This window comes from Alligator mississippiensis, chromosome 13 (genome assembly GCF_030867095.1).
Source record: "Alligator mississippiensis isolate rAllMis1 chromosome 13, rAllMis1, whole genome shotgun sequence".
In the NCBI taxonomy this organism is placed as follows: domain Eukaryota; kingdom Metazoa; phylum Chordata; order Crocodylia; family Alligatoridae; genus Alligator; species Alligator mississippiensis.
Window position 1 is genome coordinate 18,595,123 of NC_081836.1, and position 142,575 is coordinate 18,737,697.

At 46.2% G+C, this 142,575-nt stretch overlaps 5 protein-coding genes across 9 annotated transcripts; 3 read left to right on the top strand and 2 right to left on the bottom strand.

Annotated features, from left to right (window-relative positions):
* Window positions 1-2,301: 2,301 nt before the first annotated feature.
* ZBTB48 (zinc finger and BTB domain containing 48) lies at window positions 2,302-12,843 on the top strand. 3 transcript variants are annotated; one of them, XM_006262068.4, is made up of 11 exons: window positions 2,302-2,423; window positions 2,567-3,253; window positions 4,452-4,732; window positions 6,080-6,191; window positions 7,095-7,187; window positions 7,795-7,881; window positions 8,411-8,565; window positions 9,220-9,356; window positions 10,069-10,233; window positions 10,577-10,665; window positions 12,495-12,843. In XM_006262068.4, exons 2-11 carry the CDS (start codon window positions 2,570-2,572, stop codon window positions 12,789-12,791), a joined length of 2,100 nt encoding a protein of 699 aa, XP_006262130.1. In that variant the 5' UTR covers window positions 2,302-2,423; window positions 2,567-2,569; the 3' UTR covers window positions 12,792-12,843. The 3 variants fall into 3 exon arrangements, with proteins under 3 accessions (XP_006262130.1, XP_019336534.1, XP_014456851.1); XM_019480989.2 differs by lacking the exons at window positions 2,302-2,423; window positions 10,069-10,233 and having other exon boundaries at window positions 2,430-3,253; XM_014601365.3 differs by lacking the exons at window positions 2,302-2,423; window positions 10,577-10,665 and having other exon boundaries at window positions 2,430-3,253; window positions 12,495-12,609.
* A 1,994-nt stretch (window positions 12,844-14,837) lies between these two features.
* On the bottom strand, window positions 14,838-33,742 carry KLHL21 (kelch like family member 21). Of its 2 annotated transcripts, none has more exons than XM_006262076.4 (5): window positions 33,497-33,742; window positions 27,057-28,059; window positions 24,532-24,937; window positions 18,750-18,822; window positions 14,838-18,049 (listed from the first exon to the last, which is right to left on the bottom strand). In XM_006262076.4, exons 2-5 carry the CDS (start codon window positions 28,051-28,053, stop codon window positions 17,756-17,758), a joined length of 1,770 nt encoding a protein of 589 aa, XP_006262138.1. In that variant the 5' UTR covers window positions 28,054-28,059; window positions 33,497-33,742; the 3' UTR covers window positions 14,838-17,755. The 2 variants fall into 2 exon arrangements, with proteins under 2 accessions (XP_006262138.1, XP_059572501.1); XM_059716518.1 differs by having other exon boundaries at window positions 33,502-33,672.
* A 68-nt stretch (window positions 33,743-33,810) lies between these two features.
* Window positions 33,811-38,045, top strand: PHF13 (PHD finger protein 13). Its single transcript, XM_059716520.1, has 4 exons — window positions 33,811-33,937; window positions 35,196-35,297; window positions 36,045-36,597; window positions 37,148-38,045. The coding sequence occupies exons 1-4, from the start codon at window positions 33,899-33,901 to the stop codon at window positions 37,372-37,374; spliced, it is 921 nt and encodes a 306-aa protein (XP_059572503.1). The 5' UTR covers window positions 33,811-33,898; the 3' UTR covers window positions 37,375-38,045.
* Window positions 38,046-38,140: 95 nt separating this feature from the next.
* Window positions 38,141-43,813, top strand: THAP3 (THAP domain containing 3). Of its 2 annotated transcripts, XM_019480992.2 has the most exons (5): window positions 39,545-39,776; window positions 39,861-40,053; window positions 40,377-40,433; window positions 40,822-40,911; window positions 42,738-43,813. In XM_019480992.2, the coding sequence occupies exons 1-5, from the start codon at window positions 39,703-39,705 to the stop codon at window positions 42,975-42,977; spliced, it is 654 nt and encodes a 217-aa protein (XP_019336537.1). In that variant the 5' UTR covers window positions 39,545-39,702; the 3' UTR covers window positions 42,978-43,813. The 2 variants fall into 2 exon arrangements, with proteins under 2 accessions (XP_019336538.1, XP_019336537.1); XM_019480993.2 differs by lacking the exon at window positions 42,738-43,813 and having other exon boundaries at window positions 38,141-39,776; window positions 39,861-40,162.
* A 238-nt stretch (window positions 43,814-44,051) lies between these two features.
* On the bottom strand, window positions 44,052-117,645 carry DNAJC11 (DnaJ heat shock protein family (Hsp40) member C11). Its single transcript, XM_019480991.2, has 16 exons — window positions 117,538-117,645; window positions 98,928-99,057; window positions 91,632-91,705; window positions 83,678-83,779; window positions 63,829-63,957; window positions 62,680-62,802; window positions 56,764-56,837; window positions 54,530-54,719; window positions 52,849-52,934; window positions 52,291-52,407; window positions 51,055-51,210; window positions 50,695-50,764; window positions 49,432-49,489; window positions 47,878-48,020; window positions 46,485-46,614; window positions 44,052-45,832 (listed from the first exon to the last, which is right to left on the bottom strand). The coding sequence occupies exons 1-16, from the start codon at window positions 117,607-117,609 to the stop codon at window positions 45,807-45,809; spliced, it is 1,680 nt and encodes a 559-aa protein (XP_019336536.1). The 5' UTR covers window positions 117,610-117,645; the 3' UTR covers window positions 44,052-45,806.
* Window positions 117,646-142,575: the final 24,930 nt, after the last annotated feature.

Below are 142,575 nucleotides of genomic sequence, written 5' to 3' on the forward strand. Positions count from 1 at the left end.
ATTCATGATTAAGATTCTTCTGGGAATAGCCAGAGCCTGTTTACTAACAGGCAGCAAAGACCCATTTATTGAACCCTGCTTACTGGAGTACCTGCCTGCTCACAGTAGAATATTTACAAGATTCATCCTCTCCATTTGTTCTCAGGCTACTGGAATTCCCAGGTTTGGGACCTGTTATTCTAAGCAGTATGAGTCCATTATGTATCACTCACCATTGAAAAGACATCGCCATGCTGTCAAGTACCAGGCTACAACATGCTGAAATAGCAGAGATGCTCTTAAGGGCCAGCTCATAGGGAGGAACAATTCTTGATGCCAGCAGGAGACCATCTCATTATTCTTTCCCAGGGTAAATGCTGTGTGCTATTTGCAGAAATGCCATGGTAAAGTCCAGAAACAGATGACAGACATGCATATCTGCATGATGACCACACACTGGGAGCCTGGCCTCTTGTTTCTGCTCTTGCCCCAGTTTCTTACCCCTCAGAAGAGCCAGGTAAACCCAGTTTGACATTTCCCCAGTGCTTTAAAGGCCATATCTATCTTGTCTCCACTATTTTACACTACATCCTGTCACATTTGTAGCTTCTCTCATTTCTGTTTTCCTGATCTCCAACTGTTCTCTTTTTCACTAACAGCCTATTTTCTATGTTGTATTCCATCACTGTAATGACTCCTGTTAGCCTTTTTTCCCCCCCCTACTCTCTTCTCCTTCACCTTTTGTCTTTCTAATTTCTACCTATTTACAGTCTCACTGACATCCTGCCATACTTTTAGCTTCTTTCATTTCTTGGAGTCTCAGAACTGCAGAGTCTGCATGCCTGAAGATGGATGACTGTGCCTGAAAGCTTGCTAAGAATTTTTTCCCAACTACTCAGTTGGTCTAGTAAAAGATATCCCATCTACTCAAAGAACCTTGCCTGCCTTGACTCCACATATGCAGCAAGCTGGGCTAGGTACAGCAGGTGCCCACAGAACTTATTTCCCCAGCAATAAGCACATAATCTGTCTCTGCTCACCCTCAGAACAGGAGAGAATCCAGGCGCTTGCAGCTAGGAAGTGAACTTCTTTGTCCAAGCCAAATTGTTAATCTGTCATGCAGGAGCTTCTCCGTGGCAGGATTTTTAGTCAACCTGCAGCCCTCCTGCAGGCTGACTGAAGGGAAGGGAAGGCAGCAACAATCTTGTTTTGGATCATGAACTATGTGAGATACCAGCCACTCAGACCAAGGAGGCAGTGCACTACTAGGTAACTCTCCACCCAGGATCCCCAAGTGCCTTACAAACAGTAATTTGCCAAGTCACCCCCCAGCAGGCCTTACCCACACGGGACATGCTAGAGAGCTTGTCCCAACATCTTAGGCAGCAATTCTCCCAGTACATGCTAGTTTGTAGCTGCTCTCAGGTGGCCTTTCCAAATGACACTCGCTGCTGGCTGGGACAAATCACTGTGTCCTCAGCACAGGACAAAGGAAAGAAACAAGGAGATTTTCCTTTGCCAGGCCAGGCACCCTGCACAGCCATCTGTGTCTCTAGTCACAGGCAGGTCAGAAGCACCTTCCCCCAGGAAGCCCCTGCCATAGCAGTCTCCCAAGCAACCCCTGGACCCAGCCAGACCTCTGCTCCAGAGCAAGGACCCAAAGCCCACTCTTTCCAGCCAGGCCCCACGAGCTACGCGTCCCCCTTGCCAGGCCACGCTTTCTTCCTTCCCTCCCAGCTGGTGCCCATTGCAGCCGCAGCTGATGGAGCTCACCACAGCTCCACTCCTTCCTGCCCAGCGCCCCTGGCCGCCGCGCTCGCGGGCGGGACCCGGGTGGGCGCTCCCGGCCGGCTCCGCACACAGAGAAGCGGGGCCAGGCTCGCGTGTACCCGGACAGGCGCCTGCACACAGCCGCGCGCGGACCACAGGGAGCTGGGGCACCGCGAGCGCCGACTCCCCGCTCAAAGGACCCGCGCGCCCGACAGGAGCTGGGCCCTCAGGCCGCTCGCAGATGTGAGCACCTCCTTGCAGTTGGGCAGCGCAACACCTGGGCGCCGCGGTGGCTTCAGCAGAGCTCTGCGGCACCTCCCCGAGCGGCCACAAGGCCACCCCCGGCTGAGCACCGCGACCCGGCACGGAGCGCTGCGGCCCCTAGCTCGAGGAGCCTCGCGCTTCGGGCCGGACTCACCGGGCGGCTCCGCACCGCCGGCACCCCGGGGCCCGCGCACGTCCCGCCCGGGCTCGGCTCGCCCCAACATGCACTACGGGGCCCGCCCTAGTCCTTTGGGAAGGAAGACCCGCCCCCGGGCGTCGTCACATCCGGCGCGGCCCAAAGATGGCGGCGGCCGGGCGCCTGGGGCAGGCTTGGTAGTTGCGCTCGGCTCCGTCGCGGGGCCCCTCGGGCGCCCCCTGCCGGCGGCCGGGCCGGGCCGGGCCTGGCGGAGGTGAGGCGAGGCGCGGCGCGCTGGGCAGGGCCAGGCCCCGGGCAGCCCAGCACCGGGGTGCCCTGGGCGGGGGGCGATCGGCCCGGAGATGGAGCAAGCCCCGGCCCGCTGCCCTCGGTGACCGGCGCCCGCTCTCCCCGCAGGTCATGGACGGCTCTTTCGTGCAGCACAGCGTCCGCGTCCTGCAGGAGCTGAACAAGCAACGCGCCACGGGCCAGTTCTGCGACGCCACCCTGGACGTGGGCGGCCTGGTGTTCAAGGCGCACTGGAGCGTCCTGGCCTGCTGCAGCTGCTTCTTCCAGAGCCTCTACGGCTTCGGCCCCTCCAGCAGCATCATCCTGCCAGAGAGCTTCGCTGAGATCTTTGCCCTGCTGATGGACTTCTTCTACACGGGGCATCTGGCGCTGACCGCCGAGAACCGGGAGAAGGTGTTGGCGGCCGCCAAGGAGCTCTGTGTCCCTGAGGCCATAGCGCTGTGCCAGAGCTTCAGGCCAAAACGCAGTGAGGGCAGTGCCCAGGCCTGCCAGCCTCCACAGGAGCCGGCTCCCGAGGAAGATGTCAATGGCTACTCAAAGGTCGCAGACTCCGATGCAGAAGAAGCTGCCAAAGCAGCGACTAAAACCCCTATTGCTGGTGAAGCCAGCCCTAGCCACTGCATGCGGAGAGCCAAACTAACACAGGGACCAAGTGAGAGCCCTTCTCTTCTTAAGGGAAGGCTTAAAAGGGCTGTTAAAACAAATTCAGGGGAAATAAAGAGCTCCCAAGAATGTAAAGAACTAAAAAGGCTGCCTAAAAGAGGAGGCACCGAGGACAGAGACATCAGTAACAAGGTGGCGTGTGGAGCATGTCCTATTGGGATTTCCTTATGATCAGCAAAGATAAAGCCTTCAAGCTGAAGTGGGGAGGGAGTGGATCCTCAGAGCTAAGCACGACACTAGTGCTTGCTAATCCTCTAGATGCAGCAGGTGTCGAGAGACAGGAAGGGGATTGGCCAAAGCACAGGGCTTGTGCTCAGGTCGGGGTTCTGTTTCTGGCTCTGCTACGGAATTGTAGCAAGACCTCTGGGGAGATCTTTTAATCTGTCAGTCCCAGTCATGGTCTCATAGGGTTCAAGGGCAGAAGAGACCGTTCAGTCTGACTTCTTGTCTGTCACAGGCTGCTAAATTTTACCCAGATTCATATATGACCTTACTCAGACTAATTGTTTTCAGTCTTTGGGAAACTAAACTGTCATGTGCCACTGGCAAAGAGGCAGTACTTTTTCCTCTTCTGTAAAGTGGATATTATGCTAGCCCGTGTCCCAGAGGCATGGAGGTGTTAGTAATTACATTTGTAAACCACTTAGCATCCTACACATGAAGATTCTGCAGACACACAAAGTATTCTTTGTATTGGTATTCTTTTTTAATTTCCAGGAATAAAACCTCAGTGCCTGTAATTCTCGGGTTTTATATCCACAAAAGAAGAGACGGGACACCTCTAAAAATAAAATATCATTAAATAATTTTCAAGTTGGGAACTTTGAAGAAATATCTCCTTGTGAAGCTTACATTGGCACTTTGAGAATCCCTGCTGCAGGAGGCCAACAAAACAAATGGGGTGGGTCAGGCTATAATAGTGTGCATCTGTGCAAGCTTAGATGAGGATAGCTTCCAGGGACTGGCAAAATCATAGAATTATTTCAGTCTGTGGGAACAGCAAAAGCAGGTTGAGTTTTTAAATTGAACTACTCAGCAGATTGCTAACTACAGGTGCAGCGAAAGTGGTGCTTTTTAGTTGGGGTGGGTATCTACCTAAAACATCAGAACAAGCTAAATACCTCTATACAAACAGGCTTTGTCTCTTGGGAAGTATCAGATGTTCAGTTGAGCCCATTGATTCTTATATTTTAAGTTTCTTCATGTCAGATATTTGCACTTCCCATAAGTTCCAGCTTTTATAGTATATTACTGTACCACTGTAGACACTGTTTCAGTTCTCTATGAGGTGTCAGTGAGTTAAGGTAATGGCCTCCCTGTTCTGTCACAGTGGGAAATACAAGTTGTTCAAGATCCTGATGATGTAACAACAGAAGATTATGGAGTAGTTCATAAGGAAACTGATGAAGATTACATTCCCAAGAAAAAGAACTTGAGGACCAAAAAGAAATCAAATTTGGCAAAAAAGCCAAGCAGTTCTGAGACTGCAGGGAACACTGAACAGTCAGAGGCTGGGACTCCTGGGAACAGAAAAGGTACATCTGTGCCAGTTGAATGCCCCACATGTCATAAAACGTTCCTCAGCAAATATTATCTAAAAGTGCACAACAGGTAAACATTCTTTTATTCCTGTACCTTTTACCCAGTCAGGGACCTATATTCCAGCAGGTTTCTGGCATGGCTGTGCTGTGCAGAGTGTTCATGCTGTGGAACTGGATGCCTTGAGTCCATTACACAACTTGCTTCATAACTTAAGTTTGTCAGTATAAGCATGTCTGAAGCAACTGAGCCCCAAGAGCAGTCACTACAGGCTAGAGTCTTCCTAGGCTATGGGAAGCAGTTCCAGAGTGGAAACCTCAACATGCTGGTGCTGGGGCTCCAGAAGAGCGGAGGCAGTGGGCTTGGGCCTTTCCCTCTGGTTATGGTGTTGGTTTTAGTTATGTTTTTGTGTCTTTAGGAAGCCTGGAGGGGAAGTCAGGTCCTCTATACAGAGCTGTGCACTCAAATATGACCTTACACGCACTTGCTGAAGCACTGCACCCCACTGTTTGGCTTTGTGGAGAATGTGGATTGGAGGAACAGCTTCCTGAAAGGAGCTGATTTTTACTTAATTCTGGCATGGTTCTAAGTGTTTGAATAAATAACATGTCACAGACTTGTCCTGCTCTCACAGGTCTTAGATCTATGATCCCAAAGCCATGGCCTGTGAGCATGTGGGCTGCAGATACAGGCAAGAGCTGTTAAGGTATTGGGCAAACTCCTGCGTAGAGCCTTCCGAACTTTAATTATCACAACCAGGTAAGGGAAAAAAGTACTTGCAGTAGCTGACTAGAGCCCTTAGCTCTGAGTGGCAAGTGAGACAGATGGATTTTAGAGCTGACAACTAAGGCCAAAATACAATGTAGTGCCCTCTAGCAGCAGAGGTGGGGCATCTGTTCTTTGAAATGCAAACACAGTTCAGTGCCATGGCCTTGGTTAAACAGTTCAGCATATGTGAGGGAGCAGAAGATGGCTGTATTCTGGAGGAGTCAGAGTGAAGCATTCTGAAACAAAGGAGTCTCCCAAACACCATAGGATCAGCAAAACAGCTAGCTGCCTGTGAGGGGAGCTTTCAGATCCCAGCTGATGTGTTTGGGGGAAATATTTGATGCATGAATTCAAAATGCATTATCATCCCCTGGTCCCCATCCCCAGCTTGGTGCAGATAAACAGTAGTTCACAATCCACTTTTTAAAGTATGTTGTGATGATTGCTCAGAGGTAACAGTCCCCCTCTAGCCTTCAGGCATGTTCAGTTATCTTTAAAAAATAATGAGACTTTTCATAACCATGAGCCATTGAAGGCAGACTTTCCCAGTATAACTTAAGCTTGCTCTGGGAGTGGCTTCCCAAGCCTATCATGGGTAATACCCCCTGCTGTCAGATAGGGCCTAACAGCTGCTCTTTGTATTCCTTTTAGGAAGCACACTGGAGAAAAGCCATTTGAATGTGCCAAATGTGGGAAGTGCTATTTTAGGAAGGAGAATCTGCTGGAGCATGAAGCGAGAAACTGTATGAATCGTTCGGAGCAGGTACCTATAGGATCCAGCAGCCCACCTTCTGTAGGGGAGGTGCAGGAGGCTGCCATTATGGCATTATTAAAGTAGTAACTCACATTTATCATGCTTCCAGCCACCTGCCTGGAGTTATAACCTGAGCTGTCTGCCCAGAGCAAATCTTATCCTGACTGCTAAGAATGTGTCTTAGTCAGATGGTAAGAGGCTGAAGGCAGGAAAGGGTAAAAAAAAAACCCTGTTCAAATTTCATAAAAAGGGGATGTTACGTGCATTTGCTTAATGTGCTGATGGGTGTAATAAATGCCCTGTTCCTCTGTGTAGGTTCCTGTTGTAGAACAAAAGAGGGAGAAAATAATCCCTCCAATAAGCCAAGGTCCCCTCACTAGGAAACCAATCATAGGCCTGACTTGCGTTCCTTATGTGAAGTTCTATTAGTTCTGCCATTTTGGTGGACACTTAACTTGACTGAGGGCCACCATCACTATTTCCTTCAGCTAAAAGCAGGAACAACCACTACCATTGAAACAAATGCAATTTTTGCCCCTCCTGCATGGTGTGCTGCAGCTCAGGTCTGTGTTGAAAGGTGTATTAGGCAGGCCTGGGCCTAATGCTCGTTTTGCATTGTGTGATGTGGATAGTCACCATGTAGTCTTGTGCTGAACTTGGAGTTTTCAGATTAGCTGGTGCCAGGCTGTCCTGTGCACTGTGAAGAAGCCTAATGTTTATATGTCACATGCTAATCAATGTCATCACCAGGCACCCAAACAGTCAGGTCTGCCTTTGGATGTGCATTCAGTTCCTCTACCAGGGCTTTATGGTCTGCCCTTGAGCTTGATCTGTGTCCTTCTTTTCCTGCCTCTCCATAGTCAGAACTGCCCTAACCTCAGTTTCATTTACTTACCCTCTTATCTCTTTCAGGTTTTCACTTGCTCGGTCTGCCAAGAGATATTTAAGAGGCGAATGGAATTACGGCTACATATGGTGTCACACACCGGGGAAATGCCATATAAGGTCAGCACAGTGTGCCCTTGAGCATTCCTGGGAGTTGCTGATAGATGCTGTTGCTGAAAGGAAGGGAGACACCCTGTGCAGATGTGCCTTTCTATTCTGGGGTGGAGGAACTGCCCCCACCCAGCCCATCATGACACTAACTCCTGGAATCCAGACTGGCTCCAGGAGTTGGGAGCAGGGCAGTGCAGTGTATCACATACCTCTATTCTGGGATGGTTTGCTTTCATTAGGTGCATGTCCCTGTATAGCAGCTACCTTTTATTCTGGACCTTCGGGCTGATACCCTAATCCCTGTATATCATGAATCCATTGACTCTATACCTCACTGCTCTCCTCTCCCTGCAAGGGAGACAGTCCCTCTGGGAGGGCATGCAACACCATGCAGGAAGGCTGTAGGGTGGATACAAGTGTCTAGGACATGCCTGGGGCTGGAAGTCTAGTATGTTACTGTGTCGGAGGCCTCTGGAGGAGAGTTGTCTTCTATCTTCTTCCTATTTGGCTGAGTCCCTGTGGCTGCTCTGCATTACTGAGGCCAGAAGCTCCTTTAATTACTGTAATAGCAACTGTGGAAATGAACAAAAGCTGACTCTTTCTTCCTGTGTTTCAGTGCTCCTCCTGTGTCCAGCAATTCATGCAGAAAAAGGATCTGCAGAGTCATATGATCAAGTTACATGGTGCTCCAAAACCACATGCGGTAAGGGGGAGAGAAGGGTGGACCTTGAGAGAGAACCTGGCATGGGGCCATGTCAGTGCTAGACTGCATAACAGAGGAGTGATAAATATTCTGGGAGCAGCAGGAAAATAAGGCTCTGTACAGCAGAGAGAAGGGTGCTACAAGCTCTGAGGTCTTGCTGGGAATCAACCCCTGGGAATAACATGCACTAAAGTGACACCTTTATCTTGACAAACAGGCCACAGAGCAGAGGCTCTGAAAATGGGATTTCTGTGTTGGATGGCTGCATCTTAGCAGGCACATTACCAAGGGTGGGTTCAGGCTGTGCTGCAGCCCCTCTCTGGTTGCTCAAGGAGGGCTCCCTTTCCTGGCACACTTTGCACTGGCACCAGGTGTGGTTCAAGACCACACTCAGGGCTGTCAGTGACTTGGCTGACTGCTTCTCCATGCTAAAGGACTCTTCCTACCAGTGGATGCCTTGGGACTGGCTCTTGGTTTGAGGAGCTTGTGGCAGGGCTAACTAATGCCAGCTTCTGCCCTGGCCTTGCAGTGCTCCACCTGCTCCAAGTGCTTCCTGTCACGGACAGAGCTGCGCTTGCATGAGGCATTCAAGCACCGTGGGGAGAAGCTGTTTGTCTGCGAAGAGTGTGGGCACAGGGCCTCGAGCCGCAATGGCCTGCAGATGCACATCAAGGCAAAGCACAGGTAAGGAGTCGCCCAGCAGTCCTGTACACAGGTACTCCCTTCACCTGAGGCTGCGTCAGCTTTTCCTTTCCTGCAGGGCTTGGAGTTTCCCAAAGGAGGGTCCTAGAGGGGGTCATTTTGAAGCAGCCAGGAGATAGACTAGGTGGGGCTGATGTGAGTGCCAGCTTCCTCTAACTTGCGTGCTTTGACATGTAGAGTAGTACCAAGAATGGCCAACAGCCATCTCTGCAAAACCTAGGCAACTCTGCCCCTCCCCTGAAAGCTAAAGCTTGTTTGGCCCTCATTGCCTTAATGGCCTTGGCTATAATGGAAGCCACTTAGCTGTAACTTGGTGCTCACCAGCAGGTCTCCTCATCTCCCATCTCATATTTGGGGTCCCACAACTAGCTGCAACATAGGTGGGTGAAGAAGCTGTGGTCACTTCCTTGTGCCTAGAGGAGATTGTGCTAGGATGTTAGTAGTCATTCCTGGACCTCCACCAGTGCCTCTGGTTGGCATAGGTTTGAAATAAGGTTCCAGTGAGGAGCTTTGGAACTGCTGTGAAAGCTGACCACTCACCAAGGCCCTGCCCCATCTGGCAGAGAATGCGGGAGGGACATTCCCTGACCAGGGAGCTCTGCAGGCAGGACCCTACCCCATTCTTGATGCTTCCAGGAATGAGCGCCCCTACGTCTGTGAGTTCTGCCATCACGCCTTCACCCAGAAGGCCAACCTCAACATGCACCTGCGCACACACACAGGGGAGAAACCCTTCCAGTGCCACCTCTGTGGGAAGACCTTCCGCACGCAAGGTACGCAGAGTGGCCCAGCCATGCTGCTTTTCAGTCTGCTCTCAGGAGCAGAGCCATGTGATGCCTGTCCTGCTACTGCTTGGACCCTGCCCTTAGCACTTTCATAACCTGAGACCTTCAGAGGAGGGTACTTGATTCAGACCCTGCTGAGTTTCTTCCTGGCTCTAGCACTTCCCAGTTTGGGCTCTGCTGAGACTGATGCTGCCTCAGCAGTAGAATCTGAAAAGTCTAACAGGACCTAGGCAGATAAGGTTCCTTGGGTGAATCTGATATCTTTTATTAGACCAACCCAAATAGTTGGAAAATAATTATATTATATTATTATTTTCCAACTATTTGGGTTGGTCTAATAAAAGATATCAGATTCACCCAAGGAACCTTGTCTGCCTATGTCCTTAGACCAACACGGCTACAACCTACACTCCTGTAACAGGAGCTAAGCACTTACCCAGTGAGAGCAGGAAGAAGTGGCTTGCAGTGGCCAAGGTGGGTGGTAGCTGCTTGTGAAGGGCCAGCTCTCCAAAGAGCATGCTGGGAATGCTGCTTGTAAAAGCAAGATCTCACAATACAAAATTTGCTTGTAACCAGTCTAAGAAAGAAGCAGGTACCTAAGGTAGAACCTGGTAGCCAACCTGTGAGAGATGGCGACTGGTGTGGTAGACTGTCAGCCCAGAGCTGAGCCACCCCCATCTTTCTCTGTCCTTCTTGCTAGCGAGCCTGGATAAGCACAACCGCACACACACAGGTGAGCGCCCATTCAGCTGTGAGTTCTGTGACCAGAGGTTCACGGAGAAGGGGCCCTTGCTGAGGCACGTCGCCAGCAGGCACCAGGAGGGGAGACCCCACTTCTGCCAGATCTGTGGAAAAACCTTCAAAGGTAATCATGTGCCAGCAGGACTGAGGGCCATGTAAGAGTCTGGAGACTCCACTTGCCCTGAGGCTTTTTGTATTAACTTGGGGCAAATGTGCAACTGCTTGGTGGGGAATTAGGGCAGCCAGATACTGATAAACTAGGATGGACTGGCACAGCAAACAGAGGCTTCAGCACAGCTCTCTGCTAAAAATCTCTTTTCCTGACATCATGGGAGAGCAGTGTTAGCAGGCTGTTCCCTGCCAGGGTAATGCTTACAGCATGGTTTGGGTCCATGGCTCATGACTGCAATGCTCAGACCAGCCTGCCCTTCCCTGTATATTACATCTGGCTTCTGACTTTTTCTCAGCTGTTGAACAGTTGCGTGTCCATGTTCGCAGACACAAAGGAGTGAGGAAATTTGAATGCACTGAATGTGGCTACAAGTTCACACGACAGGTATGGGGGATTTTCTGATTCCATTAGTAGGTATGCCCTGAGGCAGTCCAGGCCTTGACCCCATCAACGAACCCCTCCTCTGGAGCTAGCCAGAATCTGAACATTCAAAAAACCAGTCTCGACAGGCCATAGGGCAGCAGGAGGAGTGGCCTGGTCAGAGAACAAACACCTCAAAAAGACCCAAATGTAATCAAACAACTGCACAGATAAGCTAAGTGAGAGCAGGAACAGGGAGCAGGTTTCTAAAGTTAAAGCTAGTCTAAAAAGCAGTCTTCTGCCCTTGTAGGATGAGAAATCACCAGGGATCCTGATTTCTCTGCTAAAAAAATTTCCAAGATATATAGATATAGTGGCATTAGATTTTAATTGTAGAAAAGCACAGATTTCGGAATGTGTGTGTGTATGTATGTGTATATATATATATATATATATGTGTGTATATATATATATTATCTATATCTCTATTTCTCTATATATATCACTTGAACACAAAGTTTTATTGGTATATTTGCAATTTTAAAGCAATGTGGAAGCCTTCCAGTGCCTCAATCATTATGAAATAAAAAAAAAATTAAATGCCAAAATATATAAATATTTAGCATTATATCATAGAAAATCAGCTCCCCCTGCCCCTTTTGCTCACTGGGATGCTGGTCCAGCTCTGGCTGTTGCCTCCGCTGCTTTGTGGTGCTGAGCAGCCCTGATATGCTGGTGCCCTGCCCCTGCCTATGCCGTTGCTTCTCACTCCCAGCCCCATCTTGCTACCCCCCACCCCAGCCTTACTGGTGCCCCTCACTCCTGACCCACTGCCCCCAGGCCCCAGCCCCCCCAGTTTGTAGGGAATGGAGTGGGTGTGTGGGGAAGAGAAAGTGTGGGCACAGGTGACACTTGAAGGGTGCGGGGCAGTGGGGGACAACAGTTGGGGGAGAAGGGAGGGGGCTGACAGGCCTGCAGCCCAGCCAGACCAACTCCAGGCAGGAGCTGCCTCCATGGCTCAGCAGGTGGGACCCGGTGCAGGAGGAGTGCCATCAGGACTGTATGGTGATGGTGGCAGCGTGGAGTTGTGCCCCCTGCTGGGTGGGTGTGTACAGGGCACCTCATCTTGACTGCCATGGTGGCACGGCGCTCCCTTTCATGCTGGATTCCACCTGCTGGGCTGCAGAGGCAGCTTCTGCCTGGAGCTGGTCTGGCCAAAGTGCAGAAATCTGTGGGGGCACACGTCTTTCCCCCCTGCTCCTTGACCTCCCCCAACATCTCACCTGGGCCTTCATCTTCTTCCAGCCCCCATAGAATCACTTGGAGGGAGCTGCAGAAGCTTGTCTCCACCGTGCTGCCTGGCTGCTATGTGCATGTGTGTGCACTCACATGCATGTGGTGCCCCCTGCTCCCCACAGTCCCAAGCAGCCCCTTGCAGACTGGAATTCTGCCAGCCTGCAAGGGGAAACTTGTGGCTTTTCTCCTTTAAGGAGAAAATCTGTGTTTTTCCATGGCAAACAGAAAACCTGGATCCCTGCAAATCACCTGACAGGTCTTCACACATGGCTGCCCCACACAAAGTAGTGCTGTAAAGATACTCAAGTTAGCTCAGCTACACGTAGCATTGTAATTGCATGAGTGTGCTGGCTGCTTGTACTCTGCCAAGAAGCAGCTCCGCTGTTTTTAACACTTGCACTTGCTTGTGTGCCTCATAATGGCAGTGCAGCAGGTTGTCCTGGCTTACTGCCAGATCTAGTAGGAAATATTCAAGCAACTAGAGGTTTTCTTTTCCTAGCTCAACAAACTGCAAGGGGAAGGTAGCTAATGCCAGACTCACTGCTTTTTTTACAAAGGCCCATTTGAGGCGCCATATGGAGATTCATGACCGGGTAGAAAACTATAATCCGCGCCAGAGAAAGCTGAGGAATCTGATCATAGAGGATGAGAGAGCTGTTGTGGTAGCAATGCAAGCACCCCAAGAACTGGAGGTGGGATCTGCAGAAGTCATTGTGGAATCACTCTCACACAGCTCCCTGGCTGAAGAGATTCCTGTACAGAGACTCTGCTCAAATGAGGACTTCTCTACCACAGATGTTATTGAACAATCTCTTATAATTACTACAACAATCCCTGAAGACTGTGAAACATAACACTTGTATCCCCATGCCAACCAGAAAAAATAAAGCATTAGGTTGGACTGACTGCTTGCTGGTTGTTTCATAGAGTCTGGGCTCTCAGAACCTCAACATCACACTTAAAAACACCAACTACCTAGAGCAGGGGTTGTCAGCTGGGGGTATGCATACCCCTGGGGGTACTCTGAAAGGTCCCAGGGGGAATGCGGGGGTGGATGGGGATGGAGCGCCACCACCCTGCACTGCTGCCTCATGGGAGCAGGGCCAGGGAGAAAGGAGGGTCTCACAGACACCGTGCTGCCACCACTCGCCACCCCATGTACAGCTGCTTGCCACCAACCCTCACCCCCAGGTACGTATTAAAAATGGGGCTGCCGAGGTACATTTATTAAAATAGGCACCGGGGGGGGGGCTAGGTAGCAACAATGACCATGTCCAAAGCACAGGTGGGGGAGAGCATAGGCAGCCAGGCTGGGGCCCCACTTAACTTCTCCTGGCTGGGCCACGTGGTTAGTCGCTCACCATGGGGGGCCTCAATCTGGCCCCTGCCCCTTCCCTCCCCCACAGACTGACCTGCTGGGGCTAGGGGCAGTAGGTATGTGCATGCGCACGTGCCTAGCTGTCCCCCCAGCTCAGGATCAACCCGAAGAGGCTCTGGGATCTGCCTGTCAGTCAGGATCCCTGGCTTGGTGACCACTGCCACAGTTCCTCACTCCGGTAGTCCCTTTTAGTTATCACCCACCTGTGCTGTCTTAAACGTCTTTTCCTACAGACCTTGTCATTGTTAGCTCTTCTGTCCTCAACTCTTCCATAGCCTCTTGAAAATATGTACAGTAGAGCAGGATGCAACAGCTGTACCAAAAAATAAAATCTTCCTATCCCTGCTCATATATCAAAGAATCTTACCATACTGCATGAGTTCATGTTGAGTTGCTTGTCTGCTATGACTTCCTAGGTCCTTTTCAGAGTTATTGCACAGCACATCTCATTACGAGACCACGGCCAACTTTCCATGCTACAAAATGTGTAAGATGGCATTTGGTCCTATTGAAATGAACTGAGGGTTCACCAAATAGCTGCCTCCCCACCTTCTTTACCACTCTACCAATCTTTGTCCTCTGCAGTATGTTAGTGGTGATAGAAAGTGATGGGACATCCTGCTCCTTGTAGAATCCACTGGAAGGAAACACCCATGCTCTGTGGCGAAAGGAAAGGTTTCCACTTGCTCTACACTGCAAACTACAGTGCCTATGAACACATGGCTGAAGTGATATTGGTGCTGAATGGGTCAAGTGCTGTTAAAGCATTCACATGTAAAATAATAGAAGATTCACCTAAGAGCTAGATGTGCATCAACCATAAAACACTTTAAAGGGGAATTCAGAATTGCTACAACTAGAGTCATTTTTTTCTGTCAATAACAATAATAATGAGCTGCTGATACAAGAGGTAAGTGTACTGTGACCACCTCCTTTTACCCTTCTCTTATCAGGACTGCTTGAAGTTTTGCTATAGCTATTTAGAAATAGCTGATTAGATTCCAGAATGGGGGAGAGGTACAGGACCTATGCTAAACAAATCCATCCCACAATTATTTCTTAAGCAATAACTTGGCAACATCTTGGGCATACTAATCCTCACAAACTTCCCCCTCTTTTTAGAAAATGTAAGCAAGATACTCAACTGACTTGAAGTAGGCCTGCAATACAAACAATATCTGCAGTGCTACTAGTTCTCAGCCTGTTACCTGAGCCATGGAAAGTCAGTTTGGCATGAAGAGTTCATCAGTGATAAGACAGGAAAGGATCTGCCTAAGCGAAGCAAAGAGGATTTGTTATAATAATAATAATTTTGTATTCTTATAAGCAATAAATGAACACCAGCAACAGAACCTTTGTCTGTTGGTTCCCAGACTAGTGCAGTAGGACAACTCTTTACTGTCTGCCCTTTATTCGCTGTCTTGAAAGTGACCATTTAGTCAAAAAGTACGCCTCTGACCAGCTGTGGGTCATGTAGCATCAGAGGCAAACTAAACAGGTTCATAGTCAGTGAAAACTGAAAAAAAATACTGAACTGCTTTATTTAGCTTGATTGTTTCAAGTTTAAAAAGAAACTACGAGGATAAAAATACAAAATCTGTCAATGTAAAATGCCTTTGCTTCAAAGGATGGCATTTAAATTGTACTTATTTTGGACACAATGCATTTACAAAAAATAAATACAAATCCATATAGTTATTTAGCTGGTTCTGAGCTTCAAGACACAAAGTCCAGCAGTAAGCACTACAGTATGACATATTATACATATTAAGAATTTGGCATAAATACCTGACCATTCTACTATGCAAGTCAAATTATAGGCAGCAATAGTTCCACACTTAGATGGACTTTAATAGAGGTCTTTAACTGTCACTAGATTGGCCACCAAGTTACTATTTCTCTCCCTACCACCCCAGCTGCATGTGCTCTGTAGAAGAGAACCTGTGTTTAACTTGGCTCTTGCCCACCCTGTGGTGCGGAGTAACAGAGAGCACATCCATCTCTCCCCAGTTACCAGAAAAAGTGACATACTGAAATCCTGGTTATGGTATCAAAATGCTCCAGTGACTAGCATTCTCTCACATGTCAGGCAGGACAGCTAGTTCACTTTTCCTTAGCTGGGGCATTGGCAAGAGTTGCTAGTATTACCCTGTACAGCTCTTATTACTACAGGTAGAAGTGCCCACCTGACAATCTCACTCTCAGCCCTCAGGCTGGCACTCAGGGCACGAAGCCCAATGCAGGCACAGAAACTGAAATATGAAATAGAAGTTAATGCCTAATGCATTTATCAAATGCTTTTTAATATCTGTGCTCCATGCCGAGGGTGAGCCAGATTAAACTTTGCCCTCATGTAACTAGTCTATTACCCTGTCTCAAACTTTAAGGCACTGGCAAGAACACATCAGAATTTAAGAGTGGCCCAACCTGTGTATCATGGACATGTGGAACACTCTTTAAGTACATAGTGAAGTCATTGTTGCGTACCAAACCGATATTTGAAAAAAACACTGTGTTTTTTGTGAACTTGTATCTTCCAACTGAAGAAGCCAAAAGCTTTGTGACTGAACATCTGGGTTCATGGCCTGTTCTTAAAATTTCAGTTCATAAAGTCTTTAGTGATGAAATCCATAGCTACAATCTCACCTACTGCTCCACTTCTTCATTCCCACTGATGCTCAACTGGGCCACATTGTCTTTTGAACTGAAAGTTGTTTTAGAGGAGCACCATCTGAGATGTTCCACCAGGTATGAAGCAGGGAGTTTCTCTTCTAATGAAACTTGCTTGTTTGGGTCAAATATAGGAAATAAAATGAAGCTTGTTATATTACAAACTTAAGTTGAAAAGCAGAACTTGCAAAGGCAACACAGCACCCTACACAGAATTCATTTTGATGGTGGATACTCTTATAAGGCCCCCAGCTAGCACTTATCAACTGCTCAAATGCCAGCAGCTATGGCAGTGATGAAACTGCAAAAAAAATCTCCCAGGCTTTTTAACACACACAGATTCCAGCTTTTAAATCATCATTTACCTCAGCAGTTCTTTATTATATTGTTTATCTACATATCCAATTCTATGTAATACATTGCCAAATGCTCAGAATTATGGTAGGGTCCCCAGGAAGCTCTTCTATATTTTCTACCTATCACCTTTTAAGTCCTCCTCTCCAAGAATAAGATTCTGATCTATCACCTTAAAGTGGCTAAGTCATGAGAACATGTCCTCTGCCTCTAACAGTATTCATGGCCCAAGTGTTCAGTCCAGCACAAGTGCTTAGGGCTTGATAAGAAAGAGTCAAGTTAGTCTTTAGAGCTCACTTAGCATTAACAAATAGCAAATAACCCCACTTTGACACAAGAACATGCTGCAGAGACTTCTCTGCCAAGCTCAGCTGCAAGCTAAAGTTTGATACAAACAGCAGCTTTATCGCGGTGTGGATGCAAAAAAAGAGGTTCTTTGCTAAAGGACTGACATGTACTACCAGTCCCAAAGTGACCTGCCAGCCTGCCTCAGAGAGGAAAATGTGAATCTTTTCTAAAGAAATAGAGCTGTCCTCCTAGGAAGGGGCAGGAAATGTGCAAGCATTTTAAAGCAACAAACATATCTGCAGGACGGAACAGTGTCGTGGGGTTTTTAAAGTCAATTACACATACACTGAAGGTTGGGGGAGGGAATGTGACATCCCACCAATTCAAACCTGCATGAGCTTTTCACACCACTGCCACATGGTATGTTCTGAGTGAAAGCCTGAACAGTGATGAAAGGCTATGGTGGTGCAGTATATTTAGGGCTAGATAGTTAATCCTCATGTTTTCTTGTATGTGGAAAGGAACTTCTCTCAAACCACACCAGCAAGAGGGTCCATCCTCTTCCAGAACACTGAGGAGAGACAGGCACAGAACAGACCATGCTAGACCCATTCTTCCAACAGGAGGGGCCTGGGGCATTAAGGGACTTTGGTCCTGTCTGTCTTCTGTGTCTACTTCCAGAGAACAAACTAAGAAGAAAGGAATCTGGTGGCAAATGTGAAGTGTCAAATGGAAAGATGCTGACTGCAGGATCCTTGTGAAAGGTGTCTAATCACAAGCTGTTATGCAACCCTGAAAGAGTGACTATGGTGCTTAAATTACAAGTGATATTTAAAATACCTGTTTTCTTCAGAGCTTGCCTCAGAGCTGGTTCATGGGTTACACTGAACCTTCTCACTTTGCAGAAAAGGGCTGAGGGACACTGCACCCAAAGAGGCCTCTAACTTTCTGCAATCTATGTTTCTACAGCAGTATTTTAATCTCTGAGGATTTTCACTCCTTCTCTATTTGCAATTATGAATCGATGTTTCAGTCTCCAAGCATCAACTGGCTTCTGCCCCGTCTCAAAATGACACTGGTTATCTGTAATGAATGCACTTCAAGCCACAGGCACGAGAGGTTCTACAGTTAACGTAATTCATTCAGATTCTGATTCTGAAGATGCTGGTGCTGCCTGTTCAGGTTAATGGTGTTATCCAGAGTGATGCCATCATCTTCTTGGGTAGTTTCTGGCATGAACTGTCGAAATATACTGACACTGCCATGCCAGAAGGTGGGTTCAGGAAGCCGGCCCACTATACTCCACGTTCGAATTTCTGGATCATAAGCTTCCAACACATATGAAAGTTCAAACGTGTTATCGTAGCCACCAGAGACGTAGAGCTTCCCACCAAGCACAGCCACACTACCTCCAACATGAACCTAGAATTAGAAAGAGAAGAGTTTTGCCCATTTTGATAGACAGCCTAGGATCTAATCTGGCCAACAGTCTTAATTTGACTTCTCTGTTGGCCTGGCAACTGCTGAAATCACAGTGGTAATAGACACTAGTAGGTGATTTAGACCCACTAAACTCTGACCTTGGAGAGCCTGACCCACAGGTTTCTAAGCCTCACTTATAATCAGGGAACTTGGTTTTCTCTGATAAAAAAAAATCCCCTATTTTTGGATTATATATATTTAATCCAAAAATAGGGTTTTTGGTTTTGTTTTTTAAATCAGAGAAAACCAGGATCCCTGCTTATAATTGTGCTGGCAGCATATCACAGCAAAACTGACTGGGGTCAAGCTTGGCTGGAAGCCAAACAGCATTAACTTCCACTAGGGAAACTATGGTTCAAGAATCATGAGACAAAGCAAAAACTGTTTCACCACTGTGCAGCACTATCTTGGGTTGGCTAAGTAGCTCCATTTGCTATCTGAACTGCAAATGCTCTGAAGCAGACTTTTTCTAGCTTTGGTATAGCATGGAATATATCATTACCATTCAATGAATTTCCTTTGTGCCTCGTGGAATATACATAGTCATTCCTTGCCTTGAGAAGTTCATAAACCAAATCAAGGACATTATTTTCAACCATTACCAATAGTTTTTACAATGAACTCCTTGTTAGTGTACTACCTGAAGCATGGGAGGTATTTTGTCCCATTCATTCTTCACTGGATTATAAACATCCACTTCAGCAGAATCATCTCTGGGGAAGTAAAAAAGGAAACCAGTAGTCAGAAATCTAAAACCTTCTCCACTTCAACAAGCACCTGATAAAACAGGGGTGGGCAATTATTTGGGCTCAAGGGCCACTTGAGGAGCTTTGATTAGCTGTTGCAGGCTGGGTCAGCACCCCTCCCCCAGCAACTCACCAAAACTCCCTATGGGGCTGTGGGCAGGTGGGGAGCAGTGTTCAGGAGCAGGAGGGGTAAGCAAGACTGAGCTCATGGGGCCAGGTCACAGGATGGTGACAGCTCTCGGGGGGGCAGGGGGGAAATATGGGGGGTGTAGGAAGGGCATGTGCGTGGGAAGAGGGCTGCCCAGATGCTAGGTCCCAGGGGCCTGCCATGGGTGAGGGGAGGGAGCTTCCTTTTACATAAGCAGGGTCAAGATCAGGTGCAGAAGCTGCCACTGGATACGGGTTGAGTAGAGCAGCACCTGGCCGGTTACAGTCACACCAGGAACAGCTGTGTGTGCTGGCCGGGGCCAGGCTGCAGGTGCCAGCAGGAGCCCGGTACAGGCTACCCCAGCACGAGCAGGTGGGGCTTGGCCCCATGTGGAATTCCACGAGGGTAGCCATGGGCCAGATCCAGTCAGCTAGTGGGCTGGATCCAGCCAGGGGTCATATTTTGCCAACCCCTGTGATAAATCCATCTCAACCAGTCTGAAATGGTACATTTAATTTTTTGCTTCCAGAGTTGCATTCACAAATCCACATGCAAGTTGAGCAAATGCCACCTGCAGGGGGATGTGGGGTTTGATGTACACCTTAGCTCCAAGCATCTGTTTTTTGTATGGCAGCATCAGGGCCAGCCCAGGAAAAAAATAGGCAGAGACCGGGGCCAAGTGAAAAAGGGCTGGCAATGACCTCTATGCTACGTCTAGGCTACTTTGTTATACTAAGTCTCCTCCAGACTCCGTACTAAAGAAGTGGTACAAAGAGCCTGGAGACCATTTTCCTGCTTCTCCCAATTCAAAGCTACATGCTCTTTTATATGTATTTTGTCATTTGATGTTTAAAAGGTTACCCATCTAAACCAGCCAGTTGCATGTTGAGAGCAGGAATCAAGAGACAAACAGAAGCCCCTGGATCTGAGTGTGGGACAACAGCAGGCTGCTGCTGCAGGCTGGGGCTGGCAGCACCACTAGGCTCTCCCCGGAGCTCAGTGGGCAGGTTGGGGGGGGGCTATGGCAAATTTTGGGATGGCAGCAGCCCCCCTCCCAGTACTGCCATCACTTGCATGGAGCACCAGGAAGAGCCCAGTGGTGCCACTGGCTCCAGCCTGTAGCGGCAGCCTGCTGTTGTCCCGTGCACAGATCTGGGAGCCTGCGCCTGCCTCCACCCCCAGGAAGAGCCTGGCACAGCCCCCCAGCCTGCAGCCCTCCTGGGGGATGCATAGCAGCAACAGCTGCACTCTCCCATCCCACGGCCCCGCCCCCCACACCCACTCACAGTTCCTGCCACCTTGCTGCCTGCTGCAGCCCAAGGCCTCCGCTTCTTCCCACTCACCCCACTCCCTGCAAGAGCAGCTGATGCTAACTGCCTGCAGCCGCTGGGCTGTACTGTGCCCCAAACCTATGCAGAAACCTTCCCTTCCTGCCCTAATGCTACCATGATCTGACAGCAAAGACATTTATGGAGGAAGATAATCACTAGATTTTTGTGAGCACACATCACCCTATTTAGCTCTCACTTCTGGAGTCCCCAAGATTCTAAACTAAGGAGCTGTACCAGAGGTTCTCTGCCACTCCCCACTTACCCCAGCTGCTGCAGCAGACCCGGGGAGCAGCTGACACCACCCGCCTGCACCATGGCACAGTGCAGCCCAGGGGCTGGGGCGAGTGAAGAGAAACGGAGCCCTAATCAGATAAGAGTGAATTTACTGTACATCTAAGGAATTTTGGGTAGAAAAAGGGTGATAGCATAAAAACGAATTTGCATATATGGAATCTGCATAAATTGAGGGAAACCTGTAAGAGAACCTGTAAGAAGTTTCAGCATGCTTGGTTTTTCACAGTCCAATCAGAAACATGTTTGTAAACATCTATTCATGTTCATAATCTGTACTTGCTTCCTGAAGATCTTCATTTTACAATATAGCAAGTGCCTAAGACTCTTGTAGGAATCCAACTGTGTCCTGGGGTGATTCAAACGCTCTTCACCATAAGTTACCACTAGAAGTATCCCTGCTGGGTTGGAACTTCAACCAGTATGAAGTTAAGATGGAGTGAGGGAAATAAAGGAAGGACAAGAGGCCTGTAATAGAAGAACTAGCAACAGCAGTATAATCCCACAAGGCTTCTTTGACTCATTCCAGGCATGAGGCAGACTTGTGACAGCAACAGGTGAGGGGTGTTTGTGACACAAATGTGCTTTGCTGACACAAGGATATGCAAAGAACAAGGTCAGGGCAAAAAGCTAACCCAAGAAAGTCGTAATAAGGTAAAAGCTGACAGGCAAAAAGATAATTAAGCAAAAGGTTATGGATATTTTTTTAACCCACTGATTAGTTTCAGCTTCCATTTTTAAATGACTCATTTTCAAGATCTAAATTATTCTGCATTTGATGAAAACCTGTTAGCAGAATTCCATTTAAATGATGTAGCCATCTCTCATGGCATAATTCTACTTTTGGCTATAAAATCCTTAAATAAGGGTTAACATAACAAATGACAGCAGAAAAAAAGAGTTTAAGATGGACATTACTAAGACATGTCGTCCCCCTCCACCCCTCTCTTCAAGATATTAAGTCTTTCTGAGCAGGCATGTGCTCTGGTGGTGACAGAGATGACGACTGGTTGCTTAGCCAATCCAAGTGATGGGAACAGATGTGAATGCAATAAGTTGAAATAAACAAGACAACCCTGCAAGAATCCCATAGCAACACCATCCTTGATGGACATTTGTTCAACTACCATCACGTCTGTGAAACAGCCTTGAGATCATACAACAAAACTCACATTTTTGCCCTGCAGTTATTTTTGGACAGTACTGATTAAGATTTGTCAATGGCATATAAGATACATATACAGAAACCTTCCCTTCCTGCCCTAATGTTGCCCTGATCTGACAGCAAAGGCATGTATGAAGGAAGGAAGATGCTCACAAAAATCTAATGATTACACAACACCCTATTTAGCTCTCACTTCTGGAGTCCCCAAGATTTTAAACTAAGCATACTGGACCTCAACTCTTCTTTTAAATAGATGAAATTGTGAGAGAAGAAAAGGCACACATTGCAATATAGCTTTTCAAAGAGGGACACTGCTGTCAAGCCATCTCTACCAAGAAGCACTTTTGCTGCCTCTAAGATTCAGTATATTAAAAAGCAGTTTGGGAGACAAATACTTCCAAGAATGAAAGAGAAAACAGACATGGCTGGAAGAATCTAACATGCGATTCCAGATACTATCTTGAGTAAGGACAGGACATTCTTTCCCATCTCAAGAGTTTCTAATAAGGAAGTAACTGAAGCCCCCCCCCGCTTTGCCATGAAACTATTTATAGTTGTGACTAGTGTCACTAAAGCTGGTCATAAATCAGTCACTTAAAAATAACTAGAAAAGAAGTTAACATCTTGAATAACTGTCCCCTTCTTTATCCTGTGAATACAAACCTACAGTTCTGTGACTGCCCATGTAAATACATGAGGTAAACAGACTATTTACAGCACAAGGAAACCAGGTGGTTTGGGGGAGCAGGGGCAATTCTGTCCTTCGCTGGATCAGGTAATTTTCTTATCAACCCTTGCAGATACACCCAGAGAGAGTCAACTACTCTCTCTTCAAAATTCTGACCCTTGAGCTAACAGCAAGTTGAAAACAACAAGTCCAATTGGCTCAGCAAGCATAACAGTGGAGTAATTTGATGATGAAAACTTTAATATTTTTAGCTTTCAGCTAACACTGTAAAAGCAATAACTGTGAACAGGTGCTTGGCGCAAAGATGTTAGGATGATCAAGAACAAACCCCAACACAGCACATAAATGCTATAGCTACAACTTGCTGCTATAAGCAAGCCCCAGAGGCAATAAGAACAACTTCTAGAGGCTATTTCTAAGATACGTTTGCTCATATCATCTAACATCCTGCCTTTGCATACGCTTCAGAGATTACAAGCCTTTCAGTTATTTTTAATTAAGGAATAACTTAAGTATTTTAACTATTAGGGCAACTCTAGACAGTAAGTAAATGCTGATTTTAATGGATGCTTAAAATAGTAAGCAAGTTGTTTTATTTCATGTTCTCTTATTTCTGATCATATAGACTACCCAGCTGTCCCACCTACTATTTTCCTGGGCTTACTTCTGAGAGTGTGTGTGGTGTGCATGAACATGCATCATAATGACAAGCACTAAACAAAAACAAAACTGAAGAATCCATTTTAAAAAAAAGTGTAATTGATTTCAACCAGATCTGTAACCTGGAACCCATTTTCCAACTGGTGGATTTTAGACCCTTGTACACTATATTAATGTCCGTCTTTGAGGTTAAATTGCAAGAGCTATGAGTTATGCACTAGCTTTGTTAGGACACAGAATAGTTACTGGAAGAAAAGTCAAGTCAGTAGTCTTTATTAGAAGCACATGGATACAGTGGTCCCATATCATATCAGTACCGACATAAGGAAAATTGATGTAATTGGCAATCAGCTTTTTTTGGCTGATGTGGCCAATAATGTCACTAATAAATGCCCCGTGCATGCAAATAGTGCAGCACACAGGTGGCCAGGAGCAGCCCCACAGCTTGGAGAGTAGCATCCGACTGGTAAGTGTTGTGGGAGAAGGGGCAGATCAGATCGAGGCCCTGTGGTGAGGAAGGGAGCAGGACTGGGGCAGGGGCAGGCGCTGTACAGCCAGGTCAGGGCATGGGACAAAGCTGTGAGCAGCACGTTTGTGATGCGCACAGCGGTGGATTGGCTTCCACTGCTACGCACACCACAGGAGGGCATGGGGGTGTGTGCCCCTGGATCTGTGTGTGGCGCAAGGGCAAGCTGCCACTGGGGGTTGGAGTGGCACCAGGTTCTTCCCAGCATGGGAGCTGGGCTAGGGCTGTGCTCAGGGCAGGCAGCAATGGTGCTGGGAAGTGGGTAACAGGAGAGGCTACAGCCACCCCAAAATTCACTGTAGCCCCCCGTATTCTCCCTCCCAGCAGCACTGCCAGTCACCCCAAGAACAGCCTAACCCTGCCCCCAACCAGGAAGAACCTGGCACTGGCCCCAGCGCGCAGCAGCAGCCCGCCCTCACCCTGCACACAGATCCAGGGGGCACCCTCCCTGTCCTCCCCCATGTCCTCCCAGTGTGTGTGTAGCAGTGGAAGCCACCCCCCTCCCTCCCTGCACACCCCACCCCCCAGACAAACCACTGCTCCATTCTGCACCCTGCCCGAGCTGGGCAACACCCAGCCCCACTCCCTCCCTCACTGTGGGGGCCTCGATTTGCCCCCCTCCCTTTCCATCCCCCCTTGCCCCACAACAGACTTACCAGCTGGACGCTGGTCTCCAAGCTGCTGGGCCACATGCTGGCAATCGGATCGGTATTGACCGACATGGCTCGTTAAAATTGGCTATCGGTATCAGCCCAAAAAATCTTTATCAGTGCACCCCTAGTCTTTATTTCTAAACACAGCTAGGCATGGCACTGACATTTTCTTCAATAAAGCGGTTTATCTCAAGGGGAAAAAGACATCACTTACCTTATAAAATACATGAGCCCATTAAGAGTTACAGTTTTTGGTGCAAATGACCATGGAGGCAGTTGTCCACAATTCACTAGAGACCAAAGGTCAGTTTCGGGGTCATAGCACTGCATAATCATTGATTCTTTGCCTGCTAGAGAGCCGATGGCAAAAAGCTTGCCACGACAAGAAGTGGTGGAGCAGTTGTCCATTGGGTACATCATGGGCTGCAAAGCCTCCCAGGCATCTATGGAGTGGTCATAACGTTCCGTGCTGTCTGAGGCTATCACATACAACAGTCCATCCAGGACTGTCGAGCTGTGGTATTCTCTTGCTTTCAACATTGGAGAAACTTCTGTCCACTCATTCACACTGGAGTTGTATCTCCAGACACAGTCATACAGTCTTGACCCATCTGATCCTCCTACAGAAGAGAGCACATTTCAGGATAAATATTTCACAAGGCATTAACTGTCTGGGAAGGAAACAGAGAAGAGGGGTTGTTCCAAAACAGATCTATTTATGTAGTTAAAAAAATTACTATTTTGAAGAGTGTAACTAAGTTGGAGGCTTTCCCCCCATATCTGCCTTATTACTCAATTTTTTTGGCACAGTAGGGGAAGAGGGGGAAAAACATGGTCATTACCTCATGACAATTTTAAAGCTAACCGTGCCACCTAATCTTAAATTTGCTTGAAAATTTCCAAGGAGCAAAACTTGGTATCCAACCTCCAGCAACCAAAGAACAATCCAAGACATATGACTTCACTTAATTACTGCTTCTAATATAAACATTCTCTTTAAGCTTTCTTTTAGCATCCCCTGTTCTCTGAGCAATGGGAAACTGAAATTAACACACAATCTGAGCATCTTCAATGACAACAGACCCTGCCTGCAAGTACAGGACTCTTGACAGAAATTGGCAATCTCAGGATTGGATTGGTGGCAGAAGGCTGAGTATCAAGGATTCCAGGCCAATCCCTCTTAAGCTGCTCTTTTAAAACTATGAGCAGAGATTTAACACAGTTGCATCAGAAAAAAAACAGGCATTTCAGTTCAACATTGCACTCCTGCCATCATCATTAAATCGTAGCCAGGCTTTTTGTTAGCCATTTACATATGGCCTGTTTGCTCACTTAAAACCTCTGATGGTATAAGTTTATTAAAAAAGGCACCCCAACATAATTATAATGATAAATGTTTTCAATCTAGATGCAGTTATATCAGTAAAAAGGTGCCTTATATTAGTATAAATTATTCTGGTTCAGGAACTGAAATAGGGTATAACAATATATGGGTGGATATATCCACTGCATCCACCCTAGGTAGTGGCAGGTGTTGCCATTTTCATTAAATTGGTATCATTCAAGCATAATTTGTTAGCACAAACCACTTTTACTTAAGATAACCACATTTTAGGTTGTTTAATGTATATTAAAAAAAGACTCATTGTCCCCCTGACAAATCAGGAAATAAACTAAAAATAGCACTTTGGCTCTTGTTTTTCAGCACCCTGACACACAGCTGTGCCCAGCTCAGTGGTTCGCAATGCTCTTGAGGGCTCAAGCATAGGAAGACTGTCTGGTAAGCTGCTGGCCCAAGCATGCAGGGTTTGTATGCTGTACAGCTTGTGCTGTAAGCCCAGCTATTTACATGTCTCTAGGTTCAGCCTCAGCCTCCTCACAGCAGGAATTCTACAACCTTCTGAAAGTGAACTCTGCCCTGCAGTCTTAAGCCAGGAGTTGGAAAAGTTACCCTAGTGCAGAGCCTGTGACAACCAACTACATACTCAGCAGTATTAGTCATTACAAATTAGTTTCCAGTCTGAGATCAGCTACTAAATTCATCTCTAAACAAGCATAATTGCAGGAGGGGGAGTCCCCATTTCAAAACAGAGACCCACAGTCAGACCATAATACATCTACAAAGAATGAGATGCGTCCTGCTGCCAAATGTCATGGCTGCAGGAAAGTCCCAAATTATTCCATGACAATTTCAAACCTTTTCTGCTTCTGTCAATGTAGAGCTCTTGCTAACAGGGCAAACTACGCCCCGGGCAAACTGCCTCTTTACTTCTGTCCATGTTTAAGTCTTCCGAAATGCAGGCCCAAACCCCACTAGCACCATGTTCAGAAGCTCTAATTCTTCACCCTGCCCAGCCAAGCTGCGCAGCAACAGGCCCTGCCTGCTTGCCTCCCTGCCCAGCTGCAGCCTTCAGATCCATCTGTAATCCTGAACTATCAGTCCGTAGGGGTGGCAGCAACCAAGGGTGAGCAGAGAAACCCCATTCAGTGTTGCCCCCTCCCCTCACTGCTGCGGAGCAGCCCCATACAGAGCCCTTTCACCCTGCCTGGACACCAGAGCTGGGATGCATCTTCACTGCAAAAGATGCACTGCTGCCTGCCCAGGGGCCAAGGAGTCTCTCCTCCCTCCACCCCGACAACCAGGAGCTCAGGCTTCCCTGCCCTGGGACCACCAGCATAGCCAGGGCGAAAGCACACGAAGTTCCGCACGTCTCCAGGCGCCCCTACCCTTGCCCTTACCGGTCACGTAGATGTCATTGCCCAGCGCTGCGATACTGTAACCACCGCCCAGGTGCTCGGGGAAATCGGCCAGGTAGCGCCAGTGCCCCGTACGTGGGTTGTAGCAGTCAACCGTGACCAGCTCGTCGCAGTCGCGGTCGCAGCCGCCGATGACCACGAGGATCTCCGCCAGGCCGGTGGAGGGGCGCGGTCGCATGCGGGCGCAAGGCCCGCGGTCATGCCGGTCGTAGCGGGCGGCCTGGAAGTCGCGGGCCTCACGCAGCAGGCGCAGGCAGGGCGGGCAGCGCGCCACCAGCGGCTCGCCCTCCACGTGGGCCAGCAGGTAGAAGCGGCGCACGAAGGGCAGGCGCACGTGGGCCAGCAGCTGCGGCAGCAGAGGCGCGCGGGCGGCCGGGTCGGCGCGCACCCAGCGCAGCGCCAGCTGGAAGGCGGCCTCCTCCTTGGGCACGCACAGCTCGTCGTCCCGCAGGTAGGACACGAACCGCGCCAGCGGCAGCCGCTCCAGCTGCGCGCTCAGCTCGCCCACGTGGCGCAGCACGAAGCGGTGCGCGGCGGCCGCCAGCGCGGGGCAGGAGAAGGCTTCGGCGAAGTCCTGCATGTCCAGCGCGTTGGCCGGCTCCAGCTGCCGCGCCAGCCAGGCGCTGCACGCCTCCTTCACGGCCGGGAACTGCAGCAGGTCGGCGGCGCGCAGCAGGCGCTCCGCGATGTCGGGGCCCAGGCGGCCCACGCGGCCCGTGTAGGCGAAGTCGAGCAGCAGCGCCAGGCACTCGGGCTCCACGCCGTGCAGCAGCACGCGCTCGGCCCGCGCCTCGCGCAGCGCCCCGCCAAACATGGCGCGGAAGTAGCCCGAGGCGGCGGCCAGCACGGCCCGGTGCGCGCCGAACTCCTGCCCGCCCGCCACCACCGTCACGTCCAGCAGGCTCCGCTCCGCGCGCAGCGCGCTCAGCCCCCGCAGCAGCGCCACGGCGTGGGCCGGCTCCGCGCCGCTCGCCTCCATCGCGCCCTGCGGGGACACAAGGCACCGGCGTTAGAGGCGCGCGGCACCCGCGCCTCAGCTCCCGCCGCGCCTGGCCGCGGGTCCGCAGCTGCAGCCTGGCCGGGAGCGCTCGGCCCCGAGCTCGGAGCCCGCCCCGGGGCTGGGCGCTGGGGGCGGGGCTGCCGGGCGAGGGCCGCGCCAGCACCTCCTGCTCACAGCCGCACTCCCCTCCCCGGCGCGCCCGCAGCCTAGGGCTAGTCACCGACTTACGGTCATCTCCCCCTCCGTTGGCCAGGGGAGACACGGAATACCAGCGCAGAATTTAATGGGGGAGGGAGGGAGGGAGAGAGAGAGAGAGACTCTTGGGAACTCCCAAAACAGTTTTTCACAAACCAAGCATTTCACTTGACAAAACGGCCAAGCAGCAAAACCGAAGCTCTAATGTTTTGAAAGGTGTTCAAAACATTAGAAAACCTCTCTCAAAATCACTGCAGACTGTAAGCACAGCAGCAGTCTGTTGAAATCCTTCCGAGTTTGGGGCATTTGAACAAACTAAGAGCTCTGGGTTTTCTTGCTCCAGTAACAGGAAGCCCGCCCACCATTATTCAGCAAATTTTGTATGGAAAGCGCACATGCCAGAAGTCAGTTCAATTCAGGCAGGAATCCTCACAAACTAAGTTAATCTTACTTCATCCCTTTTGGACTGTGCCTTCAAGATCTCTGGCTGTTCAGCCTAGAGCAGGGATTTTTGCCTGTTTAGTTGTAAGTTTACACAGAAAATCATTAGTTTAGGAAATACTGTGGAAAAAAATAAGCAGTGGTGTACCTGTCATGCTATTCACACTGCTAATGGCAGCCACCTAAATTCTCCACCATATTCAATCTCCAAGAGGGGTGTTTTCAGAGAACTAATATACACAATTAAACCTGTACAACCCTGATGGTCACTCCTTTGTTCCTCCAAACACCTGCTGCAGTAAGTGTAGCCAGCAGCTGATTCATACCAGACTCCTCCAGAAAGACTGATTTTATATAGGACACACACTACAAACATCTTTTATTCACCATGTTCAATGTCTGTTTAAAGCAAAAAAATCCAGCCTAAAAACCATGAACACAGACACAGAATCAGCTTCTTGTTCCCTAATGGAAATCTACATTAAGACACTGCCAATACCTTAACATGTAGTGAAATTAAGTACCTTATTGCAGAATGTTATGTAATAATGAACCAAATAGCTGGAAGTTTGTGCAAGCACATTAATACAGAATATATAAAATATCAAACAAGTGTAATATTCAGAATATAATATCAAAATGTGTTTAGTTTATTCTTTTCTAGATTTAAGTTGGTGTATAGTAACTGTATGTGCTACCCCCACTAGCATACTATGCTATGGTCCCACAGGAAGAATCAAGTTATGGGATAATGAGATGGCTCAGTTGTCCTGTAACTTGATTCCTGCTGTGGGTCCCTCCTGTGGGAATTCTGAGCTAAGAGACCCCCTGTGGGACCCCATAACTTGAATCAAGTTATGGGATAATGAGATGGCTCAATTGTCTTTTCAGATCATTGCTGCTGAATTTGGAGATGGCAAGTGAGGAAAAATGAATAAGCTAAAGTCTTTAAAACACTCTTCCTGTACTGTAGAGACTCAACAAGTGGAACTTCATAATGTGCTAGCCTTCTCCTTCCAGGGCTTTTCTAAACGTATGCAGTGCAATAAATATTTCTGGATAAAGGCTTCCCATATGATTCTCCAGTTTTAAATATATTATTTATAGAGTACAAAAAATATGATTCTTTTGAACTAGAAGTATGTTAAATTCAGTTTGTTGTTGAAGAACTGAAATACAGCAAAAGCATACCAGATAATATAAACAGGCAGGAAAGCAAAGCACGTTTCTACAAATATTAAACCGTGAATTTTTGTAAGTTTTGTACCATGCTTCATTATGAACAATATAGTAGGATTGAGATCTTGTCCCCCTTCATTAAGAATTCATAATCTAAACAGAAAAGATGGAACAGAAGAATAACACAAACATAAGAACACGCTACTTCATTCCCAAGTGTCATGTTGGTTCCACAATACTTCAGGGGAGAAAAGGGGAAGTTATTGGAAGGGAATACATCAGAGAAATGGAGGCGGGGACTCTAAAGAAAAAGTGGAGGTAACTGACAAGAGAAAAGGACTGGAGAAAGGAGGGGGACTCAATGGGAAGATGAACTAAGCCTCAAGTGAAGAGACACTGAGGTACAGGGAGCTGTGCAGCCGATTAGCCATGGGGAAACATTTTCTGAACAAGCTGGGACTCAGGTATTTGGGGCTCTTGAAACTGAGGTCTCTGCCATGTCCACACTGTCAAGTGGCTAAAGCATCATGGGCATTTCTTGTCTGTGTTTAATATTTTTTAATATAATGAGTAAACAATTAAAGAAAAAGAAAGCCACCTTGCTTTTAGGCAGGAGTTGTCAAGCACTCAGAAAGAGTTCACAGCTGTAGCATGTGAAGAGATGGCAGCTGATAGTGATAGTCTGTCATGAAAACAGCTCCTATTTGACACAGGCTTGGTCTCAAATTAGAAACAGATTACACCTATTCTGGAAAAGTCTAATGACAGAATTGAAAATACAACTGTGTAGAGCTGACAAACTAGAACAAGGAAAATGAATAACACTTGCTAATGATTAAATGGGAAGAACGTTCTGAAAAAGCCCAAAGTACTTAAAAAACACACCAGTGAGTGCAAGCCTCTCACAACATTACCCAAAAGAGATATACTATCAATTACTCTCAAAGAACCTGCACTCTTTCTTCTAAGAGCAGCAACATGGCTGAACAACCTCATTTGGAAAAAGAGCAATGTCAAAGAGGAAAGGCTATTTATTGTTCAGTAGCGTTCCTGTAACCATATAACACCCCGTATTGAGTAACTTCATTTTCCCATGAACGTGGAACTGATTTATGCCTTCCTATGCTCATTCTTATTTCACTTTATCACCTTAAGAAAATACACAGATCAAAGGAAGATACCATCTGAACCACCATGATCTAGCAACAAGTAGATCCTAGGTCCAGAGCTGTCTATAACTGCACACACATGATCAGTAAATGATGCAGACACACAGAGTGCTAAAGCACTTGTGGGGTCTGCTGGAACACAGGAGTTTTGCTATGTCTGCACTTTGCCCAAATCCAGTTCCACAAGAACTGTTGCCTTCCTCCCATCCCATAATGGGCAGAGGGAAATTCAGTATCCACAGCTGAAATGATCATTCACCTTTCTGCAGATAATGCCAACATAGGAACAAGGAAATGATGCTTAGTTTTTATCCTGTCATCATTGGACACAATTACTGAAAATGAGCTCCTTTTTTGCCAGCCAGCACGGAGATACTAAATGTGAACTGCTCAATTAATTTTTTTTTAACAAAGAGTACATATGAGGTTTCTGTTTAGAATTCTGTCTGTTCTAAATCCAGCTCCAGATACAACTGTAAGAAAAGCTGTCAGCAACAATGAACCTGAGCTCAGGGGTTGGCATCCCTTGGCATGCATGCCAGAATGTGGCATGTGAAGGCATTATGTTTGGTATGCGTGCCTCTGGGCCCATGGAGCCCCAGCCTGGCTCACTGCAGGCGGTGAGTGTATGCATGCCTTTGGGGGATGGGGATGGAGGTGGGGGGTGGGGAAGGGGCCAGGGCTGCATTGCCACAATAAGAATCGGACACCTTACAACTCCCCCCCCCCTCCCCCCCGGTGTGCATAAACCTGGTACTGGCAACAAGCTGGGTTGGGGATGCAGTTGCTTGCAACCTCCTGCCTGCTATGGGGCTGCTCACACCAGGCAGCAGGGAGGCTGCCAGCAGCTGCACAGGGGTCCATAGAGTCTCACAGAGCCCCAGCCTGGCTCATTGCCCATGGCAGGTGCATGTGCATCTCAGGGGTGGCGGCAGGGAAGGGGCCAAGGCTGTACTGCCACAACAAGAATCAGACCTCTCACAGCTCTACCGCTGTCCACCCCTGGCACTCCAACTTCTTACAAGTCAAGGTTGCAGTGTTTTTGGCACTCTGCCCAAAAAGGTCGCCAATCCCTGCCTTAGCTGGGCCTTGCACATAATATTGGATTTAAGACGGTTATAGCACATAATTGACCAAAAGCAGTCAAACAGAATCTCTCATTCTCTGCCCACTATGGCTTGGTGCAGTACTTACAGGGCTACAGCCTGGGCATGTATCTGTAAAAAACAAGAAGCAAAATCCTGCATTTCTTTAAAAAGGGGGGGGCTTTGTCATTCCTCAGAAGGAATAAGCTTCCTTTTACATAAATACTTCCATATTTTACTTCCAAATTAAGATGTTCTTTGAAAGTACCCTGATACAGTAGTGCATTCTTTACCAATGTCTGTACACTGATTATTGTTCAAGACTCAGGATGCACACACTGCCTCCGTTCGTTCTTTGACAAATTCAAATGTTACTTACTAGAGTCTTGGCACACAATACCCATATCAGGTAAGGCAAATAAATACACAAATATACAGAAAACACAGTTACAAGGCAATACCATTCCTTGCCAGTGCTAATACATCTATTAACCACAGCACTCCCAGCTTTAAATGAGTGATGACATATTACTTCTATAACACAATATGTGGCAAGAAAGCTACACTGGCCCAGAAATGCAAGCTACAATCATGTAAGCTGAGAGCTCAGAATTCATGTAATTTGAATGATGCATGCCATGTGATTCAGTCAGTGCCTTCCCATCATCAAACATAATTTCAGCACTACACTAATGTGATTCATCTCCTATGCAAAATAAAACTGCATGTAAACGTTTTGAGGGATGCTGCCAAAGTTGCAGAAACTAAACTTAGATCTATTGACTGTGAGCTGAAATCAAGCACATGTTTCTGACACATGCCTCTTCTCTACCCTCTCCTTTTTCTGAATAGGCAATGGCTTCAGGTACACCTTTCTCCGCACGTGGAGCAGCTCTGCCACTTCAAGGCACAGAGGATATGACTACCGAGAAAGGGTGAAGAAGATGAAGCCAGACCGTTTGGAAAACAGCTTCCCAATCCGCGGGTTCCTCGTCAGCCCCGCTGCCCCATCTTACACCTCTTCGTTCTTTATTAGGACAGTCATCCCGGGCGGGGCAGGCAAGCGCGATGCTCGCGGGCCGCGCAGCCCGGGACAGTGGGTGCCATGGCCCCGCCCGCGCACGGCTCAGGGCTGTGCCGTGCTCCAGGCCCCAGCTCGGCTTCGTGGCCCGCGGCCGGGCTCGCTGCCGGGGCTCGGTCGCGTGACGCGCTGGACAAGGGCCGCGGGCCCGGGCGCACCGAGGAGCCTGCGTGGGGATGGGGCGGCCCCGGCCTCCCCGTGAAACCCGCAGACCAGCCCCTGCCCCTCTGCAAGGAGCGCGAGCCGCGCCCAGGAGGCCGCTCCGAGCCCACCTCACCGCTCGCCGCCGCCTCGCACCCCTCGGCCGGCCGCTCTGTGGCGCGCGGGCCCCGCCGGGAGCCGTCGTTCTCCACGGACTGCGCCTCCCGGCAGCCGCCGCGCGCAAGGACCACAGCTCCCGGCAGCCGCCGCGCGCCCGCCGAGCTCCGCGGGGCCGCTCGCGGCTGGACTACAGCTCCCGGCAGCCCCCGCGCGCCCGCACGGCACCGCCCCGCCCCTCTGCTCGCCGCTCCTCCCGCCGGTACCGTGCGGTTCCAGGGTGGCGGCTCTGCCGGGCGGCGCTGGACCCGGCTCGTTGGCGGCACCCCGCGCCAGGCCCCGGAGCCAGACCCAGACCCGGACCCGCCCTGCCCTGCCCCTGCCCCTGCCCCGCTGGCGGGCGGCTGCGCCGGGACATGGACTCCGACTCCTGCGCCTCCCCCTTCGCCCCCGAGGTAAGCCGGGCCCCCGCTGCCCGCCCCGCTGCCCGCGCCGCCCCGCCGGGCCAGGTCCGGGACCCCGCTCCACACCCCGGCCCGTGCCCCCGCCGCCTGGCGGAGCGGGCCACGCCGCCGCCCCGGCGGGGCCCCGCGGAGACCCGGGTGCGGACGCTGAGAGCCCGAGCCCTTCTTCTCCTTCCCCGGCCGCCGCCCTTCCCCGAGCCCCGGCCCGGCCGCGGCCCCCGGAGAGCCCCGCCCCCCGGATCCGGGCCCGCACCGAGGCTCCACCCCCGCGCGGGTCCCCGGGGGGCTCCGCGCCCCGCACGGCCCCGGCTCCGATGCGGACTGCAGCGCCCGGCTCCGGCCTCCCCTCGGCCCCGCACCCCGGCGCGCCCCTGTCCCGGGGCGCCCCACCCCGCCCCGGATCGGGCCCTCCTCCATCACGGACCGGCGGGGCGGAGCCTGTGGCCGCCTCCAGCGGCGCTCGCGACACGGGCATGGCTTCCCGGGGCTCCGTGCGCAGGGCTGGGGCGGGGGCAGCGGCGGGTGGTGCCCGGAGCCTGCCTTGGCGCTTGGCAGTTTAGTTTTGAACGTGGATGGCGATGGGGTGCGCCCACATCCCCCGCTCCGCTGCATGTCGCGGGTAGGGGCAGGCATTGTACCGCCTGGGTGCTAGATGGTGCGCCGGGGTCTCGAGACCGGGTGTCCGTGCAAGCCCCGAAGAAGCTCCTTGTGTCCTAGCAGAGGCTGCATGTGCAGTTATGGTGCCGTTTCCAGCAGCTTTGAGGTCTGGGTAGGAGACATGATGGAGACTTTGCACTAGGAAGAGAACAGCAATCCCCGAGTTGAACTCCTTGGTTGCATTAGGAGAGACGGGCTCCACACTAGCTGACCAGCTACATTTTGCTAACTGTTTAGCTTCTTCACTGTCTTCAGTACCAGTTTTTAGGAAAGTGATGCCATACAGTACTAGACCCTGAAGGTGTTAGAAGCCACCCTGGGGACAGATGTGGAAACAGCTGGAAGAAGAGCTAGAAACACCCAAGAATTTGATAGTGGCCGAGAGACCAGATAAATGTGCTAAATTACAGGATGGCTTCATAGTGCCTTGCATTTTGGCTCATGAAAGATGCACTTACACAAGAGCAATGGTAGAATAAGAGCTATTACTATTATTACTTTCTCAGAGATGGACAATTAGTTGCACAAAGTTGTTCCCACTGCCCTTCCCCAAAATCTCAAGTTAATGTCCTGGTCACTATTTTTTTAACAGGATTTTTCCCCAGGCTCCAAGAGACACAGAACCGTGGAAGATTTTAACAAGTTTTGCACATTTGTCTTGGCGTATGCTGGTTACATCCCCTACCCCCAAGAGGTAATGTGTAGCCCCTTATTTTATCACAGGTACATGCCAATGTAGCTATTACTGGTGGGAGGCTAAAGGTTTTCCTGCATGTGTTGGAAAAGGTCTTCCTGGCAGCAGCTCAGAAAACTAAGATAATGTGATGATCTATGCAACATAAATACCTAAACGCTAATTTTTGTGTTTAAAGGGGTTGGGTTCTGTGGAAGCTTTTACTGGGTCAAATGTAACGCACTGAAATGTGATAGTCCAAAAGAAACTGCCAGCAAATAGCCTTACGTTTAGAAAGTTTTAAAGGTACAACAGTTGGTCTTTTATGATATGTATGTGTTTCTCTTTAATCAAAAGTGAAATGTCTCAAACCTTGTTTGGCTTGAAGAGGCTGAACAAAGTGTAAAAATCCAGTCTTGAATTATTTGGGTGGTGGGCACTCTTTGTACAATGCCACAAGGTTACATTTAAGGTATTTGAAGTATGTAGTGTCTGTGCCCCTTCCCAGACCTCTGGGGCCATAGAGTTCAGAGCTTACTCATTTTGAGGTTGTTTGGCTTCTCCTGGGCTGCAGTTCCTGGCAGAGGCCTAGGTTTCAAAGCATATGGAAGGGAGTGGGAATTTTAACTCTTCGAAGTTGCCACACAGCACTTGACTGAAGTCCCATAAACACTAGGCTGTACTAGAATAAAAAATGGTAAACACTATAGGGTGGATAGGTATCAGCTCTAAAACAATGCTTACTTTTCTTCTCTTAATATTTTATAGGAGACACCCTTGAGGAGCAGCCCCAGTCCTCCTAATAGCACTGGTGGGACCATTGACAGTGATAGCTGGGATGCCCGATTCAATGACCTCCCTTCTGCTGTCTCCCTGCCAGTCAAGAATAGAAAAAACTTTAGTCAGCTCAAGAGAACAAAACCATATGCTTCCCTGTTCCAGCGAGCAAAGCCTAGCAGTTTCCTGCCAGAACGAAAGCAAATTGATAAAATCAGGAAGAAGAAAAAACTGAAGAGAAGGGAAACAGAAGTGCCTGTGGAGAAAGAATATGAGGAGAAGCTCCTGGACCTCGAGGTGGAGGACTCTTATGTAGAAACCCCCATGAGCCCTTCATCTGAGGGTGACCCTCAGTCCGTGACCGACCACTGTTCGGTGTGGGACTCTGATAGTCCTTCGAATGTCTCTTACGCTGCTGCTAACTCTGAGCAGGCTGTGGAGATACACAGTGTGGGCAAGCGAACAGTCATCCGGCAGGGCAAGCAGGTTGTGTTCCGGGATGAAGATGGCACTGGAGATGATGAGGACATCATGGTGGATTCAGGTATGTGGTTGGGGGGGCGGGATAGTGGGAGATGTTCTGTGAGACAGTGGGTCAGACTGTTAGTGATCCCATGCACAGTCTTTTTGTAGAATCTGGAATAATGCAGACTTATCTTTTGGGAGAGGGGGCTGAGAGCTAAATTCATTAGCATTTGCACAAGCCTCTTAGCTCTTTCAAAAGAAGGTGGGCAGAGAAGAGTTTTACTGCTCAGTGACCAGTGGCCTGAATTACAGTGTCCAGGCTCAGGCTAGAGCCCTTTCCATGGGATGAATTTTCATGTAAAGCTGGACACGGGTCAGAAGCTGGTTTTGGAGCCGAGCACTTCTCCTGGGGCAGCAGTCCTCTTGCACTGCTGAGATTCTGTACAAGAGCAAAGTGCAGGTGGCAATGCAGACTGCAGCTTCCAGCATGCCCTGGAGAGGCCTGCATACAATATCAGCCTTCAAAACCTCAAGATCTAGTTATGTCCAAGAGGGAAGAGTTGAGATACAGGTGAGATGCAGTAGCGACATGGAGGCAGGTAGTTTTACCTTGCTCTTTGTCTTTCCAGATGACGATTCCTGGGACCTAGTCACCTGCTTCTGCATGAAGCCTTTTGCTGGTCGGCCAATGATTGAGTGCAATGAATGTCACACCTGGATCCACCTCTCCTGCGCCAAGATCCGCAAATCAAATGTCCCGGAAGTCTATGTTTGCCAGAAGTGTCGGGACTCCAAGTTTGATATTCGCCGTTCAAACCGCTCCCGGATGGGCTCACGCAGGCGCTTTCTGGACTAGCCAAGGGAGCTGCCTGACCAGCATGCCACTTGAGCAGATTAACCATGCAAAGCACAGAACTCCAGCCAACTAGGTCTAGGAGAGCTCCTTTGAACTGCATTTGCTCAGGCAAAAGGGGGCTGCCTGCCTGTCCATGTTAACAGGCACAAGGTGTCAGAAAGTCTCTGACAGCCAAGGCTGGAAGAGGCCTGCTGGTCAAAACTGCTGCTAGACACTGGCTAGCTGTAGCAGACAGATGAAGCACCCCAGGTACAGAGGGGTTTTTGAACAGTTAAGACTACAAAGGGGATGATGTCTGGGAATGTGTAATACTTTTGCCACATGTTAATTCTCATCCCACTGGGAAAGTGCTAAGAAACTGCAAGACTTTTATGTGTTAAGTCAATCACCTCCCAAGAGGGAGGAGGAAGAAAAGCTCTGTATGACAAGTCTGAAAAGCTACTGGCCATATGTTTTAATTTTAATGTAATACTAGACCCCCCCCCCACCACCCATTTGTCCATATATAACAATCTTAAGTATTCCTAAGGCCCATGACAGTGAGTGTGAATGCTCACTGAACTCGCGTGTGATCTGCCTCTGCTTTGACAGGGCTGAGCAGCAGGCGCAGCATTCGTTGAGTTCTGTGGTTTTTAGCATTTGCTTCCAGTAAAAAACAATGATTTCCTGTTGCTCCATGTACTGATATGTTTGAGGGGAGAATAAAGCCTCTCCTCTCTTCAGGTAGGCAGTGGTGGGTGGGGGTTGGCTGTGACAGTTCTCTTCCTTGGTCAGGCTGTTGTTTTCTCATCAAATTCTTTTTCTGACTTTGTTTTGCATGCGTGGATGTGAGGGACCCATCCACTCTGTTCCCAAGTGGAGTCCTATGTCCTGTTCATTTCTGATACACTTTCAATGCTCCAAGCCCATTTTTTGGAGACATTGACTCCTCCTCCATTTCTCAGCCCTAAAGTAAAGCACTGATACCAAAAGGCGCCTTAGCAAACTGAAACTGAGGAATGCAGACAGGCCTCATTTGGGATTGTGCTGTCCCCATTAGAGTACTGAGGCTGGGTTTAACAGATCTGTTATGGGTACAAATGTAATCACTTGGCATTGGCACAATCCTGGGCAGGAGACTTTGCAAGTAGTAAGGTGAACTGCATCCGAGAACCATTCTGCACTGTGGAGGATTTAGGGGTGCACTAGCACCAGAAAGTGTTTTTATAATGTAACCATCCTGGATAGGGGTGAGCTCAGCAGAGCTGGAGATTGCTTCAAGAAAACAAGATGGCTTGTGATGCTGCTCAGATGTAGGTGCTGTCCTTGTAATGACCAAACCAAGTCTGTGGCATTGATTGCACAAATTAGATCTTTGTTCTTGAGAAAGCTCTCCAAGTTCTGGTTACTGAGCAGCACAGGTTGTCCTGGCAGACAAGGCCAGGGGAAGTTACTAGCTGATCTGGACCAAATGGCCAGGGACACATGCACACTAGTACAGCAGGCACCCTGGTAGTGTGGCCTTCCCGCACGCTGGCTGCCAGGCACTGCAGCCTAATGGTGGCCAAGGCAGTCAAGTGCCCCCTTTGGCTGTGCAGCACTACCCCGAGGAAACTACCAGGCAGAGGTAGAGCAGCCTGGGGCTCCTGCACGGGAGGCAAGACCAGAAAGGCCTGCTGGCATTCTCTACTGTGACAAAACCGTGAAATGGTGCAGTTCTCCAACCCAGTCCCTGCCGAAGTAGCAAGGATTGGAGTTGTCGCTGCAGCAGCTGACCGCTCCAGCTCTAGTTGCCTGAGGACGGCGGGGCGCTGCCTCCCGGGACTAAGCACGGCGGAGCCTGCCCAGGGTTTTCCTGAAGCCTGGGGCGGCCTACCCGCCTCCCGCAGGCAGCAAACAGCCGGGCTCCTCGGCTGCCGCCACTCGGATGATACAGAGAAAAGGGCCGGAGGCCCCACTCGCCTGATCGCTGCGACCAGCCGGTCCCAGGGGCTCCTGTGCCGCCGCGGCAGGGAGAAAGCGGCCCCGCCTGCACCGTTCACCCCGCCCCGCGCGCCCGCGCTTCTCCCCTGGGCGCGGGCAGGCGCAGGGGCCGCGCCAGACCGCAGCTCCCGGCGTGCTCCGCGGCCGCCGCCAGGGCGGGGCAGGGCAGGGGCAGCAGCCGCTGCGGGGGCCGGGCTGCTCGGCTGGACACCGCCCGTGATACGCTGTCCCCGCCCCTCCGCCCTCGCGCGGGAAATCCGTGGCGGAAGTCGTGTGCCACAAGTGGGGGCGACCTCGGAGTGGTTCCGAGTCAGCGTTTGGCTCAAGTCTGCGGGGCGCCGCCATCTTTGTGCGGGGCGGGCGGCGATGCCCAAGTCCTGCGCGGCGCCGCGGTGCAGCAATCGCTACAGCAGCCGCTGCCGGCAGCTCACCTTCCACAGGTGCGGGGGCGCACGAGGGAGGGCTGCGGGGCCCGGCCCGGCCCGGCCCGGCCCGGCCCGCACTGACTGGTGCTGCCCCCGCAGGTTCCCCCGGAGCCGGCCGGAGCTGTTGGCCCGCTGGGTGGTCAACCTGGGCCGCACGGACTTCCAGCCCAGCTGCCACGCAGTGCTCTGCTCGCAGCACTTCCAGCCCGACTGCTTCAGCCCTTGCGGCAACCGCGCCAACCTCCGGCCCGACGCCGTGCCCACGCTCTTCACCGCCCCGCCCGCTGCCGCCGTGAGCCTGCCTCCCTGCCGGGCGGGTCTGGGCCGGACACCGCGGTTCCGTGCCTGGGGACGGGGAGCGGGGCCTGGGAAGCCCTCACGGTGCCAGGCGAGGGCCCCAGGTCTGCACCTTGCCCTGTCCCAGAGTCCTTTGCCAGACAGCCAGGCCCACTGCTGCGCTGGAGGCGGGTGGCTTGCTGGGCACAGGCTGCATCTCGGACTCATCCGTCCTCAGAAAGCCACGTGCGGACCTGAAAATTCAGGCCCGAGGTCCGTGACCGCTTTCGTGGCTCACCGGTGTCTGGGGGACTAATAAGGGCTTTGTCTTTATCACAGCAAATCGGGAACGGGAAGAGTTCTCTGAAGGATGCTGAGGATCCCCCAGTGCCAAAAGTACGTCTATGCCTTGCAGTTGTGTGCTCCCTACCTGCCTTTCAGCAGGAGGGCAGTGCTCTCTAGCCCCTTGTGATCTTGCCACTAAAGTGTCCTGTTTTCAGACGTGTTTAAATGCACTGAACCACCTGACTGTAGAAATCCTCTGTCTGACACTGAGAAAGTTTTAAAGCAAGCTTGCCTCAGTCACTTGTACCTTCTGCTTTAATTTGGATTAGTAATTATGTATTGCATGCAGTGATTAAGGAAAAAAGAGAACCTGAAGGGAGGGCATCATTCTCCTAAAATGAGTCTCTGAGAACATGGATGGCTGAAGTTGATAGAGGTGGTTTTGGAGGGTGAGGGGCAGTAAGCTGCAGGTCTGAGCTACATTCATGGTTTCTAACAGGACTCTACAGACAGTTGGGAGGACAGGAGACTGGATGTAGAAGCTGTTCATCAGGAGCCCCAGTCTACTACAGCAGAGCATCCAGTAGAGGTAAAACAGTCTCTTTGCTCCATCTTGTGGGCAAAGCTAGGCATTGCTCTTGATGGTTACACACAACAAAGGACTAGACCAGGGTTGGGCAATTTTGGCTGGGAAGCCACATAACCAAGTTTTGGCAATGCTTCTATAATGTAACCATCCTGGATGGGGTTGAGCTCAGCAGAGCTGGAGATTGCTTCAAGAAAACAAGATGGCTTGTGATGCTGCTCAGATGTAGGTGCTGTCCTAGTAATGACCAAATCAAGTCTGTTGCATTGATTGCACAAATTGGATCTTTGTTCTTGAGAGAGCTCTCCAAGTTCTGGTTACTGAGCAGCACAGGTTGTCCTGGCAGGCAACGAGGCCAGGGGAAGTTGCTAGCTGATCTGCACCAAATGGCCAGGGACACATGAACACACTGCCAGGGTGCCTGCTGCACTAGTGTAGCTTCCCTGCACACTGAAAGACAGTCTTTCAGAAGATATAATTTTAACAAATGTATAAAAAGTTGTATACTAAAAATCAAACACCCACTATAACATTTTAATTTTATTCCAAAAAATATTTTTGTCCTGATTCATAACAGCTCAAAATAAAGTTACTCTTGTATATAGTTGGGGTGGGAGGTTGTGTGCATGGGGTGGGGGGGCTGAGCTGGGTGTATTGTTGGGAGGATTCACATGCAGGGGGGCTGCCTACACACTAGGTCCCAGGGGCTGGTTGGGGAGAGGGGGGCAAGGGGTCTGTACTGCAGAATTCACTGCCCACCCCACACACACACACTCACACTCTCACCAATCTGGTCTGTGGCACTGCATGAGGCTGAGCTGTGCCTGCTCTTTGCCCATCAACAGCACTGCCCTGGTCCCAGCCAGCAAGCACAGCTTCCTGGTGGGGCTGTCTTTCATCCACTTGGCTGTTCACAGCTTGCTGCTCATCGCACTGGGTGTACAGAGTGGGTGGTAGGTGGCCAGGAGCTGGACCCCTGTACACTGGAGTGGGATCTGCCTGGCTTCAGCTCCCCCACCCTGCTTGGCTGGGTGTGTAGTGCCCAGCACGTGTCCTCACAACTATCTGCTGCCTGGAGCAGCTCAGGAGGGGCAGGGGCTGTGCGGCAGCTGGGTGGTAGCCCTGCCAGGAAGCTGTGCATGGTGGCAGGGGCTGGAGTGGGAGCACCATGTGGGCTGCCCTGTGCAGAACTCAGCACCACAGGGGCAGCCCTGATCTAGATATAATCTATTAGTGGGTTGGGATCTGGCCTGTGGGCCATATTTTGACCACTCCAGGACTCAATGCTCAAGACAGGGAAGCAAGATTAACTATGTTACTGCAAGCAAAGTAGGTTCTTCTGCAGGGGCCTTATGCACCATAGGCATGAAGATGAGATTCTGACATTTAGCAAGAATTGCAGAGAAGGAGTCTGATGTCTGGCTTAATGTTGCTTGGAAAATTTAAACTATTCCATTTTGATGAGGTATACAAAGTATTGAACTTCGTGTCAGTGCTAGGCTTGTTCTTTGGCCTTGGCTTTTAAGCACTGAAGGTCACACATGAAATATGCTCAGTGCCAAGTTCAGGGGACACTTATTCCTTGCAAAGTGGTTGTAACAGGAACCAAGGATTCAGAACTGGATTCTGTAATTGGCTTTGCCTCTACTGAGCTTGGACAAATTACTTCATCTCTCTGTGGCATCACCTCTTTACTGTAAAACAGAGATAACTAACCTGCCACATGGAGAACAGCTGCTCTTTACTCTTATTGGGTTGTGTTGTATAACTGCTAGCAGACCTCAGCCTTGCCCTCCTCTCACTTTCCCTTCCCTGTGTTCTTTTATCAGGTTACTACAACAGAGGCAGCAGAAATGGAGGACAGGCAGCTGAAATCCAGGCCCCTAGTGCAGAGGCACCACCTTCAGAGCTCAGATCACAGCTATGCCATTGCTGACTGTACTTCCTTGAAAAAAAAACTCTTTCAAGCCCTGGAAGAAAATGAAAAACTCCGGAAATGCCTGAAAGTTAAAAGTGTAGAACTAAAGAGGATACTTGTGCGGCTCCAAACTTGTAAAAAGGAGCACTGAGAACTCCAAGCTAACCAAGCTCCTGGAAGGGTGCTAGGCCTGACTTTCTAAACACTCTTCTACCTCCAAGAACAGCACCTCGAGAGGCTGCTGCCTAGTGCAACTTTCCCATGGGCTAGGTAACTTGGTCTCGTTGCTGTGGTTTCCCCTGGGCATAGCTTTACATTCACACAAATTATAACTGCCTAGTGGACAAGAGCTGAGAACTAGTGCCCACAGTCTGAGAGAGAAATCTGAACGCATGAAAACCCAAACCTGTACATCATGCTTGAGTACTTGTAATGTTAGTACAGTTGTTAAAGGGGAAAGGAGAAAATTGACAGGGAACTAGATGCTACAAAGTTTCCTTGGATGCTGTTGCTTTTAGTATGCCATTTAACTGACGGTGAGAAGTGGGTAATTTTAAAACTTCCTTAAGGCATTTTTGCCTGTATTTTGACAAGAGTTAATAGTACTTATTTTTCTCCCATATGTAAAATATTGGTGGTCAGAAGCATCTCACCTGTAATCCTCCTGTAAATGTAAAACAAAAAACAGTTGTGAACTAATTCTAAAGCTACAAAGCAGCTAAAGGGGTCAAAAAGCCAGTTTGCAAGTTGTATTAGGGTTGTTCTATTTCCCTTTCATTCTGTAGGCTGTAAGAAAAAGGATTTACTTTTTTGACAGTAAAAACTATTTAAGCACAGGAAAACATAAGGGTCAGTGTTGACTGTTTATTACTTACAAACTTTATGACTTTTTTGTGTCTCCTTCTTAGTCTAAGTATTGAAGTTTATCTACCTGGTGGTGGCATTTTTTTCTGTAATTAACAATAAATGTGTTTAATAACTTTTGTACTTCTGAGCATTTCATTTTCAGACAATCCTTCTATTATGGCTAATAACGTTCAGTAGCAGTGCCTGGCTCCAATCATATGTGAGAGATGGTAAAAACAGTGAAAGATGGCAATTTTTGAGAGCTTGGGGGGGGCAGGTTTGAACATTTATTAGAGACACAGGCCTTCTCCCTTGTTACTTAATAACTTGCCGTAGACAGGCCAGACTTATATTTATAAAATAGAACTTTGAAAGAGAATCAAATCAGGAAAAGGTTTATTTGGACAATCCAGCATTTTCTGCTTCACCAGCTGACAAGGTAAATGAAGTATTTGGTGCCTAGAAAATTAAATCTGCATCAAAAGGTACCTGGGGTAGTTTTTAACTAAGATTCATTCAAAACACAAAGTTTAGTGCACAATTAACATATAGGTAAAATCTGTGGTGATAAGTAATGAGAACTCCCACAGCAGGAGCCGTTCACAAATAACAAGGAGATTTATTTTTTTTAAACCTGGTGACCATCACTGGATTGTAAGACTAGGCAGGGGAGAGACTTCCCAGCTTTTCTGGAACAGCTATAATGAACTGACTCTTTAGAATAATTTCATTGACAACAGTCCTTGCTCATGTGGCTTTCTAAGTGGGAGACCAAGACAGTGACAGGACTGAGCAGAATGGCAATTAGACAGAAACAAGGGGCAAAGATGCATGTCAGGAACATGTTTACTGCTGTTGGTATGAATACCAACAATGCTGTGTCAATATACACTTGTTTCTGTGTCCCTTGCATATAAACGAGGGCTCTCCCAGGACTGACCAGGAGCAGAACTGTTCCCTCATGACCCATTAAAAGCCACCAACTGCTCCTTTCATATATAAGAGCCTTAACTTACTGCTGTGCCAGCTAGGAAACACTATCATCTCCATCAGTCCTCCACCTTTCTGTTGTTGGTGGAGCAGTAGTGCCTCTTCTGGGGGTAAGTCCCAAGCATGTGCTGTGGCTATTCCAGGGACTCTAGTCCACAGCTGCCTCTGCTATTGAAGGCAGCCAGCAGAATTCCCACGTTCTCACCTCCTTACCCCATTTGGCACATTACGTTTTGGTCCAGTTTACCTGCATCAACTGCATTTCCCTCTCTTGCTAGAATGAAATCAACTGGAAAGCAACAACTGCAACAGTAAATTCAGCTGAACCGAACAATTCAGATTCTAGCTAATTCAGTTTCTCCCCCACCAAAACAGACTTAAAATTCCATGGAGTTCTTCGCTTAGCAGAAGCAGAATGTGTGCGACAAGGACTGTGGTTGTAATCCTGATAATTAGTCTAGTGTCATAATGGTGCTTAGAATCAGTGTCACTAACAATTGGATGGATTCATGCTGAAAGGTGTCCATGTGATTAGGTAAAGCAGAAAACTTAGTTTCCAACATACTCATTGTTCTCAAACAACGAGCATGTTTTTCATTCAGATCTGGGACAAGCACCACAATCTTTATATCTTTTTTTCCAGTAACAGACTTGATGAAGAAGATTCCTAGGAGGTGGTCACAAATTTAACTTCCTCTTAAGGAAGATTATATTAGCTATTGTTTTTAGTTAAGGACAGTGTAACCCAACCCTGTCAGAAGGAAAAGAAGGAAGAGTGGAGAGTCCTCTTCCCTGCTCACAGTGTGAAAGGAAACACTGAGTGTGAACAAATGAGCTGCGGTCACCTTGCAGCAGGAAAGACTGGATCAAAAGATAGCTGCAGCCCAAGCCCCATGCTGCTCCTCCCAGGCAGAGTGCACCACACAGTCTCAGGTCACCTTGCTATTTATTACACCATAGTCCTGGGTAGCACTGCTTCGGAGCAGGTACTCTCTTGTTGTTCCTCAACATAATTGGTATGACACCACCCTCTACATGAACCATAAAAATAAAAATGTCTCTTTAAATTCATCAGATCCAAGGGAAGGTTTTGCAGCTTCCGTTGACATGGGTACCGTAGATGATGCCCTGCTTTCTCACTAGATTAGCTATCTGCATCAATTCTGTGAGCTGTTAAGGAAACACACATGGATAGAGTATGTTCATTAGAAAAGATACACCTTAGTTCAGGATATTTACCATAAAACTAGTTACAGACAGAAATGTCACTACTAGCAAATAACAGTATAAGCAAGACACTTATCCACTTATGAAAACTTCATAAGAGATTGACCACTCACTCAGTGCACACATACATCCTTGTTACAAGGAAATACTGGATTTATTTAGAAGAGACTTGTATTCTTCAGTCAATTCACAATGCAGTTATTTTGAAGTACAGTGAAACCTGTCACTATATTAACTACCTTGCAGAATGATTCTGGGGACGGTTGCAAAGTCAAATCAAACACTTAATAATATCAACCTCCCATCTCTTCTTATCACCCCATATCTTGACCAGTCAATATGAACAGCTTTTCTTTCCACCACTGACGTCACCACCACCATGAGAAAGAATCAATAGAGATCACCCAGACCGTACTAACTCCTCAGAACTAGCAAATCCAATGTCCCTGCAACTGAGATATCCTAACTGGCAGCTCCATAGTAATACTGACCCCAGTGTTAAGAGCTGACTGCATGGGTGGGTAGTTCCTTTCTTGGCTGCTGGGATTGAGGCCCAGTGACGGGAGGAAAGAAGACTGGAGTCCTGGCTACTTACATTGCTTTGGTATCCTAAGGGCCTCATTGTCAGCAGACATCACTTGGTGCAGAACTCCTCGGAACTGATACAGCACTTTCAAACTCTTGTCTTCACCTACACAAGGGTCATAGAACCCAGGCAGTCCAGCCTTAAGCAAGAAAACCAATATAATTAAGCACAAGAGAACGACACTTTCACGGCTCTTCCACTGGAGCTTTTGGGGTACAACAGAGAAAAGTGGGGAAATTACAAGTGGTTATCTACTCTTTAAAAGTGGGCACTGCCAATATCCAATCTAATCACTGTCCAAGACTAATTAAAAGTTCTTTCCACATACATACCAACATGTTGCTTCTATCATGACATCTGCTTATTTTTTTAATATTTCTCTCCCTTGCTGCTGTTTGAAAGACTTGCACAAACAACAGGGGAAATTGACTCTCTAGGAAAAAAAGCAAAAGCAGCTACCCTACCCAGTGCTCTGAGTCAGCTGGAAACAACAGGAAAGAATCATTTTCCCTTCCCACATTTCTTGCAGTGATTTTATCCTTAACAACTGCAGATAAGCCAATCTCAGCTCCCTGTGACTTTCATGCTGATTCTCCCACAACAGCATTTATTACACAGCTCATAATAGGCCTAAGGCATTCCCCTCCCTCAAGCTATGACCATGCAGAAGAAGGAAGAGAGTATCAAAAACTGCCTAGATGCACTTATACTAGAGTGGGCTGTGCTCCTGGACAGTTTAGCTGCACTCTGCCTGGTGAGTAAGCTGTACAACAGGAGTGGAAAGGGGCCTGCAGTAGATGTGAACACTAAGAACACAAGGCACAGATGCCAGTTTCCATAGTCCTAGAGTCAATGGAACTGGAAATTGAGCCTCAACTGACAAACATCATCCACGTACTAGATCCTATAAAAAAATATTTAACAAGGTAATTACTGTATCTTGGATTAGAACAGCTCAAGACTGGAGGTAATTTGTTATTGCCAGATGCAGTTTTCCCAGTTTAACATGAAGCAGCAATCAGAATGAGCTGTCTCTTTAGAAACAAAGGCTTTGTTGCTAGGGGATGAAAGGAGAGGCTGAGAACCATGCCTCTTGCCGCCCATCTTGAAGCGACTCAAACTATTCCTGCTGCATTGCTCCAAAGTCAGTAACGGACTTCCTGCCCCACAGAGAGCATTGTGTTGATTCAAGAACTAGGAAAACTATCACAAAGATAGGGACAGCATGACTCACAGCACTGGTACAAACACTGGTTCTCCGGATCTAGATTGGCTAGCTCCAACTAGATTACTAAATCCCCCACCACAGCAAAATATACGGTAATTTAGATGGATACTTAAGAGCTCTGCTGCCTTGTCAGACCCTGTGGTTTCCTTGAGCACTCACACAGTCAGCACATACCTTGGATGCCTCTGTTAGGATGAGCTTGGAGTCCTTCACCATGCATTGCAGAGGGATGGTCACATCAATCACTTTCACCTTCTCATTCTTCCGGCTGTTATCGTTGACAAACTTCCCATACCAGGCATTCACTACAATCAGACCTGCATTTTGCACAGGGACACCTCCATGGGCAAAGGCTGCCTTGAGCACCTGGGCAGCAACTAAAGAACCCAGCTCATGCCCTCACCTAACATCTTCCTGGAAAGATTCCCATATCCTTCAGCACACCAGGACAAGCCCAGCCAGAATGAAAGGAGAATTTCTGCACTGACCCGTGACCCTCTGAAACCTAACCAAGCGGGAAATAGGGCACAGGCAGATACCTTCCACCTCCTACCACTACCTTTGATCCAGGCCAATCCCTTCCTAGTAAAGCATTTCCACTTCTAAGTTCAGGATTAACAGAAGATGACTGAGGCAGTTCACATTTCTCAGAACAATGATTTTAGGTTGTCCACAGATTTAGGCAGCTGTCACTGCAGCAGTTACACTCAATTCACCCTCTGAATGTTATCTTTGAAAGCATAAAGCCCAAGAAGTCATACAGCATTTAGATTTCCAAGTTAAGGTCTACTGGCAAATTACATTGCTCTGGAATGACAGAATTCTAGGGTGCCTATACACATGCAGTGAGGCTGCTCCGGCGCGCTGTAATTACAGCATGTTAGAGCAGCCTCACTCGAGTAATCAAGTCTGCTGGAGCATGGTAATTACCATGCTCCAGAAGACTCCCATGTGTCGTGTAGTAGTGTCCCCACACTGAAAAATGGTTTGGTCAGCTTTAGTTAAAGCGCCCCTGCTGCCATTTTTCAGCATGAGAATGCTGATACATGAGATGCTCCAGGCGCTTTAATTAAGCAGCTCTTGGGACTGCTCTAATTAAAGCTTCTTTGTCACCCCTCAACCCGGAGCATGTATATAAACACCCCACAACTCAAGATAACTGATATATACACAGACATTTATGGCTTTTTACAGTGGTCTCCCAGCTCTTAGGGTAGAAGTCAATGGAGAAAGCTGCTGGTGCCTATCCAGTATTTCCTGAATTCTCCTGGCTCTAAGTTCAAAGCCAGACCACATCCCCCAGCAACATGTTAGAACACTACTGGGTGTCCCCTCCTCCCTTCTGCTGCATTCTGTGTAGACACCCGAGATAAGCTTGTACTGGGGCCTTCCCCTGTCTGTACAGCAGACATGGACTTAAACTCATTCTGGCATGGGGGGCATCAGCAGGGCAAGACTAGGGGGTGGGGCAATCTTAGGGGAGCACTACCGCTGTGTGCTCCCCTACCAGCCAGGGCACTAGCGCTCTCAGGGGGGCACATGCCCCCCCGCTCCCCGTATACGCATCACCTATGCATTCTGGATTTGTATTGAGCGTGAAAACTGAAAACCCACAGATATCTCTTACGTCTACCTCCCACTTGTCTCTCCCCTGTCCTCCCACCTCTGCAGAGGTGCCCTTCCTCTCCCCAAACCTGCAGAACAAGCAATGTGTGCTGTGCTCTTTACCCATCTTGGCTTCCTCTGCCTCAATTATCCTCCGGACAGACTCCTGCATCAACCGAACCTGCCACGACAAAGAATAGAATAAAATCCAGCAGCAAAAGAGACTGTTTAAGAGATGCAAAGAAGTCCCATGTGGAAGCAGCTTCCTTTAGCCAAAGAGGGCCAGAGTCAGGTGAAAGAATTAGGACACATCTGCAGGCCAGGGCCTAAATATCACCTGAGAGCCAGCTAAGCAGCATATGAAATTGAGACTAAGAATAAAGAATAAAATGGGAAATTTAGTGCCATAACACAGAGCGCTGGGCTAGTCCTGCCTGGAAATCACTCAAGCCCAAAAGCAGCATCCCAAACAAATACAGGAGAAAGTATGCAGGAGACCCTGAAATCCACTTCCCATGTGGACAGCATGCTGTCATGGGGCTATGAATAGGGACCTACCAAAATCCTGGCAGAAGTGGACTGTGTGGCAGCTCCTTTAATCTTGCAGGTTCCCCCGCACGCACCCCCTGCCAATTGGGGTTTTAAATACGGTGCCATTTTTGCCTCCGGGCCAATCAGCAACAAGCAGCAGGGTCACTGGGGCCCCTCAGCCAATCAGCAACGGGGCAGGGCACACAGAGGAACCTGCAAGATTAAAGGAGCTGCCATGCAACCCACTTCCACTGTGATTCTGGTAGGTCCCTATCAAAGGTCCCAGAGTGCACAGGCCTGCCAGTCCCCCAGACTTCCTAAATTAGGTGGTTGTAGCTACAGGAGCTCCAGTTGGCAGCCTACTGTGCAGAGCTTCCAGCTTCTCCCATATGCCTGAATTTTAATTATTTGTGTCCCCCCTCAGTTTTACTTTTACACATCCCCTGCCCAGAAATTAATTCTGTCCCTTCACCTAGCCCCATATCCAACTATCCTCAGCTCCCCACACTGGTGCTGTCCATTTGTTCAGAGAAAAAAGAGGGAGTCAGCAGCTAAGCTTCCCTGGGCTACAGGGCTTTTTGTTCGTGTCAGCAGCAAAATCAAGGGGGCTCCCCCAAAATGAGGCTGATATCCATAAAAGGGCTGGAGCTTCTTCCAGCACTACCAGTCCAGTCCTGCCCAGAATCAGGTGACTTCAGAAACCAAGCAAGTTAGCAGCTGGCAGTACAGTGCAAGTTCTACATGCTGACCTGGGAGCACAGCTAGAGAATACAGCATGTGACCTGCATGCAACAAAATCATCAACCCAAGGACGATGCCACCCAGCAAGGGTGCAGGGAAGGAGAGAGCACTTACTGCAGCTTCTGCCTCCTGTTTCTTCTGTAGGATGTCACTGGCTGTGCTTTCCCTTTGCTTCTCCAACTCTCTGATAAAAGGAAGTTAAACATAATTTTAAATGCGATACAGCCACAAGAAGGCACTTCCAATACTACCCATCTCAACATACACGACACCCCAATGAATGAGGGCCACCACCTACCCAAGCTGCCATCAAGCTGTGCTGTGGGTCTGTGTACAGCCCTAATCCTTCAGTGCTCCATTTTTCCTCAGGCTTCCAGAATGCTACATAGCGACTGTACCTCAGATACCCCAGCACTTGACCCACCACCCAAAGACAACTGGGCAGGAGTACCCAACCCCATACTCAGAACTCACTTCTCCTTTTGTGCTTGGAGGTAGGGTTTGATGATTAGCCTATGCATGGCAAAGTAGATAACTAGGGGTCCCACGGTGGCATAGAATACAGCACTGGGAAGCAGCTGATCTGTCAGATGGATAGGGAAAAAGTAGGTCTGGCTAGCCCTGTTCAACCTAGAACAAAGGAGAACAAAGTGGCTGGTCACAGCAACCCTGGAATTCTAAAGGGCCCAGCAGAATAGGTCCAACAACAGCCAGTGGCAGGGGATCCAATTCAGTGACAGCAGCCAGCAAAGGCCATGAGATGGTCTGAACTCTGAACCTTCAAAAGGCAAACATCTCCTAGACCAAATCAGAGCAATCGCAAGGCACACTGCAGAAGCCTGCCAGACCCTTATGTGGAAGGGACAGATGCTTCTTCTGAAAAAATCCACTGCTGCACTGTTCTCACTCACTGAATGACCTACTCACTGGATTTTAACCAGCAAGACTAGATCGGTTACCTGTCCCTGTGCACAGCATGGAACACAATGTTCCCAGCTGCACAGCAACAGTGGATACTCACAACAGAAAGAAGTCACACTCATGCATGTGTCTTGCAGGAAGAATATGAAAGATTTTACCATAAGCAGGTGGCAAACAATTTCAGCAAAGATCAGCTTCTCATTAGGACTGGAATCCAGAGCTGGGCTAATTACAGCAGTGTTTGCATGCCCTCTGCTGGCAAAGTCAAAGTATGCACTATAATATAGCAACACAGTAGGGGCTCAGTGTCTTTTTCTAATGCATGGTATTAGAAACATGTCAGTTTTCATTAGTTAACTGTAGCAATATAGATGGCTCTAAATATTTGCCAGGGTATAAAGTTACTAGTGCTGGAACACAATTCAAGATATTCTTGAAACAGGAAAAAAAAGTCCCCAGCCAGTTTTGTACCAGTTTCTTACAGTGATGTTCTAAACCTGTCTTTAAAAAGCACCCTCAGATTACTTTTATTTTCTTACAAACTGGATATGATTGAGATCTCAGCACCAGACAGAGGAATGCTGGCAATATGTACTTGGCTTCAGAGGGCGACATGTCTATCTCAAAAGCAAGGGCAGCTGCAATCTGTTCCTTTTTTATTGCATGCATGTGCATCACTGCCTTTGGGCTCTATTTGCCAATATGTCTGGAACACCCACATCAGGGAGGCCCTGATGTAATGTGGAGCAGAGATGCAGGAGATACATTACAGTTATTAACTTAACTGACTTGATTTTCAGGGACACGCCTTGGGGAACACCAACACTGACAGTAGCTCCTAAAATACTGTGCCTGGAAATCTTCCTCTCCGCTCCATATTCCACCACGGTCCCAAATAAACCAGCCCTGGAACAAGAGAACCAGAGAACAGTCAAGCAAGGGCAAGCTCTCTGATCTCTCTCATAGCTAAATTTTATTTATTGTAGTTTCACAAAGTTTCAAGCAAAATAAAACAAGAGGAATCTACATAACAAGGAACATGCTGTGTACAGGAAAGGTTAGTTAGTGAGAGTGATTCACCCTGAAAATACAAGATAAGACCAAGAAGACAGGAGTCTTCTGCAGTGATTACAGGCCAAAGGTTCAGTTAAGCCACTAAGACTCCGGCCATTCATTTTACCTGATTAACAGGGAGAATTAGAATTCAAGGGAAGCCAACATTCAAACAGGACAGTACAAGCACAGATGTAGTGCACAGGTTGTGCAGGCCTGCAGCAGTGGCGATCAGATTTCCCTGCAGGACTCTCTGATGCATGGCTGGCATGAACATCCCACGGCCACACTTACTTGAGAGAGCCTTTGACTCTTGTGTGATCCTCATCCTGAAACTTATGCTGGTAACTGATCATCATGAAGGAGTTGGGGATTCCCAGCTGAAACACCAGAGAAGCATGAGTGTGTGGGAAAGCATCACTAGTCACCACTGTGCATCCCCAGCCACCGCTGTGCATCTCCACAAAATCCCCTTTCTACTCAGACCCTTATGCAAAGTATAAGCATGCCAAGAGCTCTCCCCTGCACGCCACTACTCATGACTGGAGCTGTTCTACGCTCACAGTGACTGGCCCCGTAAAGCACTGGAGCCTTTACAGGGGAGAGGACTAAGGTTTCAGGATACACGGGAGATCCCCTTTTACAGAATAATCTGCAAAGCAACAACCAGAGGAGAACTGGCTTAAAAGGGCAGTGTCAGTTGGTTTAATGCCAAGGTTTCTATTACTATATCTGGTGAAAAATACTGCGTTTACTCAAATCTAAGACAACCCTAAATTTAAGACACCTCCCCCAATAATTAGGTTCTATACATGGAAAATTTATAAATTTGTTATAAATTTTCCATGTATAGAATCTAATTATTAGAAGGTGATCTTTAATTCATGCCCCCACTGCAGGGGGCCAGGTGGGGAGGCAGGTGGTGTAGGGAGATCAAACAACTTGCCCCTGCTTGTACCTGCCCCCACTAAGCTATGCTCCCCCTTTACCCTCCCCAGCCTCTGCTTCATCCGTCCCCAACTTTTAACCTTGCTCAATGCTGGCAGACTTCATCCCTGTTTTAGCCCAAGGCACTGAGCATGGCCTCAGCCTAGCCCTCATAGCAGCTCTGTGGACTGTGCATCACTATTATGGAGTCAAGCTGGGGGAATGCTCAGTGCCCAAGGCTGCAGTGTTCATGGAGCCTTGCCGGTGCACAGCAAGGGGTAGGAGGAGGGGAAGAGGGGCCAGCAGAAGACCAGAGGCTGCATGAGGAGCAGAAATGGCAGGAAGAGACTGTAGGAGGGAAACAGTGGGGTGCAAAGGTGGGGGAGGGGCATGGAAGAGCCCACAGGTAACAGCTACAACTATGACCAAACCCCAAATAGGAGTCTGAGCCCACAGGTAACAGCTACAACTATGACCAAACCCCAAATAGAGCCTGAGCCACAGCAGCTGCCTACCCACCCAACCTCCATGGCCCTTGTTTGTGATTCTAAGATGAGGAGCTCCCCTTCCCATGTTAAATAGGGAAAAAAGCCCATCTTAGAATCAAGTGATATGGTAAGCTTCCAGGCACCCTTAAAGAGAGCAACTGGCAGCTGCTTGCTTTATCCCAGACTAATGGGATCCTTCTGAAGTCCCCCACTCCATTCCTACCTAGCCCCACATTTCTTATTAGGAAGTCACTGCTGGAGTCTACAGGCAAAATGGGTGGGCACACACACTGAACTGCACCAGTGCATCCAGGACTGCCAGATGTCTCCATGCAGCAGGAAGATTAGTGTTTCTTCCCAGACAAAGGGGAAAATTAAGGCTGTTCTCAAACACTTCCCTGAAGCACTGTGCCTTAGGCTGGGTAGCAAGCATGTCTAATGACCCAAAGACACCTCCAAAGAGCTAGGCCATTTCTGTGCCAAACATGCTACAAGCTCCCCCAGTGAATAAGGGACTGCCAGGGAGCATTCTCCACTGCACACAGCAGTGAAGGACTCACTTGCATTGCCACTGTGAAATGGCTGCTTTCGGTATCCCGGACAATACTTGTGTTCATGGATGACTGGATACCCCATCGCCACTGTAAATAGCCCATGGTGTTCTTATCTAGGTTTCGTGCCAAGACAGTTGTGAGGCCTGGTTGGATCCCATGGGATGAAAACTGCAGAGCACAGTGCGTAGTGATGAAGCTAAAAGAAACAAGGAGAGTCATGGCAGCGACAGTAAGTACAGAGACTTCCTTCACACTGCCTCAAACTCAGAAGCATCAGTAGGCAGGGCACCGCAAGAAGCATTTGCTGCAAGCTGCAGGCACAACTCTCCAGGTCCAACAGAACCATCAATCAGTTTAGACAGTGCGGAGTAATGACAACTGATAGGAAACTGCCACAAAAGTAGACCCCAGTCCAGCCACAGGGACCACACTAGGACCAGCCTAATGGAATCTTTGAAACACAAAGCTTTGCTGTCCAATAGATATGACCTGGGAATTCATGGAGTTGGCATCCTCAGCTGCTAGACAGGCTTCCAATTGCTGTTCAGCAGTTCCCTGGTATTAGCATGAGAAATGGCATCAGTCAGCTACATACAGGAGAGTGCTATGATGTACTCAAGGGACTACAATGTTTGCAAATCAGGAGGTCTCTGAAGGCAGGAGACTGCATTGCCACCAATGATCCAGAGGCTCCAATACACAGAAGTAACCACCACCACCACCTCATATGGTACTGCAAAGAATGATGGCTCAGTCCTGTGCCAGCCTGCATCCGCCTAAGGGTAAACCCTGCACTACTTCTGTCCTATGTCATCTATTTTCTGAGTGTCACCACTGCTCTCTTGCACAAGTCCCATAAAGCCCCAGAGGAGTGGCCAGGATTCTGAAGAATATTATTGAACATTACTGCTGCACAACATCCTGAGGCTTGTGACAGAGATCACTTGAGCTTTGGTCCCCTTCCCTCATCAACTTGTGGAAAGACATTCATATAATTTAGAGCCACAAAGCAACCTGTTTTTTGCAACATAACTGACATTCAGGATCAACCTCTGAAAAAAATCCAAGACATCTATTTGTTCTGCCTTCCCCTTCAGATTATGAATAAATGGCTTAATTATACTCACCCTATTGCCATTGTGGGACACTAAGTCACTTTAATGGTCCCTTGTCCTACATGGCAATGCCAACCTGCTTATTTGCCTTCCAAATGCAGGCATATCCCCCCCCCCCCCCCCCCCCCCCATTTTCTCTTACATCCCAAGCAGAGCCAGCACCCTTGTCACAGCAGCAAAAGGACAACCAAATTACAGTCTGTGGGTTCACTTTGAAAATAAGCAAACTGCCATTCCTGCTCTCCTGTGGGCGATGCTACAGTGAACTGGGTCAGAATCCTTCTCATTTTAGGTACAGATATTCATTTCATTTCTTCATTTTTCTTTTTAAACACAAACGTGGCAAGGAGTTTAACAAAGGCTTTCTACACTTGACTGTCAAAGCTGGCATGTTTGCTTGCAACTCCAGCCCACTCTGTTGACCTCCACATTCTTGCCGATAGTTTGCAAAAAATAGTTTTCTTTAAGAACCTTTCTGAAAGGTTGCAAGGGTGCCATCTGCTGGTTACAGCATGGCATGCCACCCCAAAGAAGCTGGTGCAGTGTACATAAAGCTTAAAGCAACATAAAATAGGAAAATAAGATAGCATTCGTTTCCAAAATGATCAACCCATAAAGGAATAACCACTTTCAGATGAGACTAAAAAAAAGTTGTGAAGCACCATTCTTATTTCCTTCATGGTAACCTGGATCACATGCCATGAAACTATTTACAGTAGCAATACTGTAAACGGCAGCAAAGTTTTGTACACATACAAGCTTAACTGTATGTGTCTGTGCATTTCTGTATTCTTTCTCTGCTAAGTCTTTAAAGACTATTGTTTAACAATTCCCTCCCAGCCTGACCTGACAGCAGTCAGACTCCTGTTTTTAAGGACACCACGCCAGGGCACACTGACTGCGAGGTCAAAAATCCAGGATTATGACTTCACAACCAAAGCAAATACATATCCAAGGGTGAGAGAGAGCAGCGTATTGAACCCCAGAGCATAATTAAAAGTATGAGGCATAATAAAAAAGAACAAAAACATGAATACATATGCAACCTAAATATACAAATACACAATAGCATCAGTATAGAATATTAAAATAAAGAGGGCGCACAGTAGCTTTTCATATATTTACCATCTTGGTGTAAGGTTACGAAGTATCTTCAAACCAAGGACAGGTCCCTGAAGGTCTCCAGCTTCAAACTCTAGCTGTTTAAACATAAGAGGCAAACCGGTTTAGGAAATTACTGACAACAACTATACAGCACTTCCTCACATCTTTATCCTGATGATTTTGCACTACGGACATGTGTCAGTGTAGCATACACAATTCATGACTGTCCACTTTAGCCACCAGCCTTTTCTACTAGTGTTAGGTTCAGGATGAGTAGAGTCTCAATGATACTAGTAAAATATCTGCTGATTTTACATCAGCTCATCTGAATAGGAGCAGTGCCTGACCTAGTCCCTGAAGTGAAAGGCATGACATTTCCACCAAAGTTCCAAGGTAGCAACTGATGGTTTAGTCCCCAGATGATTCCTCTTAACAGACACACCTACCCATCCAGCCAGGATGGGGGGCGAGGGGGTACAAAAGCAGTCATCTGTGATGCAGGGGTGGCTACAATCCAGCTCCAGCACCCTCCTCCACTCACCAGTGCAGGCAGACCTACAGGAAACTTTGGGGACTTCTTTTATAAATCCCCACAGCACGTAAGAACCCCATCCACTTCCCCTCCATGCTCAAAAGTATGCCCCCGCCCTGCCCCTTCCCCACCTACTTCTGCTGCTTTCTCTGCTGTACAGGGGAAGCTTCAAAACTGCTCCTACCTGATCCAGCCAAGTTCTGTGGTGGCTGGGTTCAGCTAGGAACAGTGAGGGTAGCAGCAGCAGCGATCGGTGGGCTCCTCTACCCTGCCCAGTTCCTGGGAGCTGACACAGGGAGGGGGAAACCCCCCACCCACTACAACTGCCCTGTCACTGTCCAAGTTGAGCCCAGCCTCTACACAGCCTGGCTGGAGTGGCCAGAAGTGCCCCTATGACAGTGGGGAAAAGTAGCAGCAGTGGGTAGGGGAGGGAATGTGCCTTTGGATGTAGAGGGAAGGGGAGGGGAGAATTCTTGCATTCTTTGGAGACAAAAAGAAGCCACCAGAGGCTCCCATGCTACAGTTCAATCCAGTGGAGGGGAGGTAGAGGTGCAGCCATGCCACTGCATCCTCTTTGGATCCGCCTCTGCATGTGCATGCACACGCACATATACACAAAATCGCAATGTTTAGAGAAGCAAAGCTACAGATTTTTTATTATTATGTCTGTAACAGAGACCTCCATCTCCTCTTACACAGTCCATTAGACAACAATTACTGCATCCCAGAACAATTCATAACTGGTAACCTAAACAGAATCCTATTCCTAATTTCCTGCCTTTGTCTGATCTGGAGATTCAGTGTGACACCTAACTTCTAATAGTTCTTAACATCACTGTCTATGATGCTGAATTGCAGGGTTACTGTATGACGGGGTGGGCAAAATACAGCCGGTGGGCCAGATCCAGCCCACCAAATGATTTGTCTGGCTTGCAGGCAGGCAGCAGCAGCAACACACAACAGGCCCTGGGCGAGCCGCGCTCAGGCCCCAGCCTCTGCTGGCAGGCAGTGAGACTCCAGCTCTGGCTTCAGGTGAAGGCAACCCTGCCTGCCTGGCAGAGTGCAGCACCAGCAGAAGCCAGGGCCTGAGCACAGCTCACTAAGGGACTGCCATGTGGGGGCAAGCAGGTGGGGCTGTTGCTGCCCAGCATCCCCTATAGTGCCTAGGAGATGCAGTCTGGCCCCGTAGGCCCTGGGCGAGCTATGCTTGGGCCCCAGCCTCAGCTAACAGGCAGTATCCAGGGCCTGCTGAGCCAGACTGCATCTCTTAGGCGCTGCAGGGGACATTGAGCAGAAGCAGCCCTGCCTGTCCATGTGGCATTGCGTGGCAGGCCCTACGCAAGCTGTACTTAGGCCCCAGTGGCTCTGGCCAGTGTGGTGCCAGGCAGGTAGGCAGGGCTGCTTCCACCCAGCATCCCCTGCGGTGCCACCAGAGACCAGCCTGTGCCTGTGAGGGATGGAGCCTGGATACAGGCCTCCATGCTGTCCTGTCCCACCCCACCATCAAGGCTCCTGGGAGCCACAGAGTCTTGGGGGGGGGGGGAGGCGGGAAGAGTGAGGGAGAGGGGGTGTGTACACATGCACCAGGAGCCCTGATGGCAGTACAGGACAACATGGAGGCCTGCAGCCAGGCTCTACCCCTGCCCCCTCCAGCTGTGGACATGACCAGCAGGTGCCAGCTCCAGGCAGGCTGGGAGGGGCAAGCCATGGCATGCCATAGTCCTTATGCTCCCACTTCTGCTCTGGCACTAGCCGCTGCCTAGCTGCAGGGAGCATGTGTGTGCGTGGCCCTCAACAGCTCACTAAAACTCACTAAGTGGCCCTCCAGCCCAAATAATAGCCCACCCCTGGGATATGATCCTGGGTCCCACAGGCTGCTGATATTTTAGAAACAAGTCAGTGATCTTGCAGTCTGGATGAAACACCACTTCCTTTTAAGCTACCTTGGATCATCAAATGCTACTGATCCTGGTTACCCAGGTGAAACGAACTGCATTCAAATGTATGCAGCGAAATATGATCTTCTAGCTTCATTTTAGATGACAGCCCTGTCTCTGGTACACGCCACCTTCAAGAGACGGTGAAAAAAGCTGGACTTTATACCATCTGGCACCTGTCAACCCAATGCCATCATTAGGATTCACAACTTCCAATATACTCTGCATATCTTCCAGAGATCCTGAGGTAGTGTTAGAGTGACGTTGTAGTTACTGGTCCAGGAGTTATGCAAGAGGCAATGATTTCTTAGGGTGATCGCTTTTATTGGACCAACTGCATTCAGTGACCTGATGAAAAGTATCCTGCATTTGAAAGCTTGTCTAACTATCCCAATTCTGTAATTGGTCCAATAAAAGATACCGCCCTAAGAAATCTTTGCCTCTGTCACAGAGATCCTGAGGGTCATTCCAAGTTAAGAGCCACTGAAATCCACAGCCATTGCACCACCCAAACTGGCCAAGCCAGAGTTTTAACAAGCTCCTCCTGTTACTGAATAGAAGTGAGCTAAGGGTACTTTATTATTAATAGTCAGCACTTTTTTTTTAATCTAAACTGTTCACATTAGATTACAACTCCATGAGGCAGGCAGACATTATCCTGATAGCTCAGAGAAACATACAGTAAGGAAATAAGCAATTTCTCCACAGCCACAACACATATCAACCCAAGAGTTTGAGGAACAGCTCACATGCCCTGCTTCCTAGCTTCATGCTTACTGTATTACTCTATACTGTGAATTCAGTGGGTTCTATTTTATGCACACACATGAAGTACCTGGTGTCACACTAACAGTTCATCACACAAACATGCACTTGACATTCTCACTTTTGTTTTGTGAAACTCCAGTTCCAGAAGAGGCACGCTTTTGTTCCTAAAAGAATCTCATGCCAGTTCAGTGACACCACTAATGAATCTAGGTCTTATACTTTGTAGATTAACAGCCTGAAGATTCAGTGTTTCCTGCAGTGATTGTGAAAGGCTGGGCACTTGAGGAAAAGCTGGCTGCCTCTTTGAACTAAAGGAATTCTGTTGGAGACAGTTTGGAAACACAGCTCTTGGCATCCCCTGTACTTTACTATAGGTGCTCTGGCAGATGGTGTTCCCCGGGTATGGCTGACAGCTGAACACTAGTATTAGCATATGAGGTAAGGGTGCAGAGAGCAAGCACTGAATTGCACTAAGAATCAAGCTGATGTAAACACTGCCAGCTCAAAAGGTGAGCTGCAAGGACAAGAAAACAAAGACAGCACTCAAGGGCTGGGGGAGGAAAGAGGCATTCAGTCACTGTTCTAAACTGGATTTAAAAAAAACAATGCAACCTCTGTGCAGAGAAGCTGCTAAGACCCTCTCTGAAAGAAATGATGGTTTGGAAGCAGCTGAATGGACATGGCATATTCAAGGAGGGAGAGCAGAGCTGAGCTCCATCTGCTTTTCACATGCCAAAGGTGGAGCGAATCTCAGAGCTGAAATGGGAGTGAGTACACTGAAACCGTGACTTCCCATTTTAGAACCAACATCTGTTAGCCCTGCCTCAAAGGAACTGTTTTATTGTCAGCTTTTGTTTCAGGCTCTGGTTTCAATTCTGGGTTCAGTCAAAGGGCTTCATTTCTATATAGGCAGCAGAGGCCTAGTTGCTTCTCTTTTAAGATACAGGTCCTTGGTTCCAATGCCTAATTGCAGGTATTTACATTTGGCTCTGGTGCATGGTTTCTAGGTCTCCCAGGTGACCAGAAGAGTTTTCATGGCAGTTTCATGTTAAACCCTATCAGCAGTTCTGTTGCTGCATAGTCTTGGCATCTGTAGAATGTTCTTGCTGTTTCAGTTACTAGTCTGGGTGACTTTCAAGGCTACTATTCAATGTTAATTTGGCACTGTGCAGTCTCATCAGCAGCAGTCGTTCAACTGGTTACCTTTCAATAGGAAGAGTTTCCAGAAACAAGCCTTGTTCCTTACATATCTCCTTAATAGATTTACTATACATTTATTTAGTCATTTGTTAAAAAAAGAAAAAATACCCAAACCATTAGCTCCTATTTTATCATGTCCATCAAGAAACCTGGTCTCCATCACTTCTAAATACCCCTTACCCACAGCACTAGGTAACACATATCATCTTCAAGGACTATGGATTACCTCAAACTAGAGATTCTGACCCTAAATTAAGCACGATTCAGATTCTGGATTTCCCTTTTTCCCTTTCTGAAAAGGAGAGGGGAGTAATGTCATGAGGCATCATATCTTGATACTTTGTGAGTCTTGAAGAATTCAACAGGAAAGAGTGTTGGATTTTACACAGATAGGCTATACAGAGAAACTGGAAGACCAAACAAACAAAAAACTCCTCAAATGCCTCTTTTTCCAAAAGAGACAGCATCTTTTCTGGGCATGTTTAAACAAGTTATTGGACTTAAAGAATTGAACCCTGGTAAAGATGATTTAGTGGCTACATCCAAGACATAGCAGCAAGAATGCAGCCATCTTAATACCTGATTTGTGTTCTTGCAGATTGAGACATTGTAACCAACACCTTGGGGCCCTGCAGCTGTTTATACTGCATTTGACTATGAGTCAAATTGGTTTTCCCTACTACTACATTTGTGAGCAAGAAAGCTGAATCCTGAAAAAAAATCCTGGGTCAATGTCCCAGGATGCAGATCACAAACCTCAGCAGAAACTGCAGGAGGGCTCAGAGAAGCTCATACACTGCATTTATTTTAATCTTTGTGAGGCTGATCTGCCAACAAGGCACCTGAGAAAAATTAAGTTAGAAAGGCTTCAGGCTCTATGGGTGATCATCTAATGTAGTTTTATTAGTCCACAAAAAAACCCTCTCTCAAAGAGCAAAAACATGATAGCCAAAGGAAAAAAAAAAAGAGAAGGCATTAAACAAAAGGGGCGAAAGGCTCTTATACATGTGCACGGCGCCTGCTTCCATATGCTGGAAATCCCAGCAAGTTGGAACAGACTCAATTAATCAAGTCTGCTGGAGCACAGAAACTGATGCACTCTAGGGGCCTTCCACATTATGTGCATCAGTGTCTCAGTGCGTCTCCGCACTGAAAAAATGGTGGCGGGGCACTTGGAAATAAAACACGTCTGATGAGCTTTAGTTCAAAGTGCCCCACTGCCATTTTTTCAGCACAGGGATGCCTGTGGAGACTGATACATGTGACACATGGGCACTTTTAATTAGCACAGCTCGCTAATTAAAGTGCCCGGTGCTGTCCCACAGCACGTGTAAAAATGCCCAAAGAGTCAGTCCTTTAGCTCTTGTTTAAAGCATTTTACCACAGGAAAACAGAACAGAGGAGCCCATCTACTTACGCCAGGTTTGTCATCCAGGCCTGCAGCCCTTCAGTTACTTTGCCCCAGGCCCTGCACCCTGCTCTGGTTGTCTCTGCTCTTACCTCTCCCCATCCCTTGGCTGAAGTCACCCGTCTAAGAGCAAAATTAATTGATCCACCTCCATTCCCATTCTGTGTGGAGAGGTTACCAGAGAGTATTGCAGTATCAGTGGTGGTCAACGGTGCCTGAAAAAGAAAAAAAAACAATTTATTAATATGATATAAGCCACCTGATTTACAGAAACCTAATGAACACATTGCAAGGACATAATCAAAACTGCAGACAGTAGCTGGATTTGTAAGCAAGCAAATACGGGCATGATAATTATATCCATCTTTCTCACTTCCTGGGCCTAGGGGTTTGGACCATATATACCTGCACATTATCAAAATTTCTATAATCAAGCATTACAAAGCTGGAGTACCACATATATACAAGTGACATGCTCTTATGGCACAGAACAATACGTTTACAACCCTACTGTGTGGTCTTTAATTTTGTCAGATCTCACAAATTAAGTAGTATCACGTGCATTAATATTTCACTGGGAGACCTTCAGGGAGTACCCATCTGTGGTACAACAACTCAGTATGGGGCAGACATCCCTGTGGACAGTACTAAGCCAGGGCCCTGCAATACATGTACCTTTCCAGATCAGAAGGAAAACAGAGGTCACAACCTCTCATGCCATTTAAGTTCAACCTGTTGGTAGGAGCTCCTAGGTCTTCACGGACCACCTATGTCATTTCAGATAAGGCGGCAAAAGTAGTCAAACTACAAGATATTTGGAAAAAAATATCCCTCTCCAAACCTTCATTCTTGGAAACTAGGTGAAAAGTTCCCACTAGAATACACTGTCAAATATGAAGTCTTGTGTTTGTTCCTGGAATTTGTGCTTACATCCTAAATACTGCTCTTAAATGTATTCAGTCTATCCTGGCTAGGGATATCTGGTAATGGTAGCAGATTTCATAGTAACAAACCAAAGCCAAAACTTTTGGCATTTTTTCTCTCAAAAATCTATGAGACTATCAACATGCACCCCAGCGATGAGCAAATCTCTACCCTTCCTAACATTAGTAGTTACATCTTTTCATAAATAAAGATGAGAAACCCCTTGAGCAGTGCTTCATCTTCTGTTCCTCTGTGCTGTTGTGCCTCATTAACTCAGATCCCTCTTTATTCTCGGAGTGGTGTTTACTTCACTTTACCTCAATGGACTGGGATATGTGCATTTTGTTAATTTCAATCTGGGGAAAGCTGCTCCCTGGCACATCTTCATATTCTTCATCATAACGATCAAACAGGTCAGTGGCATCTATTCCAACACTAATTGTTCCCTGGGGAAAAGACAAGTGAAACAAGTATCCAGCATTAACAAGTGTCAAATATATCAAGGCCAAAAGGATACAGAGCCTCTGTGTACATTCTACGGTTTAAAGCAAAATGTTTTTATTGCTTTACGATGACACTTTCATTTTTAGTTTTGCCTTTCTTCTTTTGTTACAGAAAAGATACTCACATATAAAACAGGAAACTGAATGAATATATAAGGAAATTGAAGGGAAAAAGTATCTGTATGAAGTACTGTGAAATTCACAAAGCAAATGGGACAAAGGACAAACCTTTTCAATTCTGGAAATCATTTGTAAGAGCTGAGATAAAACATTTATACAACCCTTAACTGTAACAGAAGGAAATAGAATATTTCAGACAAAAGAGATTTTATTTCCCTGGCAAGGCTGACCATTGTCCTGTCAATTTTTTAAAACTAAACCAATTTATCTCAGCGATTAATCTCTTCCAACAAAGCCAAGTCAGAAATCCTCTAATCCTCCTCCTCCACTGAAATGGTCTCATTTTGAGCTGTATTAACTACTTGAGATACATCAAATAGGTTATATCTTACTTCTGTGTCTTGATTTCATGAACCTCCTCTTGTAATCAGTAAAAGGGTTTGAGGAATACACCACTTAGGAAGCATTAACCATTTGACTCTATGGTCTTGCCTGAAGCAATATTCCAAGGGATATTAGAGGCTACAGTTAAGTTGTCTGGCTAGCTGCTGTCATGTTCATTCAAAGTAATTGCGAGAATGGCCCCAGGTATGAAAGGGGTAAAATCAGATCCTTGTTTGGCTCATAATTACAGGCAACCCTTGCTTAGCACTCTTAATTGGTTCCGGAAAAACCGAGTGCTAAGTGAAATAACATTAAGTGAAACCAATTTTCCCATAGGAATGAATGTAAATAGAGATAATTCATTCCCGAAGCTCCCCACTCATACTATAAAATAGCTGAAATCCCCCGCTAGTACTATAAAATCAATGAATTCAAACATCTAAATGTATGTAAATACTTTAACACTTTGAATTAATGTATAAAATTACAAAATAAAGTTCTGAACTGTATGCACAGGTGCACTTTCACTTTCTGCTCTTTAGGCTTCCTTCAGCACTCAGAATCAGAGCAGTCAGGGTTAATGTCAGTTTCAGGGGATTTTGAAATGCTTGGCTGAGGATTTTTTTTGAGGGCTGGCTGCAGGGGTTGAAGCCAGAATTGTGCACTTGCTGAAGAAGGAATCCACTGATAGCTGTACTTAAGTCTTCTTCTTTTCATCATAAAACAGCCTATAACAATTGACTTCATTGTTAATTTCTCTTGCAACTGCAGAACTGGCCCTGCATGTCAGGGTCATTCTCAAAGTAAGAAAAAAAAGCTTCAAGATGTTTGAAAGCTTCAGCCATGACTGTGCTGGTTAAAGCCCTTGCTGGCTGAACATCTTCCTTAGCATCTTCTTCTTCTTCATGGCTTCTCTGCTGCTCTATTTGAATGAGGTCCTCATTGCTCAATTCCTCCCTGTTGGAATTGATCAACTCCTGAATGACCTCAAGTTCAAGTTCATTAAATCTAATTTTCCTTCCAAGCTCAATTATACTGTCCTGAATTATCACCACTGGTTTCTCAACCTCTTGGGAAGCCTGGACACAGTCTGCCCAAAGCTTTCGCCAGACACCATTCATTGTTTTGGAGGCAACTTCATCCCAGGCACTTGAAATGTTATCTATTGCCTTGTGGATATTCTAGCCCTTCCAAAATTCTTTTAGGGTTGGAGCCCTCTCTCCTGTAGCCCTGACTGCTTGGGCAAATGTTTTCCTTATGTAATAAGCCTTAAAGGCAGCAATGACACCCTGGTCCATTGGCTGTATGATGTAGGTGGTATTTGGGGGCAGAAAAACAACTTTTGCATTATCACTGAGGTCATCAAGTGTGGTAGGATGCCCTGGTGCATTGTCTAAAATGAGAAGTGCCTTGTGGGACAGATTGTTCTCAGCACAATATTTCTCAACTGCAGGACAAAAATAATCCCTGAACCAACTCTGAAAGACTGACATTGTCACCCAGGTCTTCTTATTAGACTTCCAAATGCCTGGCAGACTGCTTTTAAGACACCCCTTGAGGGCCCTGGGGTTTTCCGAGTGATATACAGGCAATGGTTTCAATTTAAAACCCTCTGCAGCATTACCACCAAGCAATAAAGTAAGTCAATCCTGGGACACCTTGAAACCTGGAATCGACTTCTTTGTGGAAACGTAGGTCCTAGAAGGCATCCTCTTGCAGAAGAGGCCTGTCTCATCAGCGCTGAAGACTTGTTGAGACATATAAGCCCCCTCCTCAATAATTTCCACAAACTTATTTCTATAGCTGGAAGCTGCCTGGGTGTCAGCACCAGCAGCCTCCCCCTGAATAGAAACATTATGTAAGTTGCTGAGCTTCTTAAATCTTTCGAACCACTCCTTACTTGCATAAAAAGGCTCAGAAGCAGACCCCTCAGGCAAATTTTTCTGTAAATCATCATACAGACTCTTAGCCTTCTTCCGAATAAGCAGCATACTCAAGGGCATATGATGTCGAGTTGTATCCTCAGTCCACACACTTAACAGCCTCTCCATTTCTAACATAATTGGAGCCATATTCCTACTGAGTTTCAAAGCATTCAAAGGAGTTACAATTCTACCACATTCTTTTATTTTGTCTTTATTCTTCAATATGGTCCTAACAGTTGACCCAGTCAAATTCAACGCTCTACAGACCTCATTCTGGCGTTCCCCTGCTTCAATTCACTTCAGGACATCCAATTTAAGCTCCAGCATTACGCTTTTTCGCTTTTTTTATCTCAGCACTTGCACGCTAAGAGTCAGCTAGACGTTTCTGACTCATGGTGCAACACAAAAAACGAAGCAAGACAGTAGCACAAGCACGAAAGAGCATAGAGCATGAAAGTTTTTAATGAATCAAAATGGCGACGAGGCTGTGTGCCACCGATGCTTCCTGCCCGATACCCATGAGCGTTATAGCAAAACCCACGAGCGCTAAGTGAAACCAGGTATCAAAGTGAAATGAGCGCTATAGAGAAATAGTGCTAAGCGAAACAGCATTAAGCGGGGGTTGCCTGTACCTCTGGCAAAGGGTTTGGGGAGCTTTCTCTTGCTGCTGAGTCAACAATGTTCCCCCATGTGGGAGAGTGTTCGAGAGGAACAGCTGGATGCATAAAAGTAAAATCATCTTTCACAGATCAGTTTTGCACAAACCAAATTCAAGAGCTGGTTCTATGCAAAAAACACTCCAAGAGAGTGTAAACACGGAGGAAATAAATTCATCTTTAAATTGAAGTGAACACTCATGGAACTTTTTCCTGTGTTCACCTTGTTTTAGTAAATGACCCCTACTTGAAGTGTTCAAACAGCTGCAGGGTATATATTAAGGGCCTCAGAGAAGCATGCTTCATTCCTCATCTAAAACAAGTTTGTATTACAAGATTCAGCAAGCTTTCTTCTAAACGTTCCCCCCATCCCAAGAGTACAGTGTTAAAACAAACCCAAAACATCATGCAAACTAATTGAAAAAAAAAAAATCAAACATTTCTAAAGAGAAATGAGGGGAAAACATCTGATTACTGGGATAATGCATTTCAATCTGTCTAGTTTAGACATGAAAATACAAATGTATTAAGACATTTGTTTTCTGTAGCTGCACCTTTTACTTGCTGACAATGAAATCTTCATTAGAACTGATAAACAGAAAAAAAATTGCTAATATTAACCCTGAGCAAAATGAGGTATTTAGGCAAATCTGAAATTAGCCTAGTTCTAAGCAGATTCATCATCACTTTCTATTGCTTACACAGACTTTCCAAGCAGGAAAAAATGGAAATAAATATTTTAAAATATAAAAATGTGCTTTAAAAAAGTTAGGGTTCTCCTGGAGCTCATGTAGCATCCAAATTAAATCACTTTTTGAAGCTGACTAGATTTCAAGCTGATGATATCTTTTTGAGGATATTAAAACAGCAACATTAAAACTAGTTTGACTTTCTGCTCAAGGAAGCAAAACTATTTGTTCCCAACATTTATTTGGGACAAGAATGCACTGTTTAGGAACACACCACTGAGCATATCAGCTTTCCAAAGTCTACAACTGTTTCTCAAGTTTCAGTTATCCCTTGTGCTCTTTCTTGAAATAATGCCAAACTGTGAAACAATGCCAAAAAGCCAGTGACTTGGGAAGCACTGCAGCACTCTGCCGTTGCTCCAAGACTCTGAAAAGTGATTGAATAGAAAAGCCAAAAGGAAGACAAGCAGAGATTTTGGTCCTGACTGCCAATCACGCTTGATGAAATTAAAATAAACACACTCCATAGCATGACTGATTAAGCAATTTTGAAAGTACAAGAGCATTTATTTTAACAATCGAGAGAACTGCTTTGATGCTTTTCTGCTGCTCTTCATCTGTTTCAAGGAAATAAGTGACGCATGGTTTTTTCAAGTGTACTGGTTATAGCTGAAAAATAGGAAGATTTGCCACTCAGTTTCCAAACTCAAAAGAGTGCTTTGATAGCACTAGTAACCTGCTTTCACCTTCTACTAAATACACTTAAAAAGAGGAAGTTACCAAACTGAAGTAATGAGCGGGGATCCTGGTTTTCTGTTTAAAAATCACAAATTCTCTTTAAAAAAAAAAAAGGAAAGGGAAAAAAAGCCCAGCAAAATTCTCTGATTTAAAAAACCCAAAATCTGTGTTTTTCTGTGATTAAAATGAAATGTCGCTATATACATACATATACACACATACATAAGTATATACATACACACTCACAACCCACAGTCCCCCACCCCCCCGCTGCCAGGGTTATGGGACCAGGGACCTGGGCAGCACCCCAGCCTCAGCCCTGTCCAACTCCCTCCCTCACTGTGATGGCCTCAATTCTGCCCCCACCAGACTTACCTGTGGGAAACTGCAGGGAGCTGCTCTCCATGCTGCCTGGCTGTCACATGCATGTGTGCACGCGCATATGCATGTGGCGCCCCCTGCCTTTATCATCCTCCTCCCGTTTCCCCCAGCCCCTTGCAGGCTGGAATTCTGTCAACCTGCAAGGGGAAACCCGTCATTTCCCCAATTTTTCTCCCATTTCCCCCCATTTTTCTGAGAAAGTTTGTGTTTTACTGCATTTTTTCATGGTGAATGGAAACCCCAGATCCCTGGTAATGAGGTAGTGATAGCGCTGGATTTAGAGTGCAAACAGGAACAGAACATACCACTATCAACAGAAAAAACATAAATAAAAAACCTTAAATTGGACAGTGTACCTGGAAGTGGACTGGAAGTACTTCTGGTCCACCTGGGAGTGCGCTGCCCCCCACCCCCAGCTTGGCGATTGGCTGCGAGGGGACTCCATGTGCCACCCCAGACCCAGAAGGCACCAGTTGCCAAGCCAGGGGGGTGTGGTATACTGGAGCTACTGGGGAGGCCATGGTGTCAGCGCAGGTGTCAGCTTAGGGCAGCTGTACTACTGGTTTCATTTGTGTGAAGAAGTAACAGGCAGGGCATGGCTGCTCTGGTAGTTTGCCAGAAAGGTCAAGGGCAGAGACATTGCTGTAGTGTGCTTAGCCCAAGGGACACCAAAGGCACTGCCTTCTAGTGTGACCTAAACCCAGGAGCATACTGAAGGTCCTGTCAGAGAAAGCTGTCAGAACACTGATATTTGCTCTTACCTTTTTCCTCCAAATTTAGGCTATACCTGGAAAATACAGTTGTTTCTAAACTTTAAAATGTAACATTCTCTAAAACAGGATCATCTGCCTGACCTTTCTGAAGAAACCATCAAAATCCACACATCTCCATGAGTTATCCGATTGATATTCAGGACTTTATAGATTCTACTTTATTTCCCGCCTCCTCCCCCTTCTCTTCTACTATATAAATGTCATTTAACTATGAGTATTCTAGTGGTCTACGACTCTCACAACACAGCAATAACCATTTATGGACGGTAACAGTAAAAAAGCTAAACTGCAGCACTTGGACTTTTTTGTAAAGATGTATTTTTATTTGGGATTTCCTTTTCTCCACCTACTGGAGCATTTAAAAACCTGCCTTAATCAAAGAGTTGTATTTGAAGTTTAAAACCACACTCAGTTGCATGCATTATAATAGTTGGAAGATTAGATGAAGAAAGAAGACCTCCAGATAAATTTTTTACTGGATTTTCTGAACTGGGGAGTTGCCCATCAATCCCCCCTCATCCCCTCCCCCCAATTTCTCTGCCTTCCACAAAGATGTATTTCACTGAATGATGACCCAGCATAGTGGATTCTATGAAGAAATCTTCCCTGCTGTCAAACAGGTAAAGTCACCCACGAACAGTCTATAGATCCTGGCAAGGAAACTGGCTCCAATACAGGCACAGGAAAAGCAGCAGATGGTGCTGTTAAAAATATCCCCACAGAACAGCACCCCCATGCCACTGGATAATATGGAAGGAGGTTGCTGCTGCCATAAATTTCCTATCAGCCAATTGCTCAGAGACTAGAGGAGAGGAGAAAGCAAAACCCCAAAATGTGGGAGCTGTGCATGAACAACAAGGATGACCTATGCAAATGCTCCTGAAGTGTCAATTGCACCTGCAGCAATATGATGTAAAGTGCAACAGCACAGGAGGAAGGAAGGAGGTTCATGCTACTTCACAACAGAACAAACTGCGCCATCTCCCCATCACCTGAAATTCTTCTTAATGAATGAAGGTGCTTTTGAATCTTAAGAGCACCAGAGACTGCTTGGTTATTAGAGCTTTCCTTTGAAGTCAGTTATAAAGCACCCTGAAATCTCTTTCCTTACCACCAAAAGACAGATCTCACATGATGGAGCATCTCATAGCTCCCTCTGCTCCCTCAAATATAGCAGGCTGACTGGTTGGGAGTAAAACCAAATATTATAAGTCTTTCTGTTGGTGCCAACACATAGTTCTTCACCATACCTGACAACTCAGGACACAGCTTTTGAGAAACCGGCTATCAGTTTAGCACAAATAGCTTTAGTGAAAGTCACCAGTGTTTTATAACTATCCCCTGACCTGCTCTTTTCTTAGTATCACAGTGTTTGAGCAACTAAAGGATCTCTCTTCAGCAGTCAGGATGTAATCAATTACCCCAAGGAGTGTCTGCAAGCACTGTAACAGAGAGGTTGCAAGAATGAACCCTATGAAACAAATTAAAGATATAAAATGTCTCCTAACCTCAAACACTGTAATTCTAACAGTAATTAACATTTATAGCAAAATTATAACCATAAACAATGGGATTTATAATGGGACACCCCAGTGTGATGTACAGAACATTCTTCTACTGAAAAGTTCCATCCTACTCATGCCACCTTCAACAGGTCCCCAGATTTAAGAATATATGTCTAAAAACTAAATCTTTGTCACTGCTTAGCAGGATGTTCCAGCAAGTGCAGCCTCTCCTCCAGACAGTTCGGGCAGGGGGCCTTGCACCTCAGAACTCTCATTTTGGCAAAGCTGCAGGACCAGCTTTAATTATATTCAACCCTGTGCGAGTAGAAATCCAGAGAATTGCCCCAACTGCCACTGCCTGCCTCGTTCACAAAGAAAGCCTGTGTGGCGCAGCTAAACATCCGCAAAGTCACAACACCAGATGGAGGTTTTACCTCTTCCTCCCAGTGAGGGCATAATTTATTTAAATATATTGATTTCCAAGTTTATATAGCAGAACAAAAACAGCAGGTTTAATTTAAATTACTCGGATCTTCCGAATCAGCTGAATGGGTTTTTGATGCCTGGTGCTGGAATGTTTACTCTTATATGCAGGGTAAAAGGAGCATGCAGCTGGCTTCTAGCTGACAGTGGCCTTGAAGACTGACTGAAGGCAGTGCTCTGACATCCCCTCTCACCAATCACTGAGGATGAAGTCTCCCATCCACTTAATGCCCTTACAGCACAAAAAAGCAAGGCAGCCAAGAAGGGGCTTAAAACACTCATGTCAAAGTCAGTGATCCCTCCCAACCTCAGATCTCACCCAGATCATACCTGGGACTCCCAGCTATTCTCAGGGCTCTGCCGCTAAAGTTAAATTGACCTTAATTTGGTAGCAGTACCTCTGCATCCTGTGGTTCTCCAGTACACCTAGAATTTGAAATCTGTAGTGAATTATCTAGGAAAGCAAACAGAAGCACAACTCAATCCCACATTATTTAATTTGATATGACACTTAATTCCTTTTAAGGTGCCCCATAATTTCTAAATTTTCAGCATGCTGCAATATTTTGCATTAAAAGCAAAAACCTATGTTAAAAAAAAATGTTGCGAGACACAGAGAATTTTAACATCTAATGAGAGAGCAACTGGCATTCATCTACATCTGCAGACAGGCAGTAGGGCAAGGGTGGGCAAAAAAACAGCCCACAGGCCAAATCTGACCCGTCAAGCACTTTCACCAGGCGCACAGCACTCACTAACAAGTTGTGCCCCGCCCAAACCTTCTGCCCATGAGGGTGGGAGTGAGGCGCCCACGTGTACATATGCCCCCAACATACCCTAATGAGCATCCCACCCTCGTGGGCGGACAGACCCAGCCAGCATGCAGCTCCTGGGCAGGGCTGCTGCTGCTGCTGGGGAATCTGCTTGGCTTCCCCTGCCTCCAGGTCACTCCAGGCAGCAGGTAGGGAAGCAGCAGGGGCTGGGGAGGTGCTGCAGCTGGGCAGAAGCATGGGGCTGGGACTGGTGGCAGAGTTAGTGGCCAGGGGGCCAGTGGCAGCGTGGATGAGGTGGGCAGTGTGTGGGGGGGGGGCATGGGGACCCCCCCCACACTGTCCCCATGGTGCACAGCCCCAGTAGGCAGTGGTAGTAGCAGCAGCAGGTGGGGGCACTCAGGGCACTCGTGCCTGACACAGGTGCTGGTGCCTAGTGAGGTACAGCTCCAGCCAGTGCTACCCATCCTGGTTAGGGGTGCAGCCTCCACTTGGCTGTCTCTATCGCCAGTGCTCCCTACGATGCATGTGCAGCCTCTGCACTTGCATGGCACAGGAGGAAAGCCCCATGCACTGAAGCTAGCTTGCCTTCCCGCCGAGGCTGCACAGCACAGTAGGGAAGCCCCAGGAGCCTTCCCCTGCGAAGTATAGAAGGCAGCCAATTCCAGCATGCAGAGCTTCCCTCCCGTGCCATGTGAGCACAGGGTGTGCACCAATAGAGACTGCCCTGTGGAGAATGCACCCCTTGCCTTGATGTGCAGCAGTGGCCGGAGCTGCACCAGGCACGAGCACCCCCACCTGCTGTTGCGCCATGGGGGAAGTGCTGGGGGGGAGGGGGGTCTTCAAAACCCCCCACCCTCCCTCCCTCATCCCACAAACGCCACATACCCTCCCCCCACAGCCCCCTAACATATACACAACCGCCCCCACAACCCCCCCACACATGTCTGTTTGTTTTTGTAAATGAAGGACAGAATTACAGGGCACATGCCCTGCAACCAGGAATGGAATATTTTGTAAATGTCATAGCCACAAAAGTGGACATACAAGGGGCTGATGCTGTATCTGTTCGTACACGAAAAAAGGGAACGCTGGTCATACATATCTTTGTATTAAAGTTACTGGTCTCCAATATGTAAGGGCAGTAGTTCAAAGTCTTCCTCTGGAGTTCAAATCTTTCCTTATTTTCTCTTCCCTAAGATTTTTACAACTATTAATTTTTGCTGGGACTTGCACCGTGCTAGGCCAGTGCTTTCCTGAACAGAAGAGATACGATGAACTCTGTCCCAAGAAGCTCATCATATGAAGAGGTTTAGTCACCCTTGCATTGGAGTCACTGTACCATTTTAGTGACCAAACTTTATAGTACCTTAGATTTCAAACAGCCTCCTGATAACATCACAATCTTCATTGTGGTAATAGATGGCTAATATTCAAAAAAAGAGTGACTGCACTTCATAGTTACACAAAAGAAAAAAATTCAGTTTAGGAGAATACCTGCACAAATATCTACCTATAATTTTCTCCATTTCTTTTGTTGGCATTGCTAATTATTGCAAAGAAAATTGTTTTTTGTGTAAATGCTATGTGCCTATTTTTCAAGTTTTGCTGCACTATGAAAGACTTTTTATAATCTCTGCTTTTTAAAAAAAACATGTGGTGCCCTTTTAGTTAATTTTCCATAGAATATGCCTCACAACAGTAAAGAAGTGATTGCTCTTGACATGATGAATTTTCCTGTAAAATATAATCTGTTCATGGGAATCACAAAGACTGAACTGGGAAGGCAGCCAGTACTACTATGAATATAGTGAGCAGGAGAGAAAGTTTGTGCATTAGCTACCAGTAGAAGCGAGGGTGGGGTGGAAATCAAGAAACAATCAAATAGTGAGGGTAGCAGGCATTGTGAGACAAGGTCAAGGAGACGAAACTGAAGATGGCCCTTAGAGACAAAAAAATCAAGCATGAAGCAACAACCCTAAACTTAATACTAACAAATGGAGTAATAAGAATCAGAGGGTTTGGCTTGAACCAGGGCTTGTTCTGTAATATTTTGAAGGCTACAGATCAAAACTTAAGGATACTAACTGAAAAAGGGAATTAAAATAATCAATACATGAAATGACAATGGAACAAATCAATCCAGTTGTCTAACAGTGACAGGAAATATAGATTAATTATTGAAACAAAAACAAACAAAAGAGGGATCTCATAAGCTGCCTTGAATTTATTGTGGGGAGTGTCAGGGATATATATGGTAGCCGTGTTGGTCTGAGAAAAAGAAATGCAAATATCTAGAACTCTTGGTTCCAAAATGATACCTGAGTTGGTCTGATAAAAACAAGAAATTGCAAAAAAGTGTGGCATATAAATCTAATAAATAGACATATCTTTTCACCATACAGCTCAAGCAATCAAGCGGGGGCAAAATTCCTTTACCATTTGCATCCAACCAATTTGAATCTCATAATTTGCTATATCCTGGTTATAAATCCCCTCCCCTCCTCTTTTTTCATTACTTGTTCCCAGTGTTCTTACACTGGTAGGTAGGGAGGTAGCATTACTAGAAATACTACTACTGCAGATTAGCCTTGGAGCAGAGTAGGCAAGACCATTGCTGCAATGCCAGTAATCATGCCACTGCCAACTAGGGATGCACTGGTAGAAATTTTTGGGGCTGATAGTGATTGCCGATTTTTAAGGAGGCATATTGGTCGATACTGAGCTGATTTCCAATACAGCATGGACAGCTGGTGCAGCTGGTACGTCTGTTGTGGTGGAAGGGGAGTGGGGAGGGCAGGGCTGTGTGAAGAGGGCAGATCAAGGCCCCGGCAGCGAGGGAGGCAGTGGGGCTGGGGCCAGGGTTGGGGCAGGCGCTGCTCAGCCAGGGCAGGATAGGTTGCGGGACAGAGCTGTGACTCATTCAGGGGGTGCTGCAAGGGGAGCGGCTTCTACTGATGTGTGCACCCCAGCAGGGCACTGGGGGGGGGAAGAGGGGCATGTGCCCCCTGGATCTGCGAGGGGAGGATGCCACTGTGGGCTGGGGCAGTGCCAGACTATTCCTGGTGGGGGTTGGGTTGGGCTGCATTCGGAGCGGTCAGTGGCAATGCTGGGAGGGAGCTACCCCAAAATTCACTGTAGCACCCCAACCCCCTCCCAGTGCTGCTGCCACCCACCCCAAACACAGCCTGGCCCAACCCCGGCTGCAGCCCACCCCACCCCATGCAGATCCAGGGGTGCATGCCCTTCCTCTCCCCATGCCCTTCCGGGGTGCATGCAGTGGCAGGAGCTGCCCTCTCCCTCCCTCCCTCACTGCCTGGGCCTTAGATCAAGCCCCTCTCCCTCCCCACCACCTGGGCCTGGGCTCCCCACCCGCTTCCCTCCCCACTCCCCTTCCACCACAAGGCTTACCAACTGGACACAGCTCTTCAAGCTGCTGGTCTGCGCTCCTCACCACCTACGTGCTGCGCTGTGGCTGTGCACTTGCACGGGCCATTTATTGGCCACATTAATCAGCCACATCAGGCCTATGTCTAATGCAGCCAATTTTCTTTATATCAGTGTCAATCCGATACTGGACCAATGTATTGGTGCATCTCTACTGCCAACATCAGTGGAAGTATCCCTGAGGAACAGCATATGACAAAAAATCTAGATAGATACAACCTCTTGGAAGGATCTTTTTCAGGAGTGTCTCTTTTCTGCTCTACCTGTCCTGAGTTAGTAGTGTGAGATTTCAGAAATATTTTCCTACATTGGTATTTTCAACATATACATGCAGTATTCTGTAATTTTCTTATGACTGGCAGCCTGATAACATTTCTCATTATTCTAAGGGCCATGACAGATGTTATACTTAAGACATGATTAGCAGATTAATCATGTCTTGGGTAGTAACCCAGCCACATGTTCAAGCAACTAATGGTGTGGAACTAAAACAGGGAACAAGCAACAAAGTTATTACACAAAATATGCACAATAACTGTGTGATGGGAACAAGCCACACCTTAAACTGAATGTATGGCCACTTCTAGCCTCAGCAGTGCAACAAGAGTACTTCAAAGCTCTGATGAGCTCTCAAATCTGGAAGCATCAATCTGCTGACTGCTGCTCCCAGCCACAGGAGCACAGCAAAGCAACGGGCTCCAAATATGTTCCTATGGCTGGGAGCACCAATTACTTGGCTGATGCTTCCAGCCATGGGAGTACCAAGCCCCCAGCTCGCTATTTGCCAGTGCAGGTGGGAGCCGGGTTCATGATTCACAATTCCACAAGAACACCTCTTGTCATGCACATGTTCAGTTAAAGGCTGCCACATCTGTAAGGGACCTTAATCTGGATCTCATAAGTATTTACGCTATGTTATGATTTTCTTGTAAAACTTACACCAACACTTCTTTTGTCTAAGCCAGGGCAGTCCAGCTTCCAAGTGGACGGGGGCCAAACACCCTGTCGGCTGCACACCCTGTGCACGGTACGAGGGTAAGCTACATCCCCCTTGGGCCATACACCCCATGGACACCGCTCCCAACCCCCCACCCCCAACTTGCAATCTCCACTGCTGCACATGTGCTCACAAATGCCCTGCTGCACTGTGACCCCCTTGACCCTCCTTCTCTCCCCAGTACACACCCTGCCCCAGACTTACCCTCAGCTCCTCATACTGACCTCACCTTTGGGATAGGGGCAGGAGCATTAGCAGGAGGGAGGAGGATCCCAGAGTGATGTTGCAGTCAGAGTGATGGTAGGGGTAGGGGGGGAAGCAGCACCTGGGGTGCTACAGCTTAACCTTCCCAGGGCACATATGGCCCATGGGCTTCTAGCTGGACAGCCCTGCTCTAAGATTAATTAAAATGGGAAAAAATGCCATAATACCAGCCAATGTCTATCTAATGAACTCAGGAAAAGCTAGACCCAATCCCAGAGGCAGCAAAGAAGAGGGAAGGCACTCCACCCAGAAAACTAGTGCTGTGCACAAGAAGACTATAGACCTAATCAGAAGCAGTGCCAGAGAAGGGCAAGTGAGGGAAACAAAAGACTCTGACTGGGCTAAATTTTTATTACTTCAACATGTAAATTGGATCCATCTTAACAAAGAATCTGCACAGAGCAGTCTCCCGGAACATCCTGAGGACATGAGAAGAATGTAGAGAGAGCTGCAAGTAAGAGGTTAGAGTAGGCTAAGGGATGGATCAGAAAAGATTCTCTCTCTCTCCTTGCTGCTTTTCCGATACAGCTACTTCCCTAGGAGGTGACATACATGCCCAGGGAGGAGGGGAAAGGGGGGAGGGGGCGGAGCAGGTGCCAGGTAGAAGCATCTACACTCAGACACTGGTCTCCCCACAGCAAATAATGGGGTTTTATTTCTCCAAATGGGAAGCAGTTCTCAGATCAGACAAATGACTTTCCAAACTCAGCACATCTTAAAAAAACACAAACAAACCCCTAAAAAGCAAAGACCCCATTCAAAATCTGCCAAACTGCCTACATCTGGTTATCATTCAACATTTCTGGTTAGAAATGCTTTATTTAGCTGGAACCATTTTACAGAACTAATAAAACACTGGAAATTTTAAAATAACTTGCGTTCTTGTATGAAATGATCACAGCTGTGCTATCCAATTCTATAGGAACACTGCCTGGAGAGACATTTCCATAGAATGCCAATAAGCAATTGCTGTAAACACCCAGATGGCTAATTTTATTGCAGGACATAGAGACTCAAGCTTACAATGCAGCTCTATTTTTTATTGCTCACTACCACAGTCAAACACCCAGATAAAATGTCAAATTCCTAAAGTCACAGAGATACATTATATAGTGATAACCACAGATGCCTGTCTGTTCCACACACCCCCACAGAATTTCTATCTGCACTAAGCCACCCTCATTTACAACAGTGATATGTTCAGTTCCCCCAGTTTTATGTAGTTGCTGGTATCAAGAATTGGTCTGATCCCCTTCCTGGTTGGCATGCTGCTAAAAGCAGTTCAGAAAGGTTCTCAAAAGGGTGGAATGGACTAATTTAAACCACTAGGTGATGGTAACCATTGCACAGTCTGTTTTGACTCCTTTGCTCCTTTTATCTCAGCTCCCATTCAGAGAAAATCTTTGTTCACCACATCCTTGCTAATGTAAACCCAAATGATGCCAGGCACACACATCGGAGCATAATAAATCCACCTTCCCCATGTTCCTTCCTTAAAGGTGACGCCAGATAACAGGCATTTTAGTAACTGAACTCCCTGGGATCCAGAAGATGTGGTTCCTCTTGAAGGAATTAAAAAATAAAAAGCCATCAGTGCTATATTAAATATTTGTTTTAAACTACTTTAGCTTTGAAACAGATTTTTCCAGTGTTTTATTAAAACAGAAGTTTACATTTTATTAGGACTATGGTGGGAAGGGTCCTTCCAGTTACACATTTAATTGTCACTAGAAAAGCTCAGGGAAAGACCAATAACTGTTAAAGGAAGAAAAAAGGTTTCTTCTGAAGGAGGGGCGAGAAGAAAAAGAAAGCAAGCCTGGGGGACCAAGTGTCACAGAAATACACTGCTGCATAGACAGAAAGTAATTTGTAGGCTCCTGTATACTAGATACAATTTTTAATGCTTATTTTTATTCAATTTTCTAGTGATAATATAGTTGATGCAGAGAAAAACTGTCATAAAAGAAAAATTAAATTATATATTGCATAACTGTTTTAGTCCCATGGGATGGGCAGAGCATAAACTGTTATTCAACAGTATGAGATATGCTGACAGATAAAGCTTAATATTCATACAGCAGCTTGTGTTTAGTTACTGTTACTACACTGCAGAGGCAAAAGGAAAGAGAGGTAGCATCCAGGAGCTGAGGAAGGGATGGAAACTTCAACATCATTTCAACTAAAGCCATAAATATGAAGATTAGCTCTACCATGCCCTGCCTGAAAGACAGGAGGGAGATGCCCAGAGACTTATCATTAGAACAGTATCAAATTAAGCCAGTGGTCTGTAGTCAGATTCGGCCGGTGGTCTTGGTCTGGTGCCTGGAATGGACATGGTAGGGCCCCATCCAGCCACATGGTGGGAAGGTGGGGGAACCAGCCCAGCCCTGAGCAGGAAGGGGGCACTGCCTGGACCTGCAGGCTGGGGGGATGGGGGCATGACCTGGCCCGAGCCCGGGGGAGGGTCAGTTCATGGCGCAGCCCCAACCCGATCCCAAAGGGCTTGGGAATTTGGCAGCACAGGAGGGGCCCATATTAATTGCCGCCACTCCTCTACCACTAAATTTCCCGACCTGCAGGGAGCCACATGGGCCAGATGCCATGGGTCTGCAGGCCACATTTAGCCCATGGGATAGAGGCTTAAGCACCCCTGAGTTAGGCAATGGCAAGTGGGAGGCTTCATTATCTGTTAAATTACATAAAACCAGTCAGTCCTTTTTAACTCATGGATTACAGAAACAGAAACAAAAGGAAGTTTTCCCAACAAAACCTATATTCAAAGAGAAAAAGAACTCAAAGGCTAAAACTGACAGCCCCCTATTTTCATTTCTTACTCCCCCTCCTTTGTACCAGGTTATCCGTTAGAGCAGGGGTGGGCAAAATACAGTAGTGCTCCACATGGGGCTGAGCCCTGCCCACTCCTGCCAGCCCAGGCCCTGGCCAGCACACACAGGTTTCCTGCAGTGCTGCTCCCAGAGTGGCTGCAGCCGCCCAAGTACTTCTCAGCTCCCCCTGCTTCCAGTGGTTGCTTCTCCTCTTGCCCCTATTGCACCTCTCCAGGCAGGAGGGAAGCTGCAGCTGGGTGGGGCTCCAGCTCCTGGCCACCTTCTACCCACTGTGCCCGCACAGTGCGATGAGAAGCCACCTGCAGGTGGCAATGGCAAGTGCCAAGTATGCAGCTACTGGACCCAGCATTAGGCCAGTTACCTATCGTTTGGAGAGTCAAAAGCCAAAAACCATACTGTGCACCCACAGAATGAGGTGGCAGAGCTAGAACTGTGGAGAAGGAGCTCTGGATACATTTGTATTGTGATGGGTACAAATTTGTAATCAGTTTTGTTTTAGCACAGAAAAAGAGTTCTGTACATTGGCACAATTAGTTTCAATAAGATGAAATGGGTAATAAATAATGCAAAAACATAACGTAGCAAATGTAAAATAATACAGAAAAACAAACAAATGATTGTGTGGAAAAATACAGCAAGACAAGACATGGAACACTGCTTCAGGACAACTCCTTAGTTAAACAGTACCTTCAATTTGTTCTTTATGAAAGCCATGCAGGGACAAACTTATTCCATAAGATTTTTTTTTCCACATTCTTTAACTTGCCTTCACATGGAATACATTTCAAGAACAACTACTCACCTTTAAATTAACACATTTCCTTAATCCATTTACTTACCTTTGAAAAGTAAACAAGCTCTTAATATCTGGGTGTTATTTCCAAAAACCCGTAGACTCTGTTGGGTAGTGGTGCTTTGCTAACACCAGCAAAAGTCTGAGAGAGTGCGCCAAGGTGAATAATCCAAATGTGGCATTTCTTTTGATGGGGACCAAAAGATTACTGCTACCCATCTCTTCACAAAAATCAGAATGTCACAATTCTGGTAATACAAACACTATCTAAAGTAAAAATCTCAGATGGTAAATTGAATGAGCCAAGAAACAAATGACACCCCACTATTATGGGACTAAAGGCACTGCACTAATCATTTTAGTGAGAGTCCCCAAGAACATGAAGCCTACAGAATGCTTGAAAATGCAAAGCGTGTCATTTGTGACCCTCATTTAGCCTGTACTATATTGCAGCTCTGAAAACAGCTATGTTTTTCCTGATCAAAGGGGGTATTCAGAAATAATTTAGAAGTTATTTTCTCATAAAAAGAATTCCATTAAGCTAGACGTGTTCTTTGTTTTAATAAAAATAACATATGTATGCGAGGAAGAATGACAGAAGTACTGATATTTAAGGTTTGTCATTAGGGTAACATCCCAATGACACAAAGAACATGTATATTTCCTCCTGGGTTTCAAACACAGACACAAAGACGTTTTTGATGTTTTATGTGAAATAGCTTAAAAGCCAAAAACTAGATGATATTTAGGAAAACTAGAGCATGCAGTGAAATTATACAGTACCAAAGACTGAACCTCTTGGAATTGCATTCACCTAATTTATGCAAGAGCCACGTGGTTCCAGAATCTTTTAAAATCACAATAGCTAGTAAACTCAGCTATCCTCTTCAGCCCTGGCTTGCTAAGTGTGGCAGGAATCAAGGAAACAGCCCATGAGGGTCATTAACATTTTGAACTACTGGCATGTCATAACTCTGAAGGGAGAGGAGAGAAAGTAGTGAGGGTCATATCACTCCTGACTTCATCCCTTCCCACCCACACCATACTATATTGCCATGAAAATATTGTTGTCAGTGCATTTAAATAACATCAAGATTCCAGCACTGACAACAATATTTTCATGGCAATATAGTATGGTGTGGGTAACTAAACTTAAATGGTAAGGTGAGTCACTTAGGTTCTAGTTTAGTGTTGCTCAAGCAGACCTAAACTTGGGAATGAGGCACTCAATAGCAGTTGCTGTAGTAAGGGTATCATAAAGTTCTCTCCAAATAGACACTAGCTGTGCTGCTGGCAAGATCCCAATATTGTTCAGGTTTATTTTGCTCTGTAAAGTCCAATGGGAATATTTCTACTGTCCAACTAGTTTGGTTAGCCATCTTTTCCTCCCAGTCAATTTCAAAGGCAAGCCTGAATTTCTCTCAGCAGGCTTCTACAGCAGAGAGTGGGGATATTGTTAGAGAACTGCAGGACGGTTCACCTTGGAATACTTGCATAAGACTCAGGGACCTCTCCATATCTGGAAGGTTTTTCAACTTTTTTAAGAAAGTCATTTACCGCCACATGTGCCACTGCAATAGCACAATGAATTCTTCATGGGGGACAAAATGTCACAAGAAATAACTATGCTTTAAGCCACATGCTAAATCCTTTTTTTCCCCCTGCTTTTTTAATATTCTATAGCACTGAAAGAGGGGAGAGGAACCCTATAAATGTAGGTGCCCAAGACTCAGTGAGTTTCAGATCCCTCTTCTACACATGACACCTTGTTTAGGATTTCATCATAGAATCACTGAAAATTAGGGTTGGAAAGGACCTTAGGAGGTTACTTAGTCCAATTCCCCGCTCAAAGCAGGAACAGCTCCAACTAGATCATCCCAGCCAAGGCTTTGTCTAGCTGGGTCTTAAAAACCTCTAAGGATGGAGATTCTACAATGTCTCTGGATAACCTGTTTCACTATTTTGCTACCCTCCTGGAAAGAAAGCTTTTCCTAATATCTAACCTAAACTTGCTGCAACTTGAAACCATTGCATCTTGTACTGTTATCTGCCACCACTGAGAACAACCTAGGTTCCATCCTCTTTAGAACCTCCCTTCAGGTAGTTGAAGACTGCTATTAAACCCTCCCTCAGTTCTCTCCTCCAGACTAAATAAGCCTAGTTGCCTCTTCTCATAAATCCCCATAAGCTCCTCTCCTCAGCTTCTCCTCATGTGTCATATTCCCAACCCCCTCACCATTTTCACTGCCCTCTGCTGGACTCCCTCCAATTTGTCCACATCCTTTCTGTAGTGGAGGGCCCAAAACTGGACACAGTACTCCAGATGTGGCCTCATTAGTGTCAAATAGAGGGGAATAATCACGTCCCTCAATCTGCTGGCAATACTTCTAACAATGCAGCCTAGTATGCCATTAACTTCCTTGGCGACAAGGGCACACTGGTGGATCATATTCATTTTATTGTCCACTGTAACCCCCAGGTCCTTTTCTGCAGAGCTGCTGCTTAACCAGATGGTCCCCAGCATGGCAGTGCATGGGACTATTCTGTCCTAAGTGCAGGACTTAGCACCTACCCTTATTGAACCTCATGTGATTTCTTTTGGTTCAATCCTCCAATTTGTCTAGTTCTCTCTGAATCCTAGCCCTACCATCCAGTGCATCTACTACTCCCCCCCCCCTCCCCATCTTGGTATTATCTGCAAACTTGCCAAGGGTATTATCTGCAAACTTGCCATCTTCCAAGTCACTGATGAAGATATTGAACAAAACTGGCCCCAGGGCACTCCACTTGATACTGGCTACCAACTAAACAGCAAGACACTGACTACTACCCTCTGAGCCAGATGATCCAGCAAATTTTCATTACTGAGATTAAGAATATTCTGTACTGTACCTTGGGATTAGTTCGCTGCTGAAGTCTTCTTTCTTCCCTCTCTCTTTGCAGACGTTCAAATTCTTCTCTAATTTCAGCTGGGGTTCTCTTCCTTTCCACAACCTGTGCAGAAAGGGGTTGAGATACAAAGGGTTATTGGGCAAGAGAATGCACAGCAAACAATTACAAGTGATTTAATCATTGATGGAATTTGAAACATTCTTAAGTCTCTTAATTCTCTCTCTAGACAGCCTCCCTTTCTTTGTAACATCACCTTTTTTGCTGTAAGTGTTCCAGGCCAGAGAGTTTTTATTACTTTATAATGTATTTGTAATGTAAGTACCATTTCTTGTCAGAAGCTTTTTATCCAATTAAAAAAAAAAACATTATAAATAATAAAAACCACCATCTCTCCATGTCCAGTAGGTCACGCCAAATATTTTTACTTATAAATTTATAACTGCTATCTATGCATCCACAAACAATTCTTAAATGACTCAGAGAAGAGTCAGGCAATGCTTTGTTCCCTCAAAGTTAACAAATCTGGCAAAGTGGCTGTGAGAGGGTGAAGAGTTTCAAAATCAAAGACTACCATGGAAGTGCCCTGTCCACAGTCCTCTCTTGGTACAACCAGATACACATGTAGCTTGAGCAGCACTGCTGATGGCAGACATAGTGAAAGAGGTTCTCTATAGTGAAGCCCCAAACCACTTGAAACTCATCATTGCTAAAGTTAACACCTTAAACACCATCTGGAAACTAAGACAAAAGTGTTACTTAGAGGGCTAGCACCACATTTTACCATATTTACTCAAATACAAGACAAGGTTTCCCTCCCCCCCCCCAAATCAGCATGGGGAAAAAAGCCCCTTGTCTTACATTCACATACTAGAAAACCTTGTCAAATACATTGTCTATCATTAAACAAAGGGCAAAAGCTGCATGTGCTCAGCAATGGAAACTAACTATAAACTATATTAAATGCAGTTAACACCAAGCATGACTATAAAACATGCATGACTATAAAACACATGGCCCATACTTTTCATCCTGGGGCTTCATATACTCCTAAATCTATGGCAGGCATCCTATATGTAAGCCCCAAGCCTGGAGGTTTTGAGATTCAAATGCCCCCAAGTCTTGCTCACCTTTATTTTATGGGGATGGGGGATTTCTCCCTAGCTTGTTCCTTTGGCCTTTTGGCTAAAGTGTGTAGCCAAGATTCTCCCATTGGGAGGCTATAGGGCTATGGGTGCCTGCCCACAGTGGAATGGAAAAATCTCCACCCTCAATTTCACAAAGCCATTCAAGGTCAGGGAGCAGGGGATCTCCCTTTCCAGGTACAGCAAACCACCACTACTACCTCCACCATGGTGGCAATCGTGGTATCTCCCCTGCCAGGGCAACCATACTAATGTTAACCTACACGGCTAGGTTAATGCAGCCCATCTGAACGGGTAGTCCCAATGAGCACAGTTCCCCCCCAGTGCCAGCAATTTTTCCAGTCATGGCAAACTACTATGCTACATACATTTCAGCTTCCTCTTCATTCCCACAACTAAGGTGCGCTTTTCTTTCCCATTTCCAATTATTCCTGTTTCTTCACCAGCCTTAAATGTCTGGCAAACTTCAACAAACACAGCCCTAAATAGTTCACCCAAAATCTCTCTGTTGCCTCATCTCTCTCAGTCTGTTGCATGTGTTTAGTGTGGCCCAATCCTCCATGAGGTGAACTGGATCCAGGTTGCCCCATGCCTCATCTGCATATACATTGTTGAGGGATTCCCAAGACTCATGACAAGAATACACACTTCCAGTCAGGAGTAGGAGCTAATTAGCACTTTAATCCTTTGTGGGGGTATCTGGAATACACACACAGATAGAACAATGCTGATCTGTGAAGTCACCATGGCCTGAAATGCTGTCAACTGCTGGGGTCTAGCCCAATGAACTAAATGGTAATTCATGAGCGCAAGGTGTGCAGATGCCCAATTCTCAATTCCCAAAACAAGAACTCTACTCATCTTAGTAATGGCTTGAAAATTCGCAGTGGCCAGAGATAACACTACAAGGACACACTGAAGGCATGCCTCAAGCAAATGGATGCTAACCTCAAGAGCTGGGAGGAGCTGGCTGCTGACCAACTTCAATGGCGCCACAACCTCAACCAAGCAGCAGCCTGTTTTGAGGTAAAGTGTCTTGCTCTCAAATAAGAAAAGAGAAAAAAGAGAAAAGAAAAGGATACAAATCCTAGGCTGCAATGTACTCTCTCCTGCGCAAAGACCACTTCTGTGGATGGATACGTGTCTCAAGGATTGGACTCTTAAGTCATCATAAGGCCCATCAGTGAGCCATAGTAGAGATCATCCTTGAATTGAGGGATTGCCAATGACAACAATGTTGGGCTCTTCTTTCCCCAAGCTTTCATTCCACACTTAAGCTGTTTCCTAGCACTTCAAGCCTTTATCAATCTTCTCCCAATCACTTGGCTTGATGTTCACTGCCTTCATCTCTCTTGCAAACATCTTTGAACTAGAGATAAGGACACCCGTATGGTCTTCTTCCTGTAAAGAGTTCTTCATACAAGAGATCTTTGGATATACTGCCAGTCTTAGCTTGAGACCAAGCGATAGCTGATGATGACTAAGAGAATGGATGCTTAGAATGTAGACAGGGCCACTGCAGGTGTCTGGCTGCCTTTCTGGTTTCAAAAGTGAACATCAGTTCACTTTATTATCAATTCAATCTATGCAGTTTAGAGAAACTTACAAAGATTGAACTGATTCAGCATGGGGCTTCTTGACTGTCTATATTTAGCCCTTGAGATTTGTTGAACAACACTCCTTGCTTCCCTCAGTTGCTTCAAAATTCCGAGGCATTTTTCTTGCGATTGAACATACCAGTTTGTTTGGCCTAGATAAATGGAATAAATTCATGGGGGTGCACTTTAAACCAATCTCAGTTTCTTCTGATCTGTTCACTAAATATAGTCAGCAGTGGCAGATCATTTTTTTTAGGCTTCCCCCACTTCTGTTCTGCAGTCTTGCAAAAGACAGATCTGAAGCAGGCTTCAAGCTATGTTTCTGCTAAAAGAAAACTATTGCTCATAATAAAGAGAAGGCAGTGCTACAATGACATTTCAAAACAGACTTGACATCGTTAACTAGAATCTGCCTAATATCCAGTTTTATATAGCACTTTAGCTGACACTAAAATTGAGCCTTTATGGTAGGGAAGTTTATGGCTTCAAATGACAGATTTATAACCGTTTCCAGAATTGTAATAGGTGCAAGGTGGCTTAGGAACAAAACAAGATAGAATCAAATGGTACAAGCAGAAAGCAACTTTGTCTGAAGTTTGGATTCTTGTGTCTCAGTTTTCAGACCTATCCAGCCTCAAACTAACTGGGTTCACTGGGCTCTGGAATACCTGGAGGGAAATCTATTGTGTGATGTTCAGGCATTTCCAGCCTGTATAGTTTTTATGGGAAAGTTTTCTATGGCATCTTGCCTAGAAATCTAAGGTGCTAGATGTTATATATCAAATTCAAAAATCATTGAAGGCAAAACTTAATTAAATATGAGGCATAGGAAATCACAAACATGACACTCAAACTAAGAATACTTCTGAGAAAGCTGAGTAGTCTATCTGCCTTTCTAATCTGGGCTGAAGAACCTGGTAGTTGGGAGGGGGTAAATACTGGTAAAACCAAAAAAAGGGAAAGATTTGCTGTGGAGAAGTCCTATAACATTAATTTTGCAAGCGTGAATTAGTAATTCTAGATTACTTTCTCTCTGTTTTGTGACATGGGGAAAAGAACAGTTCTATGCGTACGTGTTCAGTCTAACTATGGCTTGGGGTTTTTTTTGATGTACCATTAGATACAGCTATTGAGAGTAAAATGAAACCATACTATCTATCTGCAATTGGGAATATGTAAATTAGCAGTAATAATCTCTATGCATCTACACTCTAACACATGTATGCAGGAAGCTTCCATATAATCAATACAGCACTGAAGGTCTCCATATAATTTTTTGTAATTAAATAACATGTCACACAAACAAAAACCAAAAATGCTAAGATTCTAATACTAGTGTTAATATTTCAGGTACATTCTATATACTATGCCCTACTGTGCATCAAATACACTGATACATCAAAAGTTAATATTAGCTATATGAACTATTTAATTTTTGCAATGCGGGTGAACTACCTAGATATTTATAATGCAGCCACTTCAATAGTTGTAATCATGCTATGCAAATTGACAAAAGGTTTACATGTGTTCACTGAAGGGCTAGAAACTCATATCTTCCCCAGCACCCTCCCAGCTTTCTCTCATTCCTTTTGCATCTTGCATGTGTTTGGAGAGCCCAGACTCTCTCCCGAAACAGAAACACACACATTCAAACACTGACCTATGAAAAAGGTGACTGCATCAAATGTACAAGAAACAGCACATAACACGAAAGCAACAGGCTTGCATTTTATTTATATATATAAAACAGCAGTATAAATCTGGACTGCGTTGAGTAGGCTTTGCAGAATTTGATTTTTATATATATTTTTATTTCAACAGAGAAAAATCAATGTTTATTTTTAAGCATTTATTTCAATTTTTATTGACTGAAATTCAGGATTGCATGAAATTAGGGGTGTTTCTTGATCGTTATCAATTTAGAACACAGAGTGGCCACTGAAGGAGCTGGGAGTGGTGCCAGTAAGGCTGTGCTAGGACGTGGAGTTGGAGGAGCAGGAGCCCAGTGCTGCCAGCCACTTGCTCTGCCCAAGTCCCAGCGGGAGCAGGGGCCCAACTCCCACAGAGTCCAGCCTGGTGTGGCCCCTATGTGACCGGGGCAGGAGCCAAACTCCCATGGGTGCTGGCACAGGTTCTGCAGGAGTCTGGCCCCTGCTCCAGCTAGAACTTCGGCAGAGTGAGCAGCCAGCAGCACCAGGCTCCCCACTGCTACCAACCCTGCTTTTCCAACTCCTACTCCAAGCACAGCCTTACTGGCAAGTCCCCACCTCCTGCAGTGCCATTGTATGTGTGTGCATGCATGTGTGTACATGCATCCATGGGCATGCACACAGAAACCCCTGCCCTGGATTTCCTTACCTCTGTCTCAGCTTTTAAACATCTCTTTTATGTAAATTTTGATGATTACTGACATAAATAGTTTTCCACTGGTCTGTGAGCATCAGGTGAAATTGATGTATATCGATACAAATTGAATTCTGCCAAGCCTGGTTATAAGGCATCAAATGAAATGCAGAATGTCTTCATCACATGAAATGTGTTCACAGCATTGTGCACTTGTACACCCTGCTTGAGGGTCTATTATGCCTATTGTATGTTTAAGCTATTTAGTACAACTCAAATGCTTAAGGTGGGGAGAAGTCTTCTCAAAATATCAAAATTACTTGATCAACTTGTTTCCCAAGTCACAGGAGCACATGGTATCCACACACACCTCTCCTCAGACTCTAAATAAAAAAAAGCCTTTTACAGTAAATGAACAGAAAAGACAACCTTCCTGTACAGAAAGAAAAAAAAGGACGGAAAAATTTAATAGCACTCAAATACTGGCAGCTGTTTAAAGGTAATGCTGCTGCCTCCCTGGAATGAAAGCTATTAATGATGCAGGACATGACTTATATTAAACAATCCATCCACCTGCAGGAATTCCTTGAAGGCTGCTGCTTCCTGCTATATAAAATGAGCTTGGTTTCAGTTAAATTGTTTTAACATATAAGTAATGTATTCATTTTATCTGTAGTATATTAGCCCTGATATATCTCAGGAGTTGATACCTAGGGAGGCACTTTGAATATTGTGCAAAGGCATTTTTATTTTTCAGTGTACACCTTGTCTCACAGTGTGCTATTAATATTAAATGCTAGAATGTGATTCTAAGCAGACAAGGTTCTTTGAGTGAATCTGATATATTTTATTAGACCAACTTAAAGAGTCAGAAAACAATTATTAAGCAAGCTTTTGGGTTCAAAAACCCTTCGTCAGGCTAAGGAAGTTTCAGCAGTTGGTGTGTGCTCTTCCTGGATGGAATGAAAAGTAAAGAAGCCAGAGGCTGGGCTGACACGTAGTCAGTGAAAATGTAGATTGAGGAGTCAATGAGTGAGAGACGTACAAGAATCTGTCTGGTCCACTCAGTTTTATACCACAAATTTGGTGTAAAAAATATGTATTAATTATCTTTATTACAGAACTTTTTCCTTGCTGTGCTCTGTATTTTTCTTGATTTTAGGTTGGGTTTTTTTGGTGACAGTATCACATCAATAGGTTGCAAATTAAATCATCATGGTTTCTTACCACAAAAATATAGAAAATCTGCAACAGAAATGTGAAATAGAAATCTGGAAATGAAGACAAGTTAATTCATTTCTCAGAAAGGGTTTACACATTGCAGAAGGGGACAGTGCCTGAGATCTGGCCTGAGGTGAACCAATTGAGCGAAGTTTTTGCAACATTGTGCATGGATCCCCTATGCTAATTTAAACCCAACATTTACTGGTTTAACCTCCATGTCACAAATTATTAGTACACCAAACAGATTTGCACCAGTCATGCAAAGGATAAGATTTGGCTCCTATCACTGAAATTGGACATACAATACTAAGGCCAAAACTTGTGGGCTGCCACAATTGGTTGCTCTTTTAATTTTCCATCCACAAACACCAATCTTGATGTAGCATGCAACTGAACCAATAACACAACTTTTTTAAGCAACTAGCACAAAGTTATCAGCCAAGCAAGGAAGAAACCAGCAAAGGGGATCTTGCAACAATCAGCAAGGAGTTGATACATCCTCTTTCATGGCACTTCAAAGGTTTCTTTTTTTCCACATTGGCACCTATAATCTCACAGGCTAGTTGATATGGAGAGAGTTTTGGATGAAAGATGCTTGCATAAGACTAGAAGGACACTGATGACATATTTGTCTCCCAAATACATTGCTTTTCATGGTAGTATTTTATTAGGGAACTCTGAATCTCAGATTTATTGTACTCTTGTCAAAAAAGGAAGAAACAGGCATTACTTGAAAAATATACAATGACATTCTAAAAAGAGAGAGAGAAAAAAATGACTAAACAAGAGTGCCTTCAAACAGATATACTTCTACCATCAAGCTGTCATTACATTCTGATACAACAGCAAGTATTTCTGATAAGCAGGGATCCTGGTTTTCCCTGATAAAAAAATTGCAAATTCTCTGATAAACACTCCAAAATTCATGATTAAAGCGAAAGGCCACTAATTATATATATCAGCTGAACACAATGTTTTCTTGATATATTTACAATTCTAAAGCAATTTGGAAGCCTACCAGAGCCTCAATCACTAAAATAAAATAAAATAAATTCTAAATACCTATAAAGTTTGATATTTGATTTTTGGGTTTTTATCATGGAAAATTAGAACTTCCCCTGCCCCCTTAGCTTACAGAATGCAGGTCCAGGCCCCGCACTCCTCACCCACAGCCCCCTGGCCCTGCTGGTGCCTCTCATTCCCCTCCTCCCCCATCTCCCTCAACCTAGCTCCCTGCCAGGGCCCTGAAGCCATGCATTCCAGCTCAAGGCCCCATGCACTGCCCAGCTGGGCAGCAGCCCCAGCCCAACTCTTTCCTTATGGGGGCCTTAATTTTCCTCCCACTTCCCCCAAACTTACCTGTGGGAGCTGCTCTCCAGGCTGCCTGGCAGACATGTGTATACATGCACATGGCACTCCTTACATGACCACCCTCCTCCTGCTCCCCCCAGCCCCTTGCAGGCTGGAACTCTGCCAGCCTGCAGAGAGCTCTTTGCAAAACTGCAAAATCCACGGGTTTCTCCATTAAAATGAGGAATCCACGTTTTCCTTGGGTAAAGGGGGGAATCCGTGTTTTTCTCTGGATCCCTGCTGATAAGGCTAGAATTAGTTCCCTTCATGGGATTTCTGGTGTTGAATTTGTCTTACCTCCCATCCTTCCATTTCCAGTCCTCTCCTTCCATAGATGTCATAGATCGCTCTGGTCTGTGGATCGCTAAGCACTGCAAATTAAAATCAAACAGGCTTAGAGCATAGAAGTATTCATCTTTAATTATGATCTATTTACTGGTAATTATTTGAAATAAAGCAGGTACTGGGCAGCAGCTGTAAACAGATAGTTTTTTTCCCCCCAGTGCAGAAATGCTTTCCTATATCTACACTTAGTCACATTTACAGTTGTTACAGAACATAAAGGTAAACAACAACTCCTACTAAATTTTATCTTACCTGCCTTTACGTAAAATATAAAAGGAAGAGACATGCAGACTATTTGAATATGCAATATATTTTTTCCAACATTCCTCCATGAAATAGTCTAATCTCTGGTCGGGTGAGCACAGCAGACTTGTGTATAGTCAGGTACTGGATCCAACACCAAGAGTCCTATAATTTGCTCTGTTTTTTTCCTAACAGCATGCTATAATCTACTTTGGTTAGTCTATAAGGTGCAAACCTGCCTTGCTTTCTACTTCTCCAAAGGTCTCAAAGTACTTTCAAGAACATTTAAAAAATATTCTAACCCCAAAGGGGGATAAATGGATGAGATTACAGCAACAATTCTCCTGGCAGAGCACAAATCCCTTAAGAAAATAAACCTGTGAGCATGTGAACTGTGCTTCTCAGATGAAGCAACAGCAAGAGAAATTAACTACTAGCAAGAAAGCACAATTCTGACCTCAGGTATGTGGATGAAGTAGAACTATGAGCAGACTCTACAACAGTGTACTTTAGTGACATATTTACTTGGAAAATGCAGAATTTACGTAAATGCATCACAGATAGCCTGTGCCTATTGCTTACATGGTAACAAGCTTCAGTTATCTAAACAGCCACTAAATGCACAAATTGCTTATATTCAAAGCATCTTTCAGCCTCTCTGTCCACTAGGTAACTTAACTGTACTTCAGCTAACTGCACAATAACTCAATTGGCCTACTTGAAACTAACTGCTTGATTTAGAGCCTGGACGACTGGTGCCTCCTGAGTGCCGGGGGGAGTGGGGGCTGAGTGTGGGGGGGGCGGGCACCAGATCACGGATTGGGGGGGGGGGGGGGGGCCAGCAGCTCATCACCAACTGAGGGGAAGGGGTCCCCCAGCGGCCCATCACCAAGCCAGTGGCAAAACCAGGAGTGCACTTCCGGTGGCACTTCCGGTTTCGTGGCTGGCGCTTCCAGGGGGTGCGTGGCCGATCTCAGGGGGTGCATATGCACCCCCTACGCATCACCAATGATTTAGAATAAATGAGGAGCAGCTGTGGAAGGGCTGATATAAGCAGCCTTAAAAGCCATGGGAGCTAGTCAGGTTCATAGCTACCATCTCCCCTCATTTTCAGGTGCTAATAGCAGCTCCAAAAAATAACTATTAGAAGCCTTCAGAATGAATGGAGTTAGTTTTGGACTGCTAATATCACAGCATTGACAGCGCTGTCTACAATACTCCTTAAGCAGCAGGATTGTCAGCGCTAACTAGCTCTCTGGCAGCAGAGTCCAAACTATTAGAAGTATGGAAAACAAAGGGAGGTTTGGGGGTTGCTAGTACCTCATCACAAAAAACAGTATTGTTAATGAGCACTGCTGACATTATGTTTGGTAAGTACACAGCCTTTATCAAGTCCTAAGAGTAGTCACTCAAAATGCAATGCACTGTACAGGGTGCACACACATGTAGCATAGGACAACAGCTGGTTCTACAAGCTGAAAGGTGATAGAATTACAGGTTCCCCTTGATTTATGCAGGTTCTTTACATGCAAATTTGCTCTAATGCAATGAGCATATTTAGACCCATAATTCATTAAATGCAAAGTAAATTCGCTGTTATATGATCAGCATAGATGCCCCTCCCTCCCCTGCCCAAGCAGGTAAGTCTGTAGGGGCAGGAGAAAGGGCCGCGGCCCCACTCACCCCAGCCCTGGATGCAGCAGCTCCATGAGTGGCTGTTGTCAGCTGCCTGCAGCCACTGGGCTGCACTGTGCTCCACCTGTCCCGTCACCTCCTCTTCTGGGCTACAATGTGCCCTGGTGCAGGCAGCTGGTGTTGGCTGCTCCCAGAGCTGATCCAGCATGGGATGGGGTGAGTAAGGACAACCAGAGCCCCAGGCGGCGCAGGGTGCAGTACTCACCCCAGCCCCAGCTGCAGTGGCCCCAGGAGCAGCCAACACCAGCTGCCTGCACCAGGGCATGGCGCAGCCCAGGAGCAGGGATGAGTGGGGACAGGCAGAGCATGGTGCAGCTCCCTCCCTCACCACCATGGGAACCTATCCCTATTTGTTACATTGTAAGGTGGGTTTGTTTTATGCAAATTCAATTTATGTGCCGTTCTCTAGGAATGCATGTACTACGTAAATTGAGAGAAACCCGTATAGAAAATGAGGGTTGGAAGGGACATCAGGAGGTCACATCTAGTCCAGCCCTCTGCTCAAAGCAGGACCATCCCCAATCAGATTCACAGATGCTAGGGTCAGAAGAGACCTCAAAAGATCATCAAGTCTGACCCCCTGCCTAGGCAGGAAAGAGTACTGGGGTCAGATGACCCTAGCCAGATGCCTATTCAGCCTTCTCTTAAAGACCCCCAAGGTAGGGGAAAGCACCACCTCCCCTGGAAGCCCATTCCAAGTTTTGGCTCACATGCCTGAGCTTGCACGTTTATTCGCCAGCCAAGGCTTTGTCTACCCGGGTCTTAAAAATCTAAGGATAGAGATGCCACCACCTCTCTGGGTAGCCTGTTCCAGTGCTTTACTACTCTCCTAGCAAGAAAGAGTTTCCTCATATCTAACCTAGAGACAATATATAACTATCTCTTCAACAATGGGCCTAGAAATACTATTCTGATGCAATCACACTGGCTGCTTGTAGATGCTTAAAAAAAAACCCCAAACCAAAAAAATCCCACACTTTACCAGAAGTAGTGTGTTACTTAGAACTGGCTCTGCAGCGTCTGCATAGATCAGGTACTCCAGCAGGGCCTTTTGGAGCTTTTATCTAATAGCTGATTCAGTCAGCTATTAGATAAAATGCCAAAAAGCCCCGCTAAAGCAGCAAATCTATACAGAAGTTGGGCGAGCTGGGTCCAATTAACGTGCTGCCTCTTCTAGGTACGCATGCTGAATTTAAAGTGCCGCTTTAGGGGAGGAGGGGGGTTTAACATCTGCAAGAAGCCACTAACATTAGTGAAAACAACTCTGCTATACTTAACAGTGACAGCAGAACTTAAAGAACTCCCTGCAGCATGCAGGAAAAAGCGGAGAAGTCTTATGTTACCAAGATCTCATTATTTTGAAAACATACAATGTCTCCATCTACTTGCACACTTCTGAATATTAGGGATTCTTTTATAATACAAATTTATAATTATAGACACTAAAGAAAACTGTCAACAGTGTCAAGCATAAAGACTTTTTTTGGGGGGGGGGAGAAAACAGACATTCTTATACTCTTTTCTTCAAGTTTTTTGCCTGTGAATCTACTTGAACTCATCATTATTAAAGCACATAGGAATAATTCAGTGAGGGGGTTCTTGATGGCCTTGCAAGCTACTCTGGGATGGATACAATTCCTGTTTAGAAGCCAAATTTCATATTTGGCTTCCAGACCCATGTAGTTCTATCTGCTCCTCTACCCACGATAGTCAAGTGAATCTGTGCCAAGCAGAAGTCTTACTGGACAAGAAACACTTTGACAAATGTCATGTGACCAGATCACTACTTTATCACCTAAATGAAAATGCTTTACATTTACATATACATACACATATATAAAACTAGGCAATTCCCTGTCAAGAATGATGGGGGGGTGACACTAGCTAATTGACCGTCAAGAATGACGGGGATGGGTGGGGGGGGACAGAGGCCCAAGTCCCTTCCCCCCCTCACCTTGGACTGGTCCCAATCCCCCTCTCCCCCACACTGGTTTGGGCCATAGCCCCCCTGCTTTCCTATTCCCGTCCCTCCCGTTTCCTGCCACCTCCCCTCCCTGCTGGCTGTTGTTGGGGGGCGCTAGCCCCTGGCTCCAAGGAGCAGACGCAGGGGGGCGAAGCCAGCACTGCTAGCCTCGCCCCTCCACTCCATTACCTCCGTTATGGCAGCACTCCAGTCTTCATTGCCCCCCCTCTGCCTCTCCTCCAGCCCCAATCCCCACTGTCATGGTGGTACTCCACTGTCTGTCCCCATCTGTGTAGGGCGCTCTGATTGGCTGCTGATACAGCCAATCAGAGCGTGAGTAAAGCGTGACAGACAAGCAGACAGGCACACAGGCAGACAGGCAGACTTAGGCTTTGATAATATGAGAATTTCAAACTCCTACAAAAATCCCACCACACAAAAAATAAAAGAAAACACAGCTGGGGATTACAGGTCAACCTATTTTGGCACTATGAACTAATAAAGTTTGTAAAATCTTCAAAAAAAAATAATTCAATGTGCTTGCCATAAAGTAACACATTCTTTCAGGCTCCTGTACTTTTCTCCAAACTTTCCCAAGTCTTATCTTTTCCTAACACTTTAGGTTTGACTGCTACAGATGTACTACAGAGAGGGGTGAAAGTAGGGCTAAGTTAAAAAAGTGAGACTTTTAAAGAAGAATTAGCTTCAACCTTAACTATGGAAAAATCAGTGAGCCCTCTTAAGTAGTACTTTTCATAATTGCTTCCAAAAAACTAATTTGCTTGCCTGGTCTCAGGGTGTTGGTTTATTTATCTTTCATAAATGTTCAAATTTAAAGCACCATGAACACATTTGGTGCTGAACAAGCAAACATATAACCAAAAAACCCTGGAAATTCAGAGAGAAAGCTGACCCTGCCATAAGACCTGTTTACTACAGAATGACAACTCATTCTCTGAATTTCCAAAATAAGCCTTAAAACGTAACTCTTTTATTGAAGGCATCAGAGTTTCCACTCTCTGTCACCGTCAGACATGGCCTTCAGTGCTTCTTTTTTTTTTTTTTTTTAAATGAAAATCTCCATACATTGTAAGGCCTAATTAAGGACAACATAAATGATTCTACCCACGTCAATGCTGACCATTCAGAAAACAGAGGAGCCAAATTTCTTTAGCTAATCTCTGGGATTTAACAAGGAATCATTTATTCACCACTTTGCTTTCACTTCCCTTTAGGCTAAACCACCAGGCATCAAGTTTGCTGCTGCAGCAGTTTTACTAGAGAACATTCCTACTGGCTTCTAATTCTCTTCCATTTCAGTTATTCCCCCCAACTCCCCAAAACATTGCAGGCAAACTCTATCAATAAAACAGACAACTACAAAACTAATTCAGTCAAACCCAGATAATAAAATATAATTAGAAGGGAATACTTTCAATCAAATCCTTTGTAGAAATGGTTCAGTCCATCTGCCTCTGACTGTAGAATTAAATTTTTAAGAATATATTGTTTCACCTATGCAAATATCTCATCCACCACATTGTGATTGTACTACTGGCCATTAAAATTTTTTTTTGGCAAAACTGTACAGTGAGATACAAGATAATCTTTCTTTGTTTTCTAAATATGTTTTTTTTTCAAGTGAACAACATCTTTACCCATACTCACCTGACTAATTATATAACTATTTTCATGACTCACGAAAGAGCATCTACAAAAATAATAGCAAGTTCTCTAACTGCTAGTTAAACCCCGCAACCCAATTCTAAACATAATCTTACACAGAAAGCAAAGCCAGGTCTATATAATGGTCATAGCTACTTTCAGCAGAAACTTCCATGCTGACAGAGTTGGATTTTATATCATCGACTACTCATCAACATCAGGCTTTAGAGAAGGAAGGAAATAAAAGTTATGTTGTAAGCACAGACCAATGGAAAAAACCCTACTCGTAACCCTGTTCACTCTCCCTTTCAGCATCCACTCTCTGCCATTAAGAAACACAAGATACTGGGAAGATGGACCTATGGTCTGACACAGTAAATGGCAGTTCTTATGTTCTTAACTGTGAATAAGGTGATTTGGTTCTGTTGCCAGGTCTGCCACTGATTCTGTGAAAATTAACAAAACACCAAATGTATTTTTATGCCTCAGCTATAACACCTGTAACATGCCAACCATTTTTACTTAGCCAGGGGCTAAATTCATAAATGATTTTAATATGCTTTGAGATCCTTGGGTGGAAGAGGTTAAAGTCACTAGTGCTTTCTGCAATTCAGCTTTAGAATGTATGGGAATCCTTGCTTAAAAGAAAGGAGCAGTGAAAACCCTGACTGGATGATGACAAATGGAAACTCAGGATCCTGCTGTAGAAAGAAACAAATTAATATGGCTTTTGGAAACTTTCCTTTGGTCTTTGCTCAGGGTTGAGCTCTCTGAAAAGTCTAAACAAAACCAGACACTGAAAAATTTACTGAATGCATTATTAAAAACCATAAAAGATCTCGTGAGTTTCAACAGCTCTCTTACTAACAAAATGGCTTGGCACTGAAAGAGGAAAATTGTCCTGGGAACAACACTGTTCTGATAAAAAAAATGTTTTTGTTGGAGAGAAAACTGGTTTTGTTTATCCAAGCTAGGACCTGATGAAAGTTACACATGCACACACTGAGTTTTCTGGATGCTCAGTGAAAAATTCAGTGAGGGTGCACAGAGAACAAGGGAAAGACTCTTTATTTTGATCACTGATCATACTGCAAATTTAAATCTATGCAGGCTCTTCTGTTTCACAGAATAGGGCTTATGCATCTTATATATGCCTACATATCGCTGTACTTACTACTATTATGTAATACTTAACTTTTAGTGCAATGTACTAAAGCCACTAAATGCATACTTTCCATACAAGTAACTTTCACTGATTGCCTGGTCTACAAAGAGTAGCGCATAAAAACAGAAGGTGGTAAAAGAGTTCATTACATTGTGTGAATGAAATAGATCCTGTTTAGCCATGCTCTGTAACCTACACAATTTATTTTCAAAAGGATGTTTTTACTTGTAAGAGATTAAAAAACATAAATAGCTAGCCACATCCCACTCTGGTTCAGAATAGGACTCTCGCTCTCCAAAGCCATCTTTCACTTATTCACAGGGCATTTTTAGATTAAAAAAAAAAGGAAAGATTTTGCATAGCATCAGCAAGTGAAAAGTACAAAATTAACCACGATACTTAAAAATACAGAGCAATCTCTCTCTCTCTCTACACTCCTCCACTTGAAAATTCAAGAGTCAAACAATCCAATATCTGCTCTGAAAATGTTTTTTGCAAACCTAAGACTTTCACTGACCTTCATAAGCCTGGTGAATAAGGTTAAACAGTTGCTCAGCTTGTGTTTTAAGTTCTGGGTCTCTGTGTTTGTCTGGATGATACAACATACACAGCCGTCGGTAAGCAGCTTTCAGTTCTTCCTGAGAGGCCTGTGAAAAGAAACAAGATTCAATTAAAGCACAATCCATACTAGTAAAACATCATCTTCAAAATCAGCCCTGAAAGAACCTATCATATATACTCCAGAACATTTACTTACATTAGCTTCAGAGTATAATGAAATTATACTTAATTTCAGATTTCTATAAGGGTTAATCAAATAATTGCTTAGATGCATCAGCATCAGCAGCATTTTTGAGAGGTATTCTTTTCCCAACTACCTACTGAGGACTTAAATCATAATTCCAGCTCAACTGTGTGCACCTGGATGGAAAGCAGAACTCAATTACAAAACACCTTGACTTTGCTTGCATAAGTTATTTTTTTAAGACTAAACCTGTGGGTCTCACTTGAGCACTGTGACATGAGGGAAAACCTAAATCAACTACAAAAACAGCCTACTTCATTCCAGGAATTCACACCAGAACCCTCCTGGGGCTGAATCCCAAAACATGAAACATACTTCAACCATGTCAAAAAAGCATTCCATAACAAAGGCTGGAGACTTAAGCACACAATTACACAAACACAAATCCCTTTACTGCTATACACTGTGGCAACAGCTTTCCAACAAAACAAAGACATTATGCTCTACTGCAAAGAAGGCAGGCATGCAGTCTCTTCTAACAGACACATTCACACACATCAATAAGGAGTGATCTGACAGACAAATAAAGGAAGACTATTTCACTAAATCCGTGAAGAAAAATTGCTCCTTCACCATGTCCACACCGGACTGTTTAGATATGGCTTGGCTCCCTCCCGGGGCCATTTGGCAAGGACGGATTTTGGATAGTTCTTTAGGGAATCAATGAAGTAACAAAACAGTCTTCTGTTCCCCATCCCCCAAGAGACCTCCTCACAGCAATCTTACCTCAGTGAACCCTTCAGAGTCTCTGTAGCTATCCAATTTCTCCTTTCCCACAACCATCCCTACACTTCAACATCCTGGACCTTGAAAGTCAGGCATCTTTGACATTCATTTGTGTGCACTGTCAGTAAATTAACAAACAGCTCTATACAAAACTGAACTAGCACACAAAACCCATGAAATTTCAGACAGCTATACACTGGCCAGTTCCAACATCATGAATGTAACAGTGAATACCTGGATGCCAGGAAGGAATCATAGTGAAATGACTGCAATAGCATCAAGGGCATTGGCTGCACTCCCTTCTGACTCTCTCTATTTCTGCTACAACAAGGGATTAAAGTGGACAGACACTGAAGGGGCACTAAGATTAACTAGTGAATAAGGGATCACAGAGAAAACAATTTTGGTAACAGACTTGAAAGGCATTTGAACATCAATTCCATTTACTCTCAATACCTCACAGTGGCTGAGGTTTTCACACTATTTACCTCAAAAACAGAAGTCACAGCCTTTTGTGTCTCAAACAAATCAATTTCTGACTGCAGAAAAGGGATCAGGATAAAATGAAAAGTTAAGCTCTATTTGACAAGTGTATTTATTTTAATACAGACATTGAGATTCAATCGATTTTTGAGGCCAGTTTAGCACTACTGATTTCTTTTGCAGGTTTTTCTATTTCATATTAATGATTCCAAGTCATACAGCAGAAGGACTTGATGGGCTCAAGAAAGCAAATGTAGCAACAAAGCAGTCATTTTTCCTTCTGTTATCTCCCTGAGCACTCTTGGTTATTAAAATTAAACTAGATGAGAAGGGAGTGGAATATCCAGCTCTACAATAGCCTTCTTTAATCATATTAATGATAAATGGTTAAACGTGTTATTGATTAAGTAGTAGAAATGAGCCGTTTCATTTTTCATAAATATCATGTTCAATAAAATGTTAGATTGGGCTTTTCATCACAAGTGAATAGCTTAGGTCATTGGTTCAATATTTCATGAATGATAACCGCTCTCAGGCCACTACAGAAATACTGACAACATTTCAAATTGTAATGAGACACATAAGTCACTAATAATGATATTTTAAAGTTATATTCTTATAACTAAAATCCTAGGCAAAATTAAAAGGTGCATCATTCCCCTTGGAGATTAAATAGCTTCATTTAATGTCTCAATCATTGAGTTACATTTTCATGGGATCTAAATCTATAATAGATTAAACGTTTATATATAGAAAATTGCTGTTGAATGGGTTTAGTCTCTTCATCAGGGCTGTGAAGTTTAGTGGTTATCTATTATTTTCAGATTAGCTGCCTCACCCTGCTCAACCCTGTTTTATTGATGGAACTGTGAGCTTGTACCACATCAGCAAGGTATGTGCACTAAAATTTTCCAAGAGGGCTCATTTAAATATACATTTTCTCTTTCAGTAGTCATTCCTTTGGCTATGACGCGGATGCTTTTTCATCCACCTGCTGCAGTCTGGCCCATGTTTTGTTAAATTATCACATGAACTGAGGAGCTCTTGACATAGCTAAATCAACCATTAAGTCCTCAGTGGCTTCAATCACAATTTGGCTTCAAGATTCCACATCAAGAACTAGTCAGAAACCTAACATCCTGTTTATTTATACAAGGCAAAAAGGTATAAATAAAGGTAAATGAGGTACGCTGCACCATGGCAAAGATAAGCCACCTGCTCTGCTTTATACAATTCTCATTTATGTAACTGTTTCATCAGCAGACTTATACAAAGTAACTGGTCCTGCAGTGACAGCTTCACTGCTCCTCTTCACTGCTATTTCCCCTGGCTTCCCCTCGCCTCTTCATGCCCAGCACATTGCTGCTCTGCACACAGCCACCAAACAGCTCCAACTCAACAGACAGAGATGCATTTCCCAAAGACACTAGGACTACTGCATTTACATACCAAGCTCACCTCACTGTTGCTATCCATAACCCAAGAAGAAAGGGATATATTTAATGCAATTAAAAGACAGGGCATTAAAAACCAATAAAAGAACATACTGTACTAAATTTGTGTTGCGTGAAAAAGTCTGTGGAACACATTGCCACAGGGAGTAATTGAGGACTAGAATTTAGAATGGCTCACAAAAGAAATATTGGCTATTTACATGGTCATCAAGACCACTTAGAGCATTGGTGGGCAATTATTTGGGCCCGTGGGCCACATAGGCAATTCTGGGAAGCTGCTGTGGGCCAGTCAGCACCTCCGCCTCCTAAACAGTCTAGAGCCCGCCACTGCCAAGAGCACACAGCTCCAGCCCTGACCCTGGCCTGCCCTGTGCCCATGCCAGACTCGCCCCAGCCAGAACAAACACACACAGACCTGAACTCGGCTTGCCCCATGCCTGCTCCAGACCACCTGCCCATGTTAAGCAACAGCAAGAGCCGAACAGAAGCTGCTGCTCCACGTGGGGGAAAAGCAACCCTCCCTCTCACCGCTGCTGGGCCCTCCTTGCTGCAACCACCTGGAGCCCATGCCTGTTAAGATTCAAGTTCAACATTATCACTAATTTGGTTCTCTGCTGCACATCAGCAGAATTATGGCTAGAGAGCCACAGTCATGCAGTCTGAAGGATTTCCTCCAGAAGTTCCTAAGACTTTCATCAGTGAGGTAAACCGAGAACACTGCGACTACCAAGACCACACACAGTGACATTACCTGCAGGGATAATTTGTTCAGAGCTCTTAAGACTAAATTTAATCTGCTGAATTCTTTTAAAATATAGTCGTAACAGTTCAATATCAACCACAACTCAAAAGTACTAACCTTTATGTTGACATGCTTAAATAGTCCAATCTTGCTCTTTAAATAATTATTGTATTTGACCTGCCAAATTACAACACAGTACATTCTTCTGAGTCTTACCTACTGGATACAAAAAAATCTACTAGATACAAAAAATCATGGACTATAGACATTGATGTTATGGCACATTATAACCTCCCTGCCATCTGATAACCCCAGATAACCTCGCTACATTTTACCATCTACATCAGGGGTGGACAAAATCTGGCCCACCAGGCCATTTTATCTGGCCCATAATTCCTAAAAAATTTGGAAAATTAATATTTATCTGCCCTGGATGCCTGTAAAGATGACAGGAGTCAGGGGCAGTAGGACCCAAGGGAATCTGCTGGTAGGACCAAGCAGCTGCAGAAGCAAGGCCCACCTGGCCCCACCCTTCCACCCCCAGCCAGAAGCCCCGTGCAGAGCAGAGCATCTAGCCTGGGACCCTGGGGCTGTTCCTGCCTCCTTGCACCGGAGGGAAATACAGATAAGAGGGGGGAGGGCAGGGGAGGACTGCAGGCGATTGCCCCAGTCCTCAGGGTCAGGCTGAGCTGGCTGCTGGGTCCCAGCTTGCAGCCAGGAACCATGTGGTACTAGAGCAGCCAGCATGCGGTGAAGAGGAGTGACGACAGCTGCAGGCAGGGAAGCACTTAAAGCGGCAGCAGGACAGTGGCAGCAAGCAGGCATGCAGAGCGCAGCAACAGCTGGGTGGGAGCACAGGGACCAGGCCAGCAGGTGCTCTGGAGCCAAGCCAGCTCCCCATCTCCCTGCTGGTGCAGCTTGGCCTGGCTCCAAAGAGCCACTGCTGGTCCCCACCCTGTGCTCCTGCCACCCTGCTCTGGGCCCCGACAGTGCTGGCCCTGGCATACCAGCTGCACTCTCACCCAGCTATCTTTGCACTCTGTGCATCTGCTCACTCCCACTCCCCCTGCCTGCTGCAACCATCTGTCTGCTGCTTCTGCCACCACTCCCCTCCACCCCCCCACCGGTTGCTCCACATGGCTCCCAGCTTCATATGGCGCCAGCTGGGCCGGTACAACTCCTGCTGCGTCCTGCGGTCTCTGCTGTGCAGCTGGGACATGGTGCTGGAGCAGCAAGCTGGGGCAGAGGATGGGGAAGTCGCAGAAGGGCAGTGGTGGCAGACAGGGGTGGCGGGGAGTGGCTATGAGTGGCAGCATGGGTACATGCCGATGCCACAGAGGCAGGAGCAGCAGGAGCGCTGAATCCGGGCTTGGAGAAGCACTGGTGGGGGCTCTGCCTGCCATGGAGCAGCTGTGGGAAAACCCTCCCCCTCCACACGTCACAACCCTCCCCAGACACCCTTCCCCCCACATAACCCCCCACAAACCCCATATCCATCCACACCCCCACACCCAGACCCTCCCCCACACTCTATATACCCACCCCCCACAATATATAAGACTTCATTTTAAGCTATTATACAATACCTCTATGTGCACTACACAAACACATGTAAACCAGGAAAAAATTTTTTTTTAAATCAAATTAATGAATGTTGTAGCAGATGTCTGTTTCAAAGTAAACAAATTTAACATAACTGCCTCAACTAATACAATTATATTCAGAAATAAAACTGATGCCTGTGCATCCTCTTTCTTTGAGAGAAAAGGTGATTTTGGATGGATTAAGTATGCTACATACCTAATTAACATTTGCATAGTGTGGTTGGTATTTGTACTGATTAAAATAGATTAAATCAATAAACCAATAGATAAGAGGTCTATAAGATCAAGCTATTATTTATTTGGAAAATAATCAGAGAGAAAAGAGGTGGGAGGGGGAAGAGTATTCCAGTTGGAAGCAATTAATGTCTGAACCTCCCACCTCACAGACAGCATTGTGAACCAAATTCCCAATAAGGCTGTGCTTTGGTTCAGCCTTCATTTACAAACTACAAATTAAATAATCTTCCATAACAGCCTTACATTTTGAAAGCCCCTTTCCCCATTGGAAACATTTCATATTATCATAACTATTTGGAATACCCTCTGGAAATCATAGAAGGTGGAATGCCCACTTTCAATCCCTAAGTATTGCCCACCCCCTTTTTAACAAATACCAGTTTTTATTTTGTACTCTGAATGGATCTGAAATTAATAACTTCTGGTATAGAGCACAAGATGCATCTTTGTGCGTACATCCCCAAAGATATCTGTTTAGCTCTGGGAATAGTATTGCCTTGTTAACAGCTGTAGAAGAATATGTTGACTTTCACAAAGCTTGGTCTTGAAGTGTCTATACAACAAGTATCAATGGTTTCTCCTCTTTCAGGGACTTCTCTATCAGACTCAATTCAAACGAACATGAGACAAAAGTTTGGCAGTGTTTATGGCCACTAATAATTAATAATAATAAAGATTTCATCTGCTATACCAAAAATATGATAGCTCTAAAAACTAAATATGTACTATAGAATAGCTTGCCTTCTATGAATTAGATTTTTTTTTCTCTTAAAAATAGAATACTAAAATAGTCAAGCAAAAGACAGATTCCTTCTATCTACAATCCCACTACTGTACCACTTTTATACAGACCTGGAAGCTTCTGCTAAAGATATAAAATAAATTAGGTGCAATTTCATTTTTTCTGCATACCAGAATTGAGAAATTGCTCTCAATATTGATAAATGCCCATTTCCCACTAACTTTATTTTCACAACATATTTCTTTGCAGCATCCCTCCAAAGGAAAATCAACAATAAGATTTAAGAGGCTTGTGACAATGATTTTGTTTTCTTTCTAAATGTAATTTTGCAGATTTTTCCTTCAAGTACACTGAACATAAATGATCCTACATCAAGAGACCTCTAACAACATAGATTTGTATTTACAGTATTTGCTACAACACCAAAACACAGTGGTATGAGCTGTGGATATTATGACACCCTTACATTAAAACATTGCTAAATTTTGTTTAGCCAATGTTACAGAGAAACTTTCAAGTCATTTAACATTCCAAAAGTTTAAAAGTCTGGCCAAGGAAAGCATACCTATTAAGTAAATCAGGTGGGCAAAAAGACAAGTCAATAAAATAAGGGCTATGAAAAATGTAAATAAATAAAGAAGTAACTACTTGGACAATTCAGGTGAGGCACGAAAGAGAAAAACATTTTAAACATTTTCAAACAGGATGAAAAAAATAACATTATTCTGCATCCCACTTACCCTTTCTACCAAACAGAAAGAAAAGAAAGTTAATAAGGAATGAATCATTATATTCATCATCTAGCACAGGGGTGACCAAGATATGGCCTGTAGGGCTCCCTGTGCATCTGGAAATTTGGCAGCACAGCAAGTGATGGTAGCATTAATTGCCACCAAACTCCAGCCCCTGTAGGCCAGATGACATGGCCAGGTCAGTCTGGAGGCCAGGTCCAGAGCACAAAGCCATGTGCTGCCAGATGCACTGGGCACCACTGATACAGGAAGGTAATCAAGCAATGGAAAGCTACACCTGGAGTAGAAGAGACAGTGATGTCATATAGAAGGAAGTCTAGGCTCACATTCTGACAGCCAAAGGGAGCAGCGGCGGGGAATGCTGTGCATGATTATAAAACTTGCCAGTAACTGCAGTTAGAAGATTCTTTTTCAAGTCACATTACCACAATGGCCTTCACCTCCCATCAACTCATTTTTTTTAAAGACAGGTTTAGTGAAAACTTCAATTCCTACACAGCAGGAGGTTTCTAGGAGCTTTCCACAGTGCTAATGAAGTGTCAGTAAGGAGGCACTTCTACTCATTCTTAAATGCTTTAACAGGGTGTGCTCCCATTTCACTGACAGAACACGATACATATTTAGGAGCAAATATTCAAGCAATCTTACAACATAAAAGGTGGTAATTGGATTAAATTGCATCATTAAACACAAGTTTGCTGCCTCTTCTCATTTATTGATAATCTTCTAATAAAATTACACTAAGGATATAACACTCTGAGGTTTCAATACTATTTTATAGAGCTGTGCTGATCTGCCTTTTGACCCCCACAAGCCAAATGAGTGGTCTGGGATCAGCCTGCAGGCCAGATCAGTCACCATGCACCAGGATCAGGCCCCTGGGGCCCTGCACCACTTCCGTCCAGCCCTGTGCGCTGGGATAAAAGGCTGCAGGGACCCATGCTGCCTCCACTTACTCTGTGAATAGCCATCAGGCTCCAGGGCCCCACACTGCCTCGACCTAGACCCACAAACCAGGATGGGGACCCAGAGGGCCCATGCTGCGCTTGCCCACTCCATTGGCAATGTTCAGGCCTCTTCCCAGCCCTGCACACCAAGACTGGGGCCCTGGGACCTTGTGTCACCCCCATCCAGCCCTAAGTGCTGGTCTGTGCTGCCTCTACCCACTCTGTAGTCAGCCATCAGGTTCCAGGACCCCACACTCCAGGGCCTCCACTTGGCCTCACATGCCAGGATCAGGGCCCAGGGGACCCATGCTGCCTTTGCCCACTCCATGAGCAGTGTATGCCCATGGAGTGCCCAGGCCTGCACATTGGGATTGGGGCTCTGGGACTCCGTGCCACCCCTGCCCAGCCCTGTGTGCTCAGATCGGGGTCCCAGGGATCCATGCTGCTTTTGCCATTAGGCTCCAGAGCCCTGCGCTACTTCTACCCAGCCCCACATGCCTGGATCAAGGCCCAGGGGGCCCATACTGCCTCTGCCCACTCCACAGGCAGTGTTTGGGCCTCTGCCCAGCCCTGTGTACTGGGCTCCAGGGCCCTGTGCCACTTCCATCTGGCCTCACATGCTAGGACTGGTCCTCATGCCACCCTGACTGCCCAGCTGTGCATGCCAGAATCAGTCCTCGTGCCATCCTGCACACCCTGTGGGCTGGATGACAAGGTGCAGGGCACCAGATCTGGCATGCAGGCTAGGGGTTGAGCACCCCCTGTTTTAGAAAATCAAAACAAACATCAGTGGTTTCAAAAGCTAAATAACTATTTCTATTATTTAAACAGACCTATTTAAAATCAATTTGAAGCAGTTTTTTTTGTTTTTGTTTTTGTTTTACACATGGAGATGGTTAAACTCCAGGCAAGGTAGACATGTTTCATTACCTTTGCCTCTGAAGAGAGTGGCTATTAGAAGAACTGAAACTGAATTAAGAAAATTTCACTGGGCAATATTTAGAATTTAAATGAATTACTACATACATTTATTTTTTAAGAAAAAGTGTTTTCAAGCTATTGTAGAATTTGTAATAAGTAATGCAATTTCAGACCTCACAGCAGGGCAGTTGCTCTCAACAAGGGAGCTGCAACGTTAGCTCGGTTAGGTGTGTAAACATGATTCACAAGATAAACCCAGATATTTCAAATAGGAACCTATAGTGTTAAAAACATTCCGAGTTGCTGTGATCATTCCAAGTCCCCTGCAACATTAAAATTACTCTATTATTTTTCACAGTCAAAAAATGAGTGAAAAACAGCAACTTACATGCCATCAGACATCGGAGGTAAACAAACTGCTACAGCCTTTGTTTGAGCCTAATCTGCCTTACTCACAGAGCAGCCTCTTTACAAATGAACTTTCCTACCCAGGAGAACCTTATCAGCTTTTAGTTCTGTGCAATATGAAGTTTCCTTTCTACCTGGGAGAAATTTTACAGTCCTTGAATTCTCCTTTGCCAGAGAAAGGGTGTTTGGGCCTGAAAACTTGCAAATAAAAAGAATTTTTTTTTGGCAACTATCTAGCTGGGCTAATAAAAGATATCACCTCTACCCCAAGAGTTGTCTGAAAAATAAAGAGCCGGCATTTTCCAAGCAGTGCCTTTAGTCTAGTGAGGGGTGTCTCAAATCTAAGGTTGAGAAACACTGGAGTAGGGAGATGGGAATTTGTTCCAATTGTGCAAGCCCTGATAAAATGATTCATTTCATGGCACTTCAGCTTGGTCATCTTTAAAGTAATAACCAGGGATCCTGGTTTTAAATGTTTAAAAATCCCAAATTCTCTGATAAAAAAAACAAGAATTCTCCAATTAAAAGTCTTAAAATCTACATTTTTCTACAATTAAAATGAAATGTCACTAGGCCCCAAGGTTTGGAATAGACTGCTGCCAGAGGTGGTTCAAGCACCTACTCTGAATGCCTTCAAGAGACATTTGGATGTTTATCTTGCTGGGATCCTATGATCCCTGCTGACTTCCTGCCCCTGGGGCAGGGGGCTGGACTCGATCTTCCGAGATCCCTTCCAGCCCTAATGTCTATGAAATCTATATAGCACTGAACACAATGTTTTATTGATATATTTACAATTTTAAAGCAAATTGGAAGCCTACCATTGCCTCAAATCATTATAATAAAATTCTAAACACCTATATATTTTGGTGTTTAATTAGGGTTTTTTTCATAATGGAAAATCAGAGCTCCCCCTGCCCTCTTCACTCAACAGGACGCAGGGTCCAGCTACAGCTGTCCCTCCCCCCTGCTGCACTGTGGCACTGAGAAGCCTTGATAGGCCAGTGCTCTGTCCCTGCCCATTACATTGCCCCTCACTCCCAAGCAACACGTCCCTGGGCACTGCCAGTGCCCCTCACTACCAACCCACAGACTCCCCAGTCCTGCCGGTGCCCCTCACTCCTGACCCACAGCCTCCCCAGCCCCTCTCACTCCCGACCCATCCCCCGCTCCCCCACGCCAGAGGGGGCCCCCAGCTACCAGGGCTGTAGGATCTGATGGTTGCTGCAACCAGAGCAGAGCACAGAGCCCATCCCTTGGCCCCCAGCAGGCACCATGGACAGAGCAGAGAAGAGCCGAGCAGGGCTCATGGGGGCAGCGGCGGATGTGAACTGCTCGCTGTAGGCTTCCAGCCACAGGCTCAGGGCTCCCCACCCTGCTGCCCTCCACAGCCCAACAGATGGGGCTTACTGCAGGAGGAAAGAGCAGGGTGGGGGCACTTGGTAGTATGGGGCTCCTGGCAGAGGCCCCCAGGAGGAGGGCAGCATCCTCCCCTGCCCTGAACACAAATCAGGGAGGAAATGTTTTCACCATAACCCCTTCCCCAGGAGTGCATACAGTGGTGGGAAGCCAGCCCCACCATCAACCTCCTGGATGAGCTGCCTGTGGCTCCATCCCACTCCCCCAACTGGACCCCACAGCCCTGGCTTGGCAGCACCCCAGCCTCAGCCACCAACCCTACCCTGCTGCCCCTCTCACCATGGCTGCCTCAACCTGTCCCCCCTGGCCCTCCACACGTCACCTATGACCCCCCCTAGACTTATCTGCAGGGTGGGGAAGCTGCCCTCCACCGCTGCCTGGCTGTATTACTGGCCATGTACCTGCATGCGTAAGGACACATTCATATAGGGTCCCCTGTGTCCTCCTCCACTGAGCCCCAAGGAGCTCCTTGCAGGCTGGAGCTCTGCCAGCCTGCAATGGGAAATCTGAAGTTTCCCACGTTCACTCCCACTTGAAAGAGAAAAGCCATGCTTCCCCACCTTCCCGAAGAAGAAAAGTCACGGTTCCCCCTCCTTGAAGGAAAAAAGCCACAGTTCCCCTCCCTGCCGAAGAAGAAAAAACGTGGTTCCTCCCCTTGAAGGAGAAAAGCCACAGTTCTTTCCCCGCCACCACCTAGAAGGAGAAAAGCCACGGCTCCCCCTTGCCAAAGGAGAAAAGCCACACTCCCTGCCCCACTGAATGAGAAAAGCCACAGTCCCCCCCATCCCCCGTTGAAGGAGAAAAGCTACACTTCCCCTCCCCTTGAAGGAGAAAAGCTGCACTCCTCCCCCCTCCACCCCCAAGGAGAAATGATACACTCCCCCACCCCTTGAAGGAGAAAAGCCACAGTGCCCCCCCTCCACGGAGGAAAGCTGCAGTCCTCCCCACCTTGAAGGAGGAAAGCCATGGTTCTCCCCTCCAAAGGAGAAAAGCCATGGGTTTCCCCCACCTTGACAAAGAAAAAAAACCACATTTTTCCACAGCAAACGTAAAACCCGGTTCCCTGGTGATAACAGGGAACCAATGCAATGCCGCAGCCGGCAAAGCAAATAAAACTCTGGCTTGCATCTACTGATGCATCTCAAACAAGACCCAAGTAGTCATCCTCCCGCTTTACTTGGCCTTGGTGAGGCAGCAGCTGGAGTACTGCATCCAATTCTGGGCTCCACACTTTAGAAAGGATGTGGAGAAACTTGAGAGTCCAGAGGAGAGCCACGCGCATGATCAGAGGTGAAGAGAACAAGCCTTATTAGGAGAGGCTGAAGCATGGGACTCTTCAGCCTGGAGAAGCAAAGGCTCAGAGGGGACTTGGTGGCAGCCTATATAAGGGGTGTGGACCAGGAACTGGAAGAACATCTGTTCACCAGGGCACCCCAAAGGAAGACAAAGTCTAATGGTCACAACCTGCTGGAAGACCATTTTAGACTGGACATAAGAAAAAACCTCTTTATCGTCCGAGTCTCCAGAGTCTGGAATAGACTCCCTCCAGAAGTGGCGCCAGCACCTACTCTGGATACCTTCAAGAAACACCTGGATGCTTATCTTGCTGGTGTAATCTGACCCCAGCTGACTACCTGCCCTTTAGGCAGAAGGCTGGACCTGATGATCTCATGAGGTCCCTTCCAGCCCTAATGTCTATGAAATTTATGAAACAGACTTGCCGAGAACCTCTCCTTTCTCATATATACAGTAAGATTCAGTGTCTAAAATTAAGATCCGCTGTTGAGAGTTTCCATAGAAATATCATCATTAGGACTTCTGGGGTCCTGTAAGATTCTGATCAAACAGAAATTAAATTTGAGTATGACTGAGACTAAGTTTTCTGTAAAAATCAAAAACAAATCAGCATACGTAGAATATAAAAGTTAGCCTCAATGTCAATTTTTCTGTTTCTTACTGATCCAATGCTTATTAAAGGGTTTTGTACATATGGCCTAGGAATACACCAACACACACACAGAGTGTATATGAATGTGTATACACTAGCTTACAAATTTTGAGTTTTTGAATTAAATTTTGAGTTCTTGCATTTTGTCTCACACCAACATGGCTATTAAATATATCCCTGAAACATGGAAGAGGCTGAATTTTAGCCAGTTTTGGATTTAAACTTGACTGCTGAACAACAAGAAAGATTTCTGCACCTCCTTGCCTTTCTGCCATCTGACACCACCAGGGAAGGAATCCTACCTTATCTGCACATCAAAGAGCAACTCACAAAGACACTCTCATGGACCCAGAGGAACAGACTTCCATCTTTAACTTCCTCTGTGCAAAAGCAAAGTTTATTATTTTCCACCTATGAGGACTTTTTACCATCTTTAATTTTCCCTGAGCCTGAGGAAATGTGTGTGCACCTGGAAGCTTGCAGACAAAAATATTTTTTTTGTGATTTCTTAGTTGGTCTAATAAAAGGTATAATCTCTGAACCAAGAGTTCTAGAGTTTTGCATTTCTTTTTTGCATTAAAAACAGCACTCAGAGAATGCTACTGTTACAAGACTGAGGGGCACCAGTGATGCTCCCTGGTGGCCATACAGCTCCTGCCTGGCTCTGGCTCCTTAGGTACCCTGCTGCTCCTCATTCTTGCCACACCTTTGATGTAATAGTTAGGTTACAGAAAGGGAGGCTGCCCCTAGGTCCCAGGGTGAGCACTATTCTATTCTTGGTCCAGCAGGTCCCTCCCAGACCCAGCTGAGCCCTCCAGTTTAAAGTGGGGCTCTCCTTACCCCTCTGTGCCCCCCCCAGGCTCCAGTGGTCTTATTTGTGACCTGCTTCACCCCTACAGTCACACCCATGCATTACAGGTGTTATTTTAAATAGTCCACTGGGCCTGATGACCCTGCCTGTTGACTAATTCACATAACCTGCTGGGCTTCTGGCCCTGGCTAGGCTCTCTTCTCCCTGGGCCCACTGGCCTGGCTCCATCTTCCACTAGTACAGGACATCAGGTGTTAGCCCCTCAGTTCAAACCTTCTCGGCTTTGGCCTCCCTACTGTGGCCTTAGCCTTCTACTCTGAGCCCCTGGCCCTCATCTGGCTGCTATAGCCCTATCCTAACTTGTCTCATAGGCCTCTAACCTTAAGCCAGGCCACTTCTTCTCAGACTCTAGTTGGCCTGCTGAGCCCTTGGCCCTGGCAATGCTCTCTCTCTTCTCTAGGCCCCTAGCCCTAATCCCTCTCCAGGCTTTGGCCCTCTCAACTTAAACCTGCTCTATCATCAGTCCTCCACTCTCTGGGTCCTTGGCCGTTACATGACAGCTATGGCCCTCTCTCAGCTGTTTGGACCCCTGCTCCCCAGCTGGGCTGCTTCCGATAACCCAGACTTCTGCTCTCAGGATCCATGACCCCAAGTCAGACTGCTCCCGCTAGCCTTGGCCCTCAGAATCAGCCTGCTCCAGTCCACAGCCCTCTAGGTCCTTGACCCTTAGTACCTGTCAGGCACTCCTCCATGGCCTCCAGACCTCCCTCAATAGCCACATCCCAGACTCTGGCCTAAACTAGAAAATAAAGATAAGCACACTGACTGTAGAACAAAACTCTCACTACCCTGGGTCGATAATTCCCACCTTCAGGCTGTAAGCCCCCTTTAACCTTCTACTTGCACCTTAGGGCAGCCTGGGTGCTGGTCAGTTCCTCTCTCAGCCATCCTGTTGTGGGACTCCTCTCCCTGCTTTCTGCAGGGCCAGAATGAATCCTCTGACTACTAGTGCTGAGCTTATGTGCCCAGGAGAACTGCCCCTTCTAGGCAAGTGACACTAATTAAGAACAAGGGTTGCCCTTGGGCTCAAAGATCAGCCTGCTTGTTGTGGCACAGCTAGCTCCTACTCAGCTGCCTGCTGCAAATTTCCCATTAAGTAACAGAAGCCCCTGGCTCCCTGTTATAGTTATACTTTAGTTTACATATACAACAGCATGGTCCACCTTTTCAAGACCCTGTACATCATCCTTTTACAGCAACTAACGAAGTGAGCTTCAGCTCATGAAAGCTTGCTATACATACATACATGTATGTATTTATGTACGTGCACCTCAGTTAGCTTATAAAGTGCAAATCTACCCTGCTTTCTACTCCATAATCTAGGTTCAGCCCCTACGCTTTACTATTTGTTACTGTGTAAAGGACCCTGAAACATGACCAAAAACCAAAAGGTTTTTAAACATGTCAATAGGAAACACAGATCCAAGGTCACCAAGGAAACCGCAAGCCCCCTTTAGTAATGGGGGCCACCAATGATGTCACTGACGCCTTATAGATTCATAGATGTTAGGGTCGGAAGGGACCTCAATAGATCATCGAGTCCGACCCCCTGCATAGGCAGGAAAGAGTGCTGGGTCTAGATGACCCCAGCTAGATACTCATCTAACCTCCTCTTGAAGACCCCCAGGGTAGGGGAGAGCACCACCTCCCTTGGGAACCCGTTCCAGACCCTGGCCACTCGAACTGTGAAGACGTTCTTCCTAATGTCCAATCTAAATCTGCTCTCTGCTAGCTTGTGGCCATTATTTCTTGTAACCCCCGGGGGCGCCTTGGTGAATAAATACTCACCAATTCCCTTCTGTGCCCCCGTGATGTACTTATAGGCAGCCACAAGGTCGCCTCTCAACCTTCTCTTGCGGAGGCTGAAAAGATCCAGTTTCTCTAGTCTCTCCTCGTAAGGCTTGGTCTGCAGGCCCTTAACCATACGAGTGGCCCTTCTCTGGACCCTCTCCAGGTTATCCGCATCCCTCTTGAATTGCGGCGCCCAGAATTGCACGCAGTACTCCAACTGCGGTCTGACCAGCGCCCGATAGAGGGGAAGTATCACCTCCTTGGACCTATTCGTCATGCATCTGCTGATGCACGATAAAGGGCCATTAGCTTTTTTGATGGTTTCGTCACACTGCCGACTCATGTTCATCTTGGAGTCCACTAGGACTCCAAGATCCCTTTCCACTTCCGTGCTACCCAACAGGTCATTCCCTAGGCTGTAGGTATGCTGGACATTCTTCCTCCCTAGGTGCAGCACTTTGCATTTCTCCTTGTTGAATTGCATTCTGTTGTTTTCTGCCCACTTGTCCAACCTGTCCAGATCTGCTTGCAGCTGTTCCCTGCCCTCCGACGTGTCCACTTCTCCCCATAGCTTTGTGTCATCTGCAAACTTGGACAGAGTACATTTCACTCCCTCGTCCAAGTCACTGATGAAGACATTAAAGAGTATCGGTCCAAGGACCGAGCCCTGCGGGACCCCACTGCCCGCACCCTTCCAGGTCGAAACCGACCCATCCACCACGACTCTCTGGGTGCGACCCTCCAGCCAATTCGCCACCCACCGGACTGTGTAGTCATCCAAGTCACAGCCTCTCAACTTGTTCACCAGTATGGGGTGGGATACCGTATCGAAGGCCTTCCTGAAGTCTAAGTATATGACATCAACCCCTACTCCTGCATTCAGGCGTTTTGTAACCTGGTCATAAAAAGAAACTAGATTGGTCAGGCACAATCTGCCTGCCACGAACCCGTGCTGGTTTCCCCTCAGCATAATTTGTCCTGCCGGGCTCTCATAAATGTGAGCCTTGATAATTTTTTCAAAGACTCTGCCAAGGATGGAGGTAAGACTGACTGGCCTATAGTTGCCCGGGTCCTCCTTCCTCCCCTTCTTGAAAATGGGGACCACGTTGGCCCTTTTCCAGTCCTCCGGGACTTGGCCCGTGCGCCACGAGTGTTCAAATATTCCTGCCAGTGGCTCTGCAATGATGTCGGCCAGTGCCTTCAGCACCCTTGGACAGAGCTCATCCGGGCCTGCCGACTTAAAGGCATCCAGTTCTTCCAAATGACTCTGCACCATTTCAGGGTCTACGCATGGAAGTCTGGCGCCTTGCTGCTGCCTCTCTACAACCCCAGTGAGAGACTTGTCGTGCCCCTCACTTAGGAACACTGAGGCAAAGAACTCGTTGAGGAGTTCAGCCTTGTCCCCCCTGTCCGTCACCAATTGCTTCTGCCCATTTAGTAGAGGTCCTATTCCTCCCTGGGCCTTCCTTTTACTCCCTATATATCTAAAAAACAATTTCTTGTTGTCTTTTACTTGGGTTGCCATCCTCAGCTCCATGGCAGCTTTGGCCCATCTAACTGTCTCCCTACAAGCGCGAGCAGAGGAGGTATATTCATCTTTGGTGATCTCTCCCTGTTTCCACTTTTTATGTGCTCCCCTTTTGTCCCTTAGGCTGCCCTGGATTTCTCTGGTCAGCCAGGGAAGCCTCCTGGCCCCTTTCCCTCTTTTGCCTCGCTCGGGGATCGTCTTGCTTTGTGCCCGAAGGATCGTTTCCTTAAGGCAAAGCCACCCTTCTTGGGCTTCCATCTCTTCAAATCTCCTACTCTGCAGTGCGTCCTTGACTAAATGCCTGAGTTCACTGAAATCAGCTTTCCTAAAGTCTAGCACTTTCACCCTACTAGTTACCTTACCCACTCGCCGTCTTATGGTGAATTCTATTATCAGGTGATCACTGTCCCCCAGATGGCTACCGAACTGGAGGTCCGCTACCATGTCATCTCCCGTTGCCAATACCAGATCCAGTATGGCATTCCCCCTAGTGGGACTGTGTACCTCCTGAGTCAGGTGGAGGTCCTGTACACAGGTTAGAAACCTGCGTCAGCGGTGGGACTTTGCCGTCTGTGATTCCCAGCAGATGTCCGGGTAGTTTAGGTCCCCCATGACTACCGCCTCTTTAGCTTTTATGGTCTCCGAGATTTGCCTCAGGAGCCCTGAATCTCTTTCTTCCCCTTGATGTGGGGGTCTGTAGCAGACCCCTACCACCAAATCCCTTTCTCCTTGCCCCCCATGTAGCCTAACCCACAATCCTTCTATCCTTGGGACAACTAATGACGAAAATGGGGTCAGGAGTAGAGGTCAAAGGTTAATAACTAGCATGCCAAGGGAGAGGAGCCAGGAAACAACAGGAGCAGTTGACCATGTCAGGGCCCTGTGAAATGCCATGACTAGCAATGCTCTTATGCCATCTCTACATGTCACCAAGCAGAACAGTCACCAAACTGCACCTCCAAAATGCAAATCCTCTTTCTCCTTTTGTCCTTCAATTCCCAGATTACCTTGTCCGCATCAAATCGATAGGCATTACCTCCCTTTGGACTTGAAAAGGAAATAAATGCTAATGCTCACTGACAGTTGGCCATTTTGCAGGGAATTTCTATTTTTTAAAAAGGCCTCAGTAAGTCTACTATCTAAAATAAATAGAAAATACCACACATTCCATTAAATGAGGTATCCACACAACTCCCATAGGAAAGAGCGTTTTGGGAAAGAGGCTTTGATCTGTAAGTGAGATCCCCGCAGGCATTGCACTTTCATGCAAGCCAAGGAATGCGTGTTCCCTTCTTAATTCTCTGCTAACCAACCCCTGCCTCCGCGCACACGTTGCCCTGGAGCGTCACGGGCACTTTCAGCTTGGTCTCATTTCCAGATGCCCCCACGTCGTTGTACTTGTCCATGAGAGGCCTGGGATCCGCGGCACCGCACGGCCGCGCCCAAACCCAGCCCCAGCTTCACCTCCCGAGAGGGCAGCGGCGAAGGCTCGGTGCGGGACGCAGCACCACGGAGCGCGGGCCGAGGAGAGCCGACCCGGGCTGGCCGGGCCCCCGCTCCGCCCGCTCCCTCCCGAGCCGGGCCCGCTGCCGGGGGTGGCCGTGGCCCCACAGGGGCACCTCCCGGGCCCTGCCCCTGCCCCTGCCCCACGCGGGTCCCGCGTGCCGGGGGCGGCAAGGCGCGGCAGCCCCCCGGGGGAGCGCGGAGGCGAGAGGGGACGGGACGGGACGAGCCGTGGCCGCGCCTCACCTCCCGCCGCACGTTCAGCAGCGAGTAGTAGTCCTCGTTGTCGGGCGCCTCCTCGCCCAAGGCCGCCGCCATCTTCCCGACCTCTCACCCCGGGCCGAGCAGGAGCGACGCGGGACCGAGCGGGCCACGGCCGAGCCGCCGCCACAGCGCCCCCGGCGGCTCGGGGGAGGCGAGGTGAGCAGGGCGCAGGCGCGCCTGGAGGCCCGGCCCGGGTGCAGGCGAGAGCGGCGGACGCGGCGCGAGGCCTCTCCGGGCTGGTCCCTCGCGGGTGCCGCCGCCACCGCCGCCGCAACCGGGACAGTGCTTGTCACGGCCGCTTCCGCCTTGCTGCGAGCGGGCGCCGCGTCTCCGCCTCCGGCCGGGCCCGGGCTCGGGGGCTGCCCCGCCGCTGCAGGCCTCGCCCGCGGCTGCCTCCCGCCCTGCGCAGCCGAGTTCCCCACCGCCGAGCCCCGCTCCGCGCCCCGCCGCGCGGCTGCGGCTGCGGAGTCCCGTGGTTTCCGCAGCGTCCAAGGCAGATCTTTCCCGGGCTGGTTTGTAGGGCTTTGGCGCAATCGACGTGCTTACAAGAGCACACGTAATGGCCCCGAAATAAGACTCGTGGCCAGATGTGAGGGTGCAGTGTGATGATGACTATCACTCGCATTGGGTCTGACTACTACCGATACTGCAAATCAGCTTCCACATAAGGGGTTTAGGAAAGGTGCCAGGGCAGTTTGGTGTCCACGTTCCCTCCTCCTGTCAGCCAAGGAAGCGCGATGACGGTCTGTTGCTCATTCTGCTTCCTTCATAGCAGAGTCCCAAGCTTGCCTGTCATGGGCCGTATCCTCCGAGGATATTAATTCCAGCCTGACAGACTGTATATGCCGCTTAAGGCAGTCCTTGTAGCAGAGCTTGGGATGGCCAACCTTGCTAACTGCCTTTGTCAGATTCACCGTACAGAACTCTCTTAGGCAGTCGATTGTTGTCCATATGTATGACGTGCCCGACCCAGGTCATTTGCCTCTGTGCTAGCATGGCTTCCACGCTTGGCATGGCTGCCAGCCATAGTACTTCGTTGTTGGTGATTTTGTCAGACCGTTTAATTCCCATTATGCTGCGTAGATGGCCCTATTGCAAGCAGTTAAGTTTTTCGATACAGTCACAATAAAAGGGACAGTTCTCTAAGAAGTATAGGAGACAAGGGAGCAAAACAGCAATGTAAACTTGGCATTTTGTAGACGCTTTGACCCCCCCATCTTGTCCATTGTCTTTTTTGTCAGCAACCGAAAGCTGAGGCAGCTGACTTTAAGCGTGCTGAAAGTTCCTTGTCAATACTGGTATCATCAGTAACTCTGCTACCTAGGAAGCAAAAGGACTTGATGTTGTTTAATTGGCTGCTGTTCAGTTTTATTTTTGGTAGTGATGGAGGTGATAGGTCTATGCCAGGAGATGGTTGGTACAGGACTCTGGTTTTCTTCACGCTAATGGATGCCAAAAAGGGATGCAGCATGGGCAGAGGAATTCAGTAAAAGTTACAGATCATTCTCAGAAAGGGTGACAAATGTTAAGTCATCGGCATACAGTATATCCTACTTTACTTTGTTGGGATTTGCATTTAGCCTTGAATCGGCAGAGGTTTAGAAGTCTGCCATCAAATTGTGTTCTTAGGGTGATACCAGTAGTGATAGTATGTGCAACAACTTCTAGCGCTCCAGCCAAGAACAGAGTAAGTAATGCAGGGGCAAGCACACAGCCCTGTTTGACCCTATGGGCTACAGGAAAGGCAGCAGATGAGTCAGCACCCACTGATACATGGGCCTGCATGTTGTCATGGAAGTAGCATATGAGGTTTATTAGTTTGTCTGGGCAGCCGAACTTTGCAAGAAAGCACCAGAGAGCAGAGCGTTCAACAGAGTCAAATGCCATACTAAAGTTGACAAATGCAATGTACAGGGGCATTTGTTGTTTGGCAACTTTCTACTGTAACTGGCATAGAGTAACTATGTTGGCAGTGCTGCGTGATGAATGAAAACCACACTGGGATTCAGGGAGTACATCAGCGATGGAGAGGAGCAAAATGCCATGATAATTGCCACATTCATGTCTGTCTCCTTTGCACTTGCTTGTAGATTGTTATGATTTTGGTATCTCTGAAATCCTGGGACAAAGCCTCATTTTCCCAGTAAAAAGTAAATGGGTCTAGCAAAGCTTTGTGAGATGTAGGACTACCGTATTTAAAGACTTCACCTGGGATTTCATCAGCTCCAGCTGCCTTTCCATTTGCCATTTCCATAAGTGCATTCTTAGTCTCCTCCAGAGTTGGTGGATCTTCAAGTTCATATTGAACTGGTCTTTGCTTAGTTGGGTCTGTTTGATCATTTGCACTTGACTCGTGATGATTGAAGAGGATCGCAAAATGTTCTTTCCATCTTTCTAATATACTGTGCTCAGTCAGCAGGGTGGTGCCATGAGGGCCAGGATTGGACAGGTATTAGCTCTTCAAGGTCCATAAATGCACTTTAACTCCTGAAAAAAACCACAGGTTTTATTAGTATTAGCAGGAGCTTGTAGTTCTGTTGCTTTGTTTATTCACCAAGTGTCCTCCATCTTCCACAGCTCTTTTTGCACTGCAGATTTTGATTTCTTGAAGGCTTCTATAGCCACAAGAGAGATTGGGGGGGGGGACTGTTCAGTTTAACTCTGTTCATGGCTTCATGGGTCACAAGGAGTGCTTGAATATTGTCATTTGCATCAAAATAGTCCACATTTTGTCGAGTTAGGACACCAAAGACTTTTTTAGCTGCTGATTGCACTGCAGTTTGAAAGGCACCCCACCTTTCATCAACAGTTCTGCTTGCTCTTGCATTGGCACAGTTTGATAGTGTGGCATGCGTGGAAGTTGTTAACTGGGATCTCCCCTCTTCCATGCAAAGTTTTGAAACATCAACACGTTGGTTCAGGTTTGGAGTAACCTTCTGCCTAGGAGTGTGAATCCTGATGTTCAATTGAGTATGAATAAGCTGGTGATCCATACAGCATTCTGCACCTTGCATAGCCCTGGTAATGTAAACATCCCTCAAGTCATTGCAACAAATGATGACGTAGTCTAGAAGGTGCCATCATTTTGACAGAGGGTGCTGCCAAGAATAGAACCACTTTTCTGGCATATTGAAAAAGGTATTTGGAACAGCAAGGTCAAACTCTGTGCAAGGTGTTAGGTGTAATTCTCTGTTTGTGTTTAAAGACCCACATCCGAATTTCCCCATGACTCTGTTCCGAGTGGTGTTGTCATTTCCAATGTGTGCATTAAAATTGCCGAGTAGTAGGATTTTATCATTGTTGGGTATGTTTTGTTTAGAGTGTCACTCAGCTGGTTGTAGAACTGAGTCTTCATTTCTTCGGCAGCAAGTAGTGTTAGGGGGTAGGCACTTATTACTGCCAGAAAGTCATTGTGGGACAGTAGTATCTGCAGTGTCATTAGGCACTCAGATATTAACACAGGCTGCTGTGGTAGTTTATTAGCAATGGAGTTTGCTATTGCAAGTCCTACCCATTGTAGGTTGGTGTTTTGGTCTGCCTTGTAACCTGACCAGTAGAAAGTGTATTTTTTTTCTCTAAGCACGCTGTCAGGTAGTCTAGTCTCAGATAAGGCAGCGATATTTGTTTGACACCTGTGTAGCTCTTTCACTACTAATGCAGTTCTTCTGCAAGCTCAATTTTCCTTTGAGTCAAGTAGTGTACAAACATTCCAGCATCCAATTGTCAGTTTCTGTCCATTTTTGTTATGTTTCTCCCACTTAAAAAGAAGATCCTGCTGATCCTGGGAAACTAGCCAGAAGTTGGTGAGAGGCGAACCTTTTTTATCTCAACTTTTATAGGGGCCTCCCTAAATAGCACTGCCTGGTCGCCTGAGTAAGACCTCATGTTCCCATTGCCAAGCAAGAGTCATGCAACCGTCACACCTAGGCTGCTCATGTGGAAATTGTTGGCTACCGGCTTCCAGCTTCTCAGACCTGTCAGCACAATCTACGAAACTCTCGCCATGAGTCTTTTGGTGAAGGGTTAGTGGATGATGATGGTGAAGTACTGGGAGGAAGGAAACTTGGTACTAGTAAATTATCCACGCAAAATAGTTTAATGTGCAGCCTCTGGTGTGGAATAGCAGGATGCACGCTCTGGGACGCCGCAACCTTTACCCAGCAGAGACGAGGTTCGATAGCTGGAGAGTGCTGCATCTGCCCTGCTCTGCCTGCTAACTCAGCTATGTGGCTCCTGTCATTGTCCAAAAAGGATGCACTGCCAGGCACCTGGAGCTTAGTGCCTGTTGATCCATATTAAGATTCTCCTGTCCATTTGAGCCCTAACCATTCACTTTGCAGCCAATGAAAGGTGTGCATTTAGATTCACCAATCCCAGAACCAGATACTGGATGTTTAGCCCAGATGAAGACCTATAGAAAAGGCAGGTGAGTCCAGGATGAGGCTCTAGGCACGGTTATCACTATTCCACTAGTGTGAGGGTACATTTAGCTGATTATACACAGGGTGTGCCCAAGGAGGTGCCTTCAATACAGGCACTACTCCCTTGCACTAGAGGTCTTAGTAGCACTCCCAAGAGCAGGGGTGGGCAAAATATTGACCAAGGGCTGGATCCAAGCCATCAAGGGATTTTATCTGGCCTCCAGTGGGTCCCTTGGCCACACCCGGTCCAGGCATGGTGAGGGTGAGGACAGCCCGGGCTGTGGGCTATCTAGCTGGTCCTTGCACTCAGCAGGGCTGGGACAGCACAGCAGCCAGACTCCACTTCCCAGCAGCCCAGCGGTAGCAACTCCTTCCAGATGCCACTGCCAATGTTGCTGCCCAGGCATCCGGGGCCATCTGCCATGTACCCACTATCAGGGTTGCCAGAAGAACCAGATGGCAGGTGGGATCTCCATAGAGACCTGCCTGGGACCTGTGTGGTCAGGGCTGCTTGGCCTGGTAGATGGGATGGGGCCTCAGGAGGTCAGGGAATGGGATCACGGGGTAGTGATTAGCACAGGGCTGAGGCCCTGGGGCAGAGCTACAATCCATTCCCTGCACATCCTTGCAACAGGCACTAGATCCAGGGGCAGGAACATGCTGGGAGTGGATTGCAGCTCTGCCCCTGGCCCTGCCCTGCAACCACTCCATAATCCTGGCCCTGACCACAGTCCCATCCTATCTGGCCAAGCACACCCTGCCCGTGGGGTCCCAGGCCAGTCTCCATGGAATCTGGGCCCCAGGGCAAAGCCATTTAGGAAGTTTTGGTGAGATGTTGTGGGCTGGGAGGTGGTGCTGAGTCACAGCAACTCACCAAAACTCCCTAAGTGGCACTCCAGCCCCAAATTGCCCACCACTGCCCAAGAGCCTAAATTCTGTTTCCAAAGACTAATGCTACCTTTGGCACTGCCTCCTTTGCTGACCTTCGGGAAATAATATCCTTATATTGCCACGTACAAATAGAGAAAATGATCCTTGCCTATCACAAGGACTGTCATGTGGTGTCCTTGGTGAATGTCTGTAAAGCATCTGGAAAATTAGAAGTGCCAAGTTGTATACACATGTTGAGTCTTAGTGTGTTAATTAACTCTAAGGCTTCTGCCAGCTGGGAGCACAACAACCTGCAGTTGTCTTCTGCTTTTCAGAAATCTAGTTATCTTGACTTAACAGCTCTTTCATTCTCTTTTTCCTGGATATGTGTAATTAGCCATATTATACCTGCAGCATCCTTTGACCTTTGAAGATTTTTTTATTAGAGTGCTCCGTGGGTTTTCTTCTTTTCAAATTTAGCACGCTTTTCCCTCCATTGTGCTGGCTTCAGCTTGGCAGTGCTTGATGTTCCTCCCTTGTGTCCACACCACCAGTCACGGAGGATTAGAACTCAGAAAAGTTTACTGAGCGTAATGAGAGGATGACAGAGTGTTTCAGTAAGCCCTGACTGTGTATTGTTGAGGACACCTGTAGCAGGGCTGGGACAAAGCCCCAGCTAGACCCCAATGGGAGTGGTGCCAGCGGGAAACACCCAGTGGGGTCCAGGTGAGCTGCGCTTCCCTGGCACACTGGAGGAGAGCTCCAGGGGAAAAAACTCACCTACCGGTGTCCAGACAAGCAGTGCTGCCCTGGCACGCTGGAGGAGAGCTCCGGGGAGGGGAAACTCACCCAGCAGGGTCCGAGGCTGCGCTTTCCTGGCGTGCAGGATAGGAGCTCGCAGAAAACTGGAGCAGGCCATGCGGGGAAGCGGAGCACTTCCCCAGAGCCGGCAGAGCCCGCGCCAGGCTCCTGCCCCAGCCTCTCCCGGTGTGTGGCCTTGGAAAGGCGGTGCGTGGCCACAATTTTAGTTGTGCGCAGCTGCACATGTGTGCACCTTAGCGGGAACCTTGCCACCTACCCAGGGGCCTGGTACAGAAACCAGACCTGAGTGAACACTCAGCTCTCAGGTCTCCCGATTGGTCCCACCAGCCACCTGTGGGGGATAAAAGGGGCAGCGCGCCTGGCTCCAGGAGAAGACAATGTGGGACAAAGGAGAGGAGTCCTGAAGAGCTGGCAAGAGCTGGCCAGCAGGGCAGAGCGGTTGCCCTGAAGAGCCCCGGAAGCCACAGGAGGTGGCTCTGCTTGGTTGCTCAGCGCACAGGGCAGTGCATGGTGAGTTTCTGGCAGGGATCCGGAGCCTGGGAGCTGCAGGAGGTGGCTTGGCTCAGCCACGTGGCACATGAGGTGATGTGCGGCAAGCCTCCTGCATGGGATCTCAAACCTGGAGCTGCAGGAGGTGTTTCAGCTCAGCTCAGCTCAGCTGTTGCAGAGCACAGGGCCATGTGTGGAGGAGCCCAGGCAGGACCCAAGCCCTCGGAGTTGGGGCAGCAGCTTGGCTTGGTGTGCAGGGCAGTCTTAGAGGGACCCAAGCTGCAGATGGCAGCTTGGGTCCTTTTATCCTCTTTTCTTTTGATCCCTGGCATGAGGCTGAGCAGCTGGCTAGGTGTGCAGACAGCACACAGAGGATCCTGGAGGGACTAGAGCCTGGAGCTGCAGGCAGCAGCCTAGGTATTGATGACTCAGTGGTGGAGTTCTTGCCTGTCATGTGGGAAGACCTGGGTTTGATCACTGGCCAAGGCACCAGAGGGGTGAGTTGCCAAAAGGAGGGAATCCCCACTGGGAAGAAGGGTTCTTCTCACTTGTTTTGCCCCTCTGGGTTGCCTGCGCCTCAAATCTTGTAGGATCTGCACCTCATATTTTGGGAAACCTGCTCAATACAGTACAGGATGGCCAGGGTGAGAGGGAATTGTTACCCTTCATCAATGTAGACCACGTGAAGGAACACCTTGAGAGGCTGGACACCTTCAAGTCAGCCGGCCCAGACAGTTTACACCCCGGGGTACTTAAGGAGCTGGCAAGCATCATAGCTCAGCCACTGGTACAGATCTTCGAGAACTCATGGCACTCAGGCGAAGTGCCCGAAGATCGTAAGAAGGTCAATGTGGTACCTATCTTCAAAAATGGAATTAAAGTAGATCCAGGGAACTACAGCCCCATCAGCCTGACCTCTATCCCGGGGAAGATATTGGAAAAAATTATCAAAGAGACCATTCTTGACAAACTGGCTCATGTCAACATCCTGAGGGATAGCCAGCGGGTTTGTTGCGGGTAGGTCTTGCCTGACCAATCTCATCTCCTTCTACAACCAGGTGACATATCACCTGGATAAGGGAGAAGAGATTGATGTCATATACCTTGATTTTAAAAAAGCCTTCAATCTGGTATCCCATGATCATTTCATAGAAAAACTGGCCAACTGCAGCCTTGGCTATATCACAGGCTGCTAGCTGGGGAATTGGCTTTGAGGTTGGACCCAGAGAGTGGTAGTTGATGGAAGTCAATCATCAAGGTGCGCCGTGACCAGTGGGGTCCCCCAAGGTTCTTGGGCCTATAATCTTTAACATCTTCATTAATGATGTGGACATTGGTATCAGAAGCAGACTGGCCAAGTTTGCCAATGACACCAAACTTTGGGGTAAAGTGTCTACACCCGAGGACAGGATAGTGATCCAAGCCAACCTTGACAGGCTCAGAAAATGGGTGGATGAAAACCTGATGACGTTCAACACCAAAAAATGCAAGGTACTCCACCTTGGGAAGAAAAACCTGCAGCATGCTTACAGGCTCAGCAGTGCTATGCTTGCTAGCACCACAGCTGAAAGGGACTTGGGGGTCATAATTGACCACAAGATGAATATGAGCCACCAATGTGATGTTGCAGCTGGTAAAGCGAGCAAAACTCTGGCTTGCATCCATAGATGCTTCTCAAGCAAATTCCAGGATGTCATCCTCCCACTGTACTCGGCCTTAGTGAGGCCACAGCTGGAGTACAGCGGAGACTTCCTCAGCCTGATGAAGGGTTTTCAAACCCAAAAACTTGCAAAAAAAATAAAGTTTCCAACTATTTAAGTTGGTCTAATAAAAGATACCAGATTCACCCATAGAACCTTGTCTGCCATTGGACTCCTCTGAGCACTGGTGTGCTCTGGCCAGTTTACTCTGCTTGGTGTTCCCACTTGGGGCACTCATTATAAACCTATGACCCCCACTCCCATTCCAGTTTTCTCTTTAATTGTCCCCAGTACTCAGTTGTTATACATTCAGTTGGCTTCCTAATTAAGGGAGGTTTATAGTTTCTTTAGTGGACTTAGGCCCACTGTCCCCCACTTGCATAACAAATATGCCTGTCTGACAGTGGGAAAAGTAGATGCTCGAGAGGAAGAGCATTGAACTGGATACATCTAGAGCAGGTGTGCTCTGCCCAGGGACCAGGCTGCATCCTCCCCACCCCCCGCATCTGGATCAGGGCTTCTCAGTCACTCTGCATGCATCCAGATCAGGGTCTCTCTGCTTTGCCCCCCACCCCTCCAATTCAAATTGGGGCCCCTCCACCTCACCCTGGCCCCAGGCATACAGATCAGGGTCAGGCTGCACAACCCCTTGCAGCCAGATCAAGCCCATCTGCTGGATCCAGCCCATGGAGGGACTTGGCACTGCTCATGTGTCCCACAGGGCAAAAAGGTTGTACACCTGCATCTAGAGTGATCCTATTCATTACCGTCACAAGCATCCACCCTCATTGATTGACAGGTACCTGAGAACTAGTTGCTCTCTAGCTCTAGTATTCTGAGATTTGGTGAACATCAGTTCCCTGTTCACTTGGTCCATGCTCTTCATGATTTTATAGGCCTCTATTATATCCCCACTCTGCCTTCTCTGTTCCAAAATGAAGAGTCCTAGTCTTTTTAATCTCCTGGTATGGCTCTGCTCCATATATCTGATCATTCTGGTTGGCCTTCTCTGCGCTTCTAGCAGTTGGGAATATGATTGAGATAATCGAAAGGCAAGTAATACACCCGGTCATGGGCTGAGATGATGCATTTATTATAGACCTTCATTTTGTGGATATGGACTATATATTTCACTCTTCTTAAGAAGTTTATTATACAATAGGAGAAATAATAGAAATACACTTTTGAAACTCATAGAGATGAAGCTTCACAGCAGAACCCCTGACAGCTTGGCTTCATATTTCAGATCCTCAGCCTATAGCCTATATCTTCCGCAAGCTCAACCTGTATCTTCTCTCTGTTGAGGTATAGTTGGGAAGCAATTTATACCACAGCAGTAAAACAAAGTCCGAAATCTATTATCACATTCCCTTATCTTTAAGCAGAGGATACAAGTACATTTATCCTTACTGTTCACATTCAGAATGACCCAGACCATTTGCTGTTGGAGAAGAGAAGCTATTTGGGCATTTAGGAAACTACCTGTGTTTAACAGTTTCACAGTTCTGCTATGCTATACATAGAGTTTATCCTGGAGGTCACTTGTTTCCCTCTGAGTGATACTGACATTGGTGGGAGAGACAGCTGCGCAATCTGTCCAGGCCTCTCTGCATCACTGCTGAATCTAAGCCCCTCTCTATAATTCATAAAGGGAAATTACCTATAGTCTTTTTATTATTCTCTTGTCATTGAATCAGGAGAGGGATTTAGTGCTATTTTTGCCACTTTCAGACTGCTTTCCCTGCTGCACATTTGGATAGCAGGCTGACTCAGACAGGGTAGGAAACTTTGCTGAGTATGGTGCTTGTAACATCACCTGCAGGAGGGGGTGTCTAGGCTTCTAGGAAATCTGCTCCATCAGTATCTTGATTTTAACTTGATCCAGCTTCCTGTTGCTTACTGGCACCAGAAAAATTATTACAACACAGCTATGAAAGTAGTTCAAGAATAATTCAAGATTATTAACTTTAAATATAAATGGCAGTCAAAGGGTCCAGTGCCGGTCTGTTACTGTCAGACAAGGTTCCTTGGGTGAATTTGATATCTTTTATTAGACCAACCCAAATGGTTGGAGAACAGTTATTAAGCAAGCTTTCGGGTTCAAAAACCCTTCGTCAGGCTAAGGACGCTGCAGCAGTTGCTGCGTGCTCTTCCTGGATGGAATGAAAAGTAAACAAGCCAGGGGCTGGGCTGGGGAGTCAGTTGCCAGGCAGAGTGTAATGTACCAAAAATCCAATGTCTACGTTTAGTCCCTGATCTCTAGTATCCAGCAGGTTGATGAAATGGAGCTCATAGGCTCGTCTCTGGGATGTGTTGTGTAAATTTCCCTTGAGGATCAGGACTGAGAGATTGGAGAGAGAGTGGCCCTCCTGTGAGAAATGTGCCCCACCGGTAATTGGGTGTTTCTGTCTTTGATGGATTTCCGGTGTGCGTTCATTCTAGTGCGCAGTTGTTGTCTGGTCTCTCCTACATATCTTCCATCAGGGCATTTGGTGCATTGGATGAGGTATACTACATTCCTGGAGGTGCATCTGTAAGATCCTGGGATGCTGATGGCTCTCTTGTGGGGTGTAGTAATAGTGGGGGTGGTGGAGATGTGGGGGCAGGTTTTGCATTTCTTGTCATGGCATGGTCTGGATCCTTTTGGTGTGTTCTGGGGTTGAGGAAGGTTGCTTCTGGTGATGAGGTTGGCGAGGTTCGGTGCTTGTCTGAAGGCTAGAATGGGTGGCTCTGGGAAGATTTTTTTAAGAATAGGGTCTTTTTCTAATATTGGTTGCAATTTTTTGAGGATTTTCCGTACAGGTTCAAGGGATGGGTGATAGGTCATAACCAGCGGTGTGCGATTTGTGGGTGTTTTTCTTCTGTACTGCAGCAGTTCTTCACGTGGTATTCAGGTGGCTCTTTCAAACATGCGATCTACCTCTCTGGAGGAGTGTCCTTGCTGGGTGAAAGCCTTTTACTGTTACATGCATCTCTGACATAAGTGTATCAATGGGTTTAAGACGAGCGGCAGCCTTTTTGGAGCAGTAAAATGTGTTCTACTATTGCAGCAGGTGCTCAGATGCCCTGATGGTGTGTGAAATATGAAAACCTAGAGAAAGACAGCTTGAGGCTTAATTTTACTAGTGAAACAAAAAACTCTGTATCCATGGGGAGGACTCCAACTCCCTTTTGGATTGAGAAGTAAATTCTATTAGTGGTTATACCAATATTAATTTTTTAATTTGTCCCTCTGTAATACATGCAACAAGATAGAGACTAACACTGCTACTAAGATTGTTTTGAAACAGATTGTTCTGGGGCAATTCCTCTAGTCCTTCCTTTTTAGATACTGTGATGCTTTGTTTTTGAAAAGTGTTCACCTCTGTTGGTGATCTTTCCGTCCAAAGAACTTTTGTCTACCAGCAAACCAATAAAAAATTCCAGCAGCTGGTAGAAAAATATGCCGACAATAGATAGGACATCTGCAGGGTGACATACAGGAAGAGCGAAAACCAAGAGAGGACAACTCATCTGGTTTCTCTGTCCATGTCCCTTGGAAACTGTATTTTAAATGGGAAAAGAAAGCGCAGTATGGGACTCATGCTTAGTGTGTGCAATGATTTCTCTGTTATAGGAGGACACTTTCTGCCTTTTTTTATCTGCAACTCTGTAAACTCAGAACTTTTAAATACATGAATATTCAAAATGGAAAGGAGCAAAACTCCTCAGCCAAATTATGCTTGGTTAGAAAATGTCATGGCAGGCAGATTTAATGATCTGTATGTGCTGCTGCTTTGCTGACCATGAACCAAAAAATATAGATTATTTAAGACACCTCATAGTATGCTGATAAAATAATATAGTTTGGTTAAGGCTTTTGATCTTTACAAAATACCAACATGAGGAAAAGATTAGCTCTCTAATATAATGAACAGTGTGAGATCTATTGGGACAGAGAAGTTAGGAAAGGGTGAGTCACTTACGGACTAAATCTGGCTTTTATTTTCACTGGTGCAAATCCAAAGAAATTCCTTGCAGGTGAACAAAGTCTTTTTAAATTTGCATTATGAAGCAGAGAGCAGAATGTGGCCCTAAATGTATATGATATTGGTCTTCAAAAGAAGCAACTTGACCAGTCAGGTGACCAATTAACCACCAGAGGGCAGCCACACAGTCCCATTAAAATGCTGAAAGGGACAGGGGAAAAAATTATCAGAATGTACAGAGGTCTGTAGAATTAAACAAGAATGACCCTCTAGTCTGGGATCTATAACAAATTGTTCTTGGCTAGAAAATGTCATGACAGACAAATTTAGTAATGTTTGTGTGCTGTTGCTTTGATGACCATGAAGAAAAAAAGGGCCTTCTGTACCTCTGTATGCTATACCTAGTATCTAGATTTATACATGTAATGATAAAGGGGTGTTGCAGTGTAAGAAAGATAGCACCTTAAAGAGAACTTAATAAAAATATGACTTAATCTGAAGATCAAACCACAGTTACTTACATGAAAGTTCAACTACTTCATTTCAGGCCTTATCTTCCTGAACCTTTGCTTGAAAACATCAAAAAGGAACAACTCTTTGGAGTCTAATGCAGAGGACAAAATGAAATGTTATAGAAGCTATTCAGAGTTGATATCAAATAAGATGCTATGCTCAGACCATGATTTCTGTGAAATATAATTTTTAGGCAAATAAAGTAAGAATTAGTTCATTTTTTTTCTTCAGTACAGAGGAGTAATCCAGCTGTTTAACAGAACACTTTTCCCTAAGCCAGCCCACCTACTGGACTCATTTTTTCTGTGCTTTTGAACTGGCTTGGTCTATGCAAAAATGTAAAGAAGACTAAAGTTCTTAGGGTTTGAATTGCTATGGCAACCCTGTATTCCCCAGGGAGTTTAGTCCTGTAGTGATAGTAATGGTCAAGTTCTTTTTCTAACATTGTTGGGATTCATATGATCCTTAGGGATATTACTAACAAAAAGTTACTGTGAGTTTTCTCTCTCAGATCTTTCCAAAATGTTACTGAAGTACACAGCTGAACCTTTCCAAAAGAGAAAATTGTTCTATATGCCACAGATTCGATGTATACCTCATGGGAAATTTATCCCATTTAGTGTTAGATCTGCTTATACTTCTTCTCCTCATTCTTCATTTTCACAAATGCAGGATCTCTTGGTGGTTTAAAGATGAACTGAGATGGCTTCTAAAATAAAAACAGAAAGCTGGGTAAGATCCTAAGTCAGGGGTGGGCAATTATTTCAGGCAGAGAACCGTTTACCAAGTTTTGGCAAGCTGTTGAGGGCTGCATGGGTAGCCCCGTCCTTTGACAGGTGCCCCATCCCTGGTCGCCATCTTCTAACCCTAACCCCTGACCTTTGCCACCAGAAGTCCCTCCCCTTGCCCCCAGAAGTACTCCTTTCAGCAAGGGTTTTTACCATCTTGGAACCAGAAAAATACCAAATTATATTCTAAAAGGTGAACAACTACAACATTCATTAATTTGATTTCAAAAATATTTTTGTTCTGGTTTACATGTGTTTCTGTAGTGCACATAGAGGTGATTGTACATAATAGTTTAAAATGAATTCTTACTCATATATTGTGGGGGGGGTCTAGGTTTGTGGGGGGCTGTGGGTGTGTGGGTATGTGGGGTGTGGGAGAGGGCATGGGTGTGCCTGTGGGGCATGGATAGGTGTGAGGGTGTGGATGTGGGGTAAGGGAACATGTGGCAGGGGTGTGGATACATGGGGCGTGGGTGGGTTTGGGGTTTGTGGGGGGGTGTGGGGGTCTACAGTGCAAGGTGGGATGTGGGTGTATGTTTATGGTGGGGGGGGTGTGGGACTCACCCTACAAACACCCCCCCCTGGGCTACTGGCGTGAGCCCATGCTCATGTGGTCCAGCGATGCAACCAGGAGGCATGCTGGAGCAGTGCAGGGGCAGGAAGACAGGAAAATGTCTTGGGGCGTGGTGGGGTGGAGCTGGGCTGCTGCATCCTGCTACTGGCTCTCCCTGGGTCTTACTGCCCCTGGCTCCTGTCATTTTTGACAGGCAGCCGGGAGCAGATAAATATTAATTTTCTAAATTTTTTAAGGGCCTTGTGGGCTGGATAAAATGACCTGGTAGGCCAGATCCGGCCTGTGGACCATATTTTGCTCACCCCTGCCCTAAGTTCTTACAGGAAAAACTATTAGACTTGCAGACTACAAGCTCATGTAATTAAAAAAAACCCAAACATGATTGTTTCTTTGCTGAGCTACAAACAAGTCCTGAGCTCAGAGTACTGACTATCTCCTGCCTGGCTGTAGTGCCTTGAAGATTATGCAAACTGCATACAGAGAACAGCTTCTGCTCTATTTGGGGTGTGAATGATACTATAACAACTGTAACAGATTGTTTTTGGGTCCTGGCTTAGAAGGCCCTAATATTGCAGCTTCTAGGGTTTGGGGAGTTGCTTTTCTATTGCATATTATAAACAGCCTTACTAGTTTGGGGGGATTTTTTTTAATGCAGAAATGGTATGGTCCATTAAAGAAAAAGTTATTTCATCAATAATATTCTATGTACCTATGTCCAGACATTCCTATGGTACTTTATGTGCATGGAAAGAGACATGTACCTTGCCCTGAAGGGCTTACAGTATAAAGGAAATAAATAGTTATAAGACATGACCAAGGACAACAGATACAAGAAGGATATTGAAACTATAGGAGAAGAGAGGAGGGATTGCTTGAATTAGTTCATTTTTAAGGAGAGCCTTAAAAGAAATGGAGGCTTTTTGTGTTATCAGACAGGAAGTTTGTCTTGGTGAAGTGGGTAGTATGACAGCACCAGCTTGAAAATGCCTTCGTTGCTGAAAAGATATTGCAAGAAAGAACTTTCTGCAGTCAGCTCATTATCATAGTCCTTGGATTTCATTCTAGGAGCAAGGAATCGACCTGAGAGCTGGCACAATGCCATCTTACTACATGGTCATGAATACAGTATAGGCTCATTGGAGACTGAATCTGCACTGAGTACTTTTATTTTTATTTTTGTTTGCCGAGGACCAGGTTCTCAGCCAGAAATGCTTGTAGGAGACAAGGATGGGGTGTTCTTAGGAACTAGGTTTCTGCAGTCATATTTGGAAAACCTATTTTATGGCTGGATTCACTGTTATTTTTTAACTGGAAAAATGTATGTATGTGTCATTCTGGGGCATTTGTGATCTCACTTAATATGAATAGAGGCCTCCCAATGAAGCCCTTCTAGTTCCTGCCTCATTAGAGGGAACTTCTTTGCTTTTCATAGATTTCATAGACATTAGGGCTGGAAGAGACCTCAGAAGATCTTCAAGTCCAGCCTGCTGCCCCAGGGGCAGGAAGTCAGCAGGGCTCATAGGATCCCAGCAAGATAAATATCCAAATGTGTCTTGAAGGTGTTCAAAGTAGGTGCTTGAACCACCTCCGGCAGCAGTCTATTCCAAACCTTGGGGGCTCGGACAGTAAAGAAGTTCTTCCTTATGTCCAGCCTGAAACAGTCATGAAGGACGTTGTGACTGTTCAACCTTGTCATTTGCACCCAGTGGATTTTTGGTTCATTAAAAAAAAAAGATTGTTGTTAATAAGTGGTTTGCTCTCATTTCAGGTAAGAGTGTTTAACAGTAATTAAGTATATGCATCTCCCCCGATACCTTGTTGTCAGGAGCTATAAGTATATATGCATTTGCAAGGCAAGGTTCTTTGGATAGATGTGACATCCCCTAATAGACCAACTAAGTAGCTGGAAAAAAGCTCTTCTCAAGCCCCTGGGCACAACCACCCCTCCCCAGGCACAGGATGTCTCTGCTGCCCTGAGACTCCAAGAAACCTCCAAGGAGTCTCAGAACAGCAGAGACCTCCCACTCCTGAAGAAGGGCGACCGCGTCCAAAAGCCTGCAAAGAACTCCCCTGCAACCACTGAGCTGGTCCAACAAAAGACAGCACATCTACCCAAAGAACATTGCCTGTCTGTGTCCTTAGACCAACAGTTACCAACCTTGGGTCACGACCCAAATGAGGGTCGCAGGGGCAATGTTACCCACGCTGCACACAAAAGATGAGCAGCACCACATACCAGGAGCTCCCCTGCCCCCAGACTGCCACTGCTGCTCTCCACTCCCAGCAGTGGGTCATGGCAAAAAAAGGTTGGGCACTACTGCCTTTGTTCCAGACAACTTTCATTTGAGCTAGTGGACAGGCTAAGGAACCATTTTTTCTGGTCCTGTACACATGTGAGCTGGAATCTGAAAAGAGGTCTTGTTTAGCAGGTATCTCCAGTGGCTCAAACCCATTAGTCTTCATTGGAAAATTGCCCCTGCCCAAACTGTTTTGCAGATACTAACTTCAGTTCCATTTCAGATCAATGGAGGGAAAAACTGTAAGATCCCATAAATCCTGCCAAGCTTGTCAAAGCTGTCAAACTATCACCTGATAAAGCACCTAGTTCTTAATGATTACAACCACCACCCACAGGGGAAATGTATATGGATGGGACTTTCAGGGGAGAGTGCCAGGGTTAAATATTGTTACACTTTTCATGTAGTGTTACCTAGGGACTGGCTTTAAAGATGGGTGAAGCTACAATGAAAGTTATTTCTTTAAAAAAAGCACCCAAAAATCTAGAGTCATGGACTAGCCATTGTTCTATCATCAAGAATAATGCTGAAAATTAAATTTTAGTAAAGGTCTTCTTTGGTTCCATTTGCTACTATTAAGAGTATTATATGGAGGTAATGTCCTTTCCTATATAAAGATGTTATTGATTTCTGGTTACTATTATCCCCAAATCTGCACTGTGTGTATGGACCAGTGACAATCCTCCATCATGAGCTTTATGGGAAAAGAATGGTTCCTGATTTTTTTTCCTATAAAATATAATGTCTTTTTTTCTACCAAAATTTGCCAGCCCCCCTGGGAATTGCTCGCATTATCTTTTAGAGAAAATTGCTTTTTCTTTTTGGTCCAGAGGCCCGTGGGATTCTTTGTGTGTTTCAGGGGAGAGGGCGAGAAAGGGGGTTTATTGTTTGTGTGGGTTTTTTTTAATTTGGCTCATTTGTGATATGAAATTAAGATTTTCCTAACCTTAAATTAAGTCTGTTTTCCTGAAGTCTGGTTATTGCTTCTGTCCCATGCAGAAATAAAATATGATTTTAAAATTCAGGGCATTTGAGAAAACAAAAACAGTTTCCTGGCATCATTTGTCATTTATTTCTGTGAGGAACAGGTCCCAGTTGTTCCCTTCTTCCAGGCAGATCTTAGAAGATGTTGACAGCATTTTCAACTGCATGCTGGTAAATGCTGGGCAAGTGCCTGGAATCAACGCAGTTGAGGCTGATCAGAGAATTTTACTTGACTGTCATTGTAGCAGGGAACACGATCTGCAAAAGTAGCTGCTCAAGTCATAATGGTCTTTGGATTTGAAGAGGCAAATATTTAAGTGGAATATTTTTGCCATTGCTTTCGTTTCCGTTATAAATGAGGAATGAGGGGGCCTTTTCTTTTCAGTGATAGAATAGCAATGTACATTCACATGATGGGTAGGGTGCCAAAGCCAGAAATGACAAGAGTCCCTGAAGGAATGTTGGGCAGACAGAAAAAGTACAAAGAAGAAATAATTGGGCCTGGGGGATTTCTCCTGTGTGCACAACCCTCGTTGGCTATCACAGTCACCACCTCTCCTCCAGAGGAAAATGAGGTAGCTCAATCTATAGATCCCCTTTAGCCACTTCTTGCATGTTTCCAGGGCTTTTCAGGTGATATGCCACCATTCAAATCATGCAGAATGAGTTCAAGGTGAGCATTTTTTGTGATATTTATTTGGACCAACTGTATAACTGGGAGTTTAGTTGGTTCAATAAACAATATCACAAAAAATGTCCTCTCTCAGGGGCTACAACAGCACTCCAACACCACTATGGAATGAGTTCTTCATTTAGAAAAAATGTTTTCTCATTTCCCTGCCATATTGGTTTCCCTCACCCTTGACCTACAGCCTTCTTTACTATTTCAGCTCTTTGATCCCCCAGACCTCAGCCAAGGTAGCATAGTTCTGAACCCAGAAAAACCTATGCTACTCTGATCCTTGCATTCCTATACACCCAGAAGGCTGGCAATGCACCTCCATCCTGACCTGCAGCACCTTGTTACGTAGGTCCTGATGCTTCTTGGAACAGTAACTGAAAATTATAACTTACTGCCTACCAGTATATTTTGTGATGGGAGCAAAAGCAACCAAGAAATATGACCGCTAAAGTCATTTTCACTTGCATCCAGTGGAGTTCTCTGGGAATGAAAGTTTAGTGCACTGCTCCACTGTAGCATCTCCAGACTTGATAATATGCATCTGCACATGGTATATGTTAGAAGTGGCTTGAAAATGACTTCCCTCTAGGAGAACTAAATTACTTTCTATGGCTCTGATATTCTTTTTCAACAACATTTTGTGTAAACACTTTTGTGATGCCAAAGGTAATAATTTATTGGCTATTTCAGTCTAAGAAATTATCTTTATAACTGAGACATGATAGTCCATTTGGGGACTTTGGGAAATACAAGACAGATTTAATCACACCTGCACAGGACCATATGGTAGAAAGGCCCTCATATGATACATCCAATGGCACCAGAAATATCTGAAAAAAACTGACAGGAAGCAAGAAAATGCTCATTAAAAATGCAATCCCCTTGGAAAATTTTCCTGCTTATTTGTGGAAGAATACTTTATCCCCAAAAGTGAAAAATGATTTTTTTCCCCTCAAAGTGTTTCCAATATATAGTGATTATCTGCTTGCTATCATCCTGCATCTCATATCATCTTGATAGCCAGTGCTTTGGGACAAAGGGGCATTGTTCTAGCAAGCAAAGTGTGAGGAGCAAAGGAAGCAGAATAAGGTGTGAAAGGTTTCATGTATCTTATGTATACAGAGGCCTGTTTTAATGGTAGTTTTCTCTGAGCACTATAGAACCAATAAGGAATTTACTATATTTTAGAGATAATCCCAGCTATAACTTTTCTGTCTGTGAAATTCTTTTTAGCCAGTGGATAGTCTTGTCACCTAGTGGAATGCATGGAGAGGAACCAGAGGAATCAATAAGCTCTTCAAAGTGCTCCTCTCAATATCATTTCCTAGAAGGAAATCACTAGTGCAGTTTTAACTATGCCAAAAGTAGTTTCTTTAGAGCTATTATTGCCAGCAAATCTGAAAAATCTAATAGCTCAGTAGGCACACAAGTTACTTGGAAAGTGAATCGCTGGACTTTTGTTGACCTTTGGCACCTGAGTGCTGATCCAGCAATTTCCTTGTAACATGCAATTTGTACTGTAGTGTGGTGTATGCTGGTCCCTTAATCAAGTGTCTTTAGATCATTTCAGCTGAGTGGTTTAATAGCTCATCACCAAACTGGGGAAGCACACCAGGGTACTCACTCAGATCTAGCTCTTTGCATTATTGCACTGTGCTCAGCTAAAAGAAGACTTCATGTATCAGATAATTCAGCATAACACTGGCTTCATGTTCTAGTTGGAGGTGAGCAATACACATGCTTATTAGACAGAACTCATATTCCACTTACAGCCCATGACATTTTTGGTGGTAATAATGGGTGGAAGCTGGAAGTCTATGTTTTCTACCCACTGCAAACCTATCCAAAGTGACTCATATTAATTTCACCAGAGAAAGGCCACCTCTCTGATTATAAAAAAAATCTTCTGCCATATATAAATCCTGTTTGAGTACAATTTTATAGGGATTTTTTTTCACATATTTTTGTCAGGAAAAGTAGCTGCTGTGTATAAAGTGTCCTGTCATTCCTATCGTCTTCAAAGCACTTGGTATTACACTTCAAATAATCAACTTATACTGTTTTAGTTAAAAAAAAAAATTCTTTGTCCCAAGCCACCTGACAAATATAACCAATCACATTTTTAAATACTATGATATAAACATTTATTTTCTTCTAAAAATTGTTTCTGTGATGTTCATAATTTGAATAATTTATCATATAGTTAGGATGCATTATGAATTGGGCCAGCTCCAAATGTGATAATGACAAAGCTGAGATTACAACTGTAATTAAAATAAATATTGAGTGGTAAAAGAGTTTTTATTGTAAATCCTTATATTGGGAGCTTTGATAGCTTTGCTAGTTCCCATCAGTGTGAAATTCAAAATATAGGCTGGCAGCCTTGATGCAGATTTTTCAGTCATTTTATGAAACCCAGTATAAATCCATTAAGTCATCTGTGAGTTTTAGAGCATTTACAAATGAATCCAGAAATTTTTAAATCTAATAAAATCAAGACACTTATAGTGGTAACTAAATACAGAGAACTATCATTTTCCCATGTCATTCTGTCAACGCACCTCAGGCATGACCTCCAGCAGTGCCCTTCCCCCCCCCCCCCCCCCCCCCCCCCTACTCACTATTCCAGGCCAGACAGCTCTGTACAGCTCTTCTAGTGTATCCCAGTTCGGACCCCCAGCACTCTACTGGTTCAGTTCTAGAACAACCTGGGATGTTCGGGAAAGATAAAAAGGAATTTGTTTTTCAGCATCCAGTACAATTTTGACAACTAGCACCATATTGTTTCAATATGTTTTACCACTCTTGCTGCTAAAAATAGAGTTTAAGATGCTTGGAGCTACTGCTGTAAATCGGCTTGTGGCCAGTAGCCACGATTAGTACCAGCTCTGCCAGCTTCAGCATCAGGGCATGTGCTGTCAAATCAGCAGTGGCTGGAATGCTCAGATAGGGCCATATCTGGCATATGCACAATCACTTTTTCTGACTTGTTTGTCCTTTATTTGTGTTGCCAGTTCCTTACTGTTTCTTCTGTTTTCTAACATACGGTATTATATATGACCTTATCACAGATATTTGCCTTCCAGGCTATCCTACATTTTCTCCTGAGGTTGTCTATCTTCCATTCTTGCAGTTTCAGAGAGAGCATTAAGGAAATTTGTACAATATTTTTGCTGATTGTCTCACTACCATCTCTGTGTTTTGAGTTGGCAAGGGAACTGGACAGCAGTCTGTTGTTGAGCATTCAGGTGATGTGATATTATTGACAGAGCTAAAAACTAGAAAAGGAAAACTTTCATGCTTTTTGAATAAATAGTTGCATCTAATTGCTCAGTGTTTTGCAGCTCCATCTTACAATTTTATGGAAGTTATCTTGCTCAGATGCAGGTAGAAATGTTCAAAAAGCTTGAATTAATGCTCATATGTAGCCTGTGTATCTTACAAGCACACAATAAAGAAATGTAAATGACTCATTTGTAGGGTGACCAAATATCCCTATCCTGAAAAGGGGTCACCTGGAAGATTTTACTAGTGTGCAGGGGAGTTCACTTACGTATGCAAAAACAGATAGGAAATATGCAATATAGTGAAACATGCTTAATATCACTGCAAAGGGATTGAGCAAGTTTGACTTCATAGTTAACCAATGCAGTAGCTACCTCCTGACAAACACCTTAAACAGTCAAAGTATGCATTTACAATAGTTACTGATGTTTTTCCTTGTCTTGCTGTCCCCTAGGGTGTGAAGCTGCTTGCTGCTAGTTGTATTTTTCTGATGATGCTATTTTTTTGGGAGGGTCTGCTTGTCTTTCAGCAGCTTGTCATAAAATGCAGTACAATCCAGGTCAAAATTAACTCATGACAATATAGCCTTCATAGTGGAGACATTCAGATGTGATTTTTCAGGAGATCACACATAGTTCATTATTGACATGACATGTTCAATAGGAGCTGTGATGTGTGGCAAACATAATACATATTCTACAGCCTTAGCTAAATCTGTGTATTGTACTGCCTTGTTGTCTCTCTCTTGAAAAATGTTAAGGTACCTTTCAGCAACAGGTATTCTCTGATGGTTCCAGTCAGAAAGATGATGAGAGATGATTGATTTTGCATGGGCTCGCTCATCAAAAAGACAATCCTCATCCAAGGCAGACAAGATTCCTTGGGTGAATTTGATATCTTTTATTAGACCAACCCAAATAGTTGGAGAAAAGTTATTAAACAAGCTTTCGGGTTCAAAAACCCTTCGTCGGGCTAAGGAAGTTTCAGCAGTTGGTGTGCGCTCTTCCTGGATGGAATGAAAATGATGGAATGACTTTTCATTCCATCCAGGAAGAGCACACACCAACTGCTGAAACCTCCTTAGCCCGACGAAGGGTTTTTGAACCCGAAAGCTTGCTTAATAACTTTTCTCCAACTATTTGGGTTGGTCTAATAAAAGATATCAAATTCACCCAAGGAATCTTGTCTGCCTATGTCCTTAGACCAACACGGCTACAACCTAAACCCCTGCAATCCTCATCCAACAAACTTAAGGTGGGAATTCTAGTGCAGCATGTAGTGAGGCTGTCTTGCATTTCGTCCCACACCGGCATATTTCTCAGCAGGAACCACTCAAACTTTTCTATATGCTCAGTCAAAAAAATTCTGTACAGCACGGGTCCCTGTGACAGGAATTGTGTACTGCCAGGCTCTAGTAATTTAAAATACTCAAGATCAACAAAGCAGCAGAAGTCTTTGAGCTCTTCATCATGTACAGCGTAAATATAAAAGTATTTATTAAGTTTTACAGCAAAGCTCTTCAAGTCCATGAGAAGACAGTTGATTGCAGTTTGGAGGCAGTTATGTACAATACTAGCCAACTGCCTGTCAAGAATGCTGGGCGGGCGGCTGGGGACAGAGGCCTGCGTCTGGCTCTGCCCCCACCACCTTCAGGGCCAGACCCGCTCCCCCTCTCCCTGCCCCGCGCTGCTTCGGGCCCAGGGCTGGGGCCGCACTGCCCCCACCCCTTCAATCTGCTGTCACCACTGCCTGCAGGATCAGGGGGCCAGGGCCAGCACTGCCAGCCTTGCCTCAGGGGGTTGGCAGGGCCGGCACTGCTGGCCTGTTTGCTCTGTCACTGCCGCCTGCTGGGGGGGTGGGGGGGTGGGGAGGGAGGCCTGGGGCCAGGCTTATTCCCCCCACCCTTGTCCCTGCCACTTCAGGGCTGGGGCTGCTCCCTCCACCCCCACCCAAGGGGCCAGTGGGGACACAGCCCAGTGTCCAGCATCCAGCCTTGTGCCCCCGTTCCCCCCATCCAGCCCCACCCCCCCAATTCAGGCCTGACCCTGTTCCCTCCCCCACCCTGCCGCTTCAGGCCCAACCCCATTCCCCCCCCCAGCAGTTCAGGTTCAGGGCCACCCCTCCGTCCCCTTCTCACCACTGTGGCCCCAACCCCATTTGACTCCCCTCGCGCTACCGCCGCCTCCACCTCCCCTCTGTCCCCACCATCATGGCGGTGCTCCTCTCAGCAATCAGAGTGTGACTAAAGTGTTACAGACAGACAGACTAAGGCTTTTATATATATAGAATGAGAACCACAACCAATACCAAAAAAACCCTTTTCCTAATTTGGATTGGAGTTTTTGCCACTAATTGTTTTTTCCAGCACATCTGGCACCACCAAAATTAGTGTTGTCTGCACAAATTAGTATTGTCTGCACAAATTCCAACAAGTGCAGCACTAAGAGAATACTTCTCAATCACTTGCTGGAGAAATGTACACTGCATATTACATATTTTACCCAGCTAAGAAAAACATCTGTTAATTTTTGTGTTAACTCCCCTATTTGGAAGAAAATAGTGTACAAGAACAGGAAATAGCTTTTGCTCCTGTTTGTTCAATGCATCCACAATAAGTGTAATAAATGAGCACTTCCCCAAATCAATGCACTTTTTCTGTTAATATGTTTCAAATTATTGCCTTGGATTGTGTGTGAGCAGATGAAAACTGTTTCTTAATTCATTATGATGTACAATCACTAAACCTGAAACTGTGCCTGTAATGCACAGAATGGTAAGTAAACAGTTCCTCACTAGCAAAAATTTGACCAGCTTCTGTTTTGCTTAACAAAACATTCTGAAATGCTTGTAGTGCACATTTACTTCTTTTGGCTTTTTTGTGGTTTTTTTGGTCCAAATGTTCTGAATAATGTCACAGCTACCACCGTGAGCAACTGAAAAATGTACTCCACAAGTCTAAGTCTAGCATATAACTTGGCTGTTGTCAGCTGCTGCTTTGTCTTTTTTTAAAAACTTAAATTGACATTGTAGGTCTTCATTAAAGGAACAGGTGCATTTTTGTGACATTTTATAGCAAACACTACTGAAAACTTCAGTAATTTTATGCATGGGAGCTGACAATGCATCACATATGCACCTGCTGTGGGTAGGTAGACCCCAAAGCCACCACTGTATGCCATCGCCGCCTATTATAAATCAAACCAAATTGTAAAATATTGGGATGTTATTGTGAAATGGAGAAAATAAAAATGCAATTACATGTATTTTTACGTAATATGATACAATAAATATTTTATTATAACATCAGCTGGCAAAAGAAAATGGGACAAATAACCAATTTTGCAAAAATGTCAGGACATCTGGGATAGGGCTTATATATGGGACTGTCCCAGCAAAAATGGGATGTATGGTCACCCTATTTGTTTGTATACTTTGATCTTAGTGTTTAGCTTAATTTCTCTCATCTTCCTTAAATGATTTGTCAAGACAATCAAAGTTTCTTAGACACTGTGCCTGGAGATTTCACCTTCTATCACAATACAGGACAGTTGATTGCAGCCAAGACACTTGAGGAGCAGCTAGTCTCCCTCCACCTTTGAAATATGTGGTTTGATGTAAAGTATTTTG

Bases quoted from the DNA above. Each gene is read 5' to 3' on its own strand.
- PHF13 (XM_059716520.1), top strand. From the start codon at position 33,899: ATGGACTCCGACTCCTGCGCCTCCCCCTTCGCCCCCGAG. The intron at 33,938-35,195 runs GTAAGCCGGGCC...TTTTTTTAACAG, and splicing joins CCTCCCCCTTCGCCCCCGAG to GATTTTTCCCCAGGCTCCAA. The intron at 36,598-37,147 runs GTATGTGGTTGG...TTGTCTTTCCAG, and splicing joins GGACATCATGGTGGATTCAG to ATGACGATTCCTGGGACCTA.
- ZBTB48 (XM_006262068.4), top strand. From the start codon at position 2,570: ATGGACGGCTCTTTCGTGCAGCACAGCGTCCGCGTCCTGCAGGAGCTG. The intron at 3,254-4,451 runs GTGGCGTGTGGA...GTTCTGTCACAG, and splicing joins ACAGAGACATCAGTAACAAG to TGGGAAATACAAGTTGTTCA. The intron at 10,234-10,576 runs GTAATCATGTGC...ACTTTTTCTCAG, and splicing joins CTGTGGAAAAACCTTCAAAG to CTGTTGAACAGTTGCGTGTC.
- KLHL21 (XM_006262076.4), bottom strand. From the start codon at position 28,053: ATGGAGGCGAGCGGCGCGGAGCCGGCCCACGCCGTGGCGCTGCTGCGG. The intron at 24,938-27,056 runs GTAAGGGCAAGG...TCTCTTCTGTAG, and splicing joins CAATGACATCTACGTGACCG to GAGGATCAGATGGGTCAAGA. The intron at 18,050-18,749 runs GTAGTACACTAA...TTCTAATTCTAG, and splicing joins AAATACCTCCCATGCTTCAG to GTTCATGTTGGAGGTAGTGT.
- DNAJC11 (XM_019480991.2), bottom strand. From the start codon at position 117,609: ATGGCGGCGGCCTTGGGCGAGGAGGCGCCCGACAACGAGGACTACTAC. The intron at 63,958-83,677 runs GTACAGTACAGA...TCTTTTCCCCAG, and splicing joins AGCAGCGAACTAATCCCAAG to GGAACAATTAGTGTTGGAAT. The intron at 49,490-50,694 runs GTAAGTGCTCTC...TTGTCGTGGCAG, and splicing joins AACAGGAGGCAGAAGCTGCA to GTTCGGTTGATGCAGGAGTC.
- THAP3 (XM_019480993.2), top strand. From the start codon at position 39,061: ATGGTGCAGTTCTCCAACCCAGTCCCTGCCGAAGTAGCAAGGATTGGA. The intron at 39,777-39,860 runs GTGCGGGGGCGC...CTGCCCCCGCAG, and splicing joins CGGCAGCTCACCTTCCACAG to GTTCCCCCGGAGCCGGCCGG. The intron at 40,163-40,376 runs GTCTGCACCTTG...TCTTTATCACAG, and splicing joins GTGCCAGGCGAGGGCCCCAG to CAAATCGGGAACGGGAAGAG.